The sequence below is a fragment of the Aotus nancymaae genome, unplaced genomic scaffold (assembly GCF_030222135.1).
Source record: "Aotus nancymaae isolate 86718 unplaced genomic scaffold, 86718_ANA_hifiasm-v0.15.2.pri h1tg000053l, whole genome shotgun sequence".
Classification (NCBI taxonomy): domain Eukaryota; kingdom Metazoa; phylum Chordata; class Mammalia; order Primates; family Aotidae; genus Aotus; species Aotus nancymaae.
Genome location: NW_026988467.1, coordinates 29359686 through 29486152, shown reverse-complemented (window position 1 = coordinate 29486152; position 126467 = coordinate 29359686). Strand labels below are relative to the sequence as shown.

The 126467-nt window shown below is 47.4% G+C and overlaps 3 protein-coding genes and 3 pseudogenes across 7 annotated transcripts; 2 read left to right on the top strand and 4 right to left on the bottom strand.

The window, feature by feature from the left end:
• Positions 1–23083: 23083 nt before the first annotated feature.
• LOC135269519 (large ribosomal subunit protein eL20-like) lies at positions 23084–23610 on the bottom strand (annotated as a pseudogene).
• A 2292-nt stretch (positions 23611–25902) lies between these two features.
• LOC105708869 (small ribosomal subunit protein uS2-like) lies at positions 25903–26843 on the bottom strand (annotated as a pseudogene).
• Positions 26844–38505: 11662 nt separating this feature from the next.
• On the bottom strand, positions 38506–40604 carry LOC105709344 (UPF0488 protein C8orf33-like; annotated as a pseudogene).
• RNF19B (ring finger protein 19B) lies at positions 40485–69077 on the top strand. 3 transcript variants are annotated; one of them, XM_064363650.1, is made up of 9 exons: positions 40485–41234; positions 54715–54920; positions 56432–56573; positions 60003–60165; positions 60932–61046; positions 62269–62409; positions 63713–63920; positions 67006–67137; positions 68265–69077. In XM_064363650.1, the coding sequence occupies exons 1-9, from the start codon at positions 40603–40605 to the stop codon at positions 68716–68718; spliced, it is 2193 nt and encodes a 730-aa protein (XP_064219720.1). In that variant the 5' UTR covers positions 40485–40602; the 3' UTR covers positions 68719–69077. The 3 variants fall into 3 exon arrangements, with proteins under 3 accessions (XP_064219720.1, XP_064219721.1, XP_021532823.2); XM_064363651.1 differs by having other exon boundaries at positions 68215–69077; XM_021677148.2 differs by having other exon boundaries at positions 56429–56573.
• A 37301-nt stretch (positions 69078–106378) lies between these two features.
• On the top strand, positions 106379–113461 carry TMEM54 (transmembrane protein 54). 2 transcript variants are annotated; one of them, XM_012440611.3, is made up of 6 exons: positions 106379–106545; positions 109760–109953; positions 112085–112144; positions 112409–112498; positions 112614–112748; positions 113175–113461. In XM_012440611.3, the coding sequence occupies exons 1-6, from the start codon at positions 106530–106532 to the stop codon at positions 113247–113249; spliced, it is 570 nt and encodes a 189-aa protein (XP_012296034.1). In that variant the 5' UTR covers positions 106379–106529; the 3' UTR covers positions 113250–113461. The 2 variants fall into 2 exon arrangements, with proteins under 2 accessions (XP_012296034.1, XP_012296024.2); XM_012440601.3 differs by having other exon boundaries at positions 112310–112498.
• A 252-nt stretch (positions 113462–113713) lies between these two features.
• HPCA (hippocalcin) lies at positions 113714–121649 on the bottom strand. Of its 2 annotated transcripts, none has more exons than XM_012440581.2 (4): positions 121619–121649; positions 118840–119238; positions 114464–114569; positions 113714–114326 (listed from the first exon to the last, which is right to left on the bottom strand). In XM_012440581.2, exons 2-4 carry the CDS (start codon positions 119215–119217, stop codon positions 114229–114231), a joined length of 582 nt encoding a protein of 193 aa, XP_012296004.1. In that variant the 5' UTR covers positions 119218–119238; positions 121619–121649; the 3' UTR covers positions 113714–114228. The 2 variants fall into 2 exon arrangements, with proteins under 2 accessions (XP_012296004.1, XP_064219719.1); XM_064363649.1 differs by lacking the exon at positions 121619–121649 and adding an exon at positions 120560–121239.
• Between the last annotated feature and the right edge of the window lie 4818 nt (positions 121650–126467).

Sequence of the window (126467 nt, the reverse complement as noted above, 5' to 3'; positions counted from 1 at the left end):
GGAAAGCAGTCCGGATCCTGAGGATGTAATCAACAGGAATCCAGCTCAATTGAATACCCTGAATTGTGTGGCATAAACAAGGGCTGCAAGAGTTAGAGGGCAATGAGTGAAGGTTGCGGCAGTCAGAGTGGGGAGGCTTCATGGAGGAGGATGAGAGACTGAGTCAAACCCTGAAGAGATAAAAGATTTGGGCTGGGCACTATAATCCTAGCACTTTGGGAAGCCGAGGTGGGTGGATCACCTGAGGTCAGGAGTTCAAGACCAGGCTGGCCAACATGGTGAAACACCATCTCTACTAAAAATACAAAAATTAGCCAGGTGTGGTGGCACATACTTGTAATCCCAGCTACTCGGGAGGCTGAAGAAGGAGACTTGCTTAAACCTGGGAGGTGGAGGTTACAGTGAGCTGACCCAGCCTACGCAACGAGAGTGAGACTCCATCTCAATCAAACAAACAAAAAAATTTGGGCAATGGGATAGGGAGGTAGAAAGGAAGGAACATTTCCCATGTGGCAGACATCATGCTAAACCGTTTGTATGCCAGGTATGGTGACTCATGTCTGTAATCCCAACACTTTGAGAGGCTGAGGCATGTGGATCACCTGAGGTCAGGAGTTTGAGACAAGGTTGGCCAACATGGCAAAACCCCATATCTACAAAAATATAAAAATTAGCCAGGTGTGATGGTGCAGTCCTGTAGTCCCAGCTACTCAGGAGACAGGCGGGGGAATCGCTTGAACCCAGGAGGCAGAGGTTGCAGTGAACTGAGATTGTGCCATTGTACTTTAACCTGGGCAATAAAGCAAAACTCCATCTCAAAAAAAAAAAAAAACCTCTGTATGCATTATCTCATTTAACCCTTACAATGACCTACAAGTTTGCCATCATCATTATCCCCATTTTACAGATGAGAAACTGAAACCCAGGGGTCACACAGTAAGTGTTGAGGTTGGGACTTGGACCCAGCTTGTCTAGCTGAGAAGCTTGTGGCTGGAGCTATGATGCTGGTGAGTAAAGTAGACCATGGTCACCTGGGAAGTTTGCATTAGTGAAGTGAGTGGACTGAACTCCGGTCATCACAGAGGTAGTGCAGAATGTGAAGTTCTTCTCTCAGCTGTGCTGTTTTCAGGGCAGCAGGGATCAAAACCAAAGCACAATTTCTTTGAAAATTTACCAAACTCTGCCCTTAATCATATGAAACCTTGTGCCTTCCCTCCCCACCAGATGGATTCTTCAGACCTGGCCTAGGTCCTGGTTCTGCTCCTTACTAAGTGGCCTTGAATGTATCACTCACACTCTGAGCCTCATTTTCCCCATTTGCAAAATAGACACAGTAATACCTATCACATTTATTGATTCAACAGATTTACTCCTGCCTTATCTTTGCTGGGCCTGGGAGACCAAGAAACAAAGATGAATGAAACAGTGCCTGCCTCCAAGGACCTCCCAGTCTAGCAGAGGAGACTGATATAAAAGCAGAGAGACTTGTGGAGAGCAGTGGAAAACACAGATCAGGGAGTGATCAACTTAGCTTAAGTGGATCTGGGAAGGCCTCAAAGTAGGGGACATCTGAGCCACACCTTGAAGTGTTAGTAGGAGTTTTCCAGGCAGGCACTGGGGGCAGAGTTTTGTGAGTCAGATAAGCTGTGTCAAATCAATGTGTTTTATAAATTGGGCTCCCTTTCCCTGCTAGGCTTATACCTCAGCTTGCATTGCTGCTGTGGGAAACAAAGAAATGCCCTAGAAATCCCTCCCTGGGCCAAGAGTTCCTAGAATTAGGGGCTGGGGAAGAGTTTTGCCTGCAGGTCAAAGTCTAGGCTCATCATCTTGCCACACAAGGCCTGTTTGACTTCATCTTTCTCTTAATTTTACACTCATGCAAAACAACCACCTAGAGTTACATGAAATTAGTACCTCCCTGTTTCTCCTCCTATGTCTCCTTCCTCTCTACACCCACCTGGCAACCTCTAATTTGTCTCCTGGAAATGTGATTGGCCCATACCCCACTCTTGCAGCCTCAGCACCCTTTTATTTGTAAATACATGGACTCCTTCTACTTCTCCAGGGGACTGGGGTTCCTTCAAAGACAAAGAGTAGGTCTCAGTCTCTACTGTACCATGCCTAGCACCAGCTGATGAAAGCTGCATCTCTGGATGGGTGGTTAGGAGTCTCACTTCTTCCATAAACATTGAGCTTCTGCCACAGACCTGGTGGCATTGAGTCAGGCAAAAAGGATTCAGGAAGCAAACGGTACAATCCAACTGTGGAAGCACTCACAATCCAGAGAGAAACTCGCATGTAAACAGTCCATTGTAATATTGGGTGATATGTGCTGGGATGAAAGGATATCTGGAGCATGAAAGGCATACAGGAGAAATCAACTATTTTGGGCACATGGGAAATTGAGCAGGAATCTGCTGGGTGGTGAAAGACAGACACTAGAGCTTGTATGAGACATGAAAGCATGAATGAGTACAGCAGGCTTCAGGGTCAGTGAGTATGTGTATGGCTGAAGGAACATGGGAAGAATGGAAGGGTGCTGGGAGAAGCAGCTAGGGAAGCAGGCAAAAGACAAGGAAGAGCAGACCTTACCCTCATGCCAAGGGTTTAGACACATTTTAGAGCCAGTTATTGAAGCTTTTCAAGCAGGGAAGGGATGATGTGGTAAGTTTGTATTTTAATGTGGAACAGGGAGGCCAGGGCTGTTCTATTAGCCCAAGGCTTTTGGCCACTTAATAGTATTAACAACAGTTAACACTTACTCTAATTACTCTCTGCAGGCCGCATTCTAATTATCTTTTGCATTTTATTTTATTTTGAGACAGAGCCTCACTCTGTCACCCAGCCTGGAGTGCATTGGCGCGACCTCTGCTCACTGCAACCTGCGCTTCTGAGGTTCAAGCAATTCTCATGCCTCAGCTTCCCAAGTAGCTGGGATTATAGGTGTGCACCACCACACCTGGCAAATTTTTATATTTTTAGTAAAGATGGGATTTCTCCATGTGGGCCAGGCTGGTCTTGAACTCCTGGCCTCAAGCAATCTGCCTGCCTCAGTCTCCCAAAGTGTTGGGATTACAGGCTTGAACCACTGTGCCCAGCCACCTTATGCATTTCAAATGATTTGATTTTCCTAGGGCCCTATGAGACAGATACATTTTAAGGTTCAAAAACTGAGGCATAAAGAAATTAAATGACTTGCATAACTTGGTAAATGGCAGGCCTGACTGCCTTCTGACTGGCACACTTGAGGGCCTGTGCTGTTACTGTGCTAGGTAGGATCTCGTCGTCTTCACAATAATGATATGTTAATGAACATTTGTTGAGCACATATTCCATACTGTGCTTTGCTCTGTGGGCTTCAGATTGTTACCTTGGGTTTAACCAGGTTCTAATCAGGTTGGCAAGAAGGACACTGCCTGGGAGACCAGCCCCTGAGCCCAGAGTCCAATAGAGACACTTCCCGGTCTTACTGTGTCTGAGCTGCCCATAGGGAAGTGGCCTGGCCACCTCCCAAAATTGCTGATGGCGTGACCTTTGGCAGGGGCAGCCAGAGCCTCATGCTACCTTTGGCTGAGAGCGCGGCTAGAGGGGCTTAGCCAGACTGGAGTGAGCAGCTGCATGGGCTGGGCCCCTGGGGCCTCCAGACACCCTGGCTCAATGCCTGGATACTGTTCAAGGCTGCTACAGCCAGAGCTGGGGACCAAGCACCAGGACCCCTGAGTTCTAGTCCCAGCTTGGTGACTGATGTGCTGCGGGACCTTGGGCAAATCTCTATCCCTCCATTGGCCCCAGTTTCCTGGAAGGCAATTGAATAAGATTACTCCTGTCCTTGACCTTCCTCCCTAATATCATCTATGACAGCCTGGACATTTGGGATACCACAAAGTAGTCCCTCCTCCCTAGAACCCAGGCCCCAGGTTATTTAGGATCTCTCCTTGGTACCAAGCCCTACTGGGCACTGGGGCCACAGAGAGGCGCTGAGCTGATCCCTGCCTTCAAGTAGCTCCCAGTTGGTTGTCAGGTGGTGATGGGGTGGGGGGGTTGGGGGGGCAAGTGAGACAGACAGGAAAACCAGCCATCAACCCAGTGTGGTAAGTACTGCAGTACATAAAGAGAAGAAAATGCTGCACTGCATAGACAGAAGGATGTCCAAGGAGCTGCAGGGCTCCATGAAGAGAGCAACTGACTGCCTGCAGTGGTCTGGAAGGCTTCCCAATAGGAAGGACATGGAGCTACTGCATCTTCCAGGTAGAGAAGGGTATGTGCTTTCCTATTGAGGGAACAACCTACACAATGATCTGGAGACAGAAAAGACCAGGTGTGTTGAGGAAAGAGTGAGCTCTATGTGGCACATGGTAGGGAGGAGAGTGTGTGTGAGTGCAGGGAGATGGGGCTGCAGGGCAGGTGGGAGGCAGCAGGGACTGAATTGAGTGCCAAGTTCCTGAGCCACAGCTCAAGGCTGGAAGGAGCAGAGCCCACACACAGGCTTCACAGGCACTGGGGTGGGCCTCAAACCTCTGGAGTCCCAGCTTGGTAACACTCTTCCTCCTGCTGCTTGCATTTCCCCCTGTGTCTCACACACTTCCTCCCTTCCCTGGAGGCCAAAGGCCACCCTGTGCCTTTCTGTTCAGGGCTCTCTGCCCCCTTCCAATCTCAAGTAAAGTTCTTCACAGGGCAGCCCATGCATTCCAAATGCCTCATACTTGGTGGGCCTCATTGTCTACCCTCTGGTTTACTGTCTTTCCCAGATTTGCCTTGAGCCAGGCCACCCCTAAATGACAGACACACATTCCCAGTTGTTTCCCAGGGACTTTCCCTAGCGAAACAGCTGAGACTGAAAGAACTTGTAGGTGATATAGAAACAGGGAGCACCTATGGGCCAGGCCCTATGTAGGCCTCTGGAGAACAGGCCAGACGATTTTTGCTGGGAGCCCTCAGTCTAACTGGGAAGACAGATGCTAAAGATGTGATCATGCCAATAATTACTTAAAATTGTAACAGGGAGCTGACCTCCCTGCACAGACAGGGGAAGTATCTCTGAGTTGCAGTTTGAACCTGAGATTCTAGAGGACCGGCTTCCTGAAGCAGTATGGGAAGACTGTTACCAAATACGAGATGACTTGTTTCAGGTCATCTGGCCAGTAAGGGAGGTCTGGGGCCAAAACTCTGATCTGTCTGACTCAAGGCCCACTAATTTGCAGTTCCCTTGCACTGCTATTTTTCTCCCATTATTCAAATGTCAACAGCAAATAATTTTCATATCTTCGATATTGCTGGATCCCCTGTGAGGTAGGGCCTACCCTCCCTATTCAGAGTCATACAGACCTGGGAAGTCTTAAGTGATTCATCCGTGGTCACAACAAGGTCAAAACTAGGACGAGAACCACATCTAGGCTCCAGGATAACCTGGTGAGATCATGGAGGAAAATTGTTGCTCTTTCCCAGCTTTGCCTTGAACCAGGCTACCCCTGAATGACACACACACATTCCCAGTTGTTTCCCAGGGACTTTCCTGGGAAACAACTTCCTGGAGGAATACCAGAATGGCCTGAGAGATAATGTTTGACTTGGGAACAACCCTCTCCTGAGCCTGAGGGTGCCCATGGTCCCCAGAGCTGAGGGCAGACATTCAGAGCAAATTATGGTCTTTCTGCCCTTGAGATTGCAAACAGAACTGCTTTTGGATAAAACAGATCATGCGCCCCATGCTGGGCAAGCAGTGCAGGTCCCTCTAATCTCTCTAGGGGATGTGGGTGCCACCGTCAAAGACCTGTAAGCTAAAGGAAGCTCCAAGCCCTTGAACACTGGGTCCTCAAGCCCTGAAGTGGGAGGTAGTATCTTTGGGCCCTAAGAGGGTCTTGATCCTATTCAAGAGCTTTTGAGTGGTACTGGGAGGGCCTCTAGGCCCTTAGGGAAAAGACTTGGGTTCTGGTGATGAGTTTTTAGAGGACCTGGGGAAGGGATTTCTAACAATAACAGATCACTTGTCAGTGAGATGGGAGCAGTTGAGGTGTTTGAATATATTTTGGGCATGTATTTACCATGTCTGTAGTTTCTTCAGTCCCTTTTATTCCCAGAGCATTCACACTTTGATTATCTTATACATTCCACTTTGACCCTCAGAGCTGCCTTTTATGGAGTTAAAAACTATTCAAGAGATGGCAGATTGAGAAATGAAGAGTGCAGGCTGGGCACCATGGCTCGCACTTGTAATCTCAGCACTTTGGGAGGCCAAGGCAGGGGGATTGCTTGAGCCCAAGAGATGGAGACCAACCTGGGCAGCATAGTGGGACCTTGTGTCTACAAAAAAGTAAAATATCAGCCAGGCATGGTGGCATATACTTGTAGTCCTAGCTACTTGAGAGACTAAGGTGGGAGGATTGCTTGAGCCCTGAAGGTAAAGGTTGAAATGAGCTGAGATTGTGCCACTGCACTCCAGCATGAGTGACAGAGCAAGACTGTGTCTCAAAAAAATAAGAAGGCCAGGTGTGGTGGCTCACACATGTAGTCCCAGCACTTTGGGAGGCCAAGGCGGGTGGATCACTTGAGGTCAGGAGTTTGAGACCAGACTGGCCAACATGGTGAAACACCATCTCTACTAAAAATACAAAAATGACCTTGGCGTGATGATGAGTGCCTGTAATCCCAGTTACTTGGGAGACTGAGGCAAGAGAATTGCCTGAACTTGAGAAGAGAAGAAATGAAGAGTAGGAAGAGTAGAAGGAAAAAGAAGAAGAAAGAAAGGAGGAAGGAAGGAAGGGAGAAGGGGGGAGGAAAGGAAGAAGAAGGAGGAAGAGAGAAGAAAAGTAAAGAAGAAATGAGTGCTGCCTCAGGCCCCACAGAGAGGTGCACTTCCGAAATCAGATCCAGCCCTTTCCTGCCTACTCTAGACCTGACCCTTTCCTGTGGCCTCCAGCTGCTCTTGCATCCTCTGCCAACCTGCAGGCCCCAACCTCCCTAACTCCTGCTGAGCTGGAAACCTTAGATACCAAAGAACCAACCCCTCTCCCCACTGGACATCTTTCTGAAAAAGCCCTGGCCAGGAAGGCGGGATGAACCGGGGGCTTTAATCTTGGCTCTGTCTCCTTCCCTGAGTTGCAGTGAGTTTAAGTGAGATCATGGATCTTAAAGTGCTCCAGAAACTAAAAAATATTGAATGAACACAAGAAAGGGGAAACTACCACTCTGTTGTTTTCTATAGAGATGAGTGGTTTGGAGCCAGGCCTTCAAAAGGGTCACACTTAGGAGGGAGGCAGACATACAGACCCCAGGCCCCAATGTGATGTGGATAATGCAATAGCCAAAGGATGTGCCAGGCATTGCGAGGGCACAGACAACTCCTAGGGGAGTCAGGGAAAGCCTTAGCATGAGCACACATTGGAGATGGGCCCTGAGGACGTCTGAAAGTTTACCAGGTAGACAAAAGAAAATATGTGTATTTCAAGGGAGGGAACAGTTTGTACAAAGGCACGGAGGCTGGAAAAGGAATGGTGTCTGGTGAGAGTGTCCCTCAGTGATGGACAAAATGAGTCTTGGCAAAGTGGGCCAGTACAGAGCAGAGCATAGCCTTGAAACACTTGCAAAGAAAACGTATTTCTTTTTGGTAAATAATGGGAATTCTAAAGCAGGGAAATGGTCCTTGTGCTAGGAATTATTATTTACAATTTTTACAGATTTCAAAACAGAGACTCAGAATAAGCAAGCAAATTGCCCAAGGCCTCTGTACCAGTCAGGGAAACAGAGCCAATAGGATCTATATATAATCACATGAGGCCAGCAAGTCCCAAGATCTGCAGAGTGAGTCTGCAAGCTGGAGACCCAGGAGAGCCAACGGTATAGTTCCAGTCCAAGTCCAAAGTTATCTGGGCATCCCATGGTGCAGTCGGACTGACACCACCAAATTGTCAAATGGCTAAAACTACTCATCACAGCTCACAGCTAAAAAGTGGCAGAGCTGAGGCTCAAACCTAGGTCTATCTGACTAGAAAACCCTTTGCTGCTGAAGCCACTGGGCAAAGACCTAGGCCTCTTCTCTCCTAGCCTGGACTTCAGGGCTGTGCCAGCTAGAGAGAAGCAACCAATCACCAGCCAGGTTAGGCTATGGGTCTGTCAGATAATACAGTAGGGCTTAAGGAAAGTTAACCAGAGTGGGGATGGGGAAATACCCATTGGACAGATGGAGAAACCAAGATGCAGAGAGGTGAAGGTGAAGTGACTTGCCCAACATCACAGCTGAGAAGCAGAATCACAGGGCCCAGGACCCTTGAAGCTCACCTCCTCCTATTTTACAGAGAAAGAAGGAGAGGCCTAAAGGGGACTGTCCCAGTCAGGCAGAGTGGCTCATGCCTGTAATCTCAGCACTTTGGGAGGCTGAGGTGGACAGATCGCTTAAGCCCAAGAGTTCAAGACCAGCCTGGGCAATATGGTGAAACTCCATCTATATAAAAACAAAAATTAGCCCGACATGGTGGTGCATGCATGTGGTCCCAGCTACTCGGGAGGCACAGATTGGAGGATCACTTGAGCCCAGGAAATGGAAGCTGCAGTAAGCCGTGATCGTGCCAGTGTACTCCAGCCTGGATGACAGAGCGAGACCTTGTCTCAAACAACAAAAAGAATGTCCCTGTTCTGCTGATGAGGAAGTGGAAACACAGAAGGTTGGATCTCCTTCAGGCTGCTCAGTGAATTTTCAAGCCCTCCAACTGTCCTGGGTGTTTTCTTCATTCCTCCACAGCACTTGCCTTTCTACTGTCCAATAGCCCAGAGTTTACAAAATGCTTGGCATGGCCACAGTATCTTGGGTTCAAGATCATGCCACTGCCGAGCCAGATACAACTTCGCTCTCACCCAGTACCAAGGTCCAAAGAGGGGAAAGGACATCCATGTCACCTGCAAATCAGGAGCTAACTACAAAGGCTATTTTCCTGGCCCATCCCCTGGAGTAGCAGAATAGAGGCGTGGCTGTAGGACCAGCCTCCAGTGACCCTAGTAATTGCTTGTGGGGAGGGAGGTTCTGAGGCCCAGAAATGGTAAGTCTGAGATTTCACATTAAAACCTGTTGCTGCTCTAGCCCAGCAGTTGGTGAGCACCAAGTACTTTCTGATAGTGATTGAGGTTGGTGCAGGGCTGCATTATCTGTCCCACATCCCATCGTGAGAACACACTGGGAGTAAGGGGCTTTCCACCCAGATCCCCAAGAAGTTGCTCCATCATTCTGTCTCACCACAACCATTTCCTTCTCTAAAAACTCCCTTCCCTGCAAGCCCTGAGACCAGTCAGGCTCTCACCACAGAATATATGCAGATTGGCTTCTTTAGCTGTGGCCACACCAGGCTCAGGAATGTCCCAGGAGGCCCTCCCATCTCTGCTGCTACCACAAGCTGAGGGCATGTGGGGTGCTGGCCTCAGGAAGGGTTGGGCCTGAAACTATTGCTTCTCTGAGAGTAAGAATAATGCTCCCAACCTCTGCAAAGCAGTTTACATCCAATAGCTCACTTGATCCTCACAGCTATCCTCTGGGGGTGGAAATAGTCATTATCAATGGCTATTTTACAGGAAAGGAAACTGAAAGGAGGGAAGTAACTTAGGGTAACACAGCTTTTCAGCCTGACTCTGAGCTCTCTGCTCCTCTTAAGGGGCTGCCCAGTGGACTCAAAAAAGGTATTTTGTATCAGGTTTTGGTTTTTGTTCTGCTATCAGAGAAGATTTTTTGAAGGTTACCTAGGAGAGAGGTAAGACTTCTAGTGGTGCCCAAGCAGGAAGAGTCAGTCCCCCAGGATGGGAAACTGAGGCGGGGGAGGAGACATGTCTTAGCTAAGATAACACAGCAGGTGAACTGGCTGGCATTGGAGCAGGTGGAGGGAAGGACCCACCAAGCTTGGACCTGGACTCATCAGCTAGCCAGGCTGCTGCCCTTCATCCCAAAGCCTCTGTTTCTCTACTCTATAGGCCAGGCCCTCTTGGAGATCACACCTCAGTCATCAGTGATGGAGTCACAGAGACTGTGGGAGCCAGAGTGCAGCTGCAGTAGGAAACCAGTTTGGTTGCATCAGTACTCAGGTCCCAGCCCTACCAAATTAGGCAAGGGTGCCCCCCTACCTGGGCTACAAGTATCCCACCACTCCAGCCCCACCCTGCCCCCTCCCTTCACCCCTGACCCAGATGGCTCTGCCCCTAGTGACACTCTCACTGTGAGGGGCAGAGCCTCTCATCCCAGCCTGGGCCAGGCAGGAGCCCTGCTCCCACACATGGCAGGACCTACCTTGGGAGGTGGAGGATTCTCTCCCTAGGAGAAAGAGGATTCTGCTGGTGGATGGCACCTGCTATTACTGGCTCACTCATGCATTCATCCATTCACTCATTCAGTCTCTTGTAAGTTTATTCATTCCATCAACACATTCTTTTTTTGTGTTTTTTGTTTTTTTGTTTTTGTTTTGAGACAGTCTCGCTCTGTTGCCTAGGCTGGAGTGCAGTGGCACAGTATCAGCTCACTGCAGCCTCCAACCTCCCAGGTTCAAGTGATTCTCCTGCCTCAGCCGCCCAAGTAGATGGGATTACAGGCATGCACCACCATGCCTAGCTAATTTTTTTTTTTTTTTTTTTTTTTTTTAGACTGCATTTTGCTTTGTTGGCTAGGCTGGTCTCAAACTCCTGACCTCAGGTGATCCACCTGCCTCAGCCTCCCAAAGTGCTGGGATTACAGGCATGAGCCACAGTGCCCAGCCTCCATTAGGAAATTCTTATCCAGCCCCTTCTAACCTGACAGCCACACTGGGTCATGCCTTCTGCTGGACCCTGGGGACACAGAAATGAATAAGGTGGACACAGTTCTACCCTGGAGGAGCTTAGACGATAGAGGACCACTGTGTCATGTAACTGATGCTGTAATACAAAGATGGATATAGGACAGCAGCAAGACCGAGAGGGAGTGTGATGTGTGAGAGCAGCCAGGCAGGGAAAGATACAAAGGGGGACAGCATCTGAGCATCTGCCCTGGAGGAAGAAGGGAGCAGTAGTTGGCCAGATAAAAAGTTAATAGTAGCAAGTCCAATACATCTCATTAATTTTTTTTTTTTTTTTTTTTTTGAGATGAACTCTCACTCTGTCACCCAGCCTGGAGTGCAGTGGTGCAATCTCCACTCACTGCAACCTCTGCCTGTTGAGTTCAAGTGATCCTCCTGCCTCAGCCTCTGGGATTACAGGCACATGCACCACACCCAGCTAATTTTTGTAATTTTAGTAGAGATGGATGTCACCATGTTGGCCAGGCTGGTCTCGAACTGCTAACCTCAGGTCATCTGCTCATCTCGGCCTCCCAAAGTGCTGGGATTACAGGTGTGAGCCATCGCGCCTGGCCTTCATTAATTTCCATCTTTACAGGCTGGGCACGGTGGCTCACGCTTGTAATCCCAGCACTTTGGGAGGCCAAGGCGGGTGGATCACGAGGTCAGGAGTTCAAGACCAGCCTGGCCATGATGGTGAAACCTTGTCTCTACTAAAACTACAAAAGTTAGCCATGTCCAGTGGCTAGGGCCTGTAATCCCAGCTACTCAGGAGTCTGAAGCAGGAAAACAGCTTGAACCTGGGCGGCAGAGGTTGCAGTGAATCAAAACCCCGCCACTGCACTCCAGCCTGGGCCACACAGCAAGACTCCGTCTCAAAAAAAAAAAAAAGAAAAAAAAATCCATCTTTACAACAAACCTGGGAAACAGATATTTTCAGCTTCCATTTACAGATGAGGAAACTGAGGCTCCAAGAGGTTAAATGAATTTCCAACTTAAATGAGTTTATAACTTATGGCATAACTCATAAGTACAAAACCCAGAATTTGAACCAGGTTTGTCTATATGCAAATTCAGTGCTAAATTTAGACCTAGAGTTAAGTTTAAAAGTACAGGATGGTAGGCCGGGCGTGGCAGCTCATGCCTGTAATCCCAGCACTTTGGGAGGCCAAGGTGGGCAGATTATGAGGTCAGGAGTTCGAGATCAGCCTGGCCAACAGGGTGAAATCCTGTCTCTACTAAAAATAAAAAAATTAGCTGGGCGTGGTAGCGGACACCTGTAATCCCAGCTACTCAGGAGGCTGAGGCAGGAGAATTGTGTGAACTCAGAAGGCGGAGGTTGCAGTGAGCTGAGATTGTGCCACTGCACTTCAGCTTGGGTGAGAGAGCGAGACTCTGTCTCAGAAAAAAAAGAAGTGCAGGATGGCAACTGCAAAGGACTGGAGGCTATACCCAAAAGATGAGCAATGGTAGTCTCTCGGGGGATGAGTTTACATTGTTATGCATTGATGTATATTTGAATTATGAGACAAGAGCTACCCATATATGCTGGAATTCACAATGATTCCTATGGTACATTAGTTTCATTTTCTCTGATTCTTTTTTTCCCCAGAAATGGAAATTGCTTAAGTGGGTTTTTTTTTTCCTTGAATATAAAAATACGGGATCATTTTTTTTGAAAATCAGATGTCAATTTTAGGATGACCATTACCAGTGAGGTTTTTTTCCCCTTTGTGTTTTCCTAACTTACTATATGAAGCATGTCTTTCATAATTTGAAAGTAATGTTTTGTTGTTGTTGTTGGTTTGTTTTTTTTTTTGAGGCAGAGTCTTGCTCTTGTTGCCCAGGCTGGAGTGCAATGGCGCGATCTTGGCTCACCGCAACTTCTGCCTCCCGGGTTCAAGTGATTCCCCTGCCTCACCTCCCGAGTAGCTGGGATTACAGGTGCCCGCCAACACGCCTGGCTAATTTTTTGTATTTTTAGTAGAGACGAGGTTTCTCTATGTTGATCAGGCTAGTCTTGAACTCCTGACCTCAGGCGATCCACCCACCTCGGCCTCCCAAAGTGCTGGGATTACAGATGTGAGCCACCACGCCCGGCCGAAAGTAATGTTATTTTTAAGAAATGAATTGCACACATCAAGGACCGGAGTGACCCAACCAACGCAAGTGCCTGCAATTCCTGAGAAAAAGGCTTGGGGGTTTTGGGTGACCTCAGACCAGAGTGAGTCAGCGGGGTGAAGTGGCTGTCAAAACACCAGACAAGCAAATAGAAATACAGTCCTAGATTTGAGAAGGTAACCTCCCCTGCTCCTCAGGGCTGATCAGGCCTCATTTGAGGCTCAGGCATACGGGAGAGCTACCCTAAAGCTGGGGAGAGACCTAAGCACAGATGAGGGACCTTGGAGAAGAGGCCTTTAGGGGAAGGTCTTTACAGTACATACACAGTTGGCATGCATGTATGAACAGGGCTTGACCAGGGGATTTATCCTTCCCAGATAGATAGTGAGCTACTATTACTGGAAGTATGCAAGGAAAGACCAGAAGACTACCTTATATCAAAGGGCAGCTGTGTGGGCGATCGATTGCATTAGCAGACAACCCAAATATTAAGACACAGGATTTGTAGGACATGAGAGGGGAAAGATACATACCCAACTCAACATCTCAGAGGGAATATCCTAGAACTGTCAAGAGTAAACAATAGTGGTGTCAATGAGAATCATTTGTTGAGTGCCAGTTGGGAACCAAGCACATTACATATATATCAGTGGTTTTCAAACTTGAACTACACCAAAATTTCCTGGAGGGTGTGTTGTAACACAGATTGCTGGGCCGCATGCCCTGGGTTTCTGATTCAGTATGTCAGAGGTGGGGCTACTTCACAGGTGATGTTAATGCAGCTGGTCTGGCAACCACACTTTGATATACATCATCTTATTTATTTGTCACAGCCACCTTATAATGGAGGTTCTGTCACCTCCATTTTCCAGGTCAAAAAAAAGCAAAACCAAACAAAAATATCATCTGAGGCTTCTCAGAGTTAAAATTACTATTTATAGCTAATAAGTGGCAGAACCAAGATCTTTGAATCCAGATTTTTTTTTTTTTTTTTTTTTTTTTGAGACAGAGTCTTGCTTTGTCGCCAGGCACCAGGCTGGAGTGCAGTGGCGCGATCTTGGCTCACTGCAACCTCCGCCTCCCGGGTTCAAGCAATTCTCCTACCTCAGCCTCCTGAGTAGCTGGGACTACAGGCATGTGCCACCACGCCCAGCTAATTTTTGTATTTTTAGTAGAGACGGAGTTTCACCATGTTGGCCAGGATGGTCTCGATCTCTTGACCTCATGATCCACCCGCCTCGGCCTCCCAAAGTGCTGGGATTACAGGCGTGAGCCACCACACCCAGCCCAGATCTTTTTTTTTTTTTAATGAGGGTTAATCCATTTTGTTTTTTCTTGTATAAAAACTCTGTTGACCAGGCACAGTGGCTCACACCTGTAATCCTAGCATTTTGGGAGGCTGACACTGGTGGATCACCTGAGGTCAGGAGTTCAAGACCAGCCTGTACAATATGGTGAAACCCTGTCTCTACTAAAAATACAAAAATTAGCCAGGTGTGGTGGTGGGTGCCTGTAATCCCAGCTACTCAGGAGACTGAGGCAGGAAAATTGCTTGAACCTGAGAGGTAGAGGCTGCAGTGCAGTGAGCTGAGATTGTGCCACTTGCACACTCCAGCCTAGCCAACAGAGTGAGACTCTGTCTTAAAAAAAAAAAAAAAAAAAAGATTCAAATTGTTTAGTAACAATAACACATGCAAGTTGCTTCTTTTTTTTTTTTTTTTTTTTTTTTTTGACGGAGTCTCACTGTGTCACCAGGGCTGGAGTGCAGTGGCGTGATCTCAGCTCACTGCAACTTCCACCTCCCAGGCTCAAGTGATTCTCCTGCCTCAGCCTCCCAAGTAGCTGGGATTACAGGTGCCTGCCACTATGCCCAGCTAATTTTTGGTAACTTTAGTAGAGATTGGGTTTCACCATGTTGGCCAGGCTGGTCTTGAACTCCTGACCTTGTGATTCACCTGCCTGGGCCTCCCAAAGTGCTGGGATTACAGGCGTAAGCCACTTCACCTGGCCGTTATTTCTTCAAGATATAAAATAAGAACAAAAATGTTGATCCCTGGAAGAGGTTGGAGCAGCAGTGACCAGTATCCTGGGGAAAGAGAAATAGCAATGCCCTGAGTGTTGGCTTAGTGATTCAGCTCCCATCCCCTATGTTGGGAGGAGCTTTGAGTTATGCTATGCCCGTGATTTCTCAGCTCTTACAGCTCCAGGGTACTTAGTTGTGGGCTCTCTGCTGGGGCAGTACTTCTTTTTCTGTTATGATGCAATTCACCAAATATGATATCCTGCAGTAGGCTGAATTAATGACCACCTAAAAATATCAGGTCCTAGGCAGGGCGCAGTGGTTCATGCCTGTAATCCCAGCACTTTGGGAGGTTGAGGCAGTGGATCACCTGAGGTTGGGAGTTCAAGATGAGCCTGGGCAACATGGTCAAACCCCGTCTCTACTAAAAATATAAAATTAGCCAGGTGTGATAGCACATGACTGTGATCCCAGCTACTCGGGAGGCGGAGGCAGGAGAATCGCTTGAACCTGGGAGGCGGAGGTTATGGTGAGCCAAGATCGTGCCATTGCACTCTAGCCTGAGCAACGAGAGCAAAACTCATTTCAAAAAAAGAAAAAAAAAGATACCAGGTCCTAATCTCCAGAACAAATAAAGGTTACCTCAGATGATAAAAGAGATTTTGCAGATATGATCACATTAAGGATCTTAAAATGTAGAGAGATTATCCTGGATTATTATCTTAGTGGGCCTGATGTAATCACAAGGGCCCTTATAAAAGAGATAATAATGTATGAAGACAATACAGGGAGAGATTTAAAGATGCTGTATTGCAGGCTTTGAAGATGGAAGAGGGGACCACCAGCCAAGGAATGCAGCCCAAGAAGCTGGAAAAGTTATGAAAACCGATTTTCCCCTAGAGGCTCCAGAAGGAATGCAGCCCTGCTCACACATTGGTTTTAGCCTCCATAAGACCCATTTTGGACTTCTGACTTCCAGAACTGTAAGACAATAAAAATCATCTTGTTTTAAGCCACAAATTTGTGGTAATTTGTGAAACTGATACAGATATTATTGCCAAAAATATAGAAAACTGACTGGTTTTCACATAGTGTGGAGTGAGTAAACACATACAAATCCACATTCCCATTCACTCTGCCTCTGGCTTGGTGTACTTGGGGGAGCAAATGCACAATGGTGCATATGTGGCTTCTTGTCTTGAAGAGTGAGAGCACCTGTAGCCCCCTAGACCCACACAAACCACTTCTGGTCTTATTTTCACAAGTAACCATGTTTGATTTGTTCCTTCAATAAACATTTACTAAGTACCTGCTTTGTGCCAGCGTGGTGCTAGGTGTGGCTACAGAGAGATGAGCCAAACAAATTATCACGGGACTTTGGGTCTGTGGAAAGATGTGTGTGTAGAAATTCAAAACTCTTTTATATTTATAATCATAATGAGGGTGTCTCTAAATGGGATTCCGTTTTAAAGTCAGCAGTCAGGTGGAAATGACATACTCAAAACTACATTTAAAGCCCTTAGGGCCGGGCACAGTGGCTCACACCTGTAATCCCAGCACTTTGGGAGACCAAGGCGAGTGGATCACCTGAAGTCAGGAGTTTGAGACCGGTCTGGTTAACACGGTGAAACCCTGTCTCTATTAAAAATACAAAAATTACCTGGGCATGGTGGTAGGCACCTGTAATCTCAGCTATTCACGAGGCTGAAGCAGGAGAATCACTTGAACCCAAGAAGCAGAGGTTGCAGTGAGCCAAGATCATGCCATTGCACTCCAGCCTGGGTGACAGAGTGAGACTCCATCTCAAAAATATATATAAATAAATAAAAATTTAAAAATAAAGCCCTTAAATTACCTGGACTGCACAATAATTCTTTTGTGTGCTCAATTCATTTGTATGCTCAATGAGAATTGGTTTTCATAACTTTTCCAGCTTCTTGGGCTGCATTCCTTGGCTGGTGGTCCCCTCTTCCCTCTTTAAGTTCTTTTGTATGCTAAAATAAGTAACTAAAGGAAAGCCTGTCTTGACATACCTGGACATTGAAGCCTCTCTGCCTTTAAGAAAATGACTCCATCTCTAGGGATACATTGAAGTTGAGAAGAGGTATTTTCAGAAGTGATTCCAATCTGCTTCTATATTGAGCATCCATCAGCTTAGCGCATGCTAAAAGATGAGTTTGGTTTTGTGAGGATAATACCAAATTCTAGGGTGGCATCTTTAGAGGTCAGTGGTTGGAGGATAAGTTGTAAAGCTGGCATTAGTTAAATGTGCCTCTGATGTGAGTCCACAGGGCAAACTGAGGTCAGTGCTCTTACAGAAAAGAGCTGGGGCCATGAGAATCTACAGTGGGGCAAACTTAGGGGCTCACAGAGGCCCTCGCAGAAGAAGTGACCTTGAACTAACACTTGAAGATAGGTAGGCATTAGCTAGACAAGACAGTTAAGAACATTTTGGACATACATATCACCTCCGCCAGTAGCTGAAGTTGCAGCCTCACCTGTAGGACCAAAAGAGTGACACCCACAGGCCCCTTACTGCCTAGAGGAATGCTGGGACTCTGCTCTGACCTCAAGAACTTCTGCGAGATCCTTGTCTTGTAATCCCCATGCACTGTTTGACTTCCTAAGAAAGCTATGGATTTCTTAAAATGAGATTTCTGGTTTATCCACTGCTTCTGCCTCGGGCACTTTTTGTTTTCTGGAATGGTGTGGTGAGCCTTTGGGGAGAGCAGTCCTAGAATCTGCTCTAGTATTGACTTGTTACATGATCGTGGGCCAGTCACTTCTTCCCTCTGGGCATTGATTTGTCCAGCTGTAAAGTTGGAAGCAGGTGGAACCCTTCCAGCTCTGATGCTCTCTGATGGGACTGTGAGGAAGCAGCACCCTGTAGTGGGTAAACCCCAAGCTGTGGCCCTGAGTGGGAGTCCTGCCTGCACCATTTACTGGGGACCTTCTCCTCCCTGCACCATTTACCGGGGCAAATCACTTCTCCTCTCTAAGGCTCCATTTCTTCATCTGTACAATAGGACCTTCATTCCCATCCCCCTGGATTGTATGAGGATTAGATGAGATTACAGACATAAAGCATTTGAGGCTGTGCCAGGCCCAGGAAATGGCAGCTGCTATCATATTTTGTAATGGATATGAAACAGAAAATGTTAATTCTGCTGATTGCTGCGAAACACACCACCCTCAAGGTTTACCATCAATGCAATCTCTGCAAACTGTCAGAAGGTCCTCTGATGGGTGTCCAGGGAAACACCCAAAGCTGAGTAGCTTCACTTCAGTAGGAGCTGAGGAAACTCCCCATGGGGAAAAGTTGGCTGAGTAGGTGGTGGCTGTGCTAATTTGCGAGTATGAAGACAATTCCTAGAGTCTGAGCTGCAAGAGTGAGCCTGGGTTGGAGTCTGGGTGGTCTGAATTAGCTCAGGGTGGGAAAGGAAATGTCCCTTGCCCTTAGCTAGTAACCAGAGTCAGGACAGCCTAGGGCAGGATGGAAGGGAGAATGAGTCTTCCCTCACCCGTGACCTGCCCTGGTCCTCAGCCTGTGCCAAACTTTCACTCTACTTCTGACCATCTGTTGCCTGCTCATCTTGCCACTTCTAAGTCTGACTGCTCTCTACATAAAAGATGGAAAACAGAGGCTCAGAGAAAGGCAGGGACTTGCCCAAGACCACACAGCAAATCAGAACCAAAATCTAGGTCTCCAGACCAGCTCAGATCCAGCTATCTCTGTCAGCATCAGACAGCCTCCTCTATTCTGGCAAGAGAGTGAGTGGCTGGTTGTTGCCTGGCAACCACAGCCGCCCCAGATGTTTTCTATCACCACATTTCCATGAAAATCAGGCCCTCCAGTGATAGTTGGGCTCAGACCTCAGGGGCAGAAGGGAGGAGGACTCTTCATGCTGAAGCACTGACCCAGGTAAGGCACAGTCAGTTCCCCTCCAGGAACTAGAACTCTCCCAGGCTGCCCGACCTATTTCTCTTTCTTGCTTAGGGACCAGATTCACACAATTTCTTCCCTTCTGGCTGAGCCGAGCTGTGCTCTGTCATCGTAGACAGCAAGTGCTGGAGGAGAAAATCCTACTGGGGACTTTAATCACATTGAGAGAGCAATTCAGGAGTCACCCTGGCCTTGAACCCTGGCTCTACCAGTCGTTGGCTACATGACCTTGGTCAAGTTACTACACCTCTCTCAGCTGGTTCCTTCATCTGTAAAATGGGGCTAATATCTGCCTCTCGGGTCTGTGTAAAGAGTTAATGAAATACTGAATGTAAGGTATCAGGCATAGAAATAGGTATTCAGGGCCAGGCATGGTGGCTCACGCCTGTAATCCCAGCACTTTGGGAGGCCAAGGCAGGTGGATCACCTGAGGTCAGGAGTTCGAGACTAGCCTGGCCAACATGGTGAAACTCCGTCTCTATAAAAATACAAAAATTAGCCAGGCATGATGGCAGGTGCCTGTAATCCCAGCTACTTGGAAGGCTGAGGCAGGAGAATTGCTTGAACCCGGGAGGTGGAGATTGCAGTGAACTGAGATCGCGCCATTGCACTTCAGCCTGGGCGACAGAGCCAGACTTTGTCTCAAAATAAAAAGAAATATGTATTCGGTGTTAATATCTGTATCAGTCAACTTTCTCAGTTGCAAGAACAAGACTCCACTAAAGATTGTCTACCAGAAAAAGGCCAGAGGATCAGGATGGGGGAGCTACACAGCAAGAACAGTATCCCCAGAACACCACTTCAGTGAAGACCCTAGGGCCACCCCTAGCTGCTAACACACAGCACAGATGTGGCAGCACGCACCAGGGATGCTCTGTAGCCTCACTTCCATCATGGCAACCCTTGCCCATCTCTCTGCCCTTTCGGCATCTGGTACAGGAGGAAAGACGTGGAGTCCTCATTCTCATGGCTAGACTGCATAGGGAAAACACATGTATAAGCACTATACCCCTGGTGCTGTTTACACTGCTTACAACCCTCCCTTGGAGAAGGATACTACTATTTTGTCAGTTGATAGGTATGGAAACTGATGTACAGAGGGATTTTCCTAACTTGCCTGAGAACATACAACTAGTAAGCAGTGGAACCAGAACTGGAACCCATGCAATTTAACTTCACTACTTCTGTTCCTTAAGTCCTGAACTAGAACTCTCAGGGTAACCAGAGTTACCCTGAGCTGAGCATGGTGGCTCATGCCTGTAATCCTAGCACTTTGGGAGGCTGAGGTGGGTAGATCACCTGAGGTCAGGAGTTCGAGACCAGCCTGGCCAATATGGTGAAAACCCCATCTCTACTAAAAATACAAAAATTAGCGGGTGTGGTGGTGCATACCTGTAGTCCCAGCTACTCGGGAGGCTGAGGAAAGAGAATCACTTGAACTTGGGAGGTGGAGGTTGCAGTGAGCAGAGATCATGCCACCGCACTCCAGCCTACGTGACAGGAGCAAGGCTCCATCTCAAAAAAAAAAAAAAAGAAAAGAAAAAGAAATAGTATTCTACATGATGGGAAGATTCTATCATAAATGTGACTAGATGGATAGATGGATGGATGGATGACTTATTCATTAATTCAACTTTAAGTGCTTTCTATGTCCTAGGCTCTGTGGTCAACACCGAGTAAAACTAACATGGTCTCTGACTTTAAGGAGCTTAGGGCTAGTGGAGGAAACAAACAAGAAATAAGCAAATGCTCGAGTAAATTAAACTTGGAAATTACGAGAAAAGCAAGGAAGGAAGCACAGAACAAGGTACAAGAAAGAATGACTGGGCTGGGCTCCATGGCTCACATCTGTAATACCAGCACTTTCGGAGGCCGAGGCAGGCAGATTACCTGAGGTCGGGAGTTCGAGACCAGCCTGACCAACACGGAGAAACCCCGTCTCTACTGAAAATACAAAAAAATTAGCCAAGTGTTGTGGCACATGCCTGTAATCCCAACTACTCAGGAGACTGAGGCAGGAGAATCACTTGAACCTGGGAGGCAGAGGTTGCAGTAAGCCAAGACCACGCCATTGAGTGCACTTCAGCCTGGGCAACAAGAGCAAACTGTCTCAAAAAAAAAAAAAAAAAGAAAGAAAGAATAACTGGGGCAACATTGCAGGTAGGGAGGTCTCTCTTCCTGGCTCACTGCTCAGTCATACAGGCCTCCTGGCTGCTTTTTGCAGTGGCACAATATTGGCACAATGCAACCTCTGCCTCCAGGGTTCAAGCAATTCTCCTGCCTCAGCCTCCCAAGTAGCTGGCATGCACCACCACGCCCAGCTAATTTTTGTATTTTTAGTAGAGACAGAGTTTCACCATGTTGGCCAGGATGATCTCAATCTCTTGACCTCGTGATCCGCCCGCCTCAGGCTCCCAAAGTGCTGGGATTACAGGCGTGAGCCACTGTGCCAGGCCCTGGCTGCTCTTTAAAACCACCAAGCACACTTAGGGCTTTTGCTCTGGGTGTTCCTTCTGCTTAAAAGGCTTTCCCCAGTTACCTGAATGGCTAACTCCCTCACCTCATTAAGGTTTTGTATGCATAGCACCTTCTCAGCAAGACCTTCCTTGACACTACTATTTAAGAACTCATCCTGCCTCTTCCCCCAGGCTGATGCTGCATCAGCACTCCCTGTCTCCTCCCTGTTCTACTGTATCTTCTCCTTACCATTTTCTAACACCGTTTATTTATACGTATTTATAATTTATTATATGTGTTATGTTTACAATTTGCTTTACCTTGTAGAATGTAAACATCACAAGAGAGCAGGGATCTTTGTTCTGCTCACTGAAATGTGGCACATTGTAAGTGCTCAAAAGTTTTACTGAATGAATGTAAATAATGTCCCTGATGTTACACAGCTGGAAAGTGGCATTTCTGTGATTTATGTCTAGTGTTATTTGGCTCCAAAGCTATAGGGCTGTTATGGGGCTCAAATGGGTTCACGTGTCAGCCACTTAGCACAGTGCCTGGTAGGAAGGTTAATGTACTATAAACATGAAATAATAGTAAGCCGTTATTATTAATTATTGAGAGGGCTCCTCCCTCTTGGGCTCATTTTTCTAGTACAGCCATCTCTTTAGGATGAGACGTCAAGCCTGAGTTGACAGACACACTGACATGACCCTCAGGAAGGAAAAATGCAGCTGTGCCAGCCCTGGTAGCCTGGAGCCCTGCCCCAGCAGGATCCAATCCTCTATGTGGCCCAGCCTACTTTGTAACTGAGCTGAAATTGTTCAGCCACAGGGATTGCAAACAACACAGACTTCCTGTGTTTAGAGAAAGGGGAAGTCCAACCAGTGATTTACCTTGAGTCATTTGTTTCGAGAAGGAAGCCTTAGCAGTTGGCAGAAGATAGCGGAAGGAGGAGGGCTGCCTGAGGTGAGAAAGGAGACCTGGATTCTAGAAGGAATGCCACTACTCTGGCCTTAGTTTTTCATCTGGAAAATGGGACAATGATCTTTACCTCACTGGCTTCTCTAGGCAGTGCTAATATTGATGAGTGCCTGTGTGTGAAGAGCTGGGAATACAGGAATGCGTCAGCATCTTGCAATTGGAAGAGCAAAGTTCAGAGGTTAAATATTTACAAACTATGAAGTCACTCAGATCTGGATCCAAATCCTGCCTCCACCACTTTCTAGCTGTGTGTCCCTGGGCAAGGGATGGAATCTCTCCAAGTCTCAGGATCTTTGGTTTCCTTAGCTGTGAAATAATAATTTTTCTCCTAAACCTGATTTTGAGGATTAACAGAGATACACATATCAATGGCTATGAAGGAACAGGGAACTGGGCTCAGAGGAATCCCTCAGGAATGGCAACTCTTGTTTTTAGTCCTTGATGAGCTCTCACTTCCGTACCTCCTTTCTGTGTGCTGCCAGTGACCAGGACAAACCCCTTCTGAAAATATTTCTTTCTTTTTATTTTTTGAGTTGGAGTCTCGCTCTGTCACCCAAGCTGGTGACAGAGCTTGGGTGACACAGCGAGACTTGGGTGATAGTGCAATGGTGTGATCTCGGCTCATTGCAACCTCTGCCTCCTGGGTTCAGGTGATTCTCCTGCCTCAGCCTCCCGAGTAGCTGGGATTACAGGCATCTGCCACCATGCCTGGCTAATTTTTTTTTTTTCCTACTGGAGCATTCCTGAGTTTATTTGGGGCACACCCGGGTGAGGGCCCTGTTCCTAGAAGAAGGTGTTGGGCCTCTTGGTGGTGAAGTATGGCTTGTACTGATGGTGCAGGACCCGGTGGGGCAGTGGGAACCTGATCTTGGAATCGTGGAACTGCTTCATGGCCGGCCAGCGACACTTGCTGGCTGTGATCTCCACCTTCCTGATCTGGATGAAGTGGGCTCCGGGTGCATTGCCGGGCACCCATGTCTCGGTAGCACTGGGTGACAGCGCCTGCGGTGGTCAGGTCTGATATTCCCAGTACATGTTGTGGGTTCCACTGTGGGAGTCATAGCATAGCCAGATGCTGAAGTTTTTCACCTGCTGGGGGTACTTCTCAAACACCTGCCCACAGCAGACGATCTCCCCTGAAGACATCTTCATCTTCTTTAATTGAGATATGACGTGCCAGAAGCGGGACTTGGTGACAATATGATTAGTCACAAAGATTCCCATGTGGTAGAGGGGCAGTGTGTGGCATTTGGGAGTGGGCAAGCAGCAACCCATCACCTGTACTCTTGTAGTGTGCCTGAGGCCGTCATGGCTTCCTCTCTGACTTCGCCACCACTCGCAAAAGGAAAAGGCTAATTTTTATATTTTTAGTAGAGACAGGGTTTTGCCATCTTGGCCAGGCTGGTCTTGAACTCCTGACCTCAAGTGATCCTCCCGCCTTGGCCTCCCAAAGTGCTGGGATTACAGGTGTGAGCCACTGCACCCAGCCGCCTTCTGAGTATTTCTAATAGAAACACCCCCATCTGTGGGACCACAAATAACTATTAAAATAGAGAATAATTTTATGTATTTATTTTTACTTATTACAAAAGTTAATAAATTCATGGCAGAAAAAAAACCTAAGCAAATAAATAAAAATAAGAAAACAAAGGTTACATACAACTTCACCACCTAGAAATAATCACTATTAACAGCTGGGTTAACTCTACTGGATTTCTTTTTAATGCATATGTAACAAGATGTTACATGCAAGTTTTCTGTCATTTTGGCTTTGGGGCAGAGGCAAGGACCACTACATCCAGGCTTGCTGAAAGATGGAGAAAACAGTTCTACCAGCATTAATCCCATCACCCTCAGGGTGTGTGTGTGTGTGTGTGTGTGTGTGTGTGTGAGACACAGAGAGAGAGAAGACTGAAAAGAGAAGAGGGGCTAGTTGAGAGAGATTTCTTTTAAAGGCAATTGTGTTTTTTTGTTTTGTTTTTGAGTCAGGGTCTCACTCTGTCACCCAGGCTGGAGTGTGGTGGTGCAATCACTGCTCACTGCAACCTTGAACTCCTGGACTCAAGTGATCCTTCCACCTAGCCTCTCAAGTAGCTAGGACTACAGGTGCGTGCTACCATGCCCAGTTAGTTTTTTTTACTTTCTTGTAGAGATGGGGTCTTGCCGTGTTGGCCAGGCTGGTCTTGAACTCCTGGCCTCAAGCAATCATCCCCACTAGGCCTCCCAAAGTGCTGGGATTACAGGCATGAGCCATGGCACCAGGCCTCTTTTGGACAGAATTGTTTTTTTGTGTGTGTGTGTTTTTTTTTTTTTGACAGAGTTTGACTCTTGTTGCCCAGGCTGGAGTGCAATGGCACAATCTCGGCTCACCACAACCTCTGCCTCCCAGGTTCAAGTGATTCTCCTGCCTCAGCCTCCCAAGTAGTTGGGATTACAGGCATGTGCCACCACACCCAGCTAATTTTGTATTTTTAGTAGAGACAGGGTTTCTTCAAGTTGGTCAGGCTGGTCTCAAACTCCCAACCTCAGGTGATCTGCCTGCCTTGGCCTCCCAAAGTGCTGGGATTACAGGCGTGAGCCACCAAGCCTGGCCTAGGACAGAACTGCTGATTGCTATGTGTTCCCCACTGTATCACCCACCTGCCTCCACCCTCAGACAGGAGGGGTGAGCGTGTGTTTACCAGAGGGGAATTTGTGAAAGGAACCATTTGGAAAGTGTGAGCTGTGCCTCAGGGGTCTGTGGACCAAGGAGAAAAGCAAGTCTAAAAGTAATGGGCCACTCCTCTATCACCCACACTATCCTACACCTTCTACAAGCAGCAGAAAGAGCTTATCATGTCGAATTGTAAATATCTATTGAGTTATCTACCTCCCCAACTAAACCAGAAACCAGAGTCTGGGGCTTGTATCTCTTGGCCCTGCAAAAGGCTTCTCACTTAGTTGATGCTTGATAAATGTTCTGATGAATGAAGGGAAGACTTAAAAACTTGTGGAGTAGAAAACAGAAAGAACAAGGATTTAGAATCCATAGATCTGAGTTCAAATCCTGCCTCTGCCACTTTCTAGCTGTGTTCCCTTGGGGAAGTCATTATCATCTCTCTAACCTTATATTGCTCACTTGTAACTGAGGATAATTTGAGTGTCTGCTTTGCAGAGTTTTGAATGAAATGAGATCAAGCACTGGTACACAGTAGGTGTTCCATCAATGAAGAATGAATGAAGATATGGGCTGGGTCTTCTGAGAATTTCCTGTCTGAGCTGATACAGTTCTGGGATTTCTAGATCCTGGTTTCCTTCCCTGCTCAGTCCTCAGTCCCCATTGTCCTCGTCATCTTTATAGAAGCAGCAACAGCTGCCATTTGTAGGGCAATTTATAGAAATTCCATGGCCTGGTCTCATTTAAATATTGCAATAATCCTGTGAGGTCTATATTATAATCCCCATTTCACAGATAAGGGAATTGAGACCCAGAATAACTTGCCCAAGGGCACAAAGATCTAAGACTCAAGGGTACCTCTATTAGCTTTTCTTTTTTTTTTAGAAACTCGATGTTTATTTTTCATGAATCTTACATGTTGTTTAAGAGCCCACACAAGAACAGCTTAAGACCATTCAGTGGTTGCTCCTACCCATTCAGTGGCCTGAGCAGTGGGAGCTGCAGACCAGTCTCCTGTGGCAGGCTGGGTGCTCCAGTCTTCAGTAGGGAACTGCTGGATAGGCACAGAGGGCACCTGCACGCCTTCAGAGCAGTTGGCAACCTCAGGCTGAGTAGCAATGAAATCAGGAACTGGAGCAGTCCATTCGCCCTGAAATTCCTCCTTGGTCACAGCCTTTTCAGCAGCAGCCTGCTCTTATTTTTCATTCTCTTCAGGATCTCTGTAGAAATAGAGATCAGGCATGACCTCCCACGGGTGTTCACGGGAAATGGTGCCATGCGTGCGCAAAACTTCCCGAGCCAGCATCCACCACATCAAACCCACTGAGTGAGCTCTCTTGTTGTTGCATGTGATGGCAATGTCCACATAGCGCAGAGGAGAATCTGTGTTGCTATGGCAGGTAGGTTAACATAAGATGCCTCCGTGAGAGGCTGGTGGTCAGCCCTTGGGTCAGTAAACACAAGCAGCCGTGGCTCCCGGAAGGCTGCCTGGATCTGGTTGGTGAAGGTTCCAGGAGTAAAGCGGCCAGCAATTGGAGTGGCTCCAGTGGCAGCAGCAAACTTCAGCACGGCCCTCTGGCCAGTATTCCTGGAGGATATAACACTGACAGCAGGGTTTTCAATGGCAACAATGGCACGAGCCACCAGGAGAAGCTTCTCCCAGGTCCTCTTCAGATTTATGATGTAGATGCCATCACTTTTCCTTTTATAGATATACTGCTCCAACTGGAAGTCAAGGTTGGTGCCACCTAAATGGGTTCCTGCTGCCAGGAACTTAAGGACATCCTCCTCCTTCATTTGCAGAACATCAAGGGCTCCGGACATTGTGAAAGTTTCCCTTTAAGTTACGACGGGAATCCAGAACAACGCCGTTTGGAGCCCTCGGCAGGTAGCATGGAAAGGCTCTATTAGCTCTTCTAAAGGGATTTATTTCACATGTACTCAGCACCCACTGGTATGCTGGGCACTTGCAATTAGCAGCTCCAGTCCCCTTATATGGTAGTGGAGAGAGCAGACATCCAAATCAAAACATCATCTACATCTCTTCATCGTAAGATGGTAAGTGCTGTCCTTGAGTGGGCAGAAATGCCAAACAAGAGGGCAACTTCCGCTGAGGACAGTTGTCTGGAGAGCAGATCCGATCCACTGTTTGCTATCTCGGTGGTCTTGAATAAGTCACTTCACCTCTTCAGGCCTCAACTTCATCTGTAAAATTGGAATTATCACAATAGTACTTCCCTCATAAATCACTGTGCAGGGCTGAGCGAGGTAGCTCACACCTGTAATCCCAGCACTTTGGGAGGCCAAGGCAGGTGGATCACCTGAAGTCAGGAATTCAAGACCCACCTGGCCAACACGGTGAAACCCTGTCTCTACAACATACAAAAATTAGCTGGGCATGATGGCAGGTGCCTGTAATCCCAGCTATTCGTGGGGCTGAGGTGGAAGAATCACTTGAATCCAGGAGGCAGAGGTTACAGGGAGCTGAGATCGTGCACTCCAGCCTGGGCGAAAGAGTGAGACTCCGTCTTGGAAGGAAGAAAATCACTGTGGGGATAACAGATATAATGTAACACAGCATTTAACACAGTGTTTTGCACAAGCAAAACTTCTCAACTTTTTTTTTTTTGAGACAGAGTCACTCTCTGGCACCCAGGCTGGAGTGCAGTGGCACGATCTTGGCTCACTGCAACCTCTGCCTCCTGGGAATTCAATTGATTCTCCTGCCTCAGCCACCTGAGTAGCTGGGATTGCAGGCGCCCACTACCATGCCTGGCTAATTTTTGTATTTTCAGTAGAGACGGGATTTCGCCATGTTGGCCAGGCTGGTGTCGAACTCCTGACTTCAAGTGATCCACCCACCTCAGCCTCGCAAAGTGCTGGGATTAGAGGCGTTAACCACCATGCCCAGCCACACTTTTCAACTTATGTCCAAATAAACCCATCATACATTGAAAATATTGTAAGCAGCTGGGCGTGGTGGCTCACGCCTGTAATCCCAGCACTTTGGGAGGCCGAGGCAGGCGGAGCACAAGGTCATGAGTTCAAGACAAGCCTGACCAACATGGTAAAACCCCATCTCTATTAAAAATACAAAAAAAAAAAAAAAAAAATTAGCCAGGCGTCGTAGCATGTGCCTGTAGTCCCAGCTACTCAGGAGGGTAAGGCAGGAGAATTGCTTGAACCTGTGAGGTGGAGGTTGCAGTGAGCCGAGATCATGCCACTGCCCTCCAGCCTGGGTGACAGAGTGAGACTCTGTCTCAAAAAAGAAAAGAAAAGAAAATATTGTAAGCAGAAAATGCATTTGATACACTTAACCTACTGAACATCATAGCTTAGCCTAGCCTACCTTAAACATGCTCAGAACACTTGCACTAGCCTACAGTTAGGCAAAATTATATAACATGAAGCCTATTTTTAAGTAAAGTGTTGAATATCTTGTGTAATATATTGAAAACTGCACTGAATGTGAAAAACAGAATGGTTGTTTGGGTCCTAAAAGTATGGTTTCTACTGAACGTATGTTGCTTTCACACATGCATTCAGTAGAAACCAAAGTCAAAAAATCATAAGGTGGGGACCGTCAGTTGGTCTTTTATTACTATAGCCTAGATGTCAGCCAGGAGCCTTCTGACCCCTTGAAACCTTCAAAGGATGGGCTCAAGCACCCATTCCAAAACCCCTCTCCAAGATTACTGCAAATTTCCAGGAGGCTTTATTTCTCCTGCTCCAGTTCCTACTTCAGCCTGTGCTATCTTTGGTCAGCACTATACCAAAGCAGATATAAAAGCTGGCCCCTTCAGCTGTTTCCACAAACACCCCAGTCAGGGCAGCCTCCATGAATATAGAAGACCTTTCTTGAATATTTCCAGGGATAGGAGGCACAGACATTCACATCATAGCTACAAACCTCAGGGTGAACAAAAACAACTCCTGGTTTCCAAGACAGCCTCTTCTACTTTCCTCTATAGCCGCCAGCCTCAGCCTCAAGCCAGCTCTTGTCTCCTGGTAAAGGACATCTGCCTTTGGCTATTTTTTCCACTCTCTCTTCCTAAGAACCTCTCAGATTTCTCTCCCAGGCATTATCCCACTGTGTGAAGCCTCAAGGGTAGAGGGTTGAGGGTCAGGGGATCGGCTTTCTCTCCTATCTCCCCACCACCACCATCATCAAGTGAAAGCCCTACAGGGCTCCTCTCTCGCCTTCATGTAGTCCCCACAAGGATAGGAGGAAACATTTGCTGTCATTCTGGCCCTCTCTGGCTTCCTGCTGCCCACCCCTTCCCAGAGCCCTCGGGTCCTGCCCATTTCCCAAATCCAGTCCTCCAGATTCTGGTAGAATCTCTGAGCCCTCAGTAGCTTCTCAGTGTATGACCTCTTGCTTAAAACACCCAGAGCCACTGGGGAACAGATCCAAATCTAAGTCCTCTTCTTTGTTGCCCCCACAACAGCTGCCTCTCAGATATTCAAGACTACACCTTTACCCTAGTTTAACAAAGTATTTTCCTAATGAAAGCCATTCTCTTTTCTAAGGGTGGAGGTCATGCACTGAGGGTTTATGACATGCATCTGGCCCACCATGGCACGTGTATACCTATGTAACAAACCTGCACAATCTGCACATGTACCCCAGAACTTAAAGTATAATAAAAAAATTTTTTAAAGGGTACACCTTATTGTATATAAATTCCACCTCAATAAAATTAATTTAATAAAAAAATCAATATTTAAAAATTGATGGATTACACATAAAAGTCCAGATTTGTGGCTTTTCTTATAAATTTAGAAAATCTGGCATCATAAGACTTACGTTTCTCCCAAGGAGCATATTGGCCTAAATGAAGAGCAGACTCCCTGCCCTTTAGAGAGGGTTTTCCTTTCTTTTTTCTTTCTAAATACCGTACTTCATGCCATAAGATAGGTTTTTCTTATGCCTCTGATGCACCAGCCGTATTTCTCTCTCCTGCTTGACTCCTGCAGGCTTCACCTTTGTGACCTTTGCTAAGGGGCATTTTAGTGCCAGTTTCTACCCTCCGTTGCCTTATTATAATTAAGTTGGGTCTAGGAATTCGCTCGGCTCACAAAGGAGGAAAGGGCACCCCTAGGCAGACGCACAGCAAGAGCAGCCACAAGTTTGCAAGTGGTGGCCATCCCTGGAATGGCCAGTGGTCCAGAGGGATGAGGTCTCCCGTGCAAAGAGGCGGTGGGATTGGTGAGGGTGAAGGTGGGTCTTGGTTATGAAGGATCTAAATGCTCTCTCATCGGGCACGGGGAGCCAGCTGGGGTTTAAGGCAGGGCGACACAACACGGCCTGTGCGTATGAGAAAGGTGGCTGGGAAGCTCGAGGGGCAGAATCTATTGAAACCCTCCCATCTCCCGCTGTGCCTGCCGGAAGCTCAGTGAAAGGCGGGGGCAGTGGTCCGAGGAAGGCTGCCGCTGGAGGAGTGAAAAAGGCGGTGGGGATGGCTGGGAAGACTGCAAGGGAGGGATTTCGAGGCAGCCTTGTCGAAGAGTGGGTATGCATGACCTTGGCGGAAAATACTGCGGGAGCTGGGGTAGCAACTCGCTCGCCTCCGCTCCCCTTCTTACCCCTGTGCCGCAGCGGACTGCAGCGGAATCCCTGCCCCTCGCCGGGCGCCCTCCCGCGAGGCCGCGGCACGCGAAGGGCGGGGGAGGGGGCGGGATGGCGTGGGTGGCGGGACGGCGGGGATGCCGGTCTTCCCTGGAAGGCAGGGGAGGGAAGGGGAGGCTCGTCACATGGCACTGCCACCGTGCGCAGCCGGATTGGCGGGTTGCGCAGCCAAGCGAGCCAAGGCTGCTCTGATTTCAGGCACTAAGCGGACCCCTCCCCTCATTCCAGCGCCGGAGGAAAGCGTTGGCCCTGCCTGGGGCAAGGGAAGGCGTAAGTCGTGCTCGTTCCGCAGTGTGAAACGCACAGTCAGATCCTGACCGCTCGCTGCAGCCCTAGAGGCAGCTTGGGAGGTCTGATAGTTGTCTCCATGAACACCTCTCGTCCCCATTCCCTTCTCTGTTTCTCTCCTGCCTTCCTCCACTGTCCCTCGTTCTACCTTACCTACCTGGAGGCCAGCTTTATTTGCAGGTTCCCATTAATTACTCTAATTTTTCAGCTTTGAGTAAATCAGCCTGCTGAAGTGGCAAAGAAAGATTAAAAGAGAAATCCCACAGATGCCTCAAATCCCACACATCCAGCCGGACCTCACTATCTCCCCAAACTGCTCTTCTCTGTTTCAAGCAAAAACCTGAGAACCATCTCCATCTCGCTCTCCCCAATCAAATCTATGACCAAAACCTATTAAATTTGCCTCCAAAATATTTCTTACACTTCACACGAAACATTTTTCCTTCTTAGGATTTATCTTCATTTGTAACTGTACGTTTATTTGTATGGTTGTTTTTGTAAAGGTTTTTCCCACTGGATTGTAAGCTTCATGTGAGCAGAGACCTTGTCTGTTTTGCTCACTGCAGTATCACCAACACTGTACCAGGCACATAGCAGGTACTCAATAAATGTTAATTGAATGAATGAATGAATCCATGTATAACAAGTCCTGGGGAGGGGCACAGATTTCAAGATAAAACACACAGTTTTTTTCTTTCTTTCTTTTTTTGAGACGTAGTCTTGCTCTCTTCGCCCAGGCTGGAATGCAGTGGTGTGATCTCGGCTCACTGCAACCTCTGCCTCCCGGGTTCAAATGATTCTTCTGCCTCAGCCTCTTGAGTAGCTGGGATTATAGGCGCCTGCCACTACACTTGGCTAATTTTTGTACTTTTAGTAGAGACGGGGTTTCGCCATGTCGGCAAGGCTGGTCTTGAACTCCTGACCTCAGGTGATCCGCCCACCTCAGTCTCCCAAAATGCTGGGATTACAGGGGTGAGCCACCATGCCTGGCAAAACACACAGTTTCTATGCCCAAGAAGTCACCTATCTGATGGGTTTGGTGTCATGAAGCTTGTAGTCCCAGCTACTTGGAAGACTGAGGCAGGAGCATTGCTTGAGACTAGGAGTTTGAACTTGTATCATACTATGATTTTGCCTGTGAATAGCCACTACACTCCAGCCTGGGCAACATAGCATGACTCTGTCTCTAAACAAAACCAAAAAAGAAGTCATCTATCCAACAAACATGTCCTGAGGTCTTTGCTACACAAGGCCCTGGGCAGAGACCAGTACATGCAATGAGTAAGATTCCATTTCTACCTTCCCTCTTTGTTTTAAGAGTCCATGTGTCACTATAACTCAGGCAAGACCCTGTGGTATTGGAGGGGCCAAGGGTGGAGTCAGAGTCCTCCCTGGATTTAGAATCTGATGATCTGGCTGTGTGACAAGTCTCCTCTCTCTGAGGCTCCATCTGCTCATCCTGAAAAACGGGGATAGCAATATCAAACTCAAAGGGCTGTTAAGAGCGATAAATGAGATAAACGAAAGCACCACCTGCAGGTTTTACAGCGATGATGGGTGTAACGATGGGCTTGCCTGGAGCAGATCGATTGACACCTGTTAAACCAGAGCAAATTAATATCATTCCCTTTCATCCCCCCAAAGTCCTGGTTTGGACAGTAAAGTATGTGGATACCCTAGTAATACATGTAACTCTAGAGTTATCTGCACTGTACCCTGGGGACACAAAGGATGGAGGGAGATGGGTCTGACTGTAGAAAGGTGGATGGTAACCATGGAAATGAGCCTGTAATATGCATAGGATTACACCAAGTAGAGAGGGATAGGAAGGGCAGAAGAAGCAGAGGGACCAGTATTGCAAAAAAGCAAGGCTTAACAATCCTAGGCATGTTTAGATAACATAAAGGCTTGAGTCCAGGAGGCATGCAAGAAGATAAGGCTTTCTGCAGCGGCAACCGCAGAAAGTTTTTGAGTAGGGGTAGTCATGAGCCAATGGCTTCACAAAAGAGACCAACTGAGGAGCTGGAGCCAAAATTGAAGCAGAAGAGATAATGAGGCTTGAATAGGGCAGTGCCTGTGAGCCCAGGGAGAAAGGGTGAGATTCCATAAGCATTTTGGAGATAAAACAGATGGGACTTGGATGTGAGCATCAGAGGACAGGTCAGAGGCAGGAAGACTTCCAGATGGATAAAGAGGCCACTCCCTGAGGCAGGCAGAGACAGGACAGGCCAGGAGACCCAGAAAATAGGAGGTGACCCAGATCAGGCTGACTAGGCACAGAAGCTCATGATCCAGAGGGAAAAATGGAGATCACGACAGGTACAGGTGACTCCTGAGGCCAGAGGAAGGAGCTAGGATCCTCAATATTCATGTGACATCTAATTAAAATTAGCTTTCAAAGCAACCTTGAAGCCAGGCGCAGTGGCTCATTCATGTAATCCCAGCACTTTGGGAGGTTGAGGCAGGTGGATCACCTGAGATCAGGAGTTTGAGACCAGCCTTGTCAACATGGTGAAACCCCATCTCTACTAAAAATGCAAAAATTATCTAGGCATGGTAGTGCGCACCTGTAGTCTCAGCTACTTGGAAGGCTGAAGCAGGAGAATCGCTTGAACCTGGGAGGCAGAGGTTGCAGTGAGCCGAGATAGCACCACTGTACTCTGTCAAGAGCGAAAAAGTGAAACTTTGTCTCAAAAAAAAAAAAAAAAAAGAGGCCAGGAGGCTCGCACCTGTGATCCCAGAACTTTGGGAGGTCGAGGCGGGTGGATCACTTGAGGTCAAGAGTTTGAAACTAGCCTGGCCAACATGGTGAAACAACGTCTCTACTAAAAATACAAAAAAAATATCAGCCGGCCCTGATGGTGAGCACCTGCAGTTCCAGCTACTCGGGAGGCTGAGGCATGAGAATCGCTTGAACCCAGGAGGCAGAGGTTGCAGTGAGCCAAGATCACACCACTGCACTCCAGCCTGGGTAACAGAGCGAGACTCTATCTCAAAAAAAAAAAAGCAACCTTGAAAAAGGCAAGAGAAAGCTAAAAAATAGAGCCTCAAGTAACAAAATAGCAGATTTCATAGTCCAACTTCATTGTATGTATGGCTCTCCTTGATTTAAACTGTCCCATAATACCTCCTAGACTAAAGGCTGAGCTCCTCAGCCTGGCATTCAAGGCTTCCTGTAGCTGGGTCTCAACCTATCTCTGATGAACATTTCATATTTCATCTGCTCATGTTTGGCCCCTCCCTCCTTCCTTTTAGAGAATTGCTCCTCCTTTTAGTCCAGCCATATGGTTCAGGTACAGCCTATCAACCATAGCATTCCATCCCGCATCACCACAGATGTGAGTATGCAGCCAAACCTCGTCAGTCGGTGTTGTTCTGAAGAATTTTGAGAATCTGGAACAAAGGGAAGATAATTACTTCTCTTTGGTGAGGAAGCTAGGACACATAAGCCAGGGATTCCTACAGTTCCAGCAAGAGAGAAGAGTAGACTAAAAAAATAAAGTGGGGAGAAGAGGGAGTTAATGCTTAATGGCTATGGAATTGCAGGTTGGGAAAATCAAAAAGTTCTGGAAATGGATGGTGGTGATGGTCGCACAACAATATGAATGTATTTAATGTTACTGAACTGTACACTTACAATTGGTTAAAATGGTAGATTTTATGTTTTGTATATTTTAGACAATAAAAAAAGGAAGCAGCTGGCATGCAGAGAAGCAAAGATGAATGATGGAGTGCAGGATCTGATGGAGTGCAAGATCTGCACTTCCTGGAAGCAGTTGCTGTGGTACAAAGGATTCAAAAGGTTATAAAAGCCAAAAAATCACTCCTTTGCCCTAGCCTCATTCATGTTAGGCTTCTGGTCCTTGCATCCGATGGAGCCATAATACAGAACCTGTCCATTTTCTTTTTCTTTTCTTTTCTTTTCTTTTTTTTTTTTTTTGAGATGCAGTCTCACGCTGTTGCCCAGGCTCGGCCTGCAGTGGGGTGATCTCGGCTCACTGCAACCTCTGCCTCCCAGGTTCAAGTGATTCTTGTCTGCTTCCCGAGTAGCTGGAACTACAGATGAGCACCACCTCACCCAGCTAATTTTTGTATTTTTAGTAGAGACGGGGTTTCTGCATATTGGCCAGGCTGGTTTCAAACTCCTGACCTCAAGTATCTGCCCAAAGTGCTGGCATCATGGCGTGAGCCACCATGCCTGGCCAGAATCTTTCCATTTCACTTCTCGCTCATGTCCTTTCAAACATTCTCTACTCTTGTCAACCTTGATGCTCATACTTCCTCAGACTTGTCCTGTGTTTATACACAGTATGCCTTTCCTCCTTGCTCCCCAAGCTTGGAATGTCCTTTCCCCTTCTTATGAGTTTGTCAACTCATATTCATCATTTGAGATCCAGCTCAAAGGGCTCCTCCTCAGGAAAGTCATCCCTGACCACCCTAAGCAGAGCTCGCCATGCCCTCTGTTGGTCTGTCATTCCTTTTTTGTACATGTCCTCATCACCTGGTATACCAGTGATCTACTGTCTTGTCTGTAACCCCCAGTAGATTATGTTTTTCATCTCCATGACCCTGGCAGCTGGCAAAGAGCCTAGCACAAAGTAAGTATAATAAATCTTTACTGAATGAGTGAATAGATGAGTGAGACTCTTTTTCTTTCTCATGCCATCTCTGAGTCACTACTCAGTTTCTATCAAGAAGAGACACAGAAGGAAACGTGGGAGGAATTGCTTTAGTTCTTTTATTCAAGGGTGATAGTCTCAGGAGAGAAGAAAACCCAATCAAATTGGGGTCATTGCAAAGTCCAGTGGCATTTAAGAGAGATTATTTTCCCCCAAACCACTGATGGTGGCAGCTTTGAGCTGAGGCCAAATTTGTTTGGAAGCCAGAGCCAAGACAAGCAAACATTTGGTGGCATTGAGCCTTCCAGCAAGCTGGGATTCTGACAGTTCTTTCTGTCAGCTGCACAACAGGGAGAAGCATCTAAAAGGCATCTGGGTCTACCTGGAATTGGGGATCCCCATCTCTTTTAGCACAATCTGACCCAAGGAACAAGGCAGTCCTCTCTCCTACCCTCCGTTCCCACCATAAGCATATACCTCCTCTAAAGGGGCTCTGCAATTGATCAGGACATTGGGCACTGAGAACAGAGTCAAAAATGACTATAGGGAACTGTGGCAGAAATGATACTACTGCTTACTGAGTGGCTTATGGTTTCTTCCTGCATTTCCCAGCCTCCCTTGCAGTTAAGATTGGACTCATGTGACAAGTTCTGGCTAATGGTATGTGAATGAAAGTAATGTGTGTCATTTTCAGTCTGTAGTATTTAATTGTTGGTGTGCAATACTCCGGCTCTCTCTCTTTTTTTTTTTTTTTTTTTGAGGTGGAGTCTCACTCTGTCTCACAGGTTGGAGTGTAGTGGTGCAATCTCCACTCACTGCAACCTCTGTCTCCCGGGTTCAAGCAATTGTCCTGCCTTCTCCTCCTGAATAGCTGGGATTACAGGCACCCCTACCACGCCCAACTAATTTTTGTATTTTTAGTAAAGACAGGGTTTCACCAGGTTGGCCAGTCTGGTCTCAAACTCCTGATCTCAGGTGATCTGCCTGCCTCGGCCTCCCAAAGTGCTGGGGTTACAGACGTGAGCCACCATGCCCAGCTTCAAGCTTTCTTTTTGAGGCAATACTGAGGGCTTTGCATTGAGATGGTGGAGCCCAAGAAAGAAGTAGTTTGGATCTCTGAGTTACGCAGAAGGGTTGAGGAGAGCTATCCTGGAGAGTGCCTTAATCCATGGCAGGCTTTGCATGAGTGGAAAAGATATACCATTGTTGTGTTAAGATATTTGTCTAGCCTATTCTGCCAGATAAATATAGACATTAATTGTTTTAGCCATCCAGCATCAAACCGCCTTCCTATTTGAAAATTAAACCCTCCCCTTCCTTTAGGACTCTTTGGTGTTGCCAAATCCAGTGGTCACCTCTCTGTTGTTAACTTTCTGTTTTTTGTTTTGTTTCGTTTTGTTTTTGAGATAGAGTCTTGCTCTGTCACCCAGGCTGGAGTGCAGTGGCGTGATCTCAGCTCACTGCAACCTCTGCCTCCTGGGTTCAAGCGATTCTCCTGCCTCAGCCTCCCAAGTAGCTGGGATTAGAGGCGTGCACCACCATGCCTGGATAATTCTCCTGAGTTTGAGGGCCGGGTGCGGTGGCTCACACCTGTAATTCCAGCACTTTGGGAGGCCGAGATGGGCGGATCACCTGAGGGCAAGAATTTGAGACCAGCCTGGCCAGCATGGTGAAATCTCATCTCTACTAAAAATACAAAAATTAGCCGGGTGTGGTGGTATGTGCCTATAATCCCAGCTACTTGGGAGGCTGAGGCATGAGAGTAGCTTGAGCCCAGAAGACAGAGTTTGAAGTGAGCCGAGATCACACCACTGCACTCCAGCCTGTGTGACAGAGTGAAACTGTCGCCAAAAAAAAGAAGTTTGAGACCAGGCTGGCCATCCTGGTGAAACTCTGTCCTTACTAAAAATACAAAAATTAGCCAGGCATGGTAGGGGGCACCTGTAAGAGATGTGGTTTCACCATGTTGGTCAGGCTGGTCTCGAACCCCTGACCTCGTCGTGATCTGCCCACCTTGGCCTCCCAAAGTGCTGGGATTACAGGCATGAGCCACCAATCCGGGCCCATCTTTCTTGATTTCTCAGCAGCATTTGTCACAATTGACCACTCTCCCTTCTGGGAACATATGTTGGCGTCTATGACATCATGCCTGCTTAGTTTTTCTGTTATGTCACTGGCCCCCGCTCTTTAGTTATCTTTGTTGGCTCCCCTTGTTTTATGTCAAAAGCTTGACGTTCTGGGGACCTGGTTTTAAATATCACAGCTGGTTTCCACCTTTCGAGACAGTGTCTTTTTGTGTTACCCAGGCTGGAGTGCAGTGGCACGATCACGGCTCACTGCAGTCTCGACCTCCCGGGTTCAAGCATTCCTCCCACCTCAGCCTCCCGAGCTACAGGTGCACTCCATCACTCTCATGTAATTTTTGTATTTTTTTGTAGAGATGGGGTTTTGCCATGTTGCCCAAGCTGGTCTCAAACTCCTGGGCTTCAGAGATTCACCTGCCTAGGCCTCCCAAAGTGTTGCAATTAAGGTGTGAGCCACAGCGCCGGGCCCATTTACCATTCCTTATTAATAACAGAGCACCCATCTTTAGCTGGGCACATTGTACCCAGTTAAGAGAATATGTTTCCAAGGCTTCCTTGCAGCTGAATGTATGACCATGTGAGTATGTTTTGGCCAATGAGATGTAATCAAAATTGTGCGGAACTTCCAAGGCAGTCTTCGTAAAAGGAAGAGGATGCATCTTTTTTTTTTTTTAGATTCCCAACTAATCTTTATTACCAACAGCCACGTAATCTAACCCTAAAGACAGTACAATATTCTTTCTACAATACATTGAACACTCACTTCAATTCATTGCATATTTTCTAACTGCACCTCTCTCTCTCTTCTGGAAGAGGGAACATTTCATCAGAAAACAAATGGGGCCTTGTGCCTGTCTGATGGTCTCACACCTGCACAACAGCTCCAAATCCATGGACCAGGCAGGGAGAGACCAACCCCAGGGTTCTCTGCCAACAGAAGTCCTGGAAAGACTCTGCACTCAAGACAAAGCCCTACGCCACCCCAAGGGCGGGGGACTGTTCCAAGTTGGGGGAGAAGCTAAAAGAAATTGAACCTAAACTCTTCATCAGGCAGAGAAGTTTCCAGAGTGGCTTTGGCTCTCCCTAAAAGGTGAGGCCTGCAGACCCTTTGGCTCTTCTTTCTAGTGGCTTCATCTACAGGCTGCACCTGGGCTGAATAAGCAGCAGCTCTGAGAGCCCACAGGGCCTCACGCCATTCGGCTTCCATCTGAGCCCTGTAGTCTCCAAACAAGGAGTGCATCAGTTGCCTCTTCCGGGGCAGGGGAGTTCTTTTGCTGCGCAGGGTTCGGATTGCTTCAATAGCCTGCTCTTTCTGTTTCGGAGTGGGTTTCTGCCTCTTGAGGCCCAGCTCCAGCTGCTCCACACACCAAGCCAATTCCTGGGCCAACTGCTGTGCCTGGGTCTCAGCGCTTAGGGGGAACTTCCTCTGGGGCGGGTTTCTCTGAGGCCATCTCGCCTCCATTTGCCACAGAGGCCCTGTTCCGGGTTTTCTTCTTATTCTTTTGTTTTTTCAACGCTGCGCTGCCTTCATCGCCTAACGGGTGCACTCTGGAGGCGGCGTTACTGCACGTGGGTTGCCCTGGGCAGAGACAGAGGATGCATCTTTCTTCCCTTTTTCCTTCCCACTGTTTGGACTATGGACCATAGTGAGGTGACCTTAAGATTGAAAGCCAAATGCTGAGGATGGATGAACAGCCCTGAACTGCCTACTTTTGGACCCACATTTCATGGAGAGAGAAATTTCTGGCTGGGTGCAGTGGCTCATGCCTGTAATCCTAGCACTCTGAGAGACCAAGGCAGGAGGATCGCATGAGCCCAGGAGTTTGAGACCAGCCTGGGCAACACAGGGGGCCCTCATCTTCATGAAAAAATAAAACTAATAGCCTGGTGACACACCTGTGCTCCCAGCTCCTTGGGAGGCTGGGGTGGGAGGACTGCTTAAGCTTGGGAGGTTGAGGCTGCAGTGAGCTGTGATCACACCACTGCACTCCAACCTGGATTACAGAGCAAAACTGTCTCAGAGAAAAAAAAAAAGATAAATTTCAATCGTAAGCCATTTTTTTCTTTTGTTATCTGCAACTGAATGTAATCCTAACTGATACATTCCTGTTGCTGTTGAAGCTGTTTGCCTGCCTCCCACTAGGAAGCCTAAGGGTCCAGATCCTCCCCCCAGTCAGAGGAGTAGGGAACTAGAAAAAGGCAAAGGCACTGCCAGGCAAGAAAACGCTGGGTCTTCTTTCCACAAGTCTGGTAAGTAAGCAAGACACCAGAATGGAATGGTAGGTGAGCCTAGAAATGGTTTATTATATACAAAGACTTTATTAAATACATAGCACTGAATGCTAGACTAAGAAATTTGGACTTTGTTCTGTAAATCTCTTGCAATAGGAGACTTTGTCTGTTTTATCTAGTAATGCACTTTGTAGAAGCTCAATGAATATATTCTTTATTAATTAATGATGTCTGCTTAATAAACAGAAATGTTGGAAGGCAGACCAGTTGGGAGTCACCATCTGATCCACCCTTGTCTGCTTTTTATAAATAACGTAACTAACCCATCATTTACTGGCAGTGGCAATCAACCTGTGAGGAACGGCGAAACCAAAAAGTCCACCTTGGGGATGATGGGAGTGGGGGTGATGGAATTGGGGGCGGAGGCCAGGGACAGCAGATATGCTAAGCTCGCTCAGAGTCTCCCCAATATGGCGGCCTTGAAACCACCTGACCAGCAGCAGGCGGAGCTCCGCCTCAGCTCTCCCGGCCCCACCCCTCTCGGCCCCGCCCAGCGCACCCCTCGACCGGGGCGCTGGGGTTGTGAGGTGTCTGAGCGAAGCGCCTGCGCAGTGGGCAGCGCAGGGCGCACGGGGCGGAGGCTTTATAACCACTTCTTTGCTACTGCTCGGCTTCTATCTCCGGGAGGGCTGCCGAGGCTGTGGCGGCGGCGGCGGCCGGGCGCCGGCTGAGGGGCACTGAGGCGGGAGCTGTGGCGGCGCTGGGCGCCCCTGGCCCCTTGGCCTCCGCGGGCCATGGGATCCGAGAAGGACTCCGAGTCGCCGCGCTCCACATCCCTACATGCGGCCGCGCCCGACCCCAAGTGCCGCAGCGGCGGCCGGCGCCGGCGCCTCACCTTCCACAGCGTTTTCTCCGCCTCGGCCCGCGGCCGCCGCGCCCGGGCCAAGCCGCAGGCCGAACCGCCGCCCCCGGCCGCGCCGCCGCCACCCGCCCCGGCCCCTGCCGCGGCCCAGGCCTCCCCGCCCGAGGCTCTGCCTGCCGAGCCGGCCGCTGAGGCCGAGGCAGAGGCCGCGGCGGCGGCGGAGCCCGGGTTCGACAATGAGGAGGCGTCGGAGGGCGGCGGCTCGGGCTCGGAGGAGGTGGAGTGCCCGCTGTGCCTGGTGCGGCTGCCGCCCGAGCGAGCTCCGCGCCTCCTCAGCTGTCCGCACCGCTCGTGCCGGGACTGCCTCCGCCACTACCTGCGCCTGGAGATCAGCGAGAGCAGGGTGCCCATCAGCTGCCCCGAGTGCAGCGAGCGACTCAACCCGCACGACATCCGCTTGCTGCTAGCCGACCCGCCGCTCATGCACAAGTACGAGGAGTTCATGCTGCGCCGATACCTGGCCTCGGACCCGGACTGCCGCTGGTGCCCGGCCCCGGACTGCGGGTGAGCGCGGGGGCGTGGCGCGGGGGGCCGCGGGCTGCGGCGGAGGGGCGTGGCTGGGGGCTGCGGGGACCCCGGCACGGGGCTGGCCGCCGGGGGCTATCTTCAGCACTGCGTTTGTGTCCCAAGCAGGGAAGCCAGCAAGGCGGCAGTTGCGGCGGAGTGGTAACCGGTATCTAACCGTCAGGCAAGCCCATACAAGTGGGGTGAAGGCACCTGACACCCCGCCCCTGCCCCAGGGCTCGAGGTGATTGCTAAGCAGTCGGTGACGGGAAGGGAGCCGTACCTCAAGTTAGGAGACAGGGAGAGGCGGGTTTTTTTGTCGAGAATGCCGTCTGTCCAGAGGTGGGGGGAGTATCCTTTTTTTTTTTTTTTTTTTTGAGAGTCGCCCAGGCTGGAGTGCAGTGGCGCGATCTCGGCTCACTGCAACCTCCGCTCCCGGGTTCAAGCGATTCTTCTGCCTCAGCTTCCCGAGTAGCTGGGATTACAGGTGCCAGCCACTATGCCCGGCTAATTTTTGTATTTTTAGTAGCGGCGGGGTTTCACCATGTTAGTCAGGCTAGTCTCGAACTCCAGACCTCAGGTGATTCGCTTGCCTCGGCCTCCCAAAGTGCTGGGATTACAGGCGTGAGCCACCGTTCCTGGCCAAGGCAGGGAGTATCTCTTAATGAAAGCGGGGAAGGGGTATTTGGCAAAGGAAGGAGTGAGAATATTCTGAGGGGGCAGCGTCGGAGGGGTGTGTCTACTTTGCTAGGTGCAGACTTAGCAGCATTGCAGAAGAAGGCGTGTTCTTCCTGACAACCACTGGTGAAAGTTGGGATGGAGGTGACAGGCGAATAGGTTCTAGGGTACTCTGAGCACTGTGTGCTCTGTGCTACGCCATTGGGAGGCACTCTGTCGTTCTTACCCTGCTGCCTTGGGTAGGGGGAGGGATGGACAGACATGTTCTTTGTCCAGAGACTCAATGGGACACTGAGAAGGAGAATGCCCAGAGATTGGTATGGTAGGAGAAATGGTGTTTCCGAACCCCTTTGATCTTGAGTTTTTGATGACAGTCTTTTTAATGCACCATGTATGCTGAATTTTAAAGGGCAGTGAATTAAAGTATGCAATATCTGCAGAGACATAATACACCAGATTTAACTACCTGAAGGATTCAGTACAGACCCTCCTTGCCCCCTCTGCCTTTAGAAGTCTGATTGATTGTTACTCTCAGTACATCCCATGAATGGTGGCACGCAGGAAGAGGGGCCCATTTAAGTAGTTGGGAGTCCAGACAGTCATTATTTGCTCTGTGACCTTGGGCAGATAATTTTATTCTTATGTGTCATGTTTTGGAGACAAAAAGATGTTAGGGACTCCTTGCAGTGTATACATTTAATGCTAGTAAAAAGTTGTGTCATCTTTAGCTTCAAAGGAGTTAAGGACTTTTAATTGTAGCCTATATATCAGGGTTGTTTTGAGATCTCCATGGTACTGCTGGTTGTCTCCTTTCAAAAGGAAGTATCTCGGAGTGTCTAGGAGAGTAAGAAGAGTTAACTTCTGTTTTTAATTCTGACAAACTTGTTTAGAAATGGGTGTGTTATTTAACCTCACTGAGATGGGTTTCTAAATTACTTTGAAGTGTTGTGGTCAAAGGAGTGGTGTTTATGGTGGCTCACTTTCACTTTCAGTTAATAAGTATCAGGAAAGACCTTTTAGGTTCATGGAACTGTTTCTGTTTGGTGCTCTTACTGGTTCTCTGAAGTTAATTTATATGATATTAAAATTTTACAAATACTGTTGATCTATTGTCTTAACCAAACGGATATTAAGAGAGCACGGGCCAGGTGTAGTGGTTCATGCCTGTAGCCCTAGCACTCTGGGAGGCCAAGGCGGGCAGTTTACCTGAGTTCAGGAGTTCGAGATCAGCTTGGCCAAAATCGTGAAATCCCATCTCTACTAAAAATATAAAAACTAGCCAGGCGTGGTGGTGCACACCTGTAGTCCCAGTTACCCAGGAGGCTGAGGCAGGAGAATTGCTTGAATCCGGGAGGCAGAGGTTGCAGTGAGCCGAGATCAGGCCATTGTACTCCAGCCTGGGCGACAGATAGAGATTCTGTCTCAAAAAAAAAAAAAAAGAGAGAGAGAGAGAACACTGCATAGTTAATTTTGGAATAGTACATTAACTCCTTTCTGAGATGGGAGTTTCCTTGAGTTCTAAGAAATGTGGCATCACTGATCATCTTTCTGGAGAAGCTCCCCTTTTGTTTTTTATTTTTCTAAAGTCAGTTTCTGTCCTTGAACATATCAATAAAAATGTACAGAAAATAATTTTCAAGCTTGGTGACAACTCTCAACTATTTGGAAAAGAATGATGATCATATATATATAGTCATATATATAAACTATGGTTTTTTTATATGAATCATCTATGGACTTAAGGTGGAGTTTGGGGAAAGAAAGCTGGCCTCTCAATACCTATGTGCCAGGCATATGTAATTTAATTTGATCCTCACAACTTTGTGAGTTAGGTTTGATATAGTCTTACAAATGAGGAAACTAATTTTTTTTAATTGGGGGGAGGGGGAGGGAGGGAAGGAGGGAGGGGACGCCGAGGAAACTAAAATTTAAAGAAATTGAATGACTTGTTCAGGGTCATATAACTAGTAAGTGGTGGAACCAGGCTTAGAACAGGGGTCTTAATTCCAACCAAGGCCAATATTCTTTCCACTCAGCCTCTGTTTTAAAAAGCTTTGGCGCCAGGCGCGGTGGCTCACGCCTGTAATCCCAGCACTTTGGGAGGCCGAGGCGGGTGGATCACGAGGTCAAGAGATCAAGACCATCCTGGTCAACATGGTGAAACCCCGTCTCTACTAAAAATACAAAAAAATTATCTGTGCATGGTGGCACGTGCCTGTAATCCCAGCTACTCAGGAGGCTGAAGCAGGAGAATTGCCTGAACCCACGAGGCGGAGGTTGCGGTGAGCCGAGATCGCGCCATTGCACTCCAGCCTGGGTAACAAGAGCAAAACTCCGTCTCAAAAAAAAAAAAAAAAAAGCTTTGACTTCTCAACATAGCCCCATTATTGAGGATGCTGCTGCTTGGGCGCCTTTCATTAAGTGTAGCCTGAGGACAACATTGAGAAAGCCAAAGATACTAGAGTCTAGTTAGTTTCCTTTCTGATTCCTGTTGTTAACAGCCTCCTACCTACCTTATTTTTCTTGTCTGAAATAGGCCTAATTCTTTCCTGATTTGAGAGGTTTAATTAATGCTTACACAGTGTTTTGAAATGTTTAGTTGAATGTGGTTACAGGGAGTAACTTTAAAATTTTATCAGTTGCCAGATAGATGTCTGAGTTACCCCTTGGGATGTGGCTAGTGGCTTTGCACTTCTTCTTTTTGAGACAGGGTTTCACTCTGTCACCCAAGCTGGAGTGCAGCAGTGGTGCAATCTGCTCACTGCAGCCTCAACCTCCTGGGCTCAGGCAATCCTCCTGCCTCAGCATCTCAAGTAGCTAGGACCAGAGGTACATGCCACCAAGCCCAGCTAATTGTTATTATTAATATTATTGTTATTATTTGTAGAGACAGGGTCTCCCTATGTTGTCCAGACTGGTCTCGAACTCCTGGGCTCAAGCTGTTTTCCCACCTTGGACTCCGAAAGTGCTGTGATTATTGCTGCCTCTTTTTAATGCCAGGAAAAAAAAATAGCTTCTGTGTTCTTACCGGATATCGTGGTTCCCTTGTTTTGTTTTCAGCAGTGTTGTTTTGTTTTGTTTTAGAGATGAGTCTCGCTCTGTGCCCAGGCTAGAATGCAGTGGCATGATAGTAGTTTACTACAACCTCGAACTCCTGGGCTAAAGCAGTACTCCTATCTCAGCCTCCTGAGTAACTGGGATTATAGGCGTTAGCGACTGTACCCAGCTCTTTTGTTTTATTTTTTAAACAAACTGTTCTATTCTTCTGGGGCTGGTAAAGGTCATGGATAAACACTAGAAGTCCAAGTCCCAGTTATGTCCTATTCCCATACCTGACCATCTTTACTGTGCTGCCCACAGATAAAGTTCTTGCCAGCCACATTTATCAAGTCTTCCCTCTGCCTTGTTTGTATGTGCATTTGGTAGGGTGAGGGGGGCATCTGAGCAATCTTACAGGTTCTGATCATTAGTTTTACTGTAATTACTCATAGTAACAAGAACACCATACATTCAGAGATTCATGATTTGTTTACAGAATATTTTTAAGATAGAGCAAAGGGTTTTGGATTTTTCTTTTCTTACACTCAAATATGATTTTGTTTTATTCATAAATAAGGGAACCAATTTTAGTGGGAAAACATTCACATGATTTAATACACTAAGAATAATATTGCCTAGTGTAATCTTAAAACAAGCTGTATTTCAAAATACAAATAACTGATTTTTTTATAGTTCTTTTTAGTCTTCAGACTATAATCTCATTCAGACATAATTTCATTTTAGTCTCATCTAGGTAGATACTGAAAAATACATTTTATAAAGGAGAAACCAATTCAGAGAGGTGTAAATATAGGGTCTAGTGTTTCATAGCTAATAACTGGTACAGTTGATCTTTTACTGTTAGAGTCTCTGTCCAAGCATGTCTTTTCAGAAACCTCCAAATCATGTAACTGTAATGTTTTCCTCTCAAGTGCCCTGTTGCCAATCTTGCCAATCTTTAAACCCTTTCAGAATCTCTAGGAGACTGAGGGGTGGGCAAAGTAGGCAACAGAAAATTTCCTGGTGTACAGGGGCAGATCTTCTGTACAGATGAATAAGAAGAGGTAAGGCTGTCTTGACCTAAATTCTTTGTGCAGGTCCACCTCTTCAGCCTCTCATTGCTGCCCCTGTCCCCTGTAGAATCCTTCCTCCCACTTGATCCCAGGAGATAGTATCAGCTATTGGCCTTCCCAGACAACTAGACTGGACCATCCCATAAACAGGAAGCTTCTGTTCATCCCTAGCACATTTATGAGGGAAGAGCAAGCTCTTTGAGCAAGACAAATTTCAGTCAGTGAAGGAGGATTTTTCCCTTCTGAAGCTTCCCTGGACCTTTTCTTTTGATTTGGCTCCATGCCTCCTGTTCCACAACTTTTCCCTGCATTTCTGCAATCCATACCACCTCCTCCTCTTGTGCGTGTACACCATCCTCCAGCCCAATATGTCTTTCTCAGATTTGCCAAAGTACTTGTACTAAAGGAGAACATCTGTATCACTCCCCTGCTTAAAACTGTTCATTGACTACCTAACTTATGACTTCTCATTATATCTTTGAGAACTTATTTGATCTATTCGTATCATTTAAGTTCCTTTATAGTCTCCAACCATCTTTTGATTTTATTTTCTATATTTCACTTACATCACTATTTCCTAAGGTATGTCATGGGCATTGCTTGAAATAAAAATGTTTTGTGAGGAAGTAAGTCTGGAAAATATTGGGTTAAACAAAATAAAACAAGTTTATGAGTTTCTTAGAGTCTTTAAATATGCTAATATGCTTATATGTAGTATAAATCTTCAATATAATATAATTTCTCCAACTTAGATCACCAGGAAACATGTTTTTGTTTTTTTCTGTAGCATTTTTAAGGCTTAACTCAAACTTTCCCTAAACTCCTTTAATAGTTATCATGTTGGCCTGCCTTTGGTTAGTGTCCTTATTTAACAATAAACTTTATGCTCTGAATAGATTGAGATCTCACACCTCTAGACTAGGATATCTATATTCCAACATTTCTACAACTCTGTGTACAAAGTCTTTCAATTAGGTCCTAGAAGAGTGTGGTACATAGGTGATTTTTGATGAGAAAGATAAGAAAAATGAGCAGCATAGTTCTCAGAGGAGGAAAAGAGGTGAGAGGGGTAAGCAAGAATAGAATAGACAGGTGATCATTCCGTTCAACAGACACTTTTTTTTTCTGTCGCCCAGGCTGGAGTGCAGTGGCGTGATCTCAGCTCACTGCAACCTCCGCCTCTCGGGTTCAAGTGATTCTCCTGCCTCAGCCTCCCGAGTAGCTGGGATTATAGGCACGTGCCACAATGCCTAGCTAATTTTTGTATTTTCAGTAGAGACAGGGTTTCACCATGTTGGCCAGGCTGGTCTTGAACTCCTGACTTCAAGTGATCTGCCTGCCTCAGCCTCCCAAAGTGTTGGGATTACAGGCGTGAGCCACCACACCCGGCCTTAACGGATACTTTTGGAATGATATAATGTTGAACTCTGGGTGAGTACTGGGTATTACAAAAAAAAATTAGACATGGTCTTCTTGTTAGGAAGTTTTACCTGGTAGAGGAGACAGATGATTGATACATACATATCACATGACACAAAAATGTCATGTGATGAATACTAAAGAAAATATAAGTGCTCTTAGATGAACAATAGATTTTGCATGATGGTTTCAAGAAAGATTTCACAGAGGAGCAGGTATGGTGGTGTGCACCTGTGGTTCCAGCTACTCAGGAGGCTGAGGTGGGAGGATTAGTTGAGCCCAGAAGTTCGAGACCAGCCTGGGTAACATAGCAAGACCCCATCCCTGGGAAGTGACTGGAAATCAACCTGAAAAGGTGGACTGGATTCAGGTTGATAGGCCTGTGTAAGCCATGCAAATAAGTTTTGGATTGAAGCACTTTTTCTCTTTTTTTTCTTTGAAGCATTTTAAGCAAAAGAGTAACCTCATGATAGATAACCTTATAGAATGGAATTTGGGTGGAGTGGAGAATAGGGAGACAAGATAAGGAGGCTCTTGGAGTTGTCTAGCCTAGAGGTGGGTCTTAAATAGGGCAGGAAAAATGAAGATGGTAAGCTTGGCCCATGTCTACCACCCTGATGCCTACTAGGTGTCTATTTGGAAATGGGTAACCTAGTTATGTTACATGACTTGGGGCTGGAAAGTACAGATATAATATAGGAACACATTTCTTTAACCACCAGAGTCTGTTGGAGCATAATCAAATTTATACTAATGGAAATCTTTTTTTCCAGGGCTGAAGCTAGGTAATGCTTTGGTTCAGCTTGTCATTCTATGATGTTTCTGAAGATTTAGGAAATTAATAAAATGAGTACAAGTTATATGAACTTAAGCAGCAGGTGGTCTGTATTCTCTTTCTTTTTTATTACTTTTTAACTTTTTGAGATAGGATCTAACTCTGTAACTCTGTTGCCTGTGCTGGAGTGCAGTGGTGCAATTTCAGCTCACTGCAACCTTGACCTCCCAGGCTCAGGTGATCCTCCCACCTTAGCCTCCTAACTGGGACTACAGGCATGTGCCACCACATGCCAATGCACCCCACCATACTTAGCTAATTTTTTGTTGTTGTTGTTATTTGAAGACACAGTCTCACTCTGTCGCCCAGGCTGGAGTGCAGTGGTGCAATCTTGGACCACAGCAACCTCTGCCTCCTGGATTCAAATGATTCTCCTGCCTCAGCCTCCTGAATAGCTGGGAGTAGCTGAGACTACAAACATGTGCCACCATGCCTGGCTAATTTTTTTGTATTTTTAGTAGAGACAGGGTTTTGTCATGTTGACCAGGCTGTTCTAGAACTCCTGACCTAAGGCGATCTACACACCTTGGCCTCCCAAAGTGCTGGGATTACAGGCATGAGACACCGTGCCTGGCCTAATTTTTATATATTTCATAGAGATAGGATTTCACTATGTTGCCCTGGCTGGTCTTGAACTCCTGGTTTCAAGTGATCCTCCCGGCTTTGCCTCACAAAGTGCTGGGATTATAGGTGTGAGCCACTGCACCCAGCTGTGTCTGTATTCTTCACAGCATGTAATTTTCTACACCTTTCTTTTACCTTCTAATTAGCAAGCCTGAATGCTTAGTTAAGCTAAAAGATCAGAGTAGGAGAGATGCATCAGCGTGGGACATGGAAGAGAAGGAACAAGGTGGACAGGGCAATTGGTTCTTAAGAAGATGAGGTTGTTTTTCTCTTTTCTTTTCTTTTCTTTTTTGAGACAAGGTCTGTCTCTATCACCCAGGCTGGAGTGTACTGGCACAATCTCGGCTCACTGCAACCTCCACCTCCTGGACTGAAGCCATCCTCCCGCCTCAGCCTCCTGAGTAGTTGGGACTACATGCATGCACCACCATGCCTGGCTAATTTTTGTATTTTTTTGTAGAGATGGGGTTCTGCCATGTTGCCCAGACTGATCTCTAACTCCTGAGCTCAAGTAATCTACCCACCTCAGCCTCCCAAAGTGCTAGAATTACAGGTGTGATCCACTGTGCCCAGGCGAGGTTTTTTCCAACTATTGGGGAAGAAGATTACCCCATTCAGAACTTAGGGGGTTACTGCTAAAATGGCTTTATATGAAATTTTAGGATTAGGTTACAGTACCTGGCATATAATAAGCCAATAGATAAATAGATACATGCAAAGATTGCTTTAGAGCAGAGTAATGGCCTAGGAGAAGACCTAGAATGCCCTGGGGAAAGTCAGACAACCAAAACAAGAGAGGGTCTCTGTCATTCATGCAACACAGGTATTTTGAGCATGAACCAGTATACTAGACTGAGATTAAAAAGTAGATGATATGGCCGGGCACAGTGGCTCACGCCTATAATACCAACACTTTGGAAGGCCAAGGCGGGTGGATCACTAGGTCAGGAGCTCAAGACCAGCCTGGCCAAGATGGTGAAACCCCATCTCTACTAAAAAACAAAAATTAAAAAAATTAGCCAGGCGTGGTGGTGGGCGCCTGATCCTAGCTACTCAGGAGGCTGAGGCAGAGGGTTGCTTGAACCCGGGAGGCAGAGGTTGCAGTGAGCTGAGATCATGCCACTGCATTTCAGCCTGGGTGACAGTACGAGACTCTGTCTCAAAAAAAAAAAGTGGGTGCTACGTCTCCTTAAGTCCAGTGTGGTTTGGGAGGCAAGCATATAAACAGTTACAATATAATGTGATAAGTGTTATACAATAATTGTGCATACCCACAACGTAGGCAACCAGCTGCCTAGAGAGGTTAAGTATATTTCGCAGAGAAGATGACACTTGAGTTGGTTCTTAAATGGGTACTTGTCAGGGCAAGAAGTAAGGACAAGACATTTCTAGGTAGAAGGAATAGCATATGTAAAATCCAGGAAGTAGGACAGACTGTGCGATATTTTTACACCGTACATCTTTCAGGACAAGATCTCACATACAGTTTTAGAACATGTTTAGCTATATTTTATTGTGGCAAGTACCTATACCTCCATTTGGTGGAATAGAAGCTAAGGTTTGGATGTATATATATTTTTTGAGACAGAGTTTGTCTCTTGTTGTCCAGGTTGGAGTGCCATGGCACAATCTTGGCTCACTGCAGCCTCTGCCTCCCCAGTTCAAGCAGTTCTTCTGCCTCAGCCTCCCGAGTAGCTGGGATTACAGGCATGCGCCACCACACCTGGCTAATTTTTGTATTTTTAGTAGAGGCAGGATTTCACAGTGTCGGCCATGCTGGTCTTGAACTCCTGACCTCAGGTGATCCACCTGTCTCAACCTCCCAAAGTGCTGGGATTACAGGCATGTGCCACCATGCCCAGCCAGTTTGGAAATTTTAATAGCTCTGTGTCATGCAGCATGAGTCAGAGGCAAGAGCTCATCAGACCAGTTACCCAAAAACAGGAATGCCTAATCTTATGCTCTAAGTAGTTCTGTGTCATAGTAATAGATTGCCGTGGATTCATGAGTATTTGAGGGGATTGTTTTACTTCCTTGGGCACCAGATTACACACTCAAAATTGACATTGTCAATCCTATCAAATACTCTTCTTTTTTAAAGAAATTAAAAATGGGCCAGCAGCATGGTGGCTCACACTTGTAATCCCAGCACTTTGGGAGGCGGAGGCAGGTGAATCACTTGAGGCCAGGAGTTCAAGACCAGCCTGGCCAACATGGTGAAACCCCATCTCTACTAACAATACGGAAAAATTAGCTGGCCGTGGTGGCAGGTGCCTGTAAGCCCAGTACTTAAGAGGCTGAGGCAGGAGAATCACCTAAACCTGGGAGGCAGAGGTTGCAGTGAGCCGAGATCGTGCCATTGCACTCCAGCCTGGGCAACAAGAGCAAAACTCCATTTCAAAAAAAAGAAGTAGGGTCTGGGGGGAATGTTAATAAACGTTTACTTTTGCCATTTGAGGTAGGAATGGATGATGAAGTGTTCAGGGCTCCCTATTGGCTGTCCACTTAATTTGTGTCTTTAGAAGTTAACTTAGTACTTCTCTGAGACCATCCAGTAACTTTCCAATTTAATGCAAAATAAGAAGTAAGTTAGTTTCTTGAGGAGACTCGTTGTTTATCTTTAGTAGTTATTTTCCAGCTAGGTGGGGTAAATTTGCTCAGAACTCCTACAGGATATGAATCATTTACATTCATAGGTTGACCTATTCTCACTTTGTTATTTCTGAGAAGAGTTTTTAATACAGCTGTATTATATAACATAGGGGATATGTTGTCATTTATATTTTCAGCATCAGTCTCAGATCAATTTGCAGAATCTATGGTAAACGTTACAACTTGAGTTGCCGTGATTAACATTGAATGTACCTTCAAATAAACAAGCAAACTGTAGAATAAATCCCAGAAATGTTATTAGCGTTTTGCACAAGTTATTTGAGATCTTTGAATATTGGGTGAGAGTGTGGAATAGAGGACAGAATGCAGATGGCAACACAGAAACCTGCAGTTACTGATCTTTTTAAAAACTGTGTGATAGACCAAGCTTGGTGGCTCACGCCTGTAATCCCAATGCTTTGGGAGGCCAAGGTGAGAGGGTTGCTTGAAGACAGGAGTTCCAGACCTGCCTGGGCAACAAAGCAAGACTGACCCCATCTCTACAAAAAAAACAAAAATGAAAAAGTTAGCTGGGCATGGTGATATGCACTGCTACCTGGGAGAGTGAGGTGGGATCATTTAAGTCCAGGAGTTTCAGGTTGCAGCAGTGAGCTATCATCACACCACTGTCCACAAGCTGGGAGACAGAGTAAGACCTTGTCTCCTTAAAAAAAAAAAAAAAATTGTGTGATGAAACTTTCATAACTTCCCATTTGTTTCCATTTATTTATTTATTTTCAGACAGGATCTTGCTATGTCACCCAGGCTAGAGTGCAGTGGTACAAACATGGCTCACTGGAGCCTCAACCTCCCGGCCTCAAGTAATCCTTCCATCTCAGTCTCCCAAGTAGCTGTGACTGCAGGCATGTGCTGCCACCATTTTTTTTTTTTTTTTTTTTTTTTTGGCAGAGTTTTGCTCTTGTTGCTCAGGCTGGAGTGCAGTAGCACCATCTCCGCTCACTGCAGCCTCCACCTCCCGGGTTCAAATGATTCTCCTGCCTCAGCTTCCTGAGTAGCTGGGACTACAGGGTTGCACCAATATGTCCAGCTAATTTTTGTGTTTTTAGTAGAGACAGGGTTTCACTATGTTGGCCAAGCTGGTCTCAAACTCCTGACCTTGTGATCCACCCGCCTCAGCCTCCCCAAAGTGCTGGAATTACAGGCATGAACCACTGTACCTGGCCTTTTTTTTTTTTTTTTTTTTTTTTAGTGAAAAGGTCTCGTTCCTATGTTGCCCAGGCTGGCCTCAAAATCTGGCCTGAAGCAATCTTCATGCCTCAGTGTCCCAAAGCGCTGAGATTACGAGCATGAGCCACCTCACCTGGCTAAAATTTTATTTTATACAAGTGTTATATTGTCTTGTTAGAGTAATCTGACCATTTAATTGACATATTTGGAATTAATCAGAAAGGCTAATAGTTAATCCAATAAATCTATTGGATTGTTTGTGTGAGACTAATTCTTGGTAAATGAACATGAACTACAAGAAATGGTTGACATTAGTGCTGATAAAGTCTGAATCTTTACATAAAGAATATGTGTCACTGCTGAGCGCAGTGGCCTGTAATCCCAGCACTTTGGGAAGCTAAAGCAGGCGAATCACCAAAGGTCAGGAGTTCGAGACCAGCCTTGCCAACATGATGGCGCCCCATCTCTACTAAAAATACAAAAAAAATTAGCCAGGCATGATGGCAGGCACCTGTAGTCCCAGCTACTCTGGAGGCTGAGGCAGGAGAATCACAAACCCGGGAGGCAGAGATTGCAGTGAGCCAAGATCACACCACTACACTCCATCATGGGTGACAGAGCGAGACTTCCTCTCAAAAAGAAAAAAAATGTGTGTCAGAAGAGAGAAAGGGAGGTATGGACTTAATGCTATTAATTTATAAAATAGAGGCATGGTATTCTTGTATTCTGGAGCCTATCAAGACATTTCAAAGTATAGATTTAAATTGGAAAAGTATGGAAAGATAAGATGAACTTTCAAGAGGAGATGCTGATCATAAGTCCATTTAGGGTTATTGTCTCTGTGACTATGGTCAGACCAGCTTTGCTGTGGAACTTAAGAATGAAAAAGTAGCATGGTGGCTCATGCCTGTAATTCCAGCACTTTGGGAGGCCGAGGCAGGCTGATTGCTTGAGCCCGGGAGCTTGAGACCAGCCTGGGCAAAATGGCAAAACCCCATCTCTACACAAATTACAAAAATTAGCCAAGTGTGGTAGTGCACACCTGTAGTCCCAGCTACTCTGGAGGCTTAGGCAAGAAGATTGCTTGAGCCTGGGATGCGGAAGTTGCAGTGAGCCAAAATTGTACCACTTCATTCCAGCCTGGGTAACAGAGTGAAACCCCATCTCAAAAAAGAAAAAAGAAACTTGAAACTTGCTTTAGTTTTTGTGATAGCTCTTTATTTCACTAATGTTCTGTTCCTTCATATAAACAAATACTGATCTCTCTAAATATAGCAAACTATCAAAATAGTTTTGCACCCTGTTACTTATGAAACTTGCTATGACAAACTACTCCTAAAGCAGCTTCAGCTATGACTGAATAAATGCTAGAAATCCAGGATAAATATGATACTCCACTTCCATTTTTTTCTTCTTCTTCCACCTCCATGTTTTAAAGGAAATAAATGATTTGTGGTTTTGGAATCTCAAGAAACTTATAGCCGGGCATGGTGGCTTGTGCCTGTAATCCCAACACTTTGGGAGACCGAGGCGGGTGGATCACCTGATGTCAGGAGTTTGAGACCAGCCTGGCCAACATGACAAAACCTGTCTCTACTAAAAATATAAAAAACATTAGCAGGACGTGGAGGCTTGCACCTGTAATTCCAGCTACTAGGGAGCCTGAGGCAGGAGAATCTCTTAAACCCGGGAGGTGGAGGTTGCAGTGACCCGAGATTGCGCCATTGCACTCCAGCCTGGGCGACAGAGCAAGACTCTGTCTCAAAAAAAGAAAAAAAAGGAAATTTACTTTCTTACATGGGATATATTTTACAGTTGGTCAAATGTGCTTATGTGTATGTGTGTGTATTCTTTTCTCTGTATCATATGTGATAGTGGGGTAGTGCCAAACAGCGTTAACAGTGATGAATACTGTCTCTTTTGGTTAGATCGTTCTTATCTTACTGGTGTCTCTTCCTGTTTCCTTACCTAGTTATGCTGTTATTGCCTATGGCTGTGCCAGCTGCCCAAAGCTAACTTGTGAGAGGGAAGGCTGCCAGACCGAGTTCTGCTACCACTGCAAGCAGATATGGCATCCAAATCAAACATGCGATATGGCCCGTCAACAGAGGGCCCAGACTTTACGAGTTCGGACCAAACACACTTCAGGTCTCAGTTATGGGCAAGAATCTGGACCAGGTATAAGTTGGCATTATCTAATTGTCTCTTTATTTGGTATTTCATGATGTGAGCCCAAAGCTGAAAGAGATTATCTTATTGTATAACCCAAGTACTCTAAAGGATCAGAGAGCAGAAAATATCATTTGGTAATACTTTCAATATTATAATAGACATAGAGCTTCTCTCTCTGGCAATTATAGGTTATCCAACTTGTATAAAATTGAAATACAACAAAATTGAATTGTGTAGTTACTACTTTCTTAGTAATATGTCTCAGATTGGAGAGCAATTAGTTCGTTTTGTTTTGCCAAGGACTTTTTCAAAACTTTCATTGTGAACAGAAAGACATTTAATTAGTATTAAACCTATACTGTTTGCCGTCAAGCTGTAAGCGCATCACTGCCTTTGGAAGTAGAGTACAGATGGAATAAAAGGAAACAATATTAGTATAGATTAATGATTAACTTTAAAAAGAGGAATGTCACACATTCGGCTCCAACCTTGACAAGTCAGAGTAAACCTATTTTAAAATGTCAGTGGATTTATTACTTTGTACTTTATTTTACTGATGTCATTTGGGAGAGGCTGGTAGGAAAGATTTTGCCATTTACTTTTTCCTGACACAGCATAATTTCCTAAATTGTCATTTTATTAGGATAGTTCATAGCTTGCTGTGAAAATTATCAAGTATATGCTACATAGCATACCCAATTGTTTTTAGGTTTTGAATTTGAAAGTATTATGGGAAGGGATTTTGGGCTATGTTAACAGCAAATCACTATGATACGTGTTGAATCTGAAAAATAAATTTCCCAAACTTAAGTTTTTCAAAATGTAAAGCTGGTTGTGCCCGGTGGCTCACGCCTATAATCCCAGCACTTTGGGAGGCCGAGACAGGTGGATCACAAGGTCAGGAGATCGAGACCATCCTGGCTAACACAGTGAAAGGGGGTCTCTACTAAAAATACAAAAAATTAGCCAGGCGTGGTGGCAGGTGCCTGTAGTCCCAGCTACTCAGGAGGCTGAGGCAGGAAAATCTCTTGAATCCAGGACGGGGAGGTTGCAGTGAGCCAAGATTGCGCCACTGCACTCCAGCCTGGTGACAGAGCAAGACTCAGTCTCAAAAAAAAAAAAAAAAAAAGTAAAGCTAATTCTAGGCTGCAGGCTATTCTTTCTGTAGGATTCTTCTTTTAAAATCTGCCAGCCTATTAACTAGTAGAAATTTATTTTTCTTGGAAACATCTTTCTCCCTAAGGAAGTCTCTTTGCTAGAGTGTGGTTTAAGTGCTGTATAAGATGCCAGTTGTTGGGATAGGCAGCTCAATATGAGACAGGATTCATTTTATGGAAATTCCTGAGGTCTAGACATAGCCAGTTTTCCAGTAAAGTGGGTTGTACAGTTTGGAGTGTTCAGTGAAGAGTTCTTGACTGCTGCCTCATTTCTTACATATACTCCTTGGAATAATTAAATCAAACTGGGTTTAACTGGGGATGTTTTTCTACCCATTCTTCCTCCCCGGCTCATAGCAGATGACATCAAGCCATGCCCACGATGCAGTGCTTACATTATCAAGATGAATGATGGAAGCTGTAATCACATGACTTGTGCAGTGTGTGGCTGCGAATTCTGCTGGCTTTGTATGAAAGAGATCTCAGACTTGCATTACCTCAGGTAAGATGGGAATCGCATCTCTTGCTTTAGTAGTCTTATTCTCTTACTGATTTAGGGAACGGATGTCAAAGAGACACAGCCATTCTCTCATTACAGATTAAGGAAGCTGTGAAAAGTTCCTCTGATAGGCTTCTCTTATGTTTACACCAGCTACTATTCTAGATCTTTCTACCTTTCTTTGCTTTTTTTGTTGTTGTTAGATGGAGAATCCCTCTGGTTAGCCAGGCTGGAGTGCAGTGGCGTGATCTTGGCTCACTGCAACCTCTGCCTCCTAGGTTCAAGCAATTCTCCTGCCCCAGTCTCCCAGATAGCTGGGATTACAAGCGCCCACCACCATGCCTGGCTAATTTTTGTATTTATTTATTTATTTATTTATTTTGAGATGGAGTTTCGCTCTTGTTACCCAGGCTGGAGTGCAATGGCACGATCTCGGCTCACCACAACCTCCGCCTCCTGGGTTCAGGCAATTATCCTGCCTCAGCCTCCTGAGTAGCTGGGATTACAGGCACGCACCACCATGCCCAGCTAATTTTTTGTATTTTTAGTAGAGACGGGGTTTCACCATGTTGACCAGAATGGTCTCGATCTCTTGACCTCGTGATCCACCCGCCTCGGCCTCCCAAAGTACTCGGATTACAGGCATGAGCCACCGTGCCTGGCCCTTAATTTTTATATTTTTAGTAGAGATGGGGTTTCGTGTTGGTCAGGCTGGTCTTGAACTCCTGACCTCAGGTGATCCACCTGCCTCAGCCTCCCAAAGTGCTGGGATTATAAGCATGAGTCACCATGCTCAGCCTCTTTCTTTGCTTTTATACATGCCATATTCCAGGTAGTCTGGACTTGCTCTTCCCTTTTTGCTGTCTTGCCTCTATACTTGTTCATGTTCTTTCCTTTGCCTAGAATACTTTCTGCCCACCTTCCAGTATCCTCCTTTTAAAAACTCAGCTTGTTCAGTTCTTATCCTTTAAGAACCACTTAAATGCCATTTCATCCATAATGCCTCTCCTTTTTCTCCCTCATTCTTGACTTTCTTTTATCTTTTGTCATAAGTATCATCAGTACTTTATGTGTGATACCCTGCTTTTTGCCAGCTAAAACTCACTCTCTTTTTCCCTGACTAAAAGCTGTTCAGGCTTTATGTTAGCCTTTTTTGAGCTGAACAGACTCCATCTTGGCTTCTTCATTTTAGTAACCTTCTCCCCATTAAGTATGTAACTGTAGTATAAAACAAGGTCAGACTGACTCTGGGCACCCAGAAATGCCTTTGTTGATAAGAGGCCGAGTAAAGTGGTATCAACAGAGCCTGGAAATGCAGCTGCAGTGAGTGCCTAGAGCCTGCCTTATCTATAAGTTTATGTCTTTGATGACAGCTGTACTCCTCACACCTGGCACTGTTTTATTTCTTATGTATCAGTTTTTCTTTTTAACTTTTTGCTTGCTCTGCCTTTGTGAAAACTTTGGTTCAGCTAGGTCCCCCACTTCCTCTTAAAACTAGTGTATAAAAGACCACCTAACTTTTTCTTCGGGGCGAGAGAATTTTGGGCGTTAGCCACTCTTAGTCACCGGCTTAATAAAGGACTCACAATTCATTCTCAGAGTGTGGCGCACTCCTTGACTCGCTGGGGTACAACATGTGCTTCACGTACATGTCTTATCTTACTAAACTGTAAGTATCTTGAGGCTAGAGTTGTGACCTTTTTATAGTTTTTTACATTTAGTGAGTTTCCAAGGAATTCATTGAGTGATTTTTTTTTTTTTAAGACAAGAGTTTTGATCTGTCGCCCAGTGGCTCGATCTCAGCTCACTGCAACCGTCACCTCCTGGGTTCAAGTGATTCTCCTGCCTCAGCCTCCCAAGTAGCTGGGATTACAGGTGCCTGCTACCACACTGGCTAATTTTTGTATTTTTATATTTTTAGTAGAGACAGGGTTTCACCATGTTGGCCAGGCTGGTCTCGAACTCCTAACCTCAGGTGATCCACCCACCTCAGCCTCCCGAAGTGCTGGGATTACAAGCATGAGCCACTGTGCCCAGCCTCATTGAGTGAATATTAAAATATTGTTCGGGAGAAGTTCGTATTTACAAGCAGAATGTTAATATTTACAAACAAACGTTCATTGTGAAAATGAAACAACACCTTCATTTCCAATTTGTCAGACATTTGAGTACTTAGATGTACTAGTCATTGGGGACATAGAGGTGAATAAGATATGATCCCTATTTTCTTTTTCCTTTTTTTTTTTTTGAGACGGAGTCTCACTTTGTTGTCAGGCTGGAGTGCAGTGGCATGATCTCGGTTCACTGCAACCTCCGCCACCCAGGTCCAAGCGATTCTCTTACCTCAGCCTCCTGAGTAGCTGGGACTGCTTGCAGCCTACCATGCCCAGCTAATTTTTATATTTTTAGAGATGGGGTTTCACATGTTGGCCAAGATGGTCTCCCTCTCTTGACCCTGTGATCCGCCCACCTCAGTCTCCCAAAGTGCTGAGATTACAGGCATGAGCCACCACATCTGGCCATGATCCCTATTTTCTTTTTTTTTTTTGAGACGGAGTTTCACTCTTATTACCCAGGCAATGGCGCGGTCTTGGCTCACCACAACCTCTGCCTCCTGGGTTCAAGCAATTCTCCTGCCTCAGCCTCCCAAGTAGCTGGGACTACAGGCATGTGCCACCATGCCCAGCTAATTTTTGTATTTTTAGTAGAGACGGGGTTTCACCATGTTGACCAGGATGGTCTCGCTCTCTTGACCTCATGATCCACCCGCCTCGGCCTCACAAAGTGCTGGGATTACAGGCGTGAGCCACCGTGCCTGGCCCATGATCCCTATTTTCAAAATTGCTTATCCCATCTAGTAGAGAAGATAGCATAAAGAGAATGGGCAAAATGGTTGGGCACAGGACTGAATGTAAAGTAGCCAAACTCAGAATGCCAAGCTGATACAAAGGGTATGATGAGATATTTTTATATCCTCTCCCAGAAACATGGTTTGCAGTATCTATTAGGTGTGGTAGGACATATGCTAAGAAAACTACACAAATCAGAGCATTCATTAGCTGCATGGTGCAGTGTGTCTCTGGATGGGGTGGCAAGTGCATGAGACTATGCAGAATCCCTAAGTATTGTCACTCATGGAAGCTAGATCAGTTTTGGTAGGTTGGGGAAGACAGAATTCAGCAGAGAAGAATAGAAAAGGAGTTTCAAGTCTGGAAGGCTGTCTTTATAACAACAACCAAAAAAGTTAAAGAGTGCAGAGCTCTAATAGTTTGGCCTTGTCCTTTGTTCTCCCTTGTGTAATATATTCATTTCTTGTAACCTATTCTGTTAATCACTCTTAATGAAAAGAAGGCTGTTGCTGTTATCAAGCCCTCTGATAACAATAGCTGAATTTGTAATGTCGACATTAACCTCAGTCTGTTTCCCCTGCAGCCCCTCTGGCTGTACATTCTGGGGCAAGAAGCCATGGAGCCGTAAGAAGAAAATTCTTTGGCAACTGGGCACGTTGATTGGTGCCCCAGTGGGGATTTCTCTCATTGCTGGCATTGCCATTCCTGCCATGGTCATCGGCATTCCTGTTTATGTTGGAAGGAAGGTAAGAAAGACATGCTGGTTTCTGTGCTTGTTTCAACTTTAGGTTTGTTGGTAAAGGTTTGAGGGAAATAGGAAGGAGCTACATTTCAGAGCTGCCTGAAAACCAACTGGTTCTTAGATAAAAATAACCTTAATTTCTTAAATGGATTTTCATAAACCCCCATGAGATCTGAAAATTCTTATTAACATCCTGGGCCTGGCTTGTCTCGGTGACTTAAAGGTAGAATGCTGGGCTGGGCATGGTGGCTCGCATCTGTAATATGTGGCCTAGCACTTTGGGAGGCCAAGGCGGGTAGATCAGTTGAACCTAGGAGTTTGAGACCACCCTGGGCAACAAGGCAAAACCCGTCTCTACCAAAAAAATAGAAAAATTAGCTGGATATGGTAGCGTGTGCCTGTGGTCCCAGCTACTAGGGAGGCTGAAGTGAGAGGATTGCTTGAACCCAAGGCGACAGAGGTTGCAGTGAGCCAAGATCGCACCACTGCACTTCAACCTGCATGACAGACTCCAAAAAAAAAAAAAAAAAAGAAGAAGGTAAAATGCTTATTTCATTCCCCTGAGTTATTTTGTCTCTTTTTGGATTAACTTTGTCTGTATTAGTTTATATCTTCCAGATCTGAGTTAGGTTGTGAAGGTTGCCTATTTGGGGTGGAGGATATGTTTTAATATAGGTAACTTACAAGTGAATATTCACCTGTCCTTTTTTCCTCTGGCAAAAGATTGATGTCCTAACCTGTTAACCTGGATTTTCTTTTTTTATTCTTAGATTCATAGCAGGTATGAGGGAAGGAAAACCTCCAAACACAAGAGAAATTTGGCTATCACAGGAGGAGTGACTCTGTCGGTCATTGCATCCCCAGTTATTGCTGCAGTTAGTGTTGGTAAGCTTAGTCAGGACCACACCTCTTCTCTCTCAGCTTTCTGATGATAGCAGTTTAGCCAGATGGCCAGATGTTTCTCAAAGACTCCTGCATTTTATGCCAATCTACCTTGATAGTTAACTCCGTTAGGCACCATGATTATGATTATTTTTTAGTTTTTCAGCCACACCAAATTATATTAGAGTGTGTGATCTTTTGTTCTTAAGTTAGTGCCTAGAACTCCATTTGGCACATATAAAAGGCTGAATTAAAGAAACTTATTTTAAGCCCTAGTTTTCACCTTTTGTCTTCCTTCTCCTCTACTTGCCATGAAATTCACAAAACAGAATTACTTTTGTTTTGGTTTGTTTAATGCCTCACATTATTTTGGGAGGCATAAGAGTTTGTTTTAGAATAATAATAGTGTAACTAACACTTAATGTGGCTCTTCATGTGCCAGGAGTGGTTCTGAGACTTTTGCATATATTTAATCCTCACAATCCTCACAAAAGGAAGCACAATTTTCATAGAAAGGTGCAGTAATTTTCCCAAGGTCACTTAGCTGGGACATGAATCAAGGCAATCTGCCTTCCTATCCTGTGCTCTTAACAGCTAAGCCATTCTACTTCACACAGCAGTATGATTTTGGAATTAACATCCTGCGGAGATCCTAAACTCCAGACAGTAGTCATTTATTTAATATTTGATTTCTGATTGGCTCTTAATTGGGTTAGCATTTCAGCAGTGATTAGAAGAGGAGAAAATGAAAGCAACATATATTTACTGTGAAAGGCACAGTACTTACATTCTCATTTGATTATTGACAACCCTGGGAAGATAGGTCCAGGTTATACCGCTAGTAAATGGAGCCAAGAATCTAATCCAGACCTTTCTGATTGCTAGTCTGGTCATCATTCCGTTACACCAAGCAATCTCTTTGGGATAGCCATTTTCCGTCTTTCTTTCTTTATAAAGTATAAAGTACTTACATTCTCATTTGATTATTGACAACCCTGGGAAGATAGGTCCAGGTTATACCGCTAGTAAATGGAGCCAAGAATCTAATCCAGACCTTTCTGATTGCTAGTCTGGTCATCATTCCGCTACACCAAGCAATCTCTTTGCGATAGCCATTTTCCGTCTTTCTTTCATTTTAAAGTGTTTTGTCCATGCCCAGGCTGGGAAGAATTCAGGGCACTTGCAACCTAATGGCCCGCTGACATGTTTCCTTCTCTTCCCCCAGGTATTGGTGTCCCCATTATGCTGGCATATGTTTATGGGGTTGTGCCCATTTCTCTTTGTCGTGGAGGTGGCTGTGGAGTTAGCACAGCCAACGGAAAAGGAGTGAAAATTGAATTTGATGAAGATGATGGTCCAATCACAGGTAAAAAGCAGGATGTTTATTTCCATTGAACTTATGATACACAAGATAAAAATCAGTAAAATTCAGCACATTTTATAGGGAGATTGTCATTGGATTACTTTGGATAATGAGCTTTGTAGGGGGTAAAGTATTTTTAGCTGTTCATTTCTTTGTTCCAAAGTTATTAGGTTAATTCCCCTGGTACTTGCCTCTGTGTGGCAGGTACAAACTAGTAGGATTCCAAGTAACTCCAAGTATGCTGGTAGTAGTAGTGATTATTAATAAAGTCTTTATATCTGCACAGTCCTTCATAATTTTCAGAATATTTTACACAGTTATCTCACTTGCTTTTTACAACAAACAGCTCCCTAATGAAGGAGGATGGGGCTGTTATCCCCATTTAAATGGGAATTTCTTTCTTTTTTTTTTTGACTAGTCAAGTACAGTAGTGAGAAAAGGGGGAAAGAGTAAAACGAGTTCGATCTGTAACTGTGAACAATTTTAAATGGGAATTTCTTTAAGCTTTTGTCTCACTATCTGGTAAGAGCTTCACAGAGCTGAGGCTAGAGCAAGTCTTCTGACTTCTACTTTAATGTGGTTTCTATTTTACCATAGTAACTAACATAGGGCACAGAGATTCCCAAAGGTTTTTCTAGCTTTCTACTAGAAGCTTCCTATTAAAATCAGCACATGACCAGGCGTGGTGGCTCATGCCTATAGTCCCAGCACTTTGGGAGGCCGAGGTGGGCAGATCACCTGAGGTCAGGAGTTCGAGACCAGCCCGACCAACATGGAGAAACCCTGTCTCTACTAAAAATACAAAATTAGCTGGGCATGTTGGCACATGCCTGTAATCGCAGCTACTCGGGAAGCTGAGGCAGAAGAATTGCTTGAACCCGGGAGGCAGAGGTTGTGGTGAGCTGAGATCATGCCATTGCACTCCAGCCTGGGCAAAAAGAGCGAAATTCCATTTCAAAAAAAAAAAATCAGCACATGACTTAAACATATTTTTTAAATCATGTTTGGTTATATGGAAGCAACAGTGTAGTGGAAAGAATAGTGGACTTGGAATCAGAGGACCTTAGACAAGTCATTTAGTTTTAAATTCCAGTTTTCTCATCTAAAATTGAGGCTACTAATGCTTACTTATTTGGAGGATTAAATGTGAACATAATGTTAAAATACCTGATGTGTGGTGACTGCACACAGTACCTGTTCATTAAGTGAATACATTAGTACCCTGAAGAGTCATTGCAGGAAAATGCCCTACTAACTGCTTTGATACTCTGCTGTCTTGAATTGAGATGTTTGGTTCTGTCCCCAGTGGCAGATGCCTGGCGAGCCCTCAAGAATCCCAGCATTGGGGAAAGCAGCATCGAAGGCCTGACTAGTGTACTGAGCACTAGTGGAAGCCCTACAGATGGACTCAGTGTTATGCAAGGTCCTTACAGCGAAACAGCCAGCTTTGCAGCCCTCTCAGGGGGCACACTGAGTGGCGGCATTCTCTCCAGTGGCAAGGGAAAATACAGCAGGTAAACAAATAGATAATTTCTGTCAGAAATGGTTAGAATTATAAGAAGTAACACATTGAGCCATTTCTCTGTGCCAGGCTTGTGACATATATCATCTTGCTTTGATTTAAGTGTTGCTGTTTTTGGTTTATTTTTTTGTTTTTGTTTTACTTTTACAAATAAGAAAAAAGCTTAAGAAAAAAGGTTACATCAGTTATGCAAAATTCAGTGTTCTTTCCACTGCACCATAGCTGCCTCTATGTAAAGAATAATCCTGACTTCAGATTCTCCCTTGACTACCTGAGGCTGCCTGCTTCAGGAGGGGAGAGCAGGCATTTTTATAGAAATTCTAAAGCTATGTTCTCCATTAGGCTTGTCATTGGCTTTCAGTAGCATTTATACTGTACCATGGCTTATTGATGTTGGGCTTTGGGGGTGGTTTTTTTGTTTTTTTTTTTTACTCTGTCATCCAAGCTGAAGTGCAGTGGCATAATCATGGCCGCCTGCAGCCTCAACCTCCTGGGCTCAAGCAATCCTATAACCTCAGCCTCCTGAGTAGCTGGGACTACAAGTGCACACACCACACCCAGCTAACTTTTCAAATTTTTTATAGAGATGGGGTCTTGCTGTGTTGTCCAGGCTGGTCTTGAACTCCTGGCCTCAAGCCATCCTCCCAACTCGGCCTCCCAGGGTGCTGGGATTATAGGTATGATCCATTGCCCCTAGCTGGTTTATTGATATTTCGATCCTTATTACCTTTCTATTTTCATTTGATAGTTAAGGAAAATCAGTTCTATGTACTTGTGTTGAAAATACGCAAAGCTTTGTAACTAAAAGGTTTGTGACTTGCTTGGTCATTTCACTAGTTAGGCAGACCAGAGCATATATTTTCATATATGTTGCCTGAGAAGCAGTTAGTTGAATGCACTGGAGAAGAAGGGCCTACCTAGAGGTAAAGGTGGAACAAAGCAGGATAGGAAGGTAGGGGAGATGGTTGCCTTCAGCTGTCTGAAGGACCTTCAACTGTGAAAAGGATTAGACTTTTATGCCTCATACCAAGAGGTAGATTAAGATGACTTGGCAGAAGCTACAGGGAAACTAATTTTGGTTCAATATAAAGAATATAGGGAAAAGCGGCAGGAAAGCCCAAAGAGGAAAAAGGGTACCTTAGTAGATACTGAGCTGCCTATCCCTGGAAATGTTTACAGTGAGACCAGATGGCCATTGGCTATTAGAAGGATTCAAGCAACAGATGGGAAGTGGACTGGAACTCACACCTGAGTGTCTGTCAGTCACCTGGGAGCCTCTTAAAAATAGATTTCAGGGCCCTATCCCAGAATGAATAACTTAGAATTTCCTGGAGTGGAACCTAGGGGTGGTCTGTGTTTTGAAAAAACTCCCTGGGTGATTCTAGCACAGCCATTGCATGACCCAGCATTGAGAACCACCTAAGTAGGTGGCTTTTCTGGAAGACTCTTCCAACTCACAGTGAGTCTGTGGCAGACCTGAAACTAGAACTCAGGTCTCTGACACTAATGTACTTTCCATTGAACTCCCTCATTTCCCTGGGCCTTGGCACATTTTTGAAGGGCACCTGAGCAAAGGCTCAGGCAGTAGGATGGAGGCTGCTTGAATGTGCAGCTGCAGGCTGCTATTGACCTGTCTGCGCATCTCATGACTCTGGTTGTCTCTTGTCAGGGGATCCCGCCCCCACATGCTGGCGTATTCACTGCTGTGCTTTCTTAAAACCAACACCCCTGTAAATAAGCAGACAGACATAATTGAAGACTGACTTGCTGAAACTGCAGCTTAGCCAGTCCAGCTGTTCTAGTTCTGTGTAAGCCTTTCTTTTATAGGAAGTGAATGAGTCAGATGGGTTTGACTGTGAAACCCATTATGAGGAAATACTTAAGTGTGCAACAAAGTGGTGTTGAAGCCAAGAAAGGAAATAGTTATGAGTTCTGAGACACCATTTGGAAAGTTTGCTGCTCCAAGAGGAGGGAAGAGGTTGGCTCCTTTATGTCCTTCAGTCTCATGATGCCCTGGAGGTAATTTGATTGTTAAATGTTTGATTTCCTATTATGTGCCAGGCAGGGAAGGTAAAGTGTGAATGAGTTGTGGTCTCTTTCGTGGAGTTAACAGAGGAGTGAGAGATGCATAAATTGATATAATAAGTAGGCAGGGCCCGGGTGGTGGCTCTTGCCTGTAATCCCAACCTCAGAGGTGGAGGCAGGTGGATCACCTAAGGACAGGAGTTTGAGACCAGCCTGGCCAACATGGTGAAACCCTGTCTCTACTAAAAATATAAAAATTACCTGGGTGTGGTGGCGGGCACCTGTAATCCCAACTACTTGGGAGGCTGAGGCAGGACAATTGCTTGAACCTGAGGGGCAGAGGTTGAGATTGTGCCACTGCACTCCAGCCTGGGCGAGTGGGACTCCCTCTAAAAAAAAATAAATAAATAAGTAGGCAGGTGCTGTGAGAGCCCTTAGCAAGAAATGAATGGTTTGCTGGGATAATGAGGGGAAGTGATATTTCCTTTGTTGTTAAGGACTGAGTGTAAGTTTGGTAGACAATTTCTAGAGAGACAGAATAGCATGTGCAAGTCATGGAAGTATAAAATGTATAGGTATTTAAAGAAAGAAAAAATTCAAAGTGACTGATTTCAGATCTATAGCAAGTGATGGAACTGGACAGAGTCTCCTGGCAGATCAGGAAGACCTTAAATGCCTGTTGGCAGTAGGGAGCCAAGCGTTAGAGAATTATTAGAGTGATTGGGTCTTTGTTCACACTGGCACTGTACTAGAGGTTGTTTGACTTGGACTTAAGGGCTACTGGAGAGGGAGCCCAATGTAGTCATTCAGGCAGGAGATGATGAGAACCTGAAGTTAAGCAGTAGCTATGGGGATAGAAAGGAGGGGATGATTTCAATAGATGTTTAAGAGAAAAAATGTATGGGCATCTATTTGCGCTGTTTGACAATTGGAGAAGATCAGACAGATAGCCACAATTTGCAAGAGAATAATGGACGAGATGTGTGCCAGGAAGCAGACTGTCATGGAATACCCAGGTCTCATATTAACTTGAACGTCCCCTCTTTACACAGGTTAGAAGTTCAAGCCGATGTCCAAAAGGAAATTTTCCCCAAAGACACAGCCAGTCTTGGTGCAATTAGTGACAACGCAAGCACTCGTGCTATGGCCGGTTCCATAATCAGTTCCTACAACCCACAGGACAGGTATGTGAACAGTCAGATGTCCAGGAGAGGTTGCATTTTTTTGGTTGGGTACTAGGTCTTCAGAAGTTGAGTGCCTCATGGTAGGGCTCTATGTACTATTTTGTGGGATATATAGTGTAACCTGTGAATTCATTTGAGCAAGTTCTTGGTACTAGAGTGTTCGACATCTCTTGATTCTTCTTGTTAGCACTTGATTTTTAGAGATGTCTTTTCTTTCTTTCTTTTAGATATTTTTTTCATTTTTTTTCTTTTTTTTTTTTCTTTTGGTCTTTCTTGGCTATTACAACAGTGTATAATTACATGGAACTTAAAGAGCTAGATTGGTGTTCATTGATGTCTGTGAGTCTAGGTTTTCTGTTTGCCCTTTGCTTGATAGGGTTCCCATAGCCTCTTTCTCTTTCATTTTGAGAAACTAGTATATCTGGGATGGTGTGATGGTAGTACTCCCACTGTAGGTATTCTGGCTGCTTCTACTTGTGGTATAGTAGTAAAAAACTTTTACTTTTATATTTTGAGTAAGCTAGTGTGGGGCTCTGACCCTTAGTTGGATTTTGGAAGCTCTTTCTATATGTTTAAAGAGATTGGCTGAGGTATATGTGTGTGTACATATATAGTTAAATCAGCAAAAAGGATATAATACTCTTCTCCATCTCATTTATTTTTATTTTTAATTTTTTTAGAGACAGGGTCTTGCTCTGTCAACCAGGCTGGAGTGCAGTGACACAATCATAACTCACTGCAGCCTTGAACTCCTGGGCTCAAGCAATCTTCCCATCTCAGCCTTCCAAGTAGGTGGAAGTACAGGCATGTGCTTCTATGCCCAGCTAATTTTTTTATTTTAGAAACAGGGTCTCACTTTGTTGCCAAGGCTGGTCTCAAACTCCTGGGCTCAGGGGATCCTCCCACCTCGACCTCCCAAAGCACTGGGGTTATAGGCATGAGCCATCGCGTCCAGTCTCCATCTCATTTGAGGGTTAAATTAAAATTTTATTTCTGTAAAACGTGAACTCTAGTTCACTGTTTACCTATCTTTTTGAAATTCCTAATCCTGAACCCACAAACTGCTTTTACCAACAGGTTTAGCATGACCCATGCATGACTCAGCAAAGTGGATTTTGTCTCCACAGAGAATGCAACAATATGGAAATCCAAGTGGACATTGAAGCCAAACCAAGCCACTATCAGCTGGTGAGTGGAAGCAGCACAGAGGACTCACTCCATGTTCATGCTCAGATGGCAGAGAATGAAGAAGAAGGTACTGGTGGTGGAGGCAGTGAAGGAGATCCCCCCTGCAGACACCAAAGCTGTGAACAGAAAGACTGCCTGGTCAGCAAACCTTGGGACATCAGCCTGGCCCAGCCTGAAAGCATCCGCAGTGACCTAGAGAGCTCTGATACACAGTCAGATGATGTGCCAGACATCACCTCAGATGAGTGTGGCTCCCCCCGCTCCCATACTGCAGCCTGCCCCTCGACCCCCAGAGCCCAAGGGGTACCGAGCCCAAGTGCCCATATGAACCTCTCTGCCCTAGCTGAGGAACAAACTGTCTTGAAGCCGGAAGGTACAGAAGCCAGAGTATGAAATGGAATGAATGCTCCTGTTCTGAGAAGCACACTTGTTACTGCATCTTTTGGAATTTTTTTTTTTTTTTTTTTTTTTGCAAAGGGTAGGGATTTACGTATTTTATTTCAAAGATTCTCTGGTCACCGGTTTTCCCCAGGGAAATTCGGAGAAATTCACAGTTTCTTACCAGATAAAACATGAAAAGTTTGCCGTTAGTCCCCCTCCCCCCTCCCTCTTTGTAGTTTTAATTTATTGGTTAAACTGATGATGGCAATCTGTGAAGTGTGTCAAAGAGTGTACATATGTATGTGTGTATATTGAATGCTAAACATATTACCGAAAGACACATTTTAATAAAGATTTCTGTCATAATTCAACTTACCTCATTTTCCTTGGCTTGGATAGTCCTACAGAGCCAAGTGTTTGATTGAAATAGAGCACCATCTTTGACAGTCTCTAGAACGGAATTTTTCTAATCCCAGGGAAGAAGGATTGTGTTCAAATCCAACCGCAGTAGTAATCTATAAACCTATGACTCCTCTCATGACAGGAAGCAAATCTAGGCTTGTTTTGGACTCAGTAGTCAGACTGAAGAATTATTAGCTGAGTCAGCTGAATAGGGAAGCAGTAGATGAAAACTAACCTTGTTTGCCCTCTAGCGGCAGCTGTGTAATTTACTCTTAAAGTTTTATCTACCCTTTACTGCATTATAGTCACTATTAGTTATTTGCTTTAGAGGAGGGAAGGAATGGCAGTCCCAGGTAGCTCTTAAGAGAATTCTCAGTGGCCAGACACGGTGGCTCACGCCTGGAATCCCAGCACTTTGGGAGGCTGAGGCAGGTGGATCATTTGAGGTCAGGATGAGACCTGCCTGGCCAACATGGTGAAACCCTGCCTCTATTAAAAGTACAAAACTTAGCCAGGCAGTGGTTACACACGTCTAATCCGAACTACTCAGGAGGCTGCGGCAGGAGAATTGCTTGAGCCTGGGAGGCAGAGGTTGCAGTGAGCCAAGATCACTGCAACTCCAGCCTGGGTGACAGAGACCCTGTCTCAGGAAAAAAAAAAAAAAGTTTTCAGTGAATGTTGCATGGTTACAAGTTGGAGAACAGAATATTCTGTTACTGGAGGAAGAAATGTAATGATATGCATTTCTTCAAAGCAATAACTTGGGTGTTTGTTATGCCCTCAGGTATACCACTCCATGTTATAAAGTTCTGTTTTGCTAATCTGGTTTAAATAAAAGGGACTAGGAATCTGAGATTTGTAATGAAAGGAGAGAGGGGGTATGCCCTCAAAACCTCTGAACATATTTATCTGATCTTACTAATTTGTCAAAATTGAGCTGACTTTGTACTACTTGAAGTTTTGGCTCTATCTAAAATAATGTCCTGGCCAGGCATGGTGGCTCACATCTGTAATCCTAGCACTTTGGGAGGCCACGGCAGGCGGATCACCTGAGGTCAAGAGTTCAAGATCAGCCTGACCAACATGGTGAAACCCCCATCTCTACTACAAATACAAAAGTTAGCCAGGCCTGCTGACGCACACCTGTAATTCCAGCTACTCCGGAGGCTGAGGCAGGAGAATCACTTGAACCCAGAAGGCAGTGGTTACAGTGAGCTGAGATCGCTCACTGTACTCCAGCTTGGGCAGCAGAGTGAAACTCCATCTCAAAAATAAAGTAAAAATAAAAAATGAAATAATGGGCCAGGTGCAGTGGCTCACCCCTGTAATCCCAGCACTTTGGGAGGCCAAGGTGGGCAAATCACAAGGTCAGGAGATCAAGTTCATTCTGGCCAACATGGTGAAACCCCATCTCTACTAAAAATACAAAAATTAGCTGGGTATGGTGGCACACACCTGTAGTTCCAGCTACTTGGGAGGCTGAGGCAGGAGAATCACTTGAACCCAGGAGACAAAGGTTGCAGTGAGCCGAGATCATGCCATTGCACTCCAGCCTGGGCAACAGAACGAGACTGTGTCTCAAAAATAAAATAGTGTCCTAAGAAATGAAAGCTTATATACAGTATAGCAAGAAAATTAGAAGACTCATGAAACCTGATGTAAGATTCTAAATCTTGCAGTGACTTACTTGGACTGTATGAGTCAGTTTCATGGCCCTAATTTCCACAACTTTCAGATCTTATTTATGTATTTAGAGACAGTCTGGCTCTGTCCCCCAGGCTGGAGTGCAGTGGCATGATTTCGGCTCACTACAACCTTTGCCTCCTGGGTTTAAGTGATTCTCATGTCTCAGACTCCCGAGTAGTTGGGATTACAGATGCACGCCATCACACCCGGCTAATTTTTGTATTTTTGGTAGAGATGAGGTTTTGCCATGTTGGCCAGGCTGGTCTAGAACTCCTGACCTCAAGTGATTCACTCACCTCTGCCTCCTAAAGTGCTGGGATCATAGGCGTGAGCCACCTTGCCAGGTCCTAGGATTGTATTTAAAGAGCTTCCAATGTCAAACCTCTATCACCTTAGCCCTGGGCCCAGAGGAAGAATTGAAATCCTCCTTTCCCTGAGGACCAGGTGGCTTTCTGTTTCCTTTCACAGATGCACTTTTGTCTTGCTGGCCAGTGTTTTACTACAATGAGGATGACAAGTCTGGATAACAGCCAGCTTGGAAGATGCTTATCTCTTGGACACTGCAGCCAGACTTAGCACATTTCCCTGCACCTAGGACAGAAAATGCTGTTAGTGAACTTTGGATCTCTGGAAAAACGCTCCCTGAAGTGGGGGTATACTTGTGTGAAAAATAGAACTTGTTGGAAAAAGATCTGGAGATCTCTTGAAATGCAGATTATCAACTCAAAACTTGGAATTCTTTTGAAGCCTCAAGAGAACAATTAACTGGGATAAAATCAAAGAAGTCTGTGGGAGGAGCAGTAGTTTATGGCCAAACCTATATTTCTTGTCTGGGTTCCACTTACTACAGCGGTGAGATTTGGGCAGCTTTACCCTCTGAGTCTGTTTTCACTTAGCCAAAACAGATGATGATCCTAGTTCTAGGGTTGTGAAGACTGAGAGGGTATACCGAAAATGTTTTTGGTAAGGGCCCATGTTTTTTCCTCCTACAGGAATAAGAAGAAGTGAGTTAAAGGAGATTTTAGATATAATATAAGAAAGGCAACCTAGACCTCTAGGCCAGAGGCTATGAAAAACTTAAATTTATTATCATCCTTAGCAACACATTAGCAGATGAAAAGGCCCGTCATCGCCACCTAAAGGCGAACACAAGTAATGCATTAGAAAAGTTAAAATAGCTTAGAAAATGAGGAAAGTTTAATTTCCTCTTCATACAGCCTTCGTTCATTCTGAAATACCTACCGCATTTCAGGTATGAGATGTAGCAATGACTAAAATAGAAAATTCCTGTCCCCATGGAACTTAGACTCCTGAAGAAAAACAGGGAAGACAGAGTGGTAGATACTGCTACTTTACATGACCAGGTTGGGCCTCCTTGATAAGGTTCCATTTTATTAGAGATCTTAATGGAGCAAGGAAGAAAACTATGTGAATATCCAGGGGAAGCACATACCAGACAGGAGGAATAATACAAAGGCCCTTTGGTAGAGCATCCTTGGTCTGTTACCTTGAAAGCACAGTATAGAGGCCTATATGGCTGAAACAAAGTGACCAAGGTGGGAGGGTGGTGGATTAGGTCAAAGAAGTAGCTGGGGCAAGATTGTGTAGATTAGCAAAACAACTCTGAAGACAAGAAAATTTTAGATTTCTCTGGGCCAGGAAGAGGTAATCTTCAAAGCCAGACAGATGCAGTGCTTGTGGCCAGCTTTCAAAGGGGCTGAAACTGGGAGGGGGCACATCTGATCACTAGTACTACTTGGACAGGTCAACGTGAAGAAGCTTGTGGATATGGTAAATGAATACTCATCATTTATTCTGACCTAATGTACCTTCTTATACTGCAAAGGCAGGAAAACTAAAAACTTCATGTCTTGGACTTCCTCGAAACCAAGGTTCTGAACGTAACCTAAGGTTAAGTTTTGCCAATTGATGCACAAACAAGATGTGGAAGGAGAAGTGATTCAGAGGTTATCTTTAGCTACTTTGGCTATTGCTCCTGCAAGATGTAGAGACTTTAGGTTTCTTTAATTGCATTGTAATATCCATTAGTAGCTTGTGGGTGTTGAAGGGTGTCTGGATGCATAGATAGCAGTTTGTGATATTTTTTCTTGTAGTCAACCTGTAGTGGCCTCCTAATGCCTCATCTCCCCTGTGGTGGCAGAGGTAGCAGCTTACTTGGAAGTCTAATTCCAGGTCTGGGAATCCCCTGGAGGCCCAGCCTATAGCCATGTTGCCCAGGCTTTGCAACACTTTTGTAAGCACCTAATTTACCTGTATTGAATCCTTGTCTACTTAAAATTGGTAGAGGGGTATTGTTTTCTGCAGTTACTGAATCCTGACTAATACAGTGTTTGGTTCCAAAAGTGGTTACTGGCAACAGGCCCTCAAAGATGAGCCACTTAGATTAGTTATGACTAAGCTGCATTTGAAGGAAATACTGTAGATCTAGTTGCCATTGGAAAATGATAAAATGGTAGGCTTCACTGAACTGTGATTGTGCCACTGCATCCCATGTTGCCCAGGATAGGCCCCATCTAGCACCCCATTCCACTGCTTGATGGGGTCTAGCCTGGGCAACAGAGCTAGACCTCATCTCAAAAAAGAGAATTAGCCAGGCACGGTGACTCAAGCCTGTAATCCTAGAACATTGGGAGGTCAAGGCAGGTGCATCACTTGAGGCCAGGAGTTTCAGAACAGCCTGGCCAATATGGGGAAGCCCTGTCTCTACTAAAAATACAAAAACTAGCCAGGCATGGTGGTGCACACCTGTAGTCTCAGCTACTCAGGAGGCTGAGGCATGAGAATCTCTTGAACCTGGGAGGCAGAGGTTTCAGTGAGCCAAGATCGGGCCACTGCACTCCAGCATGGGTGACAGAGCAAGACTCTGTCTCAATCAATGAGTAAAATAACGATACTAGAAATATTGACTTGTAGATTTTTTATATGTGCGAAATACCTCCAAATTTTGCCCTGCAAAATTGCCAAGAGGTTATTCCTTTCAGGAAGGAATTGAAAAGTACATAAATAAGGGAAACACCTTATCTTGAAAAGTGTGTAGTGTGTACCTCCCCTAGGCTGGAAATGAAGCTAAGAGATGCTACCATCGTAAAGGGATGATGGGACCTGCAGTGCCAGGAGCCAAGGAGTAGTACCAAGGCGACAGAGCTGGAGTGATGAAATATATGGGCTACCTACCAAGGTCCTACTTGGCTTATAGAACACAAAACAAAGCTTCAGGTCTGGCAAATAGAGGCCTGTTTTGAGTCACCAAAATGGAGATATACCAACACTCAATTCTCAGAGCTGAAGTCCTTGAAAAAAAGGGTATGGGGTTTCCTGGAGGAAGCACCCAGCAATACCACCATAACTGTATCATACATCTTCTAGTTTTCCCCAAAGGGAACTTAAGCCTTTTAGCTGTGCACCTGTGCTTAGGGAAATGGAAATACCCAGGCCTTTAGGGATTATTTGGAGACTGGTCCTAAGCCAGTACAGATCCCGAGACCTAAAAAGCCTTTGTGGTCCACTAGTTACAAGCTTTTGTGGTGTTATGGGTCGAATCTGTCCCCTCCACCAAAAATCATATGTTTAAGTCCTAGCCCCTAGTACCTCAAAATGTGCCCTTATTTGGAAAATGGGGTTGCTGCAGGGTTATATTGGAGTAGTGTGGCCTCCTAATCCAGTACGGGTTGTTGTACATATAAAAAGGGGAAATCTAGGCAGGGCGCAGTGGCTCATGCCTGTAATCCCAGCATTTTGGGAGGCCAAGGCGGGCAGATCACGAGGTCAGGAGATTGAGACCATTCTGGCTAACATGGTAAAACCCTGTTTGTACTAAAAATACAAAAAAATTAGCTGGGTGTAGTGGCACGCACTCTGTAGTCCGAGTTAGGAGGCTGAGGCAGGAGAATCGTTTGAACCCAGGAGGCAGAGGTTGCAGTGAGCTGAGGCACTCCAGCCTGGGCGACAGAGCAAGACTCCATCTCAAAAAAGAAAAAACGGAGGTGGGGGGGCGAATCTAAATACAAAGACATGCACAGAGGCTAAGCATCATGTGAAGATGAAGGCAGAGATTGGAGTGATGCAGCAGAAGCCAAGGGACACCAAGAATTGCCAGCAGACCATCAGGACCTGGGAGTGGCATGGAACAGATTCTTCCCTCCAGCCCACAGAAGGAAGCAACTCTGCAAAATATAGAACTTCTAGCTTCCTGTACTGTGAAACAATAAATGTCTGTTTTTTAAGTCACCCAGTTTGTGGTATTTTGCTATGGGAGCCCTAGCAAACTAATATATAGGGGCCAGGTGATAGAAAAGAGTTCTGGCCTGCATCGATCTCACATACTCATTCTGTGGTTATTTCCCAGTTCCCGTAGGCACAGTTGTAATAGACATACTTGACGACTCCTAGAATCTGCACATTGACTGACTCATGGAGTGAAAGCTATTGTGGTAAGAAGAGCAAAGGGAACCCTTGGAATTGCCCTTCCCCACCAAAATCATAAAAACCAAAAGCAATAGTGCATCCCTAAGGGAATGATGGATATTAATGTCCACATCAAAGACTGAGAAATTTCAGGAAACGACGGTTCCTATCGTATCCGCATTTAATTTACTTGTTTGGCCTATACAGGACTTGATTAGTAGTTAATATTTTAGATATAATCTCTTTATGAAGCAAATCAACACCTGCCCCTGGCACCTGCAGTCATGCAACTATGAGTACTGACCTGGAATATGCTCTTTTCTCTAGCCCGAATAGCAGAAAACATCAAAAGCAGATTACTTTCACCTGTCAGGGTCAATGGTACATTACACTGTCCTCATCTGGGTAACATCACCCTTCCAGCTCTGTTGAAATCTAATCTGCAGGCACTTTAATCATCTCGCATCTCCCAGAACATTGTTCTACATGTTCTTGACCCTCATCAGCAAGATGTAGCAGGTATCTAAATGCCCTGGTAAAACACATGTTCTAAGGATAGGAGATAATCCCTGTGGAAACTAAGAGAATGTCTACCTCTGTGATTTGGGTCACCCCACGAGATAAAGAACTTAATCCAGTTCATATACTGGCTGAGGAAGAAGGATCATGGAATGGATAGTGGACAATAATATATAAATATAAACAAATAACTCATGAAAAGCTGAGAAACGGGCACTATATTAGCATTTCATGTTTTCTTCCTTGCTCTGTTGTGGTAATTTATAGATATTCATTTTCTCCTCCCATATTTTCCCTAGAATAGTAAGTGTATTATTGTTGCTAACTTGTTAATTTAGTGTCTTGATTATATACTGTTGAGGTAGAATTGTAACTGAACAAGAATGATAATCACCCAGGGTGGATCAGCGGTGTGACTGATGGGATTTGGGGTCTCTCATTTTAAGGAAGGGATTTAGGTCCCTAAAAGTCCAAAAACATAGACTGGTGTAGACCTGGTGAATTGACTTTCAGCATCCATTCCAAACACTTCCTCATGCTGCATAGACTGCAAAGATAAACACTCTATTCCCCAGACTCCCATGCAGCTAACATGCTACATACAAATTGGAAGCTACCCCATCAGCAGATGAAGAAATAAAGAAAATGTTTCTATAAACAGTGGAATACTATTCAGCCTTGAAAGAGAAATTCTGTTATTTGCAACAGCATGGGTGAAGCTGGAGAACATTATGCTAAGTGAAATAAGCCAGGCACCAACAAATACCACGTTATCACTTGCATGTAGACTCTAAAACAATTGAATCCATAGAAGCAGAAAGTAGAACGGTGGTTACCAGAGGCCGAGGGCTGAGGGGAATAGGGAAAACGATGGTCAAAGGGTACAAAGCCTCAGGAGGAATATGTTTGTTTGCTTGTTGCTTGCTGTTGCTTGCTTGTTTGGAGATCTATTGCACAGCATGGTGACTGTAGTTAATAATACTTGGTAGAGTTTGGGTATTTGTCTCCACCCAAATCTTAGGTTGAATTGTAATCCCCAGTGCTAGAAGATGGGACCTGGTAGGAAGTGATTGGATCATGGGGTGGATCCTACATGGATTCATGCTGTCCTCACAGTAATGAGTCTGGAGATCTGGTTGATTGAAAGTGTGTGGCACCTCCCCCACCTGTCTACTGCTCCTGTTTTCACTTAAGAGCCTGCTCCCACTCTGCCTTCCACTATGAATAAAAGTTTCCTGAGGCCTCCCCAGAAGCCAAGCAGATGCCAGGTACCATGCTTGCACAGCACACAGAACCATGAGCCAATTAAACCTGTTTTCTTTATAAATTATCTAGTCTCAGGTATTCCTTTATAGCAATTCAAGAATGGCCTATTACAAGTATATGATTGTACATTTCAAAATCACTGAGAGTAAATTTCAAATGTTCTCATCACAAAAAATAAGCAGGTGATGATATATTAATCAGCTTGATTTAATTTTTCCACATTGTATTCCAAATCATAGCATCATTTTGTGTTCCATAAATATATACAACTATAATTTGTCTATACACAATAAAAATTTAAAATAATTATTTCTTGAGATAGTGTCTCATTCTGTTGCCAGGCCAGAGAGCCAGGGTTGCAAACTCGGCTTACGGACTCAAGTGATCCTCCCACCTCAGCCTTCTAAGTAGCTGGGACTACAGGCACATGCCACCATACCTGGCTAATTTTTTTCTTTTTTTGTATTTTTTGTAGAGACAGGGTTTTGCCATGTTGCCTAGGTTGGTCTTGAACTCCTGAGCTCAAGCGATCTGCCTGCCTCAGCTTTCCAAAGTGCTGGGATTATAGGTGTAAGCCACTACATCTGACCTAATTAATTAATTTAATTTAACCTAAAAAAATTAAGCTTGACCAACTATATTAATGTATATAAAAATTGGGAGGAAAAAGTGAGACCAAAGACATCTCTCAGCTGTGCGGTTGTTGCTGCAGGTCTGTGACAGCCTTGGGTTACTCTTCAGCAGCAGCTCGGGGTCCACTCACTGGTTTCTTCAAGAGGCAGTCGCAGTAGCAGCAGCAGTTGAGCTACGAGTTCTAGCGTCCATTGACTAGTTTCATGGAGGCTGAAAAGCAGGGCTGGCGGCAGCAGGGGTGGCTTTTCGATGCTTAGATTGCAGCCACAATGGGGTATATGGTTCAAGTGATCCTCCTGCCTCAGCCTCTTGAGTAGCTGGGACTACAGTAGTTGCAGCAGCAGGGGTGGCTTTTGCGTGTGTATTTAACCAAACTAGTTTTTAAAATAGAGACATGATTTGTATAACAGGCCAGACGAGGTGGTTCACACCCATAATCCCAGCACTTTGGGAGGTTGAGGCGGGAGTTCCATTACTTGAGGCCAAGAGCTTGAGATCATCCTGGGCAACATAGTGAGACCTTGTCTCTACTAAAATTTTTTAAAAATTAGCTGTATGTGGTGGTGTGTGCCTGTAGTCCCAGCTACTCAGGAGGCTGAGGCAGGAGGATCACTTGAACCCGGGAGTTCGAGGCTACAATGAGCTGTGATAGCACCACTGCACTCTGGCTGGGGTGACAGAGCGAGACCCTGTCTCTAAAGGAAAAAAAAATTGTGGGAAGGGAGTAAGTTACAGGAAAGGGCTCAAAGTTTTATCTGTTTGTGGAACTAGTGCTAGACACAGGGACTCTGGATTTGTTTGTTTATTCAGAGTGAGACCCTGTCTCAAAAGGAAAAAATAGTACAACAGAAAATTTACCATTTTAAACTGTAAAATTTAGTAGATTTTAGTTATTCATAAAGTTGTATAACTGTCACCACTATCTAATTCCAAAACACTTCCATTACTCCAATAAGAGACCTATTAGCAATCAGTCCTAACTATTCCTTCCCGCAGCCTCAGAACTACTAATCTAATACTTTCTGTCTCTATCAATCTCCCTATTCTGGACATTTTGTATAAATGGAATCATACAATGTGTAGCCTTTTGTGTCTGATTTCTACTTGGCAAGTGTTTTTCAAAGTTCATCCGTGTTGTGGCATGTATCAGTACTTCCTTTTGTGGCTGAATAATATTTTATTGTTTTCTTGTTTTTTGACAAGAGTCTCGCTCTGTTGCCCAGTCTGGAGTGCAGTGGCACCATCTCTACTCTCTGCAACCTCATCCTCCCCGGTTCAAGTGATGCCCCTGCCTTAGCTTCCTGAGTAGCTGGGACTACAGGTGCATGCCACCACGCCTGGCTAATATTTGTATTTTTAGTAGACACAGGGTTTCACCATGTTGGCCAGCTTGGTCTCAAACAACAACCTCAAGTGATCCACCTGCTTCGGCCTCCCAAGTGCTGGGATTATAGATGTGAGCCACTGCACCTGGCCTGAATAATATTTCACTGTATACTGCATGGATATTGTATGGATTTAGCACACTTTGTTTATCCCTCAGTTCAAGGACATTTAGGACGTTTCCACTTTTTGGCTGTTGTGCATAATGCTGCTATAAATATTGGTGTTCAAATCCTTGTTTTCAATTCTTTTGGGAATATACCCAGAAGTGGGGTTACTGGATCCTGTGTTAATTCTATGTTTAGCTTTTTGAGCAGTTTCCACACTGTTTTCTACAGTGGCTGTACCATTTTATCTACCAGCAATATACAAGGGTTCCAATTTCTCCACATCCTTACCAATATTTTTTTTGTCTGTTTTATTATAGCCATCCTAATAGGTATGAAGTGATATTTCATTGTGGTTTTGATTCACGTTTCCCTAATGACACATTGGTGAGCATTTTTTTCTGTGTTCATTGGCCATTATATGTCTTCTTAGAAGAAATGCATCTTTGAATCCTTTCCCCACTTTTTAACTGGGTTATTTGTCTTTGTTGTTGAGTTGTAAGACTTCTTTATATATTCTGGATATAAGTCCCTTAACAGACATATAATTTGCAAATATTTTCTCCCATCTGTGGGCCGTCTTTTCACCTGGTGTGTTCTTCAGTGCAACAATTCTAGTAGTCACTTCTTGACTCATCGCCTTCCCGATTGTGCCAGAGTTAGTAGCTATTCTGGGGCACAAATTTGTCTTATTTTGGGAGTTATTTCTGGAAACATCCTAAAGCCCACTCCTCTAGCCCTTTCAACTATTCTTTTTTTTTTGAGATGGAGTTTCTGTCATTCAGGCTGGAATGCAGTGGCGTGTTCTCAGCTCACTGCAACCTCCGCCTCCGGGATTCAAGCCATTCTTCTGCCTCAGCCTCCCAAGTAGCTCGGACTACAGGTGCACACTATCATACCAGGCTAATTTTTGTATTTTTAGTAGAGACAGGGTTTCACCATTCGGCCAGGCTGGTCTCAAGCTCCTCACCTCAAGTGGCCCGCCCGCCTCGGCATCCCGAAGTGCTGTGATTACAGTTGTGAGCCACCACGCCCAGCCCAGCTATTCTTTTTTCTTGTCTCCCCAACTTTTTTCTTTTTTTTAAGATGGAGTCTCGCTCTGTTGTCCAGGATGGAGTGCAATGGCGCAATCTCAATCTCGGGTCACTGCAATCTCTGCCTTCCAGGTTCAAGCAGTTCTCCTGCCTCAGCCTCCCGAGTAGCTGGGGTTATAGGCAACCGCCATCATGCCCAGCTAATTTTTGTATTTTTGTAAAGATGGAGTTTCACCATGTTGGCCAGGCTAGTCTTGAACTCCTGACCTCAAATGATCTGCCTGCCTCAGCCTCTCAAAGTGCTGGGATTACAGGCATGAGCCATTGCACCCAGGGTTCCAATTTCTCTACATCCTCACCAATATTTTTTTTGTCTGTTTTATTATAGCCATCCTAGTAGATATGAAGTGATATTTCATTGTGGTTTTGATTCACCTCAGCGTCCCAAAGTGTTGGGATTACAGGTGTGAGCCACCTACCCAACCCCAACTATCTTTTTTCTTTTGAGATGGAGTTTTGCTCTTGTTGCCCAGGCTGGAGTGCAATGGCACAATCTCAGCCCACTGCAACCTCTGCCTCCCGGGTTCAAGCAATTCTCCAGCCTCAACCTCCCGAGTAGCTGGGACTACAGGCATGGCTACCACACCCAGCTAATTTTGTATATTTAGTAGAGAGGGGGTTTCTCCATGTTGGTCAAGCTGGTCTCGAACTCCCAGCCTCAGGTGATCTGCCCGCCTTGGCCTCCCAAAGTGTTGGGATTACGGGTGTGAACCACTGCACCTGGCCCCAACGATTTTTTTAACCATCCAGTTCCCTGTATTAAATCCCTTTCTGCTTGGTTAGAGTGACTTCTGTTTCCTGTGACTGATCCCTGATGATGAACAGCACCATGTGATACAGTGTCCTCAAAGAGAGGCTATGGCATGTCATTCTGCTAGAGTTGATGTGCAGCCAAACTGTAATAATAATAAACTCCTAGAAAGCCAGAATTGAAAGCACATTTGAGATTGACCAGTCCAACGTCGTCATTCAACAAAGAAGGAAGCGAAGGCACAAGGAGGAAGACACAAAAACCATGAGGCCAAGTGCCTACAGCTCCCTCAGCCTCCTCCTGAGGCCAGTGGACCTGAGCTGACCTTGCTTCATGAAATCACTGTGATCTAGGTCATGTAAATCCAATGGGGCCAGCCCTGCCAAACTCACTATAGCTGATTGGACACAGGATTTGGACCCAAGCCATTTGCTGCAGTGGACAAGCTGGATATGATGGAGGCCAGCGCCTGTGTGAGACTGTCTGGTATGGGAGACGTCATTGCTGGGAGCGTGCCCAGAGGGCATGGTGCCAGAGCACAAGCCTATCCCAGTTCCTGTTCTCCAGGGACCTGCTGGGTGCTGCTGAGAGGGCTTCCCCAATAACCTCACTTCCTCTGTGTCTTTATCGTAGCCCCATTACTCAAAGGCCCCCCGAGCCTGGCTCTTCCCTGCATACCTAAAGGAGCTCAAGAACACACCCAGGCCAGGCACGATGGCTCACGCCTGTAATCCAAGCACTTTGGAGGCCAAGGTGGGCAGATCACCTGAGGTCGGGAGTTCAAGACCAGCCTGATCAACATGGTGAAACCCCATCTTAAAAAAAAAAAAAAAAAGAACACACCCAAACATCGTCCTTTATTTTTCTGGGGATCACATAACTAGATCAAAAAAAGAAGCAGCTGGTGTGGTGGCCCATGCCTGTATTCCCAGCACTTTGGGAGGCCAAGGCAGTGCACACTTGTAATCCCCGCTACTCAGGAGGCTGAGGCAGGAGAATCGCTTGAACCCAGAGGTTGCAGTGAGCTGAGATTGAGCCACCACACTCCAGCCTGGGCGACAGAGTGAGACTCTGTCTCAAACAAACAAATAACAACAAAAATGAGTTTATTTTTCAAAAAGGAATGGCCTTCACGATGAGAAGATATAAAATGCCTGTTCCAAAACAGGTGGTTGATAAATAACAGTCTTCTCCTCCCCGTCCTTGCTGTGCAGTTTCAGTCCTCTGAGGCCACATGTGACGTCACTCTGAGATGTTACAAGGCTAAAGAACACAACCAAAGCAAACCTGAATTTTCTGGAATTCCAAGGGAGTAAAGGCTGTTTTTTCCCAGGGTTCCTAAGCTGAGAAGATGTAAGCATGGATCTTCCAGAGGCTACTATGTGAACAGAGATTACCTAACATTGCAACTCACAGAGGAAGGCGGAGGTGAGAAATCAAAAGAGAGAGAGAAAACATTTGACTATACCAGATGACATCATTTTAATACCAGGATCTAACCATGCCTAAAGCCCCTGAACTTTTCAGTAACATAATCCAATGAATGTCTTCCCCTTATCCAAAACCCATTTCAGTTAGGATTCTGTCGTCTGTAACTTAAGAAGTGCTGACTAATACAGGCAAGTGGGATACTCCTAGTGCTGGCCCCTCACACTTGAATAAGTAGGTTGCAGAATGGCAAAGCTTTTCCAATCCCATGCTGGGAGGCAGGTGTACCTGGGATGCAGCTGCACAGCCAGAGTGTCCTCAAACTCAGATCATGCACTGAGCAGAGGTGGGAACTTTAGGGGACTTAATAGAAATATGTCAGTGCACTGGCTATTTTCCCAAATCTTCAATTCAGAGTCCAGAAAGAGACAAATTTTGCAGAGAAAATAATGAATAATAAAATCTAACATTTATAAGACACTATGTACCAGGCACTACATTAAGAGCTTTACAGGCCGGGCCGGGCGCGGTGGCTCACGCCTATAATCCCAGCACTTTGGGAGGACAAGGCGGGTGGATCACGAGGTCAAGAGATCGAGACCATCCTGGTCAACAAGTTGAAACCCCGTCTCTACTAAAAAATACAAAAATTAGCTGGGCATGGTGGTGCGCGCCTGTAGTTCCAGCTACTCAGGAGGCTGAGGCAGGAGAATTGCTTGAACCCAGGAGGCAGAGGTTGCGGTGAGCCGAGATCGCGCCATTGCACTCCAGCCTGGGTAACAAGAGCGAAATTCCGTCTCAAAAAAAAAAAAAAAAAGAGCTTTACAGGCACCGGGCGCGGTGGCTCACGCCTGTAATCCCAGCACTTTGGGAGGCTGAGGCGGGTGGATCACGAGGTCAAGAGATCGAGACCATCCTGGTCAACATGGTGAAACCCCGTCTCTACTAAAAATACAAAAAAAAAAAAAATTAGCTGGGCACAGTGGCGCGTGCCTGTAATCTCAGCTACTTAGGAGACTGAGGCAGGAGAATTGCCTGAACTCAGGAGGCGGAGGTTGCGGTGAGCCAAGATCGCGCCATTGCACTCCAGCCTGGGTAACAAGAGCGAAACTCCGTCTCAAAAAAACAAAAAAGAGCTTTACAGGCCATGTGCAGTGGCTCATGCCTGTAATCCCAGCACTTTGGGAGGCCGAGGTGGGCAGATCACGAAGTCAGGAGATCGAGACCATCCTGGCCAACATGGTAAAACCCCATCTCTACTAAAAATACAAAAATTATCTGGGCATGGTGATGCGCGCCTGTAATCCCAGCTACTTGGGAGGCTGAGGTAGGAGACTTACTTGAACCCAAGAGGCGGAGGTTGCAGTGAGCTGAAATCGTGCCACTGCACTCCAGCCTCGTGACAGAGTGAGACTCAGTCTCAAACAACAAAAAAAAAAGAAGAAGAAAAAGAGCTTTACATATACTAATTCATTTATTATTTTTATTTTTTTAAAAATAAAATGAGATGGGGTCTCCCTATGTTGGCCAGGCTGGTCTCAAACTCCTGAGCTCAAGTGATCCTCCCACTTCAGCCTCCCAAAGTGCTGGAATTACAGGTGTGAGCCACTATACCTGGCCCATTTACTCTTTAAAATAACATAAATGAGTGGATACCATTTTATTTCCCATTTAACATTTGAGGAACTGAGGCACAGAATAATTGCCCAAAGTCTTACAGCTAGTAGATGGCAGTTGAGCTACAAACTTAATCCAGGCAGCCTGGCCCCTGAGCCAGGCTCAGAGAGGCTGCCCATAGCCAACGATCCAAGCTGATTCAGTGTCAGATGGTCATGTGCTTTGTAGGATTGAAAATTCTCATCTTGGCAGGGCAATGTGGCTCACGCCTGTAATCTCAGCACTTTGGGAGGCTGAGTCAGGCAGATCATGAGGTCAGAGGCCAGCCTCACCAACATGGTGAAACCCAGTCTCTACTAAAAATACAAAAATTAGCCGGGCGTGATGGTGCACTCCTGTAATCTCAGCTACTCGGGAGGCTGAGGCAGGAGAATTGCTTGAACCTGGGAGGCAGAGGTTGCAGTGAGCCGAGATTGCGCCACTGTACTCCAGCCTGGGTGACAGAGCAAGACTCTGTCAAAAAAATAAAAAAAGAAAGAAAGAGAAAGAAAGAGAGAGAGAGAAAGAAAGAAAAAGAAAGAAAGAGAAAGAAAGAAGAAAGAAAGAAAAGAAAGAAAGAAAGGAAGTGGGGGAGCGGAGAGGAGAGGAAAGGAGGAAATAAATAAAGAGAAGGAAAGAAAAAGAGAGAGAGAGAAAGAGAAAGAAGGAAAGAGAGAAAGAAAAGGAAAGAAAGAAGAAAGAAATCGAGAAAGAAAGGAAGGAAGGAAGGAAGGAAGGAAAATAAAATGCTCATCTCTTTATGTCAAAGCTAAAGTGAGTGGGAGCAAAGGTCGGGAGACAGGAAACACACCCCTCCCAACCCCTTCTGACCTGTCCCATTAAGAGAACAATGACCCTTATGTAAATAAAGAGCCTTCCACTTAGAGTGGGCCAGCTGTTCCCCCACCCCCAGGCCTGGTGTTCACATTGTGCCAAGGCAAAGGTGAAGACAGAGGCCTTGATCTGAGTACTGGGAGGCCTCTGTTGCCAGAGAGACATCTTCCCCTAGCAAATCAAGATCAAAGTCTAGATTCAGGGACCATAATTTACAGTTCTTCTGACTCAGTTATTAGCCCCAGGTCTTTTTTTTTTTTTTTTTTTTTTTTTTTTTTTTTTTTGAGACACTCTTGTTACCCAGGCTGGAGTGCAATGGCGTGATCTCGGCTCACTGCAACCTCCGCCTCCTGGGTTCAAGCAATTCTCCTGCCTCAGCCTCCCGAGTAGCTGGAACTACAGGCGTGCGCCACCATGCCCAGCTAATTTTTGTATTTTTTAGTAGAGATGGGGTTTCACCTTGTTGACCAGGATGGTCTCGATCTCTTGACCTTGTGATCCACCCGCCTTGTCCTCACAAAGTGCTGGGATTATAGGCGTGAGCCACCGCGCCCGGCCCCTAGTCCCAGGTCTTATCCAAATGCAAGTAAGTCAGAAACTGTATACATCTTTTTATTTTATTATTTTTTTATTAAAAAAATTTTTTTAGAGACAGGGTCTCGCTCTGCCACCCAGGCTGGATGCAGTGGTACAATCACAGCTCACTGCAGCATTGACTTCCTAGGTTTAAGCAATCCTCCTGCCTTGACCTCTTATCTAGGACTACAGGTGTGTGCCACCACACCAGATAATTGCTTTACTTTTTGTAGAGACAGGGTCTCACTACATTGCCCAGGCTGGTCTTGAACTCCTGGCCTCAAGCAATCTTCCTGCCTTGGCCTCCTAAAGTGTTAGGATTACAAGTGTGATCCACTGCACCCGGCTAAACTTATACATCTCTTAACAGAGTGGTCTTGCCAGAGAAACCCCAATCCTGACAAGTGGAAGCCTGTGACTGATCAACCACTAAGACAATGTCTTGGCCCCAAACAGTACCCACAGGAAATCCTCAAAACCCTGCTAAGGTGTGGCCACAGAGTTACAATGGGTAGGGAAGACCCTCCACCAGGGTAGAGCAGCCAGACTGGCCCTGCTCTATTGAGACAGGGAATCCTTGCTATTCTTCATGTAATAATGCACACCATGGTCCACTGAGCGTTCTCCTCCCCTTTTCCAAATGGGGCTGCTTATTTGTAATTATCTTGTTTTCCCTCCACTAATGCACTAAGGTATTTTAAGCTGATTAACTTCAGTATTTATCTATAGCAGTGTCTCCCAAACTTCTTGATCTCAGGACCCTATTATGCTGTTAAAAATTACTGAAGGCTGGGAGCTACGGCTCATGCCTATAATCCTAGCATTTTGGGAGACCGAGGTGGGTGGATCACTTGAGGTCAGGAGTTTTGAGGCCAGCCTGGCCAACGTGGTGAAATCCCGTCTCTGCTAAAAATAGAGTGGCGGGTGCCGGTAAGCCCAGGTACTCAGAAGGCTGAGAGAGGAAAATTGCTTGAACCTTGGAGGCAGAGGTTACAGTGAGCCGAGATCACACCATTGCACTCCAGCATGGGCGACAAGAGAGAAACTCCATCTCAAGAAAAAAAAAAAAATTGAAGACCTAAAAAAGCTTTTGTTTATGTGGGTTATATTATTGATATTTGCCATATTATAAATTAAAATTGGCCAGGCATGGTGACTCACACCTGTAATCCCAGCACTTTGGGAGGCTGAGGCGGGCAGATCACCTGAGCCCAGGAGTTTGAGACCAGCTTGGGCAACATGATGAAACCCTCTCCCTACAAAATATATAAAGATTAGCCGGGCATGGTTGTGCACTCCTATAGTCCCAGCTACTCAGGAGGCTGAGGTGGGAGGATCTCTTGAGTCCAGGAGGTCAAGCCTGCAGTGAGCCGAGATTGCACCACTGCATTCCAGTGTGGGCAACAGAGTGAGATCCTGTCTTAAAAAGAAAAAAATTAAAGTTAAGAATTAAAAAAAATATTTATTTGAAAATCAAAGACTCTTAAATTAATGTTAACATAAATAAAACATTGTTAAATTTTTAAAACTACATTTCCAAGCAAAATAATTAGTGAGAAAAATGGCATTATTTTAACATTTTTGCAAATCTCTTTAATTATGGGTTAATGAAATGCAGCTAAATTTCCATATCTGCTTCTTCATTTGATCTGTTGAAATATGGTGTTTTGGCTGAAGTGTTTGAAGAAAATTCAGTCTCACACAGATAACTGGAAAAGGTGGGCGTACAGGCAAATGTCCTTTTCTTGTACTCCACTTTATTCTTTTATTCACGGATATTGCATTTCTTACAAACTGAAGGTTTGTGGCGACCCTTCATCAAGCACATCTATCGGAGCCACGTTTCCAACAGCACGTGCTCATTTCATGTCTCTGTGTCACATTTTGGTAATTCTTACAAATTTCAAATTTTTTCATTATTATTATATCTGTTATGGTGATCTGTGATCAGTGAGCCTTGATGTCACTACCATGCAGTTATGTGTTGCTTCGCAACAGGCATACATTCTGAGAAATGCATCATTAGGCAACTTTGTTGTTGTGCCAACATCATAGAGAATACAAACCTACATGGTAGACATAGCTTTATTGCCTTATTGCTAATATGGAGAAAGGTTGAGTAGATCGGGTAGATCAAATATTCAGCCACAATATTCCCTTAAATGCCTAATCCAGAGAAAGGCCCTAACTCTCTTCAATTCTATGAAGCCTGAGAGAAGAAAAGTTTGAAGCTAGCAGAGGATGGTTCATGAGGTTTAAGGGAAAAAGCTGTCTCCACAACATAAAAGTGCAAGTAGAGCGGCAAGTGTTGATATAGAAGCTGCAGCAAGTTATCTGGAAGATCTAGCTAAGATCACTGATGAATGTGGCAACACTAAACAACAGATTTTGGTGTAGACACAACAGCCTTTTATTGGAAGGAGATGTAATCTAGGACTTATATAGCTGGAGAGGAGAAGTCAATGCCTAGCTTCAGACCTTCAAAGGACAGGCTATCTTAGTAGAGGCTAATGCAGCTGGTGACTTTATGATGAAGTTAAGGCTCATTTACCATCCCAAAAATCCTAGGACCTTTAAGAATTATGCTAAATCTACTCCACCTGTGCTCTATAAATAGAACGACAAAGCCTGGTGACAACACATCTGTTTACAGCATTGTCTACTGAGTATTTTAAGTCCACTGTTGAGACCTACTGCTCAGGGGAAAAAAAATAAAGATTCATTTCAAACTATTACAGCTTATTGACAATGTACCTGGTCACCCAATAGTTCTGATAGAAAGGTACAAGGAGATTAATGTTGTTTTCATGCCTACTAACATAATATCCATTCTACAGCCCATGGATCAAGGAGTAATTTCAATTTTCAAGTCTTATTATTTAAGAAATATATTTTAGCCGGGCGCGGTGGCTCACGCCTATAATCCCAGCACTTTGGGAGGCCAAGGTGGGTGGATCACGAGATCAAGAGATCGAGACCATCCTGGTCAACAAGGTGAAACCCCGTCTCTACTAAAATATACAAAAATTAGCTGGGAATGGTGGCGCACGCCTGTAGTCCCAGCTACTCGGGAGGCTGAGGCAGGAGAATTGCTTGAACCCAGGAGGCGGAGGTTGCGGTGAGCCGAGATCGCGCCATTGCACTCCAGCCTGGGTAACAAGAGCAAAACTCTGTCTCAAAAAAAAAAAAAAAAAAAAGAAAAGAAATATATTTCAAAAGGCTATAGCTGCCATAGATAGTGATTTCTCTGATGGTCTAGGCAAAGTAAATTGAAAACCTCTGGAAAGGATTCATCATTCTAGATGCCACTAAGAACATTCATGATTCATGGGAGGAGGTCAAAATATCCATATTGGTTGGGCACAATGTCTCACGGCTGTAATCCTAACACATTGGGAGGCCAAGGCAGGCAGATCACCTGAGGTCGAGAGTTCAAGACCAGCCTGATCAACGTGGAGAAACCCCATCTCTACTAAAAATACAAAATTAGCAGGGCATGGTGGCACATGCCTGTAATCCCAGCTACTTAGGAGGCCGAGGCAGAAGAGAATCACTTGAACCCGAGAGGTGGAGGTTGTGGTGAGCCGAGATCGCACCATTGCACTCCAGACTGGGCAACAAGAGCGAAACTCCGTCTCAAAAAAAAAAAAATCCATACTAATAGGAGTTTGGAAGAAGTTGATGCCAACTGTCATGGATGACTGTGTGGGTTCAAGACGTCAGAGAAAGGAGTCACTGCAGATGGAGTGGACATAGCAAGACAACTAGAAGTCGGGCCTGGGATGTGACTGAATTGCTTCAATCTCATGATTAAAACTTGAATGGATGAGGAGCTGCTTGTCCTTATAGATGAGCAAAGAAAGTGGTTTTCTGAGATGGAATCTACTCCTGTGAAGGTGCTGTGAACATTGCTGAAATGACAACCAAGGACTTAGAATATCACATAAATTTAGTTGATAAAGCAGCAGCAGAGTTTGAGAAAATGGATTCCAATTTTGAAGGAGTACTGTGGGTTAAATGCTCTCAAACAGCACTGCATGCTACAGAGAAATGTTTCATGAAGGGAAAAGGCAATCAATGAGGCAAGCGTCATTATTGCCTTATTTTAAGAAATTGCCACAGCCACCCCAATCTTCAGGAACCACCACCCTGATTAGTTAGCAGCCATCAACATCAAGGGAAGACCCTCCACCAGTCAAAAGATTACAACTCACTGAAGGCTCAAATGAATATTAGCATTTTTTTTGGCAATAAAGTGGGGTGTTTTTGGTTGTTTTTTTTTTTTTTTTTTTTTAGAGACAGGGTTTCACCATGCTAGCCAGGATGGTCTCGATCTCCTGACCTCGTGATCCACCTGCCTCAGCCTCCCAAAGTGCTGGGATTACAGGTGTGAGCCACTGTGCCCGGCCCAATAAAGTATTTTTAAATTAAGGTATGTACATTGTTTTTGTAGACATATAATGTAATTGCACATTTAACAGGCTACACTAAAGTGTAAACATAACACATAGTTCGAATGTGAAATCTGAAACCGTATCAATAAACTTTTCATTGAAAGTTTCATTTAAATTAAAATCTGGGCCAGGTGCTGTGGCTCATGCCTATAATCCCAATACTTTGGGAGGCTGAGGTGAGTAGACCATTTGAAGCTCAAGAGTTTGAGACACAGCAAAACCCCTGTCTCTACTAAAAACACAAAACATTAGCCAGGTGTGGTAGTGTGTGCCTCTGGTCCCAGCTACTAAGGAGGCTGTAGCGGGAGAATCACTTGAGCCCAGAAGGTTGAGGCTGCAGTGAGCTGTAATTATACCACTGCACTCCAGTCTGAGCAACAGAGTAAGACTCTGTTTCAAAAAACAAATTAAAATGTGTTGGTTTATCTTGCACTTTGAATGCGTCCATTTTATCCATGCATGATTTTGTAACATCATGCACTGGTCACTTAGAAAATGTAAGTTCACTGAGTTATGCAAATCTATTTCATTAAGCAATAGAAAAAAAATCACATTCGTTAATGTCACCACTGATCTTATCAGAACTTCTTTAAGTATTGGGACAGGACAAGCAAGGCGGCTCACGTCTGTAATCCCAACACTTTGGGAGCCCAAGGCAGGTGGATCACGAGATCAGGAGTTCAAGATCACCATGGCCAAGATAGTGAAACCCCGTCTCTACTAAAATATACAAAAAATTAGTCGGGTGTGGTGGTGGGCACCTGTAATCCCAGCTACTCAGGAGGCTGAGGCAGAGAATTGCTTGAGCCCAGGAGGTAGAGGTTGCAGTGAGCCGAGATCACTCCATTGCACTCCACCCTAGGCAACAGGGAGAGACTCCACTTCCAAAAAAAAAAAAAAAAAAGTATTGAGACACTGTTAAGCTCATGGTAGTAGATACAAATTTTCCAAAATTCTAATTTTCACTGAAAAGCTCACATTTTTTCATTGGCAGCAAATATTGTCAGTTTTTACCTTTTTTTTTTTTTTCGAGATGGAGTTTTACTCTCATTGCCCAGGCTGGAGTGCAATGACATGATCTCAGGTCACTGCAACCTCTGCCTCCTGGGTTCAAGCGATTCTCCTGCCTCAGCTTCCCAAATAGCTGGAATTACAGGTGTACGCCACCATGCCTGGCTAATTCTGTTGGTTAGGCTGGTCTCAAACTCCTGACTTCAAGTGATCCACCTGCCTCGGCCTCCCGAAGTGCTGGGATTACAGGCATGAGCCACTGGGCGCGGCCAGTTTTTACCCTTGAAGTGACAGTCTCACTTTGTTCATTTTAGAAATAATGTCTGCAAAAACCCCACATTTGCACATCATAGTAGTCTTTCCATCCTTCTTTGAAGTGGAAAGGGTACTGCATGAAAAAAGCTAGTTCAGCTTGCAACTTACACAACTTCCCAGCTGCCTTCTGCTGAGACAACAAGGGCACTTGAGTATGCAGAAGAATTCTTCCCACTCTGCCAAAATATTTTAAAGAGGCATACTTAAGAGTGGAATTTAATGACGTTAATAATTTTTATTGTTTAATCAAGTCATTAATAAGTGAAGCTGGAATATTCTTTCTTTCTTTGTGTGTGCATAGCAGTGAAGAATACCATGTCTACAGGTATAGTTTGGGGGTGCTGCCTTGCTTTGTGCTAAAGGGCCAGCTGTTTATTCACTATTGCTTTTATATCATCAAAAAGACAAAATACACCCGGGCGCAGTAGCTCACACCTGTAATCCCAGCACTTTGGGAGGCCAAGGCAGGTATATCACTGGAGGCTAGGAGTTCAAGACCGCCTGGCCAACATAGCGAAACCCTGTCTCTACTAAAAATACAAAAAATTAGTCAAGCGTGGTGGCGCACACCTGTAATCCAAACTACTCTGGAGGCTGAGGCATAAGAATCACTTGAACCTGGGAAGTGGAGGTTACAGTGAGCCGAGATTGTGCCACTGCACTCCAGCCTGGGTGACAGAGCCAGACTCTCAAAAAAAAAAAAAAAAAAAAGGACAAAATAAGGTCAGTATTATTAAGAAAATAACTGACTTCACAAACCCTCTGAAAAGGTCCTGGAACCTTCAGGAATTTGTAGATCACATGTGGAGAACTGCTGATGTAATGCTTTATTCATTGGTTAATATTTATCAAGTGTCTACCACGTTTCTGACACGTTCCAGGTGCTGAGTATTGGGCAGTGCACTGTACACAAGATCCATAAGGCCTCTGCTCTCATAGAACCAAAATTCTAGTAGATAGAAGCAGAAAATGAATAAATAAATGAGTAGATTATTTCATCTAGAGAAATGTGCCTTGAAGAAAATAAAACAGAATAATTTAATAGAAAATGGCTTGTGGGCAATTTACCTTCAATTGTTCAATACAATATCCACTCTCCCTTGTTCCTACTTAAATCTAATTAAATAATTCAGATTCTGAGTCACACTAGCCACATTTCAAGTGCTCAATAACCATATGTGGCTAGTGGCTACCATATTGTACAATGTAGATAAAGGACACTTCCCTCATTACAGAAGTTCTATCGAGCAGCACTGATTGAGTCTACGTGAGTCAAAAAGCTCAGTGAGGATTGAGGGCAGAGTATGGAAGGCAGAGGGATGCCAGGGTAAAGATCCTAAGATGGAAACCACTTGGATGTGTTGAAAGAAAAGAGAGATAGCAGTGCAGCTGAAGTGTGGTAATTAAAGAGGGGACTGGAGAGCTACAATATTTGAGAAGTGGGTGGGAGCCAGGGCATGCTGGAAACTGTGGGCCTTGGTGAAGACTTACAGAGCCCAATAAAAGGAGGCATTGATATGGCCTGATTAATGTTTTTTGTTTTGTTTTGTTTTAGACAAAGTTTCACCCTGTCACCTAGTCTGGAGTGCAATGTCACGATCTCGGCTCACTGCAAACTCCGCCTCCTGGGTACAAGTGATTCTCCTGCCTCAACCTCCCAAGTAGCTGGGATTACAGGCGCATGCCACCACACCTAATTTTTGTATTTTTCATACAGATGGGGTTTCACTATGTTGGCCAGGCCAGTCTTGAACTCCTGACCTTGTGATCCACCCACCTTGGCCTCCTAAATGGCTGGGATTACAGGCATGAGCCACCACACCCAGCCAATGTTTTTGAAAGCTCACTCTGTCTGCTACATGGAAAATGAATTGTAGAGGGACCAGTTAGGAGGCTGCTGAATGAAGAGAGTGATGATGGAAATGGAGAGGAGCTGTTTGATGTAATAGGTTTTTGGAACTAGAATAGCAGGATTTGCAGATGGATAGAATGTAAAGAATGAGAAAAAGGGAGGAATCTCTAATGGTCTTTAGGACTTTGGCTTGAGCCACTAGATAGATGATAGTGCCATTTACTGAAAACAGAAACAATGAATTGAAAGGCATGGAAATAAGGCCGGGCGCGGTGGCTCACGGCTGTAATCCCAGCACTTTGGGAGGCTGAGGCAGGTGGATCACAAGGTCAAGAGATCGAGACCATCCTAGTCAACATGGTGAAACCCTGTCTCTACTAAAAATACAAAAAAAAAAAAAATTAGCTGGGCATGGTGGTGCGTGCTTGTAATCCCAGCTACTCAGGAGGCTGAGGTAGGAGAATTGCCTGAACCCAGGAGGCAGAGGTTGCGTGAGCTGAGATCGCGCCATTGCACTCCAGCCTGGGTAACAAGAGCGAAACTCCGTCTCAAAAAAAAAAAAAAAGAAAGGCATGGAAATAAGAGCTCTTCTTGGGGGTTTTACGTTTAGATGGCCATTAGACATTCAAGTAGAGATGACAAGTAGGCAGTTGGGTACATACATTTGCAACTTAGAAGTCAGAGGTGGAGATATATACAGTCGGCCCTTCATATCTGTGGATTCAACCAACTGTAGTAAAAAAAAATCTATCTATCTATCTACACATACATACATACATATATACTTTTTTTTTTTAAGACAGTCTCACTCTGTGGCCCGGGCTGATGTGCAGTGTCACGATCTCGGCTCACTGTAACCTCCACTTCCTGGGTTCAAGCTATTCTCCTGCCTCAGCCTCCTGAGTAGCTGGGATTACAGGTGCATGCCACCGCGCCCAGCTGATTTTTGTAATTTTAGTAGAGATGAGGTTTCACCATGTTGGCCAGGCTGGTCTTGAACTCCTGACCTCAAGTGATCTGCCCGCCTCAGCCTCTCAAAGTGCTGGGATCACAGGCATGAGCCACTGCACCCAGCCCAAAAATATTTTTGAAATAATAATACAGCAATAAAAAAAATACCAATTTTAATATATAGCATGATAACAATTTAAATAGCATTATCTTGTAATAAGTATTACAAGTAATCTAGAGATAATTTAAAGTACATGGAAGGATGTGCATAGGTTATATGCAAATATAATACATAACATATAACTATGGCATTTCATACAAAGGACTTGAACATCCAAAATTTTTGGCATCTGAAGGGTTCCTGGAACCAATCCCCTACAGATGCTGAAGGGCAACTGTATATAGGAATCATTGACACGTTGACAGTATAAAAACCAACGAACGGTGTGGATGAGATCGCTAAGAGGGTATAGATGAGAAAAGAGAGGACTGTGACCAAATTCTTAAGTGTGCCATCATGAAGGGTCAAAGAATGGAGATCTCAAGAAGCCAAAGTATTGTTAAGATATTAGAGTTAGTGGTCTGGAAAGATAGAAGATGGGTTTTTGGGGTAGGGTGCTGAAATGTAAGGTCTTAGAAGTAGTATAGTTATTGATGATAATGAGGTCAAAGACTTGACCTTAGAATGGGCCACTGAGGACTGGACTTAGAGGTCCAGGAGGGAAAAATCAACTTAAAGGGACCAAGAATGAATGGTTACAAAGGTAGGAGGAAAACCTGAAGGGGTGTGGGGTCATAGAACCAAAAGAAGCATGTTTTAAGCAAGAGAGAGTGGTCATCTTGCTTGATCATTGCTGAGAGGTTAAGGTGACAACAGACTAGTGTGCCCACTGGATTTGGCAGCATGAAAGATGTTGGCATGCTTGGTAAGAGCAGTTTCAGTGGAGTGGTGAGGTGGGGAGCCTAAAGAGAGTATGTTGAAGAGTAATGAGATTCAAGGAAGTAGGAATGAAGGGGGAAAAATGAGTAGTATCCGGAGGGCAAGTAGAGTCAAGGGAGGTTTGTTGTTTCATGTTGTGTTAAGATGTAAATACATGGCATCTTATGTGTTGACTGGAATGTTCCATTGGGGAGAGAGATTATCTGGTGTTGCAGGACAAAAAGCATGTAATGGCAGAAGCAAAGCCTTGACAAGGTGAGAGTTAGCCTTCGAAAGGAGCAAGAGGACTTAATTTATGGTAACAGGAAAGAAGGCAGAGAGTGTGGGTTCCTGTCTGGTTGTGGTAATACAATTGTAAACAATGCTGTTCTGAACATTTATACAAGTTTTTGTATGAATATGTCTTCAGTTCTTTGGGGAATATACCTAGGAATGAAATTGCTGGGTCATATGATAATTCTATGTTTGTTTGTTTTTGTAAGGTTGGCTGCCTCGCGGGGCGTTCGGACACGCCCCTTCCCCTCGCGGGGCGTTCGGACACGCCTCCTCCCCTCGCGGGGAGTTCGGACATGCCTCCCTTGCCGGGAGCTCGGACATGCCTCCTTCCTTTGCCGGGAGCTCAGACACGCCCCCTCCCCCCCCACGCCGGGAGCCCGGGAAAAAAAGCCCCATCAGGACATACCTGATACCATTTTGTCCCATCCAGGCTCCACTCCCTGTCTACTATTTTGTCCTATCTGGGTCCCACTCCCCACCATCCGGGTCCTACTCCCCTCCATTTTGTTTCATCCGGGTCCCACTCCCCTCCATTTTGTCCCACTCACCTTGGCCACAGCCAATCGGACGCCTCCACTCCCTATAAAACCCCGTGCCTGAGAGGAGTCCGCGCGACTTCTCCGGACCCTCCTGTCGGGCTGCAGAACCTCGTCCAGCAGCCTGAATAAAACCCCTTGCATTGGATTATTTTCGTGCTGACCTCAGTTTCTTCGTTTCATCCTCGGCGAGAACAGACCTTACAGTTTTTTCTTTTCTTTTCTTTTCTTTTTTTTTTTTTTAGAGTCAGGGTTGCTCTTTTGCCTAGGCTGGAGTGCAGTGGTGTGATCATGGCTTATTACAGCCTTGAACTCCTGGGCTCAAGAGATTCTCCCACCTCAGCCTCCCAAGTAACTGGGACCACAGGTGCATATCATCATGTCTGGCTAATTTTTAAATTTTTTTTTGTAAAAAGGGGGTCTCATTATGTTGCCCAGGCTTATGTTTAATTTTTTGAGGAACTGCTGTACGGCTTTCCAAAGTGCTTGCACCATTTTATATCCTCATCAGTAGTACATGAGGGTTCCAGTTTCTCCACATCTTCACCAACACTTGTTAGTGTCTGTCTTTCTCGTTGTAGCCATGCTAGTGGATATGAAGTGGTATCCTACTGTAGTTTTTATTTGTAGTCCCCTATTGACTAATGATGTTGAGCATCTTTTCCTGTACTTATTAGCCATCTATGTTTCTTGTTTGGAGAAATGTCTGTTAAAATCCTTTGTCTCTCTTTGTTTTGTTTTGACTGTTTCAGCTATCCTGGATCTTCTGTATTTCCCTATAAATTTAGGATCAGTTTTCCAATTTATGCAAAAAAAAAAAAAAAAGGCAGTTTGTATTTGTCCTTTTGTTGTTGAATTGTAAGACTTTTTTATGTATTTTGGATACCAGACTTTTATCAGATGATGATTTGCAAATAGTTTCACTGGGTCATCTTTTCACTTTCCTGATAGTGTCTTTTGAAGCACAGAAGTCTTTAATTTTGAAGATATCATGGTTATCTGTTTTTCTTGGGTTGCTTGTGTTTTTAGTGTCATCATCCCTTGTCTAATCCAAGGTCACAAAGACTTATGTCTATGTTTTCTTAAAAGAGTTATATAGTTCCAGCTCTTACATTTAGGTCTTTGCTTCAGTTTTAGTTAATTTTTATTTTTTTGATATGGAATCTTGCTCTGTTGCCAGGCTGGAGGGCAGTGGCGGGATCTTGGCTCACTGCAACCTCTGCCTCCTGGGATTATAGGCATGTGCCACCACACCCAGCTAATTGTTTGTATTTTTTTTTTTAGTAGATTTGGGGTTTCACCATGTTGGCCAGGATGGTCTCAATCTCCTGATCTTGTGATCCACCCACCTTGGCCTCCCAAAGTGCTGGGATTACAGGCATGAGCCACCACACCCAGCCTTTGAGTTAATTTTTGTACATGGTATGAGTTAGGGGTCCAGCTTCATCCTTTTGCATGGGATACCCAATTGTCCCAGCTCCATTTGTTGAAAGACTATTATTTCTCCCTTGAATCATCTTGGCATCTTTGCCAAAACTCAGTTAACCAAGGCTGGGCATGGTGGCTCATACCTGTAATCCCACCATTTTGAAAGGCCAAGGAAAGAGGATCACTTGAAACCAGGAGTTTGAAACCAGCTTTGGCAACATAATGAGACCTTGTCTCCACAAAAAAAATTGTTTAAATTAGCTGAGCACAGTAGTATACGCCTGTAGTCTTAGGTGCTTGGGAGGCTGAGGCAGGAGGATTGCTTGAACCCAGTAATTCAAGGCTATAGTGAGCTATCATCAAGCTACAGCACTCCAGCCTGGGCAACAGAGCAACCCTATCTCAAAAAAAAAAAACAGAAAAGAAAAGAAAAAGATCAATTGAAAAATATGTGCTGGGTGCGGTGGCTCAAGCCTGTAATCCCAGCACTTTGAAATGCCAGTCAGGAGTTTGAAACGAGGTCAGGAGTTCAAGACCAGCCTGACCAACATGATGAAACCCTGTCTCTACTAAAAATATAAAAAAATTAGCTGGACATGGTGGCCATGCCTGTAATCCCAGCTACTCAGGAGGCTGAGGCAGGAGAATCACTTGAACCAGGGAGGCGAAGGTTGCAGTGAGCCGAGATCGCGCCATTGCACTCCAGCCTGGGAGACAGAGTGAGACTCCAAGAAAGAAAGAAAAATGTGTATTCTTATATCTTGTTTATTTCTGGTTTCTTTATTTTTGGACTCTGAATTCCATTCCATTGATCCATATGTCCATCCTTATGTCAGTACCACATTGTCTTGATTATTTTAACTTTACTATAAATTCAAATTGGGAAATGTGAGTTCTCCAACTTTGCTTTTCTTTCTCAGGATTGCTTTGGCTATTCTGGAGCTTCTGTATTTCCATATAAATTTAGGATCAGTTTACCAATTTCTGCAAAAAAAAAAAAAAAAAAGGCAGTTTGAGATAGAGTTTTGCTCTTGTCACCCAGACTGGAGTGCAATGGTGCAATCTTGGCTCACCACAACCTCCGCCTCCTGGGTTCAAGCAATTCTTCTGCCTTGGTCTCCCAAGTAGCTGGGATTACAGGTGCACACCACCACGTCCAGCTAATTTTGTATTTTTTTTAGTAGAGACGGGGTTTCTCCATGTTGGTCAGGCTCATCTCAAACTCCCGACCTCAGGTGATCCACCTGCCTCGGCCTCCCTGAGTGCTGGGATTACAGGTGTGAGCCACCTTGCCTGGCTGTTTGCATTTTTTAAACTATTTTATTTTAGAATCAGGGGGTACATGTGCTTGTAGTTACATGGGTACATTGCATAGTGATGAGGATCAGGCTTCTGTTGTAGCCAGTGTACAAACAATGAACATTGTACTTGGTAGGTAATTTTTCAACTCTCACTCCTCTCTCAACCTCCCTCCAGAGCAGTTTGGATTTTGATAGGGATTATACTGAATCTGTAGATCAATTTGGGAAGAACTGCCATCTTAATGATATTAAGTATTCCAATCTATGAACTTAGGATGTCTATTTACTTATGTCTTCTTTAATTTCTTTTCTTTTTACGAGATAAGATCTCACTCTGTTGCTCACTGTGAACTCCCGGGCTCAAGCAGTCCTTCCACTTCAGCCTCCCAAGTAGCTAGGACCACAGGTGCCACACACCCAGCTAATTTGCAGGGGGTGTCGGGGAGGGTAGAGATGGGGGTCTCGCTATGTTGCCCTGGCTGGTCTTGAACTCCTGACCGCAAATGATCCTCCCGTCTTGGCCTCCCACAGTGCTGGTATGAGCCAGTGTGCCTGGCCTTTCATTTCTTTCATGTTACTGGTTTTAAGCAGAAGAATATAATGATTTGATTTATACTTTAAGAAGATTACTCAGTAGAGTGGAAAAATAATTGGTGGGCAAGAGATACTACGTGAACAAGAGCAACAGTAGCAGAGACAGAGGAAGTCACTCATTACAGAAATATTTATGGACATAAATTGACAGGACTCCGTGATTGACTTTATGTAGAAAGGGAAGAGTAAAAAATGACTCCCAGCTTTTTGACTTGGGTACATCACAATGCCACCAATTCAGATAGGAAAATATAGTTTGGGAGGAAAGATGAAGTGATCAGTTGGTGCCTGCCGAGCTTCAGGTGGTGATAGGACCCCCAGGTGGAAAGGTGAGGTAGTTGGATATCTGAGTCCAATGCTAAGAGGAGAATCTAGTCTGGGAGTAGTGATTGGAGATTCATCATATAAAAGGAGAACCACGAGAGTTCACAAGCCAACCGATGGGAAAAGTAAAGGAAGCAGAAAGAACGCAAGAAAATCTAGTAATTCCAAGGTTGAGCTGATGATAAAAAGTCCACAAAGAAGACTGAGAAGGAACAACCAGAGAGGCAGGAGGAAGCTCCAGAAAGAGGTGCAAGGAGAGTGGCTACCTAAGGACTGAAATGCTTCCATTGGAATTAGCCAAATTAGAAGTCACTGGTGACCATGGCAAGGACTCTTCTAGCTGAAGCTGAAGCCACGCTTCTGTGAACGGAAGAGGAAGTGAAAGCTGGGAAGGTGGAGACAGCAAATAAAGAAAACTCACTCCAGAGGTTCGAGGGCAAAGGGAAAAGAAGTGAAAAGCAGTCACTAGAAATGTACAGAGGGTCAAGGGGAGGTTGTGCTTTTTAGGACAAAAGAGACTTGCGTGAGTTTATAGGCTGATGGCATTGCTGTATTGGGATGCGAGATTAAAATAATTCACCAAGACAAAAGTATGCCAAATTGCAGGGTCTTTATTGCCGGCGACCACGGAGGACTCACGTCTCTCTAACCCGCGGCCCCGAAGGCAGGGTGCCAAGACTTTTTATACCCGAAAAACCACCTTGGGAGTGGGGGTGATGAACGGGGAGGGGGATGAAGGGGCTTCAGACATTCCGAGGGCTGGTGGATTCTGTAAATCACTTCCTGGGCAGGGACGGGGGTGGGGGCCTCCGGACATTCCGAGGGCTCAGGGGCTTATTGTCACTCTAATTGCTACTTAAGTGATTTACAGAAGTCAAGATAAACGTTAGTTTACACATTGTCTGGGTAGCGGTGGAATTTACAGATCTTAGTTCACAGGGGCCAAGATGAAATTAGCTTGGGCCCCATATCCTGATAAGCAAAAACCAAAGTCAGCAGTTATTGCAAGGAGAATGGAGCAGTTATTACAACTCATTTTTGGAGACATGGCTTTGTCTTATAAAATGGCGTCGCTCAGGTTCTGGCTCCAGGCCAGCTATAGCACAGCATGAAAGCAGATGAAAGGGGGAAGACGAGGGATGGAGAGGAGTCTGTGGAGCTGGAGGAGTAAGGAGGGAGAGGAATGATTTTTTTTTAACCCTGCTTAATTCTATACTAATTTTTATTCTATGAAATTCTATAAAAATTCTAGACAAATTTTTAAAAATTTGTTTATATGGGCTGGGTGCAGCAGCTCGCACCTGTAATCTCAGCACTTTGGAAGGCCAACGTGGGTGGAGCACCTGAGGTCAGGACCAGCCTGGCCAACATGGCGAAACTCCATCTCTACTAAAAATATGAAAATTAGCCGGGCATGGTGGTTGGCACCTGTAATACCAGCTACTCAGGAGGCTGAGGTACAAGAATCACTTGAACCTGTGAGATGGAAGTTGCAGTGAACCAAGTTGGCACCACTAAACTCCAGCCTGGGTAACAGAGTGAGACTCTATCTAAAAAAATAAATAAATAAAATAAGATTTTTTTTCGTCTGGAGGTGAGAGGACTTAGAACAGTGGTTTTCAGACGTTAATGTGCATATGAGTTACCTGTCTCAAATCTGCTTCCTCTCTCCATCTTAACAGCTACCATTCTGGTCCAAGTCCAAGCCCCCCACAGGCCTTATCTCTCACTGGGACAACTGAGCTGGCCTTCAGATGCTCAACCCTGTGGTTTAGGCTTGGTGGTGAAGAGGCCAGAAGGGGCTAACTGAATGGAAGAAAACAGAAGGGCCGGTACGGGGGGTCCGAATCCAGGCATGCTCCTGGGGAGGACTTAGTGATGCCTCGGGTTGGGATTTCAGAGAAGGCTGTTCTAGGTGTGGCTCCGGACAGAATAGCTAGAGTCATAATGAAGGCCACTGAGGACGGCAAGGAAGGGTCCCGGAGGACATTCACATGGATGAGCAGGACATTAGGACAGAAACTCCAGTCCTGGATGAATGAAGGGAGGTGACAGGGCAGATGGAAGATGCAGTGAAGATGAAGGTGATGGGGAGGCACAGCAGAGTAGAGCCAGGTAGCAGAAGTCTCAGAGGAGAAAGAAAAAAAAATCACATATGCACATAGAAAAACATAAAACAAAACATAAAGCCAGGCACACAGCCTAAAATCCCAGCACTTTGGGAGGCTGAGGTGGGAGGATTGCTTGAGCCAGGAGTTCGAGACCAGCCTGGGCAATATAGTAAGATCTTGTCTCTACAAAAAATTTTTAAAAATAGGCATGGTGGCATGTGCCTGTGGTCCCAGCTACTTGGGAGGCTGAAGTGGGAGGACTGCTTGAGCCTGGGAGGTGGAGGTTGCAGTGAGCCAACATTGAGCCACTGAACTCCAGCCTGGGTGAAAGAGAGAGACCCTGTCTCAAAAAAAAAGGGGGCGGGGGTGGCGTGGTGACTCACGCCTTTAATCTCACACATTGGGAGGCTGAGACGGGCAGATCACCTGAAGTCAGGAGTTCGAGACCAGCCTGGCCAACATAGCAAAACCCTGTCTCTACTAAAAAATACAAAAATTGGGCCGGGTGTGGTGGCTTATGCCTGTAATCCCAGCACTTTGGGAGGCCAAGGCAGGCGGATCACAAAGTCAGGAGATCAAGACCAGCCTGGCTAACATGGTGAAACCCTGGCTCTACTAAAAATACAAAATATTAAGGGCCGGGCACGGTGGCTCACGCCTGTAATCCCAGCACTTTGGGAGGCTGAGGCAGGTGGATCACGAGGTCAAGAGATCGAGACCATCCTGGTCAACATGGTGAAACCCCGTCTCTACTAAAAATACAAAAAATTAGCTGGGCATGGTGGCGCGTGCCTGTAATTCCAGCTACTCAGGAGGCTGAGGCAGGAGCCTGGGTAACAAGAGCGAAACTTTGTCTCAAAACAAAAACAAAAACAAAAAAAACAGCCTGGGTAACAAGAGCGAAACTCCGTCTCAAAAAAAAAAAAAATTAGCTGAGCGTGGTGGCACCCATCTGTAGTCCCAGCTACTTGGGAGGCTGACACAGGAGAATCATTTGAACCTGGAAAAGAGGTTGCAGTGAGCCAAGATCACACCTGCACTCCAGCCCAGGTGATAGAGCAAGACTCCATCTCAAAGAAAGAAAATGGAAGGTAAGGGAAAAGAGGGGAGGTGAGGCGGGGACAGGGAGGAGGATGGGGGGAGGAGGAAGGGAGGGGAGAGGGGGAGGGGAACCCACTTCCGCAGCTGAGCAGCCCCATGGGAGCCCATGCCTGGGGAGACCCAGCTCCCAGCTAAATGCACTGGGCCACACCTGGTTGTTAAAAGTTCCAGGAAGGTAACTGCTACTTGTATTTCTCTGGCTAGGTTCCAACGCACTTTCATATCTCGCAAGTCATTTATGGCTCAAAAAATCTGGGAAGGCTGGAAAGAAAATCATCATCCCCATTTGACAGTAGGGAAACTGAGGCCCAGAAAATGGCAGTGAGCTACCAGGTTATCACAGTGAGTTGACGGAGGATAAGGAATTAGAGTTCAGGCCTGGAGTTGTTTCCAGAATGTCAGGCCAGTGTATACACAGGTGGGGCAGGGGCCAAGGCTTGCCAGGTAGCTGGCACTGACGGACTTTGGCCACATGGCAATAAGGAAAAGAAGTGGCAATAACTTCAGACCACTGAGGTTGACTAATATCTGGGAAATTATGGTCTGGAGAGAAGCAGGTGGAAAGTTTTCCCTCTTCAGAGGTTACATAGGGCAGGCACACTCCTGGGGGCTGTGGCTTTCCCCACCTCTGACACACACACACTCAGAAGTCAGGAGCAGCCTCACAGTCAGACAGGTTCAGGTTCAAGTCTCAGCTTTGCCACTGATATATGTTGTGGGGTCTTTAAAAAGTCCTTGGGCCAGGCGGGGTGGCTCACGCCTGTAATTCCAGCACTTTGGGAGGCCAAGATGGGTGGATCATGAGGTCAGGAGTTCAAGACCAGCCTGGCCAAGATGGTGAAACCCCGTCTCTATAAAAATACAAAAATTAGCCGGGCATGATGGCAGGTGCCTGTAATCCCAGCTACTTGGGAGGCTGAGGCAGGAGAACTGCTTGAACCCGGGAGGTGGAGATTGCAGTGAGCTGAGATCGCGCCATTGCACTCCAGCCTGGGCGACAGAGCCAGACTGATAGAGAAGCCACATCCATGCACACACACGAGGTTTGACATCGGCTTTGCAGTGACCACCTGCGCTCTCCGGGGCAACCCCTGAGAGGTGGGCTTTGGCATCACAAGCTGTTGGTGGAATGAGGGCAGGGCAGTGGTGGTGAAGCAGCCCTTCCTTTTTTTTTTTTTTTTTTTCTTTTTGAGATGGATTTTCTCTTTGTCACCCAGGCTGGAGTGCAGTGGCATGATCTCAGTTCACTGCAGCCTCCACCTCCCAGGTTCAAGTGATTCTCCTGCCTCAGCCTCCAGAGTAGCTGGGACTACAGGCGCTTGCCACTATGCCTGGCTAATTTTTTGTATTTTTAGTAGAGATGGGGTTTTACTGTGTTAGCCAGGATGGTCTCAAACTCCTGACCTCAAGTGATCCTCCCACCTCGGCCTCCCAAAGTGCTGGGATCACAGGCATGAGCCACTGCTCCCGGACCTTTTTTTTTTTTTTGAGACAGAGTCTCGCTTTGTTGTCCAGGGTAGAGTGCAGTGGCATGATCTCAGCTTACTGCAACCCCTGCCTCCTGGGTTCAGGGGATTCTCCTGCCTCAGCCTCCCAAGTAGCTGGGATTACAGGTGCCTGCCACCACACCCAGCTAATTTTTGTATTTTTAGTAGAGATGGGGTTTTGCCATGTTGGCCAGGGTGGTCTCCAACTCCTGGCCTCAAGTGATCCACCTGCCTTGGCCTCCCAAAATGCTGGAATGACAGGCATGAGCCACTGTGCCCGGCCGGCCCTTCCTTCCTTTTTAACAAAACCAAGGTGTAAGTGTTCATTGTAAGACTCCAACTCCAACCAGACAGCCGCACGTAAAACAAAAAGCAAAATCCTTCTCCTTGCTCCCTGCACCACTCTTGGTTATTTTGGTACCACTGTTGCTACTAGGAACAATTTGTTCACAAACACCATTAAATGCATGCATATCTTTGTATTCTGGTGGGCAGGACAAAGACCTACAAATGGAATTTCTGGGCCACAGTTACAAGTGTCTGATCATTTATAATATGAATGAGTGCTACCCAATTGCCTAAAAGTTTATCCAAGGACATCAACATTCCAGTGCCAGCCTGATGTCATCATCAACTGCCCCCATCTTCCCTTCCACCTGGCAAATCTGTCTCCCCACCCAGAATCCCCTGCACATTATCCTCCTTCAGACAGCAGATGACAGGGAAGCACCTCTGCTTGGGGGTTACCAGATGCGATGCCCCAGGGGGCTTCCTAGGAGAAATGGCTCCACTGCCTCCTGTGGTGTTACTGTGTTCTCCAGACTCCAGAGGCTCCACATCTGACCCAACTGCCCAACACGCACAGCAAAGCAGGAGTCAGTACAGGTTTGCAGAAAGACACACAGTCAGTGGACAGCCCCCGGCCTGCCTCCAGTCAAGCACCCAAAGACATCAGGCCAGCCACTGCCCAGTGGGGTAAGTGGGGCAAGCTGTGAACAGATGTTGCCCAGATCCCACAGTAAGTGCCTCCCATGGGCCCACTCCAAGGACCTGGAGAGCCCAGGGAGGCGTCCACAGTGTGGCCACTCTACAGAAGTTGGACACAGAGACCCGGGGGATTCCAGGCTCCTGCCTACTCCACCACTTCCAGCTGGTGGTCTTGGGTGAGTGGTCTCTGAACCCAAAGGTGCAGGAATGATACCTCCCCGCACGGATGCTGAGACTAACAAGGTACCTCACTAGGGTCCATCCTGGCACATTAAAGGGCTCAGTAACCCACAGCCAGTACTAATAAAGCTCCTACTATGTGCTCCTGCTGGTTTGGAAACTTCTGGAGAGTTTCCAAAGCATGTTATTGTTTTTGTTTTGTTGTTTTGAGATGGAGTGGTGCAATCTCAGCCCACTGCAACCTTTGCCTCCTGGGTTCAAGCGATTCTCCTGCCTCAGCCTCCACATTAGCTGGGATTACAGGCGGACGTCACCATATCCAGCTAATTTTTGTATTTTTAGTAGAGACGGAGTTTCACCATGTTGACCAGGCAGGTCTCGAACTCCTGAACTCAGGTGATCCGTCTGCCTAGGCCTTCCAAAGTGCTGGAATTACAGGCATAAACCACCGTGCCCGGCCGAAAGCGCTTTCTTACCTCATTTTTGTATCCTATTTTGGCTCACCACGACCTTAGGGGACAGGAATTATTATTCCTGATTTTCCAAAAAGGAAACTGAGGCCCTCCCGACCAAGAAGGAGACGTAAAGCGCCTTTTTCGGCGTGGAAGACAAGACTCGCGGGCAGTCAAGGTAAGCGCAGAGAGGGAAGACATTGCCTGAGGTCACACAGCAGGCCGGGTCAGACCCCAGTCCCCAGCAGCTCTTTCGCCGCCCCCGTGGCCCCTCTCCGTCCCAGCCCTGTCCCCGGGGGCTTTCCGTCCAGGCGCCGCCCAGGTCACGGGAACCACAGCTCCCGTGCAGCCCCCACCCAGCTCGCCCGCGGGCCCGGGCGGGGCTGCTCCTCGGAGCCTCAGTTTCCCCTTATAGAGCGGGCCGGCCGCCGCTGGTGGGCCGAGAGGGCGGGCGGCTCGGCGCCGGGCGGGCCGGGCGGGGCGGCGCCTGACTCAGCGGGCGAGCCGCGGGCTGCTTAGCCGGTCGGACCGGCCGGGAGGCGCACGAGCCGCGGGGGCGCTGCGGGGCCGGGCGGCCCGGGGGGTGACGGGAAGGGAGGCCGGCCCGGCGCCGCCCAGCCTCGGGCTCCGGGCGGGAAGTAGGCGAGCGCGGAGGTGCGGGGCGCGCGGGCGACTGGCCAGCGGGATGGGAGCGGGGTCCCCGGGCGGCCCAGAGCCTCGGGAGCCGCGCTGAAGCCGGCGGCCGGACCCGCGCGGAGCCGACATGTGTCTGCGCCTCGGTGAGCGGTTGGGGGCGCGCGGGAGGCCCCGAACCACTCCAACCCTCCCGCGGGGGCGGAGCACTGTGCTGGGAGCCCGAGCCCCTGGGGTCCAGGCCGCACGCTCTGCCTCTTAACTTACTGTGCGGCCTGGGGCTGGTCACTTTCCTCTCTGGGCCTCAGTTTCCCCAGCAGTTAGATAGAGGGAGGAGAGCTGCGGGTGTCTTCTCGTGTGGCTGTAGCGTCTCTTCCCCTAGCCCTCTCTTTCCTTTCCTGCGGAGGCGCACGACTGCCCTCGGGGACCCCCCGGGTGGGCGGCAGAGGAGATGCTGGAGACAGCAGCCCCCACCTCACTCAGAAGGGACCCCGGGACCAGGCCTCAGCTTCCCCAGCCTTGCCAGGGGCTCCCACTTGCATACCCCCCACTCTTCTACGGCCAGGAGGGAAGGGCAAACAGGATCAGCGGCGGGGGAGCGGGACTAATGTGCCCCCTCCCTCCACAGCCTGGGCACAGTGATGCTGCTTGTGGGCAGCAGAAAGCCCCGTGGGGGGGCTCCCTACTGTCTGGCGAGAGGACCTTGTAAGCCTCAGTTTCCTTGCTTGTAAGAGGGGGACAGTAGCTCCCGCCTCCTAGGACTACTATGAGGATGAGGGCAGCTCCCAAGAGTAAAGCGCTTAGCACTAAGCTCTTAGCTTAACTGCTAAGAGCTCCCTCAGTGGTAACTTAAAAGTGAAGCCAGCTGGGCTTCATTTGGGAGGCAGCACTTTAGGAGGCCGAGGCAGGAGGATTGCTTGAGTCCAGGAGTTAGAGACTAGCCTGGCCAACATGGTGAAACCTGTCTCTACAAAAAAAGAAAAAGAAAAAAAAAAAATTAGCCTGGCTACCTAGCCAGAGGCTGAGGTGGGAGGATCACCTGAGCCCAGGGGGCAGAGGTTGCATTTAGCCGTGATGAGGCCACTGCACTCTAGCCTGGGCTACAGAGTGAGACCCTGTCTTAAAACATTAAATAAATAAAGCCAAGGACGACTCCAGACTTAGTCCAGTGCTCCAGGCACAGCCCCATGCTGGCACTGTGCCTCCTCTTTGACCAAAGTCTTGGTCCTGGGATGCTGCTGTTATTGAGCCCAGACCTGAGCTGGGACGTAGGCACGGAGCTCCCAGGTAGGTGAGTGGAGGGAGTGAGGTGGGTCAGGCTCCTGTGCTGAAACTGCCATGCCCCTTCCTGCTTGGCTGGCAGTTTGTCTTCACAGTGCCATTTCAGCCTCACAGCACCGTCCAGCCCATTGTCTGTCCTCTTCTTCTCCTAGATCTGGTTCAGCTCCAGAGGGTTCTGTGGGCTCCAGGGGTCTCAGAGGCTGGGTGGACCAATGCCTCTCCATATTATAGATGGGGAACTTGGGGCCCAGAGAGGGAAGGGGCTGGTGCATGGTCACACAGCAAGTCTGTGAATGGCCCCATCCCTACCTGCTCCCAGGGACTGCCTCTTGGCACATCTTGGCACAGATGTCCCAGAGAACATCCAGAGATTTCGGTTTTTTTAGACGGGTTCTCTGGCTCTATAGCCCAGGCTGGAGTGCAATGTCATGATCATAGCTCACTGTGGCCTCCATCTCCTGGGCTCAAAGGATCCTTCTGCCTTAGCCTCCTGAATAACTGGGACTATCGGCATGTACCACCATGCCTGATTTCTTATTTTTATCTTTTTGGTAGAGATGGGGTCTTGCTATGTTGATCAGGCTGGTCTCGAACTCTTGGCTTCAAGTGATTCTCCCACCTTGCCCTCCCAAAGTGCTGGGATTACAGGCATGATCACTGTGCCCAGCATCTTTTTTTTTTTTTTTTTTTTAGCTGCAGAGCTCCCATATATTAAATATGACCAAACCGCTCTACCACAGATGGGGAGACTCAGAGTCACATCCCATCAGGAGCAGTTAAAGAAAGGGATGTTTAGTTCTGGGGCCTGACCACAGTCTTCAAGTCTCAGAGCTGGCTCTAGTGAGGGGCTGGCAGGGCCCAGGGGCCAGTGTAATGTATCTCCTTGAGGGCAGAGCTAGGACTCAGGCAAATTCCAGAGAGCAGGTCGGGAGCTGGCATGTGCAGGTAGGGCTAGGTTGCCACTTTGCCACTGAGGCATCTGAATGAGTCCCAATGTCCCAATCCCCAATTTTTTGTTTGTTTTTTTGTTTGTTTGCTTTTTTGAGACAAAGTCTTGTTCTGTCACCAGGCTGGAGTGTAGTGACTCGATCTGGGCTCACTGCAACCTCCACCTCCCAGTTTCAAGCGATTCCCCTCCCTCAGCCTCCCGAGTAGCTAGGACTACAGGCGTACACCACCATACCCAGCTAATTTTTTATATTTTAGTAGAGACGGGATTTCACCATATTGGCCAGGATGGTCTCGATCGATCTCCTGACCTTGTGATCCACCCACCTCTGCCTCCCAAAGTGCTGAGATTACAGACATGAGCCACCACGCCCGGCTCAATGTCCTTTTGACCCCAGCCTCTCCCACTCACTCCATCCTGCCTAGTGCCCCCTGCGCTGAGAGCTTCCTTTTCACAGTACCCTCAGGGTATGCCACACTTTACCATCCACTTCCTCATGGACTCACTGAGAGGCAAGATTCTTCTTCCCATTTTACAGATGGGGACCTGGAGACTCAGAGCTTTGAATTACCTGCCCAGACTCACCTGGCTCTGGGCAGTTCAGTTCAGCAGCTCTGTGAGCATCTGCTGTGTACCAGGCCCTATCTACCAAGCTGAGTACTGAGCAGGGCCCAATTCCTACCTAATAAACTCTGGCTCCTTGTGGCCTGGAGAGTGACTGTGGAGCTCACTGTGGTACTGTAGGGCCTGGCACAGAGCAGGCACTCTCTGAACATGTGTAATGAACACATGAATCAGTAAATGGGGAGCTTAGTGGAAAGATCTCGAAGTCTAGAGCTAGAGACCTGAGCTAGCACCCCCGACTCATGACCTTGAACACTAACAAGCACTACCGCTGAGAGCCACCTGTATGCTTGTCCAGCCTTAGAGTCCTTGGGACTCACAAAGGCATCCCCAGCCCCTTTTATGGATGAAGAGACTGAGGCTCAGAGAAGGCAAGTTACTGGCTCCAAGTCATCCAGAAATACATTTAGAACCCAATGTACATCACTAGGGCCAGGGCCTCAGCTTCCCCTTCTGCCCAGCAGGATAAGCCCCACGAACAGCCCTGACATAGCTGTCCCCCACAGGAGGCCTGAGTGTGGATGACTTCCGGAAGGTGCTGATGAAGACAGGCCTGGTGCTGGTGGTGCTGGGCCATGTGAGCTTCATCACAGCTGCCCTGCTCCATGGCACAGTGCTGCGCTACGTGGGCACCCCCCACGATGCTGTGGCTCTGCAGTACTGCGTGGTCAACATCCTGTCTGTCACTTCCGCCATCGTGGTATGGCCAGGCTGGGAGGGTGGCTGGTGGGGGAGGATGGAGGAGGCTTGAAGGGTCTTCAACAAATCTCCACCCAGAATCCGTGGTTGGCAGCAGCCTCAAGGACTAACCCTGGGTCCGCCACCAACTGCCCAAGTCACTCACTTCTTCATCTATAAAACAGGGATGGTAACAGTGTTTACCGAGGGTCTTGATGAGTACAGATGAGCTCATCCACACAAAGTGCTTAGCACAGTGTCTGGCATGTTAGTGCCTGCTATTGTGAGCTAAGATTATCATTACGCTCGAGAAATATCCACAGCACCACTGGACAGAAGAAAGGAGCAGCAGGTGAGCTTGGGAGGGTCCCGGGGGATTTCACAGTGCAGGCCTCTGAGCTGTCTTGATGGATGAACAGGAGTTCACAAATCGGCTGCCATGACCATAACCCAGGCATGTGGCATGTTGAGGCTAGCAGTAGGCAGGAAAGGAAGCTGGGATGGCATTCCGAGTACAGAGAATGTGAGACAGAAAAGTTGGAGGTGGAAATGGCTAAGATCTGTTCTGGAGAAGCTGAGAAAACCAATTTGGCAGGAGCTTAGCATTAGGCCTGATCTGTAGCAACCGCTCAACGAATGGTAGCCACGGTTGTGACCAGATATCAGTACCTGTTTGACTAGCACATGAATGGACAGGTCTGGTAGTCTCAAGTTTCTAAAGCTCTTTTCTGCTGGTCAGCAGAAGTGGCCATAGCCTCTGGGAAAGATCCTTCTGCACATCAGTGTCTGAATTCCATCCCTGCCTCTGCCTGGCTGAGGGAGGTATTTCTCTCTCTAGGCCTGTTCCTTCCTTGCAAAATAAAGCTCAGACAGCCTGCTGGCCTCAAGGCTTGGGAGAATGGGGGTCATAGGTCCCAGCAAGTAGGAGAGGCTTTATCAGTGGGTGGGGCAGAGCTGGGCGGATGTGTGCAGGGCCTTGGAGTTCCTCTGACTGATACTGTTGTGAGGAAGGCAGGGAAAGCAGTGAGCTCAGAGCGAGGAGGTCCACCAGGGATGGGCTTTGGGCTGGACCACTTTAGCCTTCCCTTCACTCAGTTAATCCTCACTGCTCCCAGCAACTGGGAGCCATTATCATCCCTGTTTCACAAAAGAGAAACCAAGACTCAGGGATTCACCCAACCTCCTGCGGATACACAGAAGCCAAACCAGATTGGAACCTATTTGTGTCTGACACCAAAGCCAGTGTCCTTTCTGTGAGCTCATCCTGCAGAGCAAGGCTAAGCCCAGAGAGATTGAGGCACTTTGTTGTGGCTTTCATGTGAATTAAAGATCCATGCTGGGCCTGGATCCCAGGACCCCCGTCATACCACCTGCCTCAGATGGGTCCAGTGAGGAACATCAGGAGGAAGACTGGCTGGGTGGAGCCCAAAGATCCAGAGGGTGGTTGTTGGGCTGAATTGTGGGGTGGTCCCACCCCTTGGGATCAAGGCTGGTTAGGGAAGCGTGTGCAAACCTGAGCAGGGCTTGCAGGATCCGCACAGGCAGAGGAACAGGAAGGGTGTTCCTGGTGAGAGGGTGCGTGGGCAGCATCCTGAGCAGGCTGTGTATGGGCGTCTACATCCAGGGCAGTGAGGGAGGAGAGTAGCCCAGGTGGGGCTGAGAAGCCAGCAGGGCTGGGGAGGGGATTTGGTCACTGAAAGCCTAGAATCATTGAAAATACTCCCAGGAATTTAAAGTACTCCTCCATAACATGTCTTGGTTTGTTTCAGTGTAACAATTTTGATTTTAGTTCCTTGCTAACTGGGTTAGTTTCTTCCAAAATCTTTTCCATTCCAGAAAGGTGTGTCCTATGCATACCCTGGTATGCCCCGGTGGCCTCAGGATACACAACCCTGACTGAGACACAGCCGTAGGCAGTGGGTACTCATAGAAGGTTGTAGACAGGGAGTGACTGTTTTAGAAACATCACTCCAGGCTGGACTATGAGGAGGCAGGTGGAGATGTGAGGCCCAGGCTAAGCAGGGGGCGAGGGGTGAGGGAGTCTGGATGGCCATGGTTGGCACTGGTGAGGTCATTATCCCAGAGTGGCCCTGATCCCCCTGTCCCCGCCCCTCCAGACAAGGAGTGAGGGCTGACTTGAGTCTTCCCTACAGGTCATCACCTCAGGCATCGCAGGCATCGTGTTGTCACGCTACCTCCCCAGCACCCCCCTGGTACGTGGTGCCTCCTGGGATGGGACTGTGGGGGAAGGGTAGGAGCGGCAGCCACCCCCAAGGGCCTGGCCTCCTTGGAGGGGGTGAGGCTGACCCTCAGGGAGGTCAGAGCTGCCCATGAGGGCCAAGCATGATGCCCATTGACCAGTGGCCTCCCCTGTCCAGCGCTGGACAGTGTTTAGCTCGAGCGTGGCCTGTGCTCTTCTCTCTCTGACCTGTGCCCTTGGCCTCTTGGCCTCCATCGCCGTGACCTTCGCCACCCAGGGCAAGGCATTGCTGGCTGCCTGCACTTTTGGGAGCTCTGAACTACTGGCCCTCGCACCTGACTGTCCCTTCGACCCCACACGCATTTATGTGAGTTCCCAGGCCTGGGGTAGGAGCATCAGGCCCTCAAAGGGGTGGGAAAGGCTTTTGGAGTCCACCCTCCACCCCCGACCCCAGCCAGCCATCTCTACCCCATGCCCTACAGAGCTCCAGCCTGTGCCTCTGGGGCATCGCCCTAGTGCTCTGCGTAGTGGAGAACGTGTTTGCTGTGCGCTGTGCTCAGCTCACCCACCAGCTGCTGGAGCTGAGGCCCTGGTGGGGGAAAAGCAGTCACCACATGGTAAGTCCCCTCCACAACCTTGACTCCCCAGATTTCCTGGGAGCCCCTGCCAGGGAGCCCAAGCTGCTCTGCTCCACCCCTGTGTATGGGCCCCCACCTTGAGAAATGGGGCAAAAGTTTTCTCTCCAGGAGTGAAGGGAGAGGTCTTGGCGGCTGGGAGAGGTGAGATCTCCCAGCAGATTCACACAGCTGACACCTGGCTTTCCTAGGGCCCTGGAGGAGTCTTGAGGGAGTGGCAGGGGTGTCTGGGCTCACACTGGGGGCATTCCAAGGGTCTGGCCTGGCTCTTGCAGTGGGATGGGTAGTGATGCCCCTTTGCCCCCAGAGATCCTTCCAGCCCTCCCCTCCTCCCATTTCCTGGATGTCCTGGAGGGGGAGACCCAGGCTGAGAACCAGTGGGTCTGGCAGCCTCTTGTGTCTCTGCAGATGCCAGAGAGCCCAGAGCCGGTGGAGAGCCGTGACCTGCTGAGCTGTACCAGCTCGGAACCTCTGACCCTCTGAGAGATGATGTCTTGCCCAGGGCCCACGGCCACTAGGACCCTGCAAACAACTCTGCTCTGTGACCAGGCCAGGATTCCTGGAGCTGGCCTGAGAGGGCTCAATGGACTATCGGGGACCCAAGTGGGGCTTTCAACCCCCTCCCCCACCACCCAGGCCACTGCACTGAAATGAGACTTTATTCTGAAATTATTAAAAAGAACAGAGATGCTCCATTTGGTTGCATGCAGGGGGACGGTTGGGGGGACAGGGGGGAGGACGGGCTCAGCGGGGGGGGGCGTGTCTCTTTCCCACGCAGGACGCTGTGCGCGGGGCTCTGGGTGCATCTGCCCATCTGTCTGTGGGCCTCTGTGTGTGTGAGGCAAAACATGGAGAGCTACGTGGGTCTGTGCGTATCCAAGTGTTAAAAGGCAGGCAGGGCTTCCTGGGACCCACAGTTGGCGAGCTGGTATCCTGGGAGGTTTCACTTGGTAGCTTGGCCTAGGGACCAGCAAGGACTGGGGTGGGAAGGGGTGAGGCCCTCCTGCAGGGAAGGCTGGCTCAAGGAAGCCTCTTCTTTCAACTCCACACCCCTGGAATCCTTCTCTACCTTACAGATAAAAAGACAGGCTCCTCCCCTGGGCATGACTCCCCCCACGCCCCAAGATGAGACCTGCAAGATGGGGAGACTGTCCCGTTGGGGGAGGGGTCTGGCCTGGGACTAGGTGGGTGAGATGTCTCAGTAAGAGGGCCTGACTGAGGGGCAGACCAAGCCAGCCTGTGTCTCTGTCGTTGCCTCTGGGATTAGGGGGTGCTAACCGCTTGCTTGGGCCTGGGGGTACCGCAGGGTTCCCTTTTCCGGAGGCCCCCCACAGGGCAGACCTGAGGAGGAGGGTTCCCTAGTCTGGCCCCCAGTCAGATAGATAGACACAAAGAAAAGGAAGCTGAGAGCCGGGATGGGGCCGGTGAAGGCAGGGAGGAGGGGGAACCTGGCTCCTCTCACTCAGAACTGGGAGGCGCTGCTGGGGTCGCACTGCAGTAGGCGCACGATGGACGGGTCGCTTTTGGCCCCGCGGATGAACTCCTCCAGGGACAGCTTGCCTGCAGGGCGAGGGGAGCGGTGATGGGGGAGGAGGCGGCAGCCAAGCGAGGGGAGGCGGAGCGGGAGCGGGAGAGGGAGGGAGAGTGGGAGGGAGAGGCGCCCGCCCCGTCCACCCCGTCCCGCCCCTGCCCCTCACCGTCGTTGTTTGTGTCCATTTGGCGGAAGATTTTCTCAGTCCTCTTTTCTGGGGTCGACTCGTCCTCCGGCATCTTCATCACAGAGGAAACCATCTTGTAAATGGCCTGGGGGCGGGAGGGGAGGCGGGGAGTGAGAGGAGCCTGCTCGAGCCCCCACCTCCGAGATTCAGAGGCGCCCCCGGGCTCGCTGACGTTTGCTGCCCCCGCCGGAGCAAGGTGGAGTGGGGTTCACGGAGGCATGGGGAGCCGGGGGCTTCGGAAGGCATGTCTGGGAAGGCTCCCCAGAAGAAGGGGCTATCGGGCGGGCCCTGCCCTGCTCGCTTGCAGGGCTGGGTGGGAAAGGAGCAAAGGCACTGCAGGTGAAAGCGCCAAGCAGGCGCCGGGAATTTGGGGGCGCCGGGGGGTCAGGAGAGATGTTGGAGGACACCGGGGCCTGACAGTGGAGGGCCTGGAGCGGCGGGCTCAGGAGCACGTGCCCGGGGTGCGGGTCGGGGGTAAGTATCGAGCTGGCACGGGGGCCCAGGGCGGCCCGCGCTCGGTGGTCCCAAGGAGGCGCCGGTCCGAGGGGCGACACTGCGCTGTGGGGGGCATCTGCAGCCGGCAGGGGACGCGGCGCGGGCTGGAGGGCCAGAGGCAGCTGGGCCCAGAGGGGTGGGGAATTGTATGCAAATGAATGCAAATGAGCATCTGCAGCGGGCAGGGACCGCCAGGCTCGGCTGGGCAGAAGGCGGCAGCCGCCACGTGCAGTAGCTCCCGAGGTGACGCGAAAGAGTTCTTGCACTAAATGTACAGAGCACCACTCAGGACTTGGCCTGTGGTATGCCCTGGATCCCAGTGCCCCGGGAGTTCAAGGACTGTCTCCTCAATCTTCCATCTTTACCCCACTGACACTTCCTCCAAGAAGCCTATCTTCTTCTCCCATCCCATAAACTTCTGCCTCAGATCCAGCTTCAGCCTCCACACTGGTCTCTTCCGGCCTCTGTCCCTAAGGTCTGTCCCCCACGCTGCCTCCGAATGCTCTTTCCAAACACAGATCTCCACTGTTACCTCCCCAGCCCGCATACCACCCCGTCACTCCCATCACACACAGGTCTTCCCCCGGGCCAGCCTTGCATCCAGCTCCTTCTGCTGCCTCCCACTCCTCCTTGGGGCTCAGTTTACAAGCTGTTTTCTTAGTGAGGTCTTCTCCAACCCAGGCTGGGTCAGGGTGCATATGGGCCTAGAGCCTGCCGGACTTTTCCTTTGCAGACATCTCTCCGGAAGTAATTATGTCTTTACAGGGTTGTTCCTAGTCCTCACCATACAGATGAAGTACAGATGAAGACCATGGGCAGCTAGCTGATGCCCATATCCCCAGAACCTGGCACCAGGCAGGGACTTCCCTATTTAAAAGCCATTGGCACCTCCCACCTCCCTCTGTACCAAGTTCAAAGCATTCTGCCCTTGGCATTCAAGATGCTTCACAATCGTCCACTGCCGACCCTCCACCATCAGGTCTCCCCTGGCTGGGAGATTCTGCCAACAGCCAACACCCCTGGCCCTTCAGATTCTCCAGCATTTACAGTCTCTGCCTGGAATAACAGTACTAACTACCATTTATCAGGGGCCCACTCTGTGCCAGGTACTTTATATGCGCTATTTCTAAACCTCACACCAGTCCTGAAAAACAGGTATCATGAACCCCATTTTCCAGATAAGAAACTGAGGCTCAGAAAGGAAATTGATGGCAGAGACTCGATTTGTACCTGCTCCCTCTTAGCTGCTGGAGGGATGGTGACGATCAGCAGGGCCTTTAGCATTAGGTACGGTCTGTAATAACTGCTCAATGAATGGTAGCCACGGTTGTGACGGGATATTAGTACCTGTTTGACTAGCATATGAATGGAGGAGTCTGGTAGTTTCAAGTTTCTAAAGTTGGATGGACCTGGAGTGCCATCCTGGTTCCACTGCTCACTAACTGTGTAGCCTTGGACAAGTACTTAACCTCTGTGAGCCTCAGTTTCTTCATCTGTAAACTCATCTGTAAGAGTACTCATCTGGGAGATCAGTATGAGTGGGTGGTCAGTAAACAGCAGCTCATATTAGTCATTATTCATCCTCCAAGTCCTCATGTCTTCCCTGCCACTCAGTCCCCTGGCTCCCAGATGACACCTTTACACCCCTGTCACTGAGCTGGTCAGTGGGACCTCCACATCTGTCTCCCCCACCAGAGTGGGAGCCCCAAGAGGCACAGTCTCTTCCTTTCCAATGTGTCCACTACCTGGCACAGGGCTGGGTCTTGAGAAGAACTGGGCCAGTGACCACTACCCTGTGACAGCCCTCTCCTGGGCCTCCTAATTAATTGTCTGGAATTGTTGCTCACTCATGGTTTCATGGGAGCTGACTTGTCATTAATCAGGCACTGGGGCTTGCAGAGCTCTGTGTGCACCAGCCGTCTGGAGCCACAGGGCCACCATAAAGGAAGCCAGGGCCTGGACAGCAGAGGCCACCAGAAATGGGTCCTGAGGATGCCCAGGCAATGGGTCTGGCTTGGCTGATGCTCTGGGCATGGTGGCTCCAGCAGGACTGAGGTTTGCCAGTACACACCAATGCACCACACTAAGTGGTAGAATGTGAACATCCCTCCAGATTGGTCAGTATCCAGCTGCTGCCATGCCGGGATGATCCTCCCTCACCCTGGCCACCCGACCCTACCATCAGGACCCCCAAATCCCCCTACCATCAAGCAACTAAAGAGTCAAATGCCTGGCCCACAGGAGTCGGTGACAAACGTTAAGGCTTTTCCCCCCCTCTAGCCATAGGTATGGGGAGGGCATCACATCTCCACCTGGAGAGCAGGCCCAGACCTTAGCAAGAGGAGAAGCCAAAGTCAAGAATCCAACAGTGGCTGGGGCAGCAGTCTGTGGAGCTGGGAGACCAGAAGGAAAAGGATTCAGAGATGTAGAAGGAAAGGGGGCAAGAGCTTGTGCAGAGCTGCATGACAGGATTAGTCAGGGCACATTTCAGAGATGCTGGAAAGGCCATTCTGGCTAGAGCAGAGGATGTGCAGAAGAGAAAATAATAACAGACAATTGCTAATGTCTACCAAGTACCAATTACATGCCAGGCCCTCCACTCGAGTCCTTATCTCACTCTATCCCTGCAATAACCTTGTGTGGAAGGGGCTTAACACCCCCTTAACAGGTGAAGAAACCTGTAAAGCCTTAGGAAAAAGGCAGGCAAGGAAGTGGACAGGTAAAATAGAACCAGAGCCCTGGCCATCTTCAAGCCTGGGCTGAGGGGATGGGTGCTCTGGGAGGTTTCTGAAATAAAGCTAACATGTCGCACACTTAAACTTGTACTCACAAAGGGCATTATATCAGGTCCTTAAATCTTGTGAAGTCAGTATCACCATGTCCATTATATAGATGAGCAACCTAAGAGTGAAGGCCACTTCCACAACTGAAAGCCAGACCTCCTGACCAGGAGTCCAGAGCCCTCTCAGTAGACAACTCTGAGTAGTGGCCAGCCAGAGCTTGTCTCACTTATGTGCTGTGTGACTTTGAGACTCTGAGTCTCATGGGGTTGTTGTAAGCCTGCACTGAGCTCATGAGCACCTCACTCGATGCTAGGCTCTTAGTGGGCCCTCAGTCAGTTAGAAGATGGCTGCGTATCCAGATGGAATGTGGAGAGTGGTGCCAGATGGCCCACTCACACAGGCTGTGTGGCCTCAAGCAAATCCCTTTATCTCTCTGAGCGTCCGTTTCCTCTGGTGTAAATAAGGATCAATAAGACATAACTGGACTGTGCTGTGCAGAAATGTCAATTCATAAAAAATAAAGAAGGGATGAGGAGCTGTCCTGGATTAAAGGGGCTCAAGAGACATGAGAACTAGATGCAATACATGATCCCAGGTCAGGGCTGAAAGTGCTACAAAGAACATTATGGAAACAGTTGGCAAAATTGGAATATGGTTGGTAGATTAGATAATAGCATTGTTTCTATGTTAAATATCCTGGCTTGGGTAATCATATTATGGGTTATGTAAGAGAATGTCCTTATTTTTAGGAAATATATCCTAATGTATCCAGGGGTAAAGGGCCAATGTTCAGAACAACGAGAAAACGTTACACACTTGTGTGCACATATGCACATAGATAATGAGGAAGCAGCTGTGGCAAAATGTAAATAGGTGAATCTGGGTAGAGGGTATAGGGGAGTTTTCTCAACTTTTCTTTAAGTAGGAAATATTTCCTAAGAAACAATTTTTTAAGTGGGATAGCAAGAATAGCCCCTGCCTCCACTTGCCTATGAGGTTTGCGGAGAGGATAAAGGGGGTGGTGGGTGCAAGCTGCTAGACCCTTCGCCTGGCATTCTGAGGGGCCCAGGGGCCCACCTGCACGATCTCCAGCATCTCCTCCCGGCTGATGTAGCCATTGCCGTCCAGGTCATACATGCTGAAGGCCCACATGAGCTTCTGCTCCAGGCGGCCACGTGAGGTCACGCTCAGCGCAATGATGAACTCCCGAAAGTCTATGGTGCCATCACTGTTGGTGTCAAAAGTGCGGAAGACGTGCTCGGCGAACTTGGAGGCATCACCATAGGGAAAGAAGTTGGCGTAGATCTTCTTGAACTCATCCACGTTGAGGATTCCTGTGGGGCAGTCCTTGAGGAAGCCCTTGTACCACTCCTGGAGCTCCAGCTCTGAGAACTCCGTGTTCTCCCGCAGGTCCTGCAGCATCTCAGGCCGCAGCTTGCTGTTCTGCTTGCCCATGGCTGCCGAGCCAAGTCCCACCTGGGTCCCCAAGGGGGTCAAGGGACAGAGAGGAGTGATCAGGTCCTCCTGGCTACTTGACACTGCTTCAGATGGGCCCCCCTGCCACCAGCCATCCCTGCCTCTCGTTTGGCCCAGTGAAAGGGAGGAAATGACCCAAGATCACACAGCCTAGACCCAGGCATCCTGTGTCTGTGCCATGCTCCCTGCCATCTCCCTGGACCACACACTTTCCTGGGGAACAGACCGGAGAGGGAGGAAGGGAAGGGGTTCACATTTGCTGAGGCCCTTCTCAGTGCCAGCCACTAAGCCTTCACAAATGCACACCATCTCACCCTCACAACAGGAGGTATGGGAACTTGCCCCATTTTACAGATGAGAAGGCAGGCTTAGAGACATGAGGTGGCCGCTTCAGGTCACACAGCCATGGCATTGCAGGGCTGACTCCTGGAGTTGCCCACAGAGGTGCAGAAAACCTGATCCTCCTCCATCCTACCCACTGCTTTCTCATTGCCTCACATGTGCCTGCTCAGCACAAAACATACCTGCAGCCCAGACACTGCCCTGTTCTCCCTCTGACAGGTGTGCCCAACAAGAGGCAGCGTAGGGAGATGTTACTGTGGGTGTTACTGTGATCGAGTCAGATCACCTAGGTTTGAATCCCAGCTCCTCCTCTTACCAGCTACGTGACCTTGGGCAAGTTCCTTAAACTCTCTCTGCCTCATCTTTAAAGTGGGGTAATAACAGTACTTACCTAAGAGGATTCTTATGGGAATTAAATTAGTTAATACGTGTGAAGTACTTAGAATCATGGCTGCATAGATAAGTGCTACATAAGTGTTAAATAAAAATGATTTATATATACCCAGGTGCCACAAAACTCGTGCAAAAACTGTGCAAATGAATGTATACCGATAACTGTATGCTTCACAGCTCACCAGATCCACACGCTGGATCCCATGCCACTCACGTACCAGCTCACTCCCACACATGGGTCAGCATGCCTCCACACATGGCGACATTCCCTCTGCTCCACAACTCACACGAACTGACACATGGCACCACGCACAACTCCCATACCCTGTGCATCAAGACACACCAGCCCACGACCCCACATGTCTCACACATGCCATCACACGCCAACTCGCATGCTGACACCTCTCACATGGCCAGCTGCACGTGGGACCTTCAGGCACCCTTGCCATTTTTCTTTGTTTTCCTTCCGTTTTCCCAGGGGTGCTGTCAGGTCCCAGGAGAGGGAGCTGCAAACCTTCCCAGACCTCCTGGGGGCCCTTTTCCAGGGAGACACCCCCACGCCCATCCAAGCCTCCCCAGCGCTTACCTTTCATCTAGTCCTGAAAGGTCCCTTGAGTGGAGGTTAGATTGTGGAGGCTGAGTAGAAGGCAATGAAGAGGAAACAGCCAGCCAGTTCTGCACAGGGGTATAGGGGTGTGTGCAAGTGACCCCCACCCACTTGGGGCAATGAGGGGGTTCTTTGTGCGTACATGTGCATGAAGCTCTGCACACATGTGAATGGATGTGTTGTGAGTGCATGTGCTCATGCATGATGTGTGCCGCTGCTTTTTGCACTGCATTCGCCTGCCGTGTCTTTCCATCTATGTCGGTCCATGTGCATCGGATGTGCATGTGATCAGGTATGCACCCGTCACAGCATGAGGGAATGAGCCCGTGTGGCCATTTGGGGGACCCGTGTGTGTCCTCGGCGGTGTGTCAAATGCATGTTTCTGTAAGTTGGTGCCCCTCCTTTCTAGACCAGCCTCTTATGCCCCAGGCTAAGGACCGGACGAGTGAGTGGGAAAGGACTGAGGAAATGAGACGGGCTGGGGCATGTCCCTCACTGCCCTCCTCAAGGTCCAAGGAACTGGGTCACCGGAGCGGGGGCAGAGAGATGCGCGGAGCAGGAGAGCTCCTCCAGTGGCCCCCTCGCCCTGCCACCCTCGGAGTTGCCCCTCCCGGTTGGAAGAAGATTCAGCTGTCTTCATAGACCTCAAGTCCTCCACATGGGAGGAACCCCCTCAAGCTCGACCTGAGAAGCCAGCCCCGGGGACCCGCTCCAAACCTCCCCCAGCTCTGGCCCCCAGCCACCGCCTCCATTCGCTCAGCACTAGGACAGCGTTTAGCGCGTGGCCCCTCCTGGAGGGGGCGCTCCCGGGCGGCCAAACGCGGCTCCTCGGGGCCGGTCACTGAGCGGTCAGGACCCTGGAGAGCACCACGCGCTCCCCGGGGAAGTCCCCGTTCCCTGCGTCCCCCCACCACCCCGGGGCAAGGATGCCCGGGAAGCGCGGGAGCGGCGGGGTTGGGAAGCCCTGGACGTGGGCCCCCGGCTCCGGGAAGCCCCTGCCCTCATCCCCCGGCCCCGGCTGGAGGGGCCCCCACTCACCCAGCGACGCGGAGACACCGACTGCGCAGGGAAGGCGGCGCTGCTGCGGCGCGCGCGGCAGGGGCGGCCGGAGGGGCGGGCGGGACTGCGAGGGAGACGCCCCGCAGCGCTCACCCGGAGCCCCTCCCCTGGGGGGGTCCCCGCCAGTCCTGGGGGTGGGGGAACAGCGAGCTAGGCTCCGCCCCGCCCCCGCCCCGAGAGAGAACGGGACGCCCTCAGTTCCCCGGCCCCCCTCGAGGGAGCACCCTGCCCGGGTAGGAGGATCGCGGCGCACCTCTCCTCGGCATCTCGGCTCTGGTGGCTGGAACGGAGGGGCAGGGTAATGCCAAAAGGCCTCTCCTGAGCCAGGGGCGATCCCTGGCCTCTCAGCCCCGCTTCCTTCCCCCTACCCACCTGGGCTCTGAGCCGCCCGTCGCTCCGAGGGCAGAATCTGCACCCTGGGCACCCTCCCTGCTCCTGCGCCTCAACTCCCAACTAACAGAGCTGGGAGCTCCTCGGGGAGGGTAGAGCGCCCATTCCTCCAGCTACTGAGGTCTTAGGGGTAAAGGGCCAGACACGCCCCCTTTACCACCTCCACCTTGGAGAGCCGGCCCCCATCTCAAGCCCACCACTCCCGACCTCACCCAACCCTCTCTCAGAATTAATCCCACCTCCCAACTTTGATGTCAGCTGCTCCTCCCACTCCCCCCTCCAATCAAGAAAACCCCCTCCGTCCTTCCTTCCCTCCCCAGCCTCTGACTGTGCGGGCCGTGACAGGAGGGCAGCACCTCTCCTGCCTGGGTATTCAGTGGCACTTAACCACTGCCTGCCGACCCACTGCACAGCTCCTCTCCAGAGTTGATGACCCCCAGCCCAGCTCCTCCTGCCCCCAGCCTCAGCGACGGTCTCCGAATGCTGGGCTGAGATTTTGTCCTTTTTCCATCTCTGGGGGTGGGTCCTAATTGTCCACATGAAGAAATGGGCTTGAGGGGTTAAATGATTTTTCCAATGTGTGTGCCTTCATCCACCTCATCCATTCATTCCACAAATGCGTATAAAATCCTAGTTCTGAGGCCAGCACTGTTCTGTCTATGTAGTGGGACTACAGGTACAGACAATAAACAATGGACACAATATACATGTTGATATTAGACTCGTGTTTGTGTGTGTGTGTGTGTGTGTGTGTGTGTTTTGTTTTTTGTTTTTTTTTTCTTTTGAGACAGAGTTTTGCTCTTGTCACCCAAGCTGGAGTGCAATGGCATGAGCTCTGCTCACTGCAACCTCCGCCTCCTGGGTTCAAGCAATTTGCCTGCCTCAGCCTCCTGAGTAGTTGGGATTACAGGCACATGCCACCACACCCGGCTAACTTTTTGTATTTTTAGTAGAAATGGGGTTTCACCATGTTAGCCTGGCTGCTCTTGAACTCCTGACCTCAGGTGATCCACTGGCCTCAGCCTCCCAAAGTGCTGGGATTACAGACGTGAGCTATTGTGCCGGCCTAGACATGTATTTTTAAAAGTTGGGACTGGGGTGTCAGAATGGTAGCAGATCCAGAGCCTTGCGGCCCATAACAAGGACTTTAGGTTTTTTATTCCAGATGAGATGGGAAGTCCTGAGGGGGCTTTGAGCAGAGTGAGAGGGTGTGACCTCCATGTGGACAACTTCCTATATCAAGAATAGACTTTGAGGAGTTGGGGGCAAGGTGGGAGCTGGGAGCCATTTCAGGCTGAGAGATGGCTGGGATGGGTCTGGTTTCTGGATTTACTTGCAGGTAAAGCTGGCAGCATTTGCCATCTGCCCAGACGACCCTTCCCAGCCCAGAGTTTCTTCAGTATCAGCAGCTCAGTCCCTCCAGGCTCCCCAGGGCTCAGATCAAAGCTCTACCTCCAGGCTCCCAGACCAAGCCTCTCAGGTCCTCAGAGTCTAGCCTTAGTCCCTCCTGCTTGGAGGCAGGCAGGGAGGTCTCAGCTGGAGGAACTGAGGAGCCAGGCTGGGGTGGGGTGGGGACAGCTGGGCCTCCGGAACACCAGCTCCACTGCGTGCCTTGGCTTGGATGTTGGGACCCCCGGTGGAGGCGTGAGACGCCAGATGAGTGTGGGTGGTTCCCAGCTGCCTCCTGCGTGAGGACCTGGGGGCTGGGAGAGACTCGCTGCTCAGCCCCCACCCCAGGGCCCTCCAGTGGCAAACTCCCTCCCCTGTCCCCACCAGGCCTGGAGGGCCAGCTGTGCCGGGGTCAGGGAGAGGGGCCTGCCCCGCCTCACCCCCTCGGCGCCCTCCCCCATCATCTCTTCCTCTCTCTCCTGAGTGGTCTGGATCCTCCTCTTCATCCTTGGGAGACTCAGTTTATCCCCATCTTGGGCTGCTCAGCCCCCTCTCTGCCTCCTCCCTCTTACCCAGCTCAGCCTCCTGCAGGTTCAGTCCCTCAGGAGCTGACTTCTTCCCACCACTGCCACACCCACCACCAACCACCTTTCTTCTTTGAGGGTGACTCTGGTGCCCTGCCTTAAAGAACCAGTCTGCAATCTGTCTCCCTAGTAGATAGGGGCTTTGGAAGGCAAGGCCATGTCTCCCCCTTCCCATAAGCCCCCTTCTGCCTTTGTCTTTCCTGCACCTAGACTGTGTAGGGCGGATCTGGAGGCAGAGGGTGGGCCCGAGTGGGCTCTGCTGCTACTTCACATCAGCCACCTGCACCCTCTGGGGGGCCTAAGAAGCTCACCCCTCAATAACAGCCAAAGAAGGTTCAGGGCTCCCCATAATACAAGCCCTAGTGCCCTAAGATATGGCCCCAAAAAGGAGGGCTGAGGGGCAGCTGGGCAGCAGGCCTGGGTCCCTCGCTCTAGACAACCCAAAGCAAGTCTCTTCCCCTTTTTGAGCAGAGAGGTCAGGCAAGTGAGGTAAGTGTGAATGGATGAGGCCTCCTGACCCTGGAAGCCTCTTGTATGTGGGGCGGTGTCCTTGCTGGTGATACTCAGTCCCTCCCATCTCAGACCGAGGCTCCCAGGAGGAGGGAGAAGCAGGAGTGGGGTAGAAGTGGAGGCGAGTAATTGAAAGAGCCAAGCAGTAGCAGGGTCCATGGAAGGGCAAGCAACTTCCAAGGGTGGGGACATCCCCAACATCTGAGGAGGGAGGAGAGGGACACAGAAATCAGGGGCGAGCGACTACCTCCTCTACCACTAACGAGGGAGGGACAGAACCGCTCCTGGGATGCCAGAGAGAGAGACAGGATATCTCAAGCACCTACAGTGTGCAGAGCACTCCGCACACGTCACCTCATTGGATCCTCAGTGATCCCGAGGAATCAATAATGTTACTGCCATTTTACAGATATGAAGACTGGGGCTCAGAGGAGTAAAGTCACTGTCTGAGGTAACAGCAAGAAAGCAGCATTGTCAGAATTTGAACCCAGTTCTGGCCAGCTTCAGTGGTTCATATCCATACCCCCAGCATTTTGGGAGGCTGAGGAGGAAGGATTAGTTGAGGTCAGGAGTTCGAGATCAGCCTGGGCAATGTAGGAAGACCCTGTCTCTATCAAAAAATGCAAAAATTAGCTGGGCATGGTGGCAGGCACCTATAGTCTGAGCTACTTGGGAGGCTGAGGTGGGAGGACTGCTTGAGCCCAGGAATTTAAGATTACAATGAGCTGTGATTGTGCCACTGGACTCCAGCCTAGGCAACAGAGCAAGACCCTGTCTAAAAAAAGAAAAAATTGAACCCAGTGCTGTGTGACTCAGGAACCCAGGCTCTCTCTGGAAGCCTCCCAATTGGAAGCCTCTCAATGAAGTGGGTGAAGCCTCCTCAGCCCCCTCAGAGGCCCAGCCGCCCTACCCCCACCCCCCGCCCCCCACCTCCCACCCCCCACCCCCCATCTTGTTGCCTCTTTGGTCCCAAACGGTTTGGAAAATCCTGACGGGAGCAGATGGTGGGACAGATGGAGGGAAAAGCATTTCGGGGCTGAATTACACAAACAAACATTGAAAAAGTGATTAAAACTCCAAGCCACCCCTTTCCAAAAGGCCCTGCCCACCCCAGCCTAGAGCACAGTGGGCTCTGAGGTGGGGGCCTGGGGGTCTCCAAATACCCCTCATCTCAGCCCCAGCATCCATCTTCTGCCCAGCCCCCTCTCTGCCAGGGACCACCCCCGGACCAGAGCCTAGGGTGGCAGAGCTGCCAGGAGCACAGCCCGGGAGGGGGAGGGGGCGGGCCTGGCTGTTCCCAAGGGAGCTGGGCCCTGAGGAACAGCACGCAGGGGCGGGGGGTGGGAAAGTCCTGGGAGCTGGAACTGCAGACCCAAAGTCAGGGATGGGGTGTGAGGTGCTGGCGCCCTCAAGTAAAGTCCCTCACTTTATATGTGGGGCCCAGGTCACGCAGCAGCCTTACCCACCCCACAGTGGAGCAGGACAAGGCCCTTGACCTCTGGAAGCTTTGGTTGGTTCCCTGGTCTGTAAATGGAAACAATAATAATAGCACTGGAAGGGCTGCTGTGAGGATTAAGAGGGAGGAAGCCTGCGAGGTGCCTGGCATTGCGCCTGTGCCCAATCAGTGCCCAGCTAATGTTGGCTGCAGTACTCCAGGGTCCCCAAGTGGCTCCTAGGGAATCCTGGTGTTGGGAGATCAGGAAGGCTGGGGCTGCTTGAGATGATGTTTCTCCAAACAGAAGTTTGGGCTTAAAGATCCTGCTGGCAGAGTCCCTGAGACTGCTGAGCTCTGCGAGATGGGGATAGCTCCATCCCCAAGAAAAGCCCCGACTCCTGGGTTAAAGCACTGAGCTCCATGCCAAGCCCAGTGCTGGGGACCCAAGAGATAGAGAAAGTGCTGCATCTTAGCTAGTTCCTCAATATGAGAGTACAGATTTCCTGGGGTGACAGAGCCA

What these genes read in the sequence shown, in the direction of transcription:
- RNF19B (XM_021677148.2), top strand. Translation starts at nt 40,603, where the DNA reads ATGGGATCCGAGAAGGACTCCGAGTCGCCGCGCTCCACATCCCTACAT. An exon ending in CTGTTTATGTTGGAAGGAAG is followed by an intron (nt 60,166 to 60,931) that starts GTAAGAAAGACA and finishes TTTTATTCTTAG; the next exon opens with ATTCATAGCAGGTATGAGGG. An exon ending in TCCTACAACCCACAGGACAG is followed by an intron (nt 67,138 to 68,264) that starts GTATGTGAACAG and finishes TTGTCTCCACAG; the next exon opens with AGAATGCAACAATATGGAAA.
- TMEM54 (XM_012440601.3), top strand. An exon ending in CTGTCACTTCCGCCATCGTG is followed by an intron (nt 109,954 to 112,084) that starts GTATGGCCAGGC and finishes TCTTCCCTACAG; the next exon opens with GTCATCACCTCAGGCATCGC. An exon ending in ACCTCCCCAGCACCCCCCTG is followed by an intron (nt 112,145 to 112,309) that starts GTACGTGGTGCC and finishes TCCCCTGTCCAG; the next exon opens with CGCTGGACAGTGTTTAGCTC.
- HPCA (XM_012440581.2), bottom strand. Translation starts at nt 119,217, where the DNA reads ATGGGCAAGCAGAACAGCAAGCTGCGGCCTGAGATGCTGCAGGACCTG. An exon ending in AGATGCTGGAGATCGTGCAG is followed by an intron (nt 114,570 to 118,839) that starts GTGGGCCCCTGG and finishes TCCCGCCCCCAG; the next exon opens with GCCATTTACAAGATGGTTTC. An exon ending in AATGGACACAAACAACGACG is followed by an intron (nt 114,327 to 114,463) that starts GTGAGGGGCAGG and finishes CTCGCCCTGCAG; the next exon opens with GCAAGCTGTCCCTGGAGGAG.